This window comes from Ixodes scapularis, unplaced genomic scaffold, assembly GCF_016920785.2.
Source record: "Ixodes scapularis isolate PalLabHiFi unplaced genomic scaffold, ASM1692078v2 PGA_scaffold3__209_contigs__length_174095766, whole genome shotgun sequence".
Taxonomy (NCBI): Eukaryota; Metazoa; Arthropoda; class Arachnida; order Ixodida; family Ixodidae; genus Ixodes; species Ixodes scapularis.
The window spans coordinates 106,095,646-106,239,824 of NW_024609868.1; the positions used below are offsets into that span (position 1 = coordinate 106,095,646).

General features: G+C 45.4%; 1 protein-coding gene across 2 annotated transcripts; it reads left to right on the forward strand.

The window, feature by feature from the left end:
* Positions 1 to 45,986: 45,986 nt before the first annotated feature.
* Positions 45,987 to 103,713, forward strand: LOC8043166 (glutathione hydrolase-like YwrD proenzyme). Of its 2 annotated transcripts, none has more exons than XM_040211629.2 (8): positions 45,987 to 46,085; positions 46,197 to 46,397; positions 63,349 to 63,601; positions 65,178 to 65,352; positions 73,170 to 73,332; positions 85,972 to 86,142; positions 97,549 to 97,643; positions 103,469 to 103,713. In XM_040211629.2, the coding sequence occupies exons 1-8, from the start codon at positions 46,077 to 46,079 to the stop codon at positions 103,710 to 103,712; spliced, it is 1,311 nt and encodes a 436-aa protein (XP_040067563.2). In that variant the 5' UTR covers positions 45,987 to 46,076; the 3' UTR covers position 103,713. The 2 variants fall into 2 exon arrangements, with proteins under 2 accessions (XP_040067563.2, XP_040067565.2); XM_040211631.2 differs by having other exon boundaries at positions 65,178 to 65,313.
* Positions 103,714 to 144,179: the final 40,466 nt, after the last annotated feature.

Here is a 144,179-nt window from a genome sequence, read left to right on the forward strand (position 1 = left end):
ACACCGTGGAGGCCGATTTCTGAGACAAATCTTTGCAAATGTCAACAAGCGACAGTCAAGAGTTTTTGCAGCTTGCCCTAACAATGTTCCTATTGATCACTTGAGACGTCGAACTAGGTTGTCCTTGACAGTAAAGAGTAAAAGCTAAGACTCGGCTTCGATTAAAAATGTAACCCGATGAATCGCCACCCATTAATCGATTCATCAGTTTCATTCATTTTCATTCACAGTAGTTTTATAAAAGTAAAGAAAAAAAAGAAATTTTTGGCCTTTGCTGACTATGTGATAAATATTGAAATGTACAATCTTGGATATTAAATCAACATTGATGTGTAGTTGAGTACACTGAAAAAGTTCCCACGCTAACAAATAATTACTTCAGCCGCAGTCCCGCAGATGCGAAAGCGGCCTCTGCAGCGCTAAAAGGGCACTCGTACGGCGTTGAAATGGCTGGGACTTGTATTATCTTTTACTCTTCTTTGAAATTACAAATCTGGCTCCTACAGTTTGCATTAGGTCAAAATGTCACCTAAATTATTCCTTCTTGCAGGTGTACTCGTCCACGTCTGGGTAACTAAAGCGTATATTTTAGTCCAAATTTAACCGATTAACAGGTAAAAACCCGATTAAAGCACTCGTCGAAGAATCGGAAGGTTAATTTATCTAGCGCCGAGCTCTGCTAACCATACATCTGGTAACTGACATACCTAGTAACTGGCATGTCGCAAGACTTTATGTTTGGTGCTGTTTGTCTGTATATATCTGTGAGCATTGCAAATGTTGGCGTAAGTGAAATGGTGCAATTGTTTGCTGTCTAGTGTACCACTTACTATAACAGAAGAGAAGAAGAAGAAAATTAGGTGTTTAATGGTACAGCGGCAACTAAAGCCATAGTGTGCGAAACACAGGGTAGGTTAAAGACAGTACTGAAAAGACCTATAGTAGGTAGTTTCATTAAAAATATGGGGAATTCATGTGTAAAAAATTTACAATATACAGGTCTATTAAGGCCTTTAGAAATTTTTAACCGATGCTCTGCTAACCAGAGGCACTCTAAAGGAATTTCATTCACACTAGGGAGTTGGAGAGATTGTGCCGACGATACATGATCGCCGGCTCTCTGCCACCGCTAATCTTCAGGCAAACGTAAAATTCATAGCCGATGTAGGATGCCAATGCTATCTAAAAACTTAAAAACTTGGCGGTGCGGCACAAGCGGTTCGTCACCCAATAATAATGCCGGGTGAAACGGGACGTGATTGCGAAAAAAGGTAGAGAAAAAAATGGTGCGTTCGTGATGGTACTTAGAGCATGTGATAAGGATATGCATGACACTCAACGACTCGTTAGAGTGTTCACATTTCGGAGCTGCCTCTGCCCGTAGGAGGTACCCATGCGTGAGATGGGTGTGTCCCAATTTCAGACGACAGAGCACAACCTAGAGCACTGCACGGGCCCGGGCCAGCCCGAAAGCCCGAGCCCGGTCCGGCCCGCGGGCCGGGCTCGGGCCGGGTAGCACGTATTTTCTCGGGCCCGGGCCGGGCTCGGGCTTGAACAAAAAAGTTCTCGGGCCGCGCCGGCCCGGGCCGGCCCGGGCCGTGCCTGGGCATTCTTGTGCCGTAAATCATAAATTCTTGTTGATAGCAAGAAGTTTGCTCATTAATCTTTTAGGTTCATTGAATACAAAAAAAGCGAAGTGCAAATTCACTACAGCGTCGTTAAAAATAATAACTAAAAGACGTCTTGAAGCTAGAAAGCCTTCAAGCTTTTTCCGTGTGAGCGAGGGTTCAGTGTTATAATTTGTAAATAAAATAAAGTCCCAGTCATATGCTTGTCAACCTGTCTGATATGTCGCTCTCAAAAATATCTAGTTCACTATTAGGAAGATTTAGAAAAACGTACGCAAGCGCATTGGGTACCGTAAAAATAGCGTTGCGATGTAAAACCTATGGCGATGCTAATTTTAGCTTGCCCAAAGTACTTCAGTACGTTATTCTAAGACTCCCTTATTGCACAGAGCGCGACACTATATTAGCGCGAACAAGCGATCGTCGTGTTTCTATGTTTATCTCATAGAATCAAAACGCTGTTTTCAACACTATTAGTGTCTTTAGAAGTGCTCATCTGGGCCACAGACCTAAGCGGCATACTTTGGTGCCTACTACCACCATTTCGAAGTAAAATTCGAAAAAAGAGCCAACGTCGTGTTCGCGGTATCAGTGTCGCGCAGTGTACATAGTCCGTTCCGCGCTTGCACGTTTTGGGAGCCATTTTGAAAAAAAAAAAAAACGTTTAAAAGGGTTAAGTAGGAATATATTAAACTTAAGCTTGCCTGAAAGGGTTGTACCTTTTAAGAACGCGTTAACATGTAAAGCTACTTCAGAACATATTCTTAAACAGAAAAGGTGCGCAGACCAGGCTTAGAACGATAGAGACTTTTTGCGAAGAGGTTGCGATGTGCAGGGCCTTATAAAAGTATAGGTTGAAACGGGACGCGTTCAAACGCAAAGGGTGTTTCGGAAACTGGTTCAGATAAGAAGGGCGTTTAGGGAATCGGTCGAAACAGGACAAATTCAAACGAGAAGGGCGTTTAGGGAACTGGTCGAAACGGGACGGGTTCATATGGGAAGGGTGTTTAAAGAATGGGTCGAAACAGGACGGGTTCAAAGGGGGAGCTCGTTTCGGGAACGGGTCGAAACGGGACGGGTTCAAACGGAAATGGGTTGTCTCGGGCTACAGCCATCGGGCCGGGTCGGGCGGGGCCTAGAAATTAAAAATTCTGTCGGGCTCGGGCCGGGCCCGGGCCGTGCCACTTCCAAGCCGGGTCGGGCCGGGTCGGGCCGGGCCTAGAAATTAAAAATTCTGTCGGGCTCGGGCCGGGCCCGGGCCGTGTCTCTACCGGGCCGGGTTAGGCCGGGCCTAGAAATTCCGGCCCGTGCAGTGCTCTAGCACAACCTCAAAGAAGCGCTACCTGTGTCGGCAACTTGCCCATTCCCGTAGGGTAGGTTTCACGCAATGAGGCTTGTTGTCTATTTCCGTGTCCCATTCTAACTGCCAGTTTTTCTGGATTGCTCTTTTAAGACTGTGTTTGTAGTCAGTGTATGGAATGCACTTGATATCGATTTGCCTCTCAATGCACGTACTGGCAGCTCGATCAGCATCCTCATTTCCCTGAATACCGACATGACTAGGCACCCAACAGAAATTGATGTGTAGGTGTGATTTTACTGCAGTGTGCACAATGCTCTGGAGCCTAGTAACAAGTGTATTCTTCGGTACTTCCAAAGAAGCCAGCGCCTTTAATGCACCGAGAGAGTCAGAGTAGATAACAGAATGCGAGATAGCGTTTTCTATAATGAATTCAGCAGCTAAAATTAAAGCATATAATTCTGCAGTAACGATTGAGGCCCTGGCATCAAGACGCCTAACAACCTTCCATGTCTCGCTTATAACAGCACAACCAACAACAGAATCACTCTTAATACCATCTGTGAAGAAACTCCTACAGTCACTGTATGTATAAGCAACCTGGGAAAACTCCTGTTGGAGATCAGCAACAGGAGTTTGCCGCTTATTATATTTAATCAGAGTCAAATTGATTATGGGTGCTACGCACTCCCAAGGAGCCACTGCCAGTGGAAGTTGGGCAATTGGGCTGCAACTGTCAAGGTTGTAAGCCTGTGCATATGCTTTAATTCTCTGCGTAAAAGGGGGTACGACAGATGGCTTGTTCTGGAATGTAGTTTCATAGCGAGAATCCTGATTTACTTCCTGGATCGGATGAGAAGGGATAGAGCGAATTCTTAATGCATACTGGAAGCCTAAATAAAACCGTCTTTTTTCAAGTGAATTTTCATTACTCTCAGCATATACGCTAGAAATAGGGGACGTCCGAAAAGCACCAGTGGAAAGCCTCAGACCTTGATGGTGGATTGGGTCCAACACCTAAAGGGTAGATTGACGTGCAGATCCATACACTACACATCCATAATCCATTTCGAACGAACCAAGCAGCGATAGAGACGAAGGAGGCATTCCCGATCGCTACCCCAAGACTTGTGTGAAAGCACCTTTAAGAGGTTCATTGACCTTGAGCATTTTTGCTTCAGGTAAAGTACATAACTACGGAAATTCAACTTTTTATCAAATATCACTCCTAGTAATTTGTGTTCATTACGAACAGGAATTTCCTGCCCCTTTAAGGTCAGACTAGGCTCTAGGATCATGCCCCTACGTAATGAAAAGTTGACACATACTGATTTCTCTGGTGAAAACCTAAACCCATTAGCATCAGCCCACCTCATTAGACTCACAGACAAAAATGTTACACCAACAGCAAGAGATGTGCAAGTCATCGACGTAAAGAGAAGAGGAAAGTGATTGTGGGACAGCCTTTGCAATAGAGTTCATTTTTATTAAAAATAGTGTTACGCTAAGAACACCACCTTGTGTAACTCCATTCTCTTGGACAAAACTACGAGAGAGGGTTGTACCAAGCTTGACATGAAAGTATCTGTCTTCCAAAAAGCTTTTGATGAGTGAGAGCATTCGGCCACGAATTCCGTACGAGACAAGATCGTTCAAAATTCCATACCTCCATGTTGTGTCGTAAGCCTTCTCTATATCAAAAAAGACAGAAACACAATGCTCTCTACTAACAAAAGCCTCACGGATAGTTTTCTCAAGCCGGACGATGTGGTCCATCGTTGATCTATGGGCACGGAAACCGCGCTGAAACCTGTCGAGGAGGTTATTTTCTTCTAGAAAATGGACCAATCTTGAGTTTACCATTTGTTCAAAGGTTTTCCCTAAGAAACTTGTGAGGGCTATGTGCCGATAACTTGAGGGTAATGATGGATCTTTTCCTTGCTTGAGAAGCGGGATAACCTGAGCTCTTTCCCAAGAATCTGGGAAGACCCCTTCTCTCCAGATCTGGTTAAAAAAGCTTAAAAGCGCCTGCAGGGTATTGGAATGCAAATGCTTGAGGATACAGTAGGGAATTCGATCTGGTACCGGGGACGTACTTTTACTTTTATTTGATGCTGCCTGTAACTCTCGAAAAGTAAAAGGTCTATTATAGGGTTCTCGTAGTCCTCCAGAGCAATTTATTTTCTTCTTCTCTATAACACTTTTATGCTTTAAAAATGCAGCCGAGTAGTGCGATGAACCTGATAGAGATGCAAAGTGCTTCCCTAAAATATTGGCCTGCTGCTCAAGACTAGGCAGTACAGCACCTGGCAGAACAAAACGCGGTATGGAGAAGGCTCGATAATCCCTATTAATCTTGTGCACTTTTTCCCAGACAACTTTTACACCGGTGTGACAATTAACGGAGGAGGTGTATTTCTTCCATGTCGTCTTTTTCGATTGACGACGGACATATCGAGCCTTCGCCTGAGCCTGTTTGAAGGCTAAAACATTTGGAGGGGTCGGGTACCGGCGTAGCACATCCCATGAACAATTTTGTTTTTTTCGAGTCTCACTGCACTCCTTAGTCCACCAAGGTTTTGGCTTAGCAGGAAGGCGTGTAGAAGACTGCGGAATAGCTTTATGAGCTGCCTCAATTATAGAGGCAGTAAGGCATTTTCAGGCATCATTTACATCCAATCCAACTCAAGTTTCAGGGTTAATTTCAGATGAACTTCCAAACATGGCCCAGTTTGCCTGGTCTACTTTCCAGCGTAGTGAACGTGTCATGAGGGAGGATGAAGGAGCAGTTCACTTTAAAATAATGGGGAAATGGTCGCTACAATATGGGTTAGGATGCACATGCCATGAGAAGTTAGGGAAAAGTGTGGCAGTCCCAATAGATAGATCAATGCATGATGAAGAAAGGTGTTGACAGCTAAAAAGGTAGGCTCACCAGTGTTAAAAAGAGAAAGTGTTCGAGAGAATAACACAGACTCAATCATTTTTCCTCGGATGTCACGACGTGTACTCCCCCATAGAGGGTTGTGACAATTAAAATCGCCCATCAAAAGGAATGGCTCAGGAAGCTGGTCTAAAAACGAATTAAAATCTGAGGATTTCAAAGTAAAGGATGGTGGTAGATACGAAGAGCGCACTGTCAGAGCTTTGTGAAGCATGAACCGTACAGCCACTGCTTCCAGTGAGGTATACAGTGGGACCTGTACGCAGGGCACTTCTCTCGGGAGAACCACCGCAACTCCTCCACAAGAACTGACAGAGCACGGACGATCCTTTCGGAATATCTTGTACCGTCTGAGGAAGTTGGTATGGCTGGGATTTAAATGAGTCTCCTGTAAGCAAAGCACACATGGCTTGTGTTCCTCCAGCAAAAACTCCACATCATCCAGGTTACGTAGGAGCCCTCGACAGTTCCACTGCATTAGCACTGAAACCATTATTAAGATATGAAATTATGAGCACACGGATGAACAGTGAAAAAAAGGTCATCCCATCGGAGGGATCACAGGTTTTTTAGTTTTTTGCTTGGTTTTCGGATTCTGCCACTCCATCTCCTCCTCGTCAGAATCAGGGGTAGATGGGGAGGTGGATATGGCAGGAGAACCGCTCTCCTGAGCTCCGCAAGCAGGCTCGCCTGCCGGCTTGGGAGGGTCGAAGCTGCGAAATCCTAACCTGCGGCCACGACCAGAACCTGACGGGAGGGTAGCAGATGTACTGGGGAGGGATTCAACCACGTCCATCTTCTCCACCTCCTTCTGTGTTACAGAAGCTGCATGAGGGCCATGCAGCTCCTTGGTTGCAGGCGGTCTCTCCAGGGAGTGAGGCCGAGGGCCTCGCTTTTTCTCCCTGGTAGGAGACCGTGCAGACTGTACAGGCGCAGCAGGCGCTGGCCTGTCTTGGAATGTGGGAGCAGCCCGCGAACCCTCTCCGCGAAGAGAGGGAGCCTGCTGCCCCTGGGTAGGCTTTGGGGTCCTGAGGGCGGCAGCCAGGTCTTCGAGCAAGACCTGGGTTGCCCTCGACTCCATACGCGGCGCAGGACCCCGGCGCGCCACGTTGGCATACGAGCCTTGTGCAAGGAATGACCAGCGTTTCTTGGCCTCAAGGTATGTAATGTTCTCTTCAGCCTTTAAACTCAGGATCTCCTTTTCCTGCTTCCACAGGGGACAGGCACGGGAGTACGCTGCATGGGTGCCTTTGCAGTTGGAGCAGCACACAGTGTTTTCACAGACGTCTGCGACATGTTCGTTGCTGGCACACTTGGCGCAGATCTCTCTTCCACGGCAGCTCCTGGACCCATGCCCGAACCGTTGGAACCTGAAACACCTTTGGGGGTTCGGCACATAAGGACGGACACGGCAGTTCAGATAGCCTGCCTTTACTGTCGCTGGGAGACAATGCCGTTCAAAAGAAAGAATACGCTGTCTTGAGGGAATCTCCTGACCCTCGCGGCGAAGTATAATCCGCTTTACTGCAATGACACCCGAGTTTTGTAAGCCTTCAAGGATTTCATTCTCACTTACATCTAGCAGGTCCTCTTCAGAGATGACACCACGCACAGTGTTCAACGTCCTGTGCGGTGTTACCGTGAATGAGGTCTCGACGATGCTCTTTATCTTCTGAATGGCCACACTTTGCTCTTGTGGGGTGACCTTAACAAGAAGGTCCCCATAATGCAACTACAAAAGACTTAACAAAGTGTTCTGTTTCTGGTGCTTTGGCGATAACTTGTTCCGGACAGGGCCGTTTGGATGCCTGCCTGGAACCGGGTTTAGGGAGAGAGGGAGCCATAAGAGGCGGAAAGTGTTCAGAACCTGTGGTGTGCCGCCCACCACGGAGCCCAACAAGGGAATAGTTAACGGACCATAACAAAAAGGGCTTTGCTGGAACCGTTAGACTATTAGCACTGCCCAGGTACTATAACCAAGTGTGGTTTTGGACGAGGAGTCTGTCGCCACCCAAGGTTAGCCCTTGCCGCCAAAGAAAATGAAAAAGGAAAGAAGAGAGATGAGAACAGTGAAAAGAAGGAGAAGACAAAGGTAAAAGAAGGGAGGGGATAGTAGAAGTGGCGACTGACTGAATCATGCTGGTCGGGCCAAGCCAGGACACCCGTCTACGGGAAGCGGGGGCCGAACTGGTGTATTGTCTCACCCGGGGGGCCCCGAAGGGTCCAAACCTACCCCGGGTTCGACTCAACCACCAGGATGCCCTTTTCCCCGGACACGGGAAAGCCACGCACAACCAGACGTGGGCGGGCGAACCCGCACGGCTCGGGGTCCGTGGTGACGCCACTCACCAAACACCTGCTTACACAGGTGCCCCCTGCGGGGTAAAAACAGAAGAGAAGATTTCCTCCCAATTGCAGGCTGACTTGAATATAAATATAAAAGTGTGAAATAAATGGAAAATAAAACTCAACGTAAAAACATGTGTTCATGTTAATAGCAGTCAAAGAAATAAAACCTCCAATTAGATGGTGGTGACGAGCCGAAAAAGGAGACATTAAATATCTAGGCGCCATTTTTTACTTTATTTTACATGTAACGCAACCACAGGCAATTTTTTTTATGAGCCCCAGGGGGACGCTTGGATTTTTTGCTGCAATCCTTAAACGAATAATTTAAAAAAGAAAAAACAATAAAATAACTCAACTATAGTGACTGTGTTGAAGTATGCTAGCACTTCTTTAATGAATCAAATCAAAAACTACAGACGACACAAAAGTATAATGCTGTTTTCGTCCTGGCAAATAAAAAAAAATCTAGGTTGTCATTCTTTTGTGCTCTGACAGAAACAAAATTACGTCCAAAATTTCTACATATTATTTATTATAAAGCCACTGGCATTAACTGCTCGCCTTATATTTTGCCCCCAATTATATTGCAAAACGAAACGACTGCATCCATAATATCTGAGAAGTTCGTACCCGAACGGAAATGACTAAGAATTATTTTTTCCTCGGTAAATGCTCGGCGTGATTCTTTGCGTCAAAAATTATGAAACGTTTGGTTTTTAAACATTTGTTCATCTTCTGCGATAATGACTGTCGGTGCTGCACGTTCCAAACGAATAAACATTAAAGATTAGAGGACGGCGTAATTTAAAGGACACTTACAATTTTGGCGTCCTTCATCAGGGCCAGGCGCAAAGCCATAGCTTTTTGTATCCCCATGGAAGCAGACTCTCAATTTACAAGCTGTGGGTTTATTAAAACATACACTTTCGATATTCTCAACGCTACACAAATGCCAAGTGCTGTGTTTCGCAGCTGTAGAAGAGGGCTATATATGTTTTCACATTTAATATTATATTCGTCATCAAAATTAAATCAAATAATATTTTAGTTAAATAACCAAGAATCACTTATTTTTTTATATACATGGAGGACAGAACATCATTTAAAATTGCTTCGTAGAAACGATCCTTCCACCACAGTCACACCGATCAAAGATCCCATAAAGGTCATGGTGTTTGCTGAAGAACCCGTTTACAAAAGGATCTACGGGCAACGCTTACAACATTTTGGAAGCATTTCTGCTGCATCCATAAGTATATATGTAAGCTTTGAAAAAATGTCTCCGCACAGGGTTTGTCTTGCCAATCTGACAACAGCGTCAAACAAGGAACAAACAAGCCTTGCAGGTTCTGGACACCTTTTTTTGTTGGATTTATTTGTTCATATATTTATTTAGTTGTTGCGCCCATCACCCGCCAGGGGTCTATTAACAGTATAATGCACACAAAAAACATTCGGAGTTTAAAGTATAAAAGTATAAAGTATACGATAAACATAAAGTATAGGTACAATAAAGTAAAAGTGGAAAGTATAAGTACATTCAGAGTATAAAGTATAAAGCAAGATTAAGTACCAGTTTCCGTTTTAGCGAGGCAGGTGGCGGTTAACATTACTGTCATAAAATCGTAACTAACGCATACACCGGGAATTGTCTGCGACAGGCAAACCGCCTCCCCTCCCCCTCCTCTCCCCCCTGTTCCTTTCCTTGATGCCGATTATGCATGAACAGCATTTCCTGGCAAAATGTAGAGGCCTCAGTACAACGACGAATATGAGAGGCCGGATAGGAGATTTAGGTAGCTGTAAACCTCTCCTTTCACTAGTCGCTCAACGTTGATACCCCGCGCGCATGAAAATCGCGAGGCTTGTCCGGTGGGCCTTTAAAACCTGTACGTGCTATTCACCTTGCGCACACTTAGGCGGGTCACGCACGTGGGGTGAATTAAAATTAATTGCGAACGTGCGTTCAGTGCCTTAGATAACAGTACATGATCTCCCTCGGCCGTGTCCAGTGGAAAACCCAAATTTCTTGACGTCCTTCACGTTGACCGTCCCTTCGAAGCCGCTGCCGAAAAGCCTTAACCCAAAACCTTGCTCCGGAGTTTGTGGACCAATCTAAAGACGTGCAGCAAGAGTAAGTAAAAGCCCCAAGTAATCAGTTCATAATTCCAGGGTGCCTTAATGTACGCCTGCCTTCGCTTCTTAACATCTCACCACATTGCTCGCGACACTTACACCATTATTAAAGAGTTAATGATCATATTTTAGAGTTGGTTTCTCAAGGCGATCAATTAAGATATATATATATATATATATATATATATATATATATATATATATATATATATATATATATATATATATATATATATATATATATATATATTGTCACGAATGACAAGTGATGAGGCGACGAAAACTGAAGTAATCTAAACGTCTAATGAGGCAAACTTGTGCCCAACACAAGAAGGAAACAGAAGAAACCAATGGACTTCTTCCAAAACCAATGTGCCCCATCGCGGCAAGCAGTGCACTCTGGGAACTAGTTGGCCACTCAGTTTCGGTTTCGAGTGAGCAGGTTCATATGCTATCACGCCGCTACCGAACGCGCTGATTGCGTTTTCGATTATCTGACTTTTTACAAATGTACAATACGCTCATTCTCGAGCGATACAAAACGAAGACCAGGGCACTTTCCTTGGTTCCCGAAACACCGGATATTGTCCGTGCGTATGCAAACGTAGTAAGACGTGGCTTAGTCACCTCACCCCACGAGTGCAGCTTTGAGATCAATGTCAGTAACCCCTCCTAGTACCAGTAAACTACAACTGAAATTTGGTCACTTGAGCCCTACAAGTATTTTGTTTGCCAAACGTCCACTTGTTACTTTATTGGGCGAAAGCAAGCCGCATCTTCACAGGATTATCAAAGTTGAGCCCAGCGTTGACGCATGAACGTTTAAGGAAACGCAATAAATTCGACCTCACTAGTGCACAATAGTTACTATGGTGTCTTCCTCGTGTCATCACATATCTCCCACTCAAATTTTATGTTGATAGAAGGTTAAGTTTTCGCAAACACTGAGATCGACTTTCTAGGACGGAGGCCCCAACAAGCGTCCCCTGCTCCTCAGTAAGCCTTTTTGGACGAGCTTTCCCTGACGCTCAAGATCTGTGCCTGAACGGTGTGTCTGAAATTATCTCGGCATACTCAGTCAGGAGGAAAGCAAACACATAACAAATATTATAGCCATTAGCAACCGTCAAATGCGCTTTGAATAATTTCGTTCATTTGGCGCACCGCATAGGGGTTCATGCCCGTCCGGCGCACTTCCGGCGAACGGTGCGACATTCTTCACACAAGTGCTCGACGTTTGCTTTCTTAAAACGGTTTGTGTGTGCGAATGTGCCTATATGATTGGGCAGGATAACTTTATGCGCATACGCGATGTTGACTATTAGTGGAATGCACGGGGATGGAGAATTCACTTCGTGCGGTGCTGCGGAGCAGTACAGATAAGAGATGAGAAGTATGTTCAAAAGGAGCTTTTCAGTGGTGCCTCCGAGATTGACCTCGCGTACTCAGGCATATCAAGAAAAACAGTAAGCGCAAAACGTTATATTTTTTCTGTGGACGCACGAAACAAACTTCATGATCAACAATACTAATGTAAAGGCTCAAGCTCGATGTATGCATACTTATTGATTACTACAGCTTGCTGATTCGCACTCAAGCAAAATCTCCGAGCTTCGCAGCGTCGAAGCACTGGCTCGTCCACATACCTCGCAATGCTAACAGAAAGGCTCAAGTACAAAAATACAACAAGTATGCGTTAAGACAAGTTATACGTCTCGGGCTTGTGCTAAAGCTTCGAGGTCTGGCCATTTAGGTTAGTTTAGAGACCCCAAATGACGCTCTCGGGACCAGAAAGCATGAGATAACGGCCGTTAATAGTCCACGCTATGTGTGTGAACTCTTGTCGACGTGTCGATCGAAACCGAAACCATGCCACTCTCTTCCCTGGCCAACTAGTTCCCAGAGTGCAACGCGCGCCGTGTTGCGTGCAGGGCTTTATGGCACTAGTCTATTGAGCGTCGCGGGCGTTGATAGCGGAGAGCGGCGTGAGGGCCATGAGTGCGTGAGGGCGGTGAGGGCGGTGAGCGCGTAAGGGGCGTGAGGGCGGTGAGTGGCGTGAGGGCGGTGAGTGGCGTGAGGGCGGTGAGTGGCGTGAGGGCTATGAGTGCGTGAGGGCCGTAAGGGCGGTGAGGGGCGTGAGGGCCATGAGTGAGTAAGGGGCGTGAGGGCGGTGGGTGGCGTGAGGGCTATGAGTGCGTGAGGGCCGTGAGGGTGGTGAGGGGTGTGAGGGCCATGAGTGAGTGAGGGGCGTGAGGGCGGTGAGTGGCGTGAGGGCCATGAGTGCGTGACGGCCGTGAGGGCCGTGAGGGCGGTGAGTGCGTGAGGGACGTGTGGGTCATGAGTGTGTGAGGGCCGTGAGGTTCAGTGAGGGTGAGTGAAGGGCTGAAGGTGAGTGTGACCGTGAGGATGAGGGTGAGTGAGAGGCTGAAGGTGAGTGTGGCTGTGAGCGTGAGGGTGAGTGAGGGCGAGCTAAAATGCCGACCTCTGGCGGTGAGTGCGTGAGGGTGGTGAGCGGCGTGAGGGCCATGAGTGCGTGACGGCGGTGAGGGCGGTGAGTGCGTGAGGGGCGTGAGGGCGGTGAGTGGCGTGAGGGCGGTGAGTGGCGTGAGGGCTATGAGTGCATGAGGGCCGTGAGGGCGGTTAGGGGCGTGAGGGCCATGACTGAGCGAGGGGCGTGAAGGCGGTGAGTGGCGTGAGGGCGGTGAGTGGGCGTGAGGGCTATGATTGCGTGAGGGCCGTGAGGGCGGTGAGGGGCGTGAAGGCCATGAATGAGTGAGTGGCGTGAGGGCGGTGAGTGGCGTGAGGGCTATGAGTGCGTGAGGGGCGTGAGGGCGGTGGGTGGCGTGAGGGCCATGAGTGCGTGAGGGCCGTGAGGGCCGTGAGGGCAGTGAGTGCGTGAGGGACGTGAGGGCCATGAGTGTGTGAGGGCCGTGAGGTTCAGTGAGGGTGAGTAAAGAGCTTAGGGTGAGTGTGACTGTGAGGGTGAGGGTGAGTGAGGGGCTGAAGGTGAGTGTAGCTGTGAGGGTGAGGGTGAGTGAGGGCTTAGGTGAGTGTGGCTGTGAGGGTGAGGCTGAGGGGGGGCGACCTAAAATGCCGACCTCTGCTCTTATCTAGCCTCAGCCTTGTACCTGCTCCACGAGTGGTAACTTCAGTGCACTGTTGCGCTTTTCACGCGCTCAAAGTCTTTCTAGAAATTACTAATTTAGGGGTTTTGGACAATGCTCAACAAGTTTCTAATTGGAACCATATGAATATTTTTACTAATTAAAAAGTTAATCAACGAGTTTTAATTAATTAGCCGACTGATCGCAAAGATTAACCCCCCACATAATGTCCCCCAGGGCGTATAATTCACTCGCACAAACCGCATAAGTGTAGCTTTTATGTTTTTTTTAAGAAATCTGCAAGAATAAAAAAAGAAAAAAAAACTGTATATATACATACGGAAGAAAAAAATATATTATATTTAAAGCTCAGAAAGAGATTGCATAACCTGTACTCATATGTTTATCGAACGACGTTTCGAGCGGGGTCCGCCCTTCATCAGGTCATGGCAGAGTGCGGATGGTGAATAAACACCACCAGCTCATATAGGCTTCCTTGTTATGGCAAATTCAAAAAAGACACAAAATTTAACACCGAAGCTGGTTTGATCAACAACATAAAATATTAGAAAAAAAATAATAAAATAAAAATGGAAACTTGCTTTAAGATTACAAAAAAGACTCACAGAAATATTAATATTTAGCCCCACCTTTATTTCGTTTTGGCCGTGAACACAGACGCACTGAACTGCCTGCGAGGCTAGTGATTTCGTCGGAACCCCACAGCTTATCTGCTTTTCTTTCATCGGTACAGATACTTTTTTCGACTATACATCAACACGCGACTCTGACTCCACGCCGCTGAGGTGGAACCGTTGACGGCAGAGCGAAGGCGCAGGCGCGATGCCCACACCCGGTGTGGCTAGACGCTGGCTTAAGGTCCATACGCACATTCGCGTTTGAACGCGTTTGAGTGCGTTGCGCAGTCCTTCCGGCCAAGAGCGGACGCTTGCGGTACGACGCCCGCCTTCCCGCAACGCTCGGTAGCGCCACGCAAGCGAGTAGAAACTCGCTCAACTTTCCGAAGCGTTGCGGTGCGTTTGACCAATCAGAAGCCGAGAGAGGAGTGGAGGGTGACGTGTTCGGCTTCCCCCCCTCGGCTAGACGTATCCGGTTCTCCGCTGGCATGACTTGCTTTTTTTGGTTTTGGGGAGCGATGGAAACTTTTTCGAATGCTGCGATGTTCAAGTTCGACAAAATGTCGGCGAAGCCAGCGGGATGGTCCCAAGATCAAACACTTCGGCGTTGTCTGTGGGTGCCGCAATGTTGTCGTGAAGTTGGCTTACTATTGGTGAACCGCTAGCGACGATAGCGCGTTCTTATTGACTCTTGAATGCGGTTGACTCTGTGCCAGCGCAGCCATGTTTACAAGCATGGCGCAAGCGCTCTTCGCAACGCAACGCGTCCGCTTGCCGCTACGGAACGCACCCCTCTCAAACGCAGATGTGCGTACGGACCTTTAATTATAAACAGCATGCTGGAATATTCGTGCCACGCGTATGTTAGTTCGCTGGAGTTTGAGGTATCTCATGTCCGTATCGTATAGTGTGCTTTCAACTTCCACCCCTATGAACCTCGATTAACCGCAGTAAACTCCGATAAACCACAATAAGCCTTTTTTTCCTTTTTTTTTTTTGAGGGGGGTGGAGGGAATAACATTACTCTCCGAAAATGTAGTATCTCAAAAAATAAAATAGACCCGAGGATTCGATGAAAAATGATCCACGAAAACAGGGAACCTTATGTATATACAATTTCCGTAAAAAAGAATAATAAACGTGAACGTTCGTAGCTGCTTGTTGAAAATAAATGTACATTATTGAACATACAGATAAATACTCAGTTTTCAAAAAAACAAACAAAAACACTGATAATAGTGATTAGTCTAAAATATATACTCAATGGTTATAGATAGAATGGAATTCTCTTAACGGAGCAAAGTTAGAAAACATATATATTATATCACAAATAAAGAGTTTTCAAAGCGAAAACTTAAATGTGTTCGGTATAAAACTACGCACTTTAAAAGCGGGAAAAATATATCTTACCACTGGCCACCTGTAACAGCTTGTTGCGCGATATAGCACGATGGGGCTGCACAAGGCCAATGGTACAACGTAGCTTACCTCGATTTTATAAAATAATTTTTCAGTCAAGCTTTGCTTATTTGTTGTCTTACCTAGTTACAAGCTACATACAGGCCGTATAGTATGCAGTTTCCTACCAAACACCTTCTAGTTTTCGCCCTAAAAACTGCATATTTAAAAAAAAAATAATTTGAACACTGCAAATTCACAAAAATTAAAAAACAAAAGCTTTTTTTGCTTCAGAAATTACCATTTTTTTCTGACTTTCGCCGTTTGATGTGCGAATTTTATATTATCTACAACCATTAAATATATATTTTTCAACCAACCACCTTGATAATTTTTAACTGAGTTATTCTAAGTATGTTCAATATTGTACATTCATTTTAGGAAACAGACACTATTGTTTTCTCACAATATTTAAATAAATATATATACTTTCTATTTCTTACTGCGAAAACACACACAAGTGTTGAGTATCCATATGGTAGTGTGATTTTAAAAATAAAACGTGACATGTTTAAAACATCTGAATTCTTAAAACACTCAGAAATACGCGACAAAACATACTGTAAAATTTAGATGATGACCTACAAAAGTGGTGTTTATTAAGCAGTCTTGTTTCAAACGTTAAAAAATATTACCTCTTGGGACCTCTTTCCTCAAAACTCGAATGGTCTCAAAAAAGAAAACATTAGTTACAGCAAAATATCTTGAAAAAAGTACTTTTACATAATTATTAACGCCATATTTTTAGACCAAATTCGTGAGGGTCGAATTTAACCCTTAATTGCTTGGCGTGGAATTAATCCATTGTTAAAATCAATTCGCGGAGATCAGCGATGCGCGGTCGTGAAAATTAGAATTCTTTCAATGTCTCAAGTACGTTGAGAGTTGCGCTTACATATATCCGTGAAATGCTGCGTATGTTCACTGTCGTCAGTTTTGTACATCCAGCACCTGAATGTTGATGTAATTGTAAAATCACCTTTCGAACCTGTTTCTTTTTTCGTTTTTTTTTTTTTGCCTTTTTGTGCGTTATTTGGCTGAAGCTACATCAATCTGACTACGTGACGTTTGGCGCAAAACGGCCACAAACAAACACTGTCGTCTTTCGCGTGCGAAGTGCCGGACCGGTGCTTGAAGACAGGTGACAGAAAGTGCACGTAAACGACGCCGGATAGGAATCTTCGCCATGCGCTGTCACTTCGGTGAAAGGCTGCGCGGCTGGTGTAGCCTTTCGACTCGGTTCTCATTTACGGGCCGCCATGTTATTTACTCCATTGGAAGTAAAGAGGTGAGAAATTTCATTATTTGTGGGGTAAGAAATGTTTTTCCCTTTTAAGAGGAGAAAGGTTTTCTCTTCCTGTGAAGTCATATCGGGGCTGTTCCTTTCAGTAAAACAGTATTACTCAAATTGTTTTTCTTAGTATACTGTGGGAGCGGAATGAGGGTTACCTCTGAGGAAGATCATACGTCTTGACGAATACGACCAGCGTGTTTCTCTTATAACGGAATGTTTTACACATTCGCTTATACACTTCATCTCAAACACCTCTGCACTGCTAACAAAATGACGATCACGTGTGCGTCGTTTCTTTTTTTTTTCTGAATGCACAGTGCTAATCACACTTGTCTATAACGCGCGAGCGTGCGGCTTTTTGCGGGGAGCGCTAGACTGGTGGCATTTGCGGAAACTAAGCTAGTCACGTGGCGCAACGTGGAACGGCAAGCTCGAGGGGTGTCCTGCCCAGTCTATCAGCTGGCGGCGAACGCGGAAGGCTGCTCGCACAGTTTTTACAAACATCATTGCTCGAACAAGAAACAAACTAAAGCATGAAGGCGTATCAACGATGTCGTCATTAAAAAACAAAAAATTATATCATAAAGCACTTTGCTTTTACCGCTTATCAAACAGATAGAGTGCACTCTCAGAAAAAAAGGGTGTATGTGGGTGTATCGCGCACCCTTACACCCCCCTTCGACTGGAGACACCCGGCGAGCGTCATCGCACTCCCATCACGCGAATCCTCCTCCCCCAAAGGAATCGGCGGGCGAGGCGAGTGTGATGCCAGGTGCACCATTACACCCCTCCCCTCCCCTTTCCTTTTTCAAAAAGGGGAGAGGGAGTGCTATCAGGAGAGCGCAAGAAAACAAACAAAATGCGCGCGGTAATAGAGTAGAGCGCGCGTCCTGATTAGCAGTCACTGGTCACACGTCATCCGACTGACAACCTATCACGATAGCGATCGCATTTCGCGCGTTATCTGCCCTTCGTGTTGCTAGGAGACTTGACCTCCTCACCTCCTGCATTCCATCTCGGCGTGCTTCGGCGGCCATACTTTTGCTTCGGCTGGCGGGTGACATCGCCTTTGTTCATTCGCGCTATTTTGAATTGCGTGTTTTTTTAGAAGGTGGTTGGACAAAGCGGATCGTGTTCACGAAGCGATGCTTGGCACGTAGCTGCACTGCAGTCACAAACCAAGAGTGCCCGCCCGATAAAGGTAAGTCTGCCGTTTACATGCACTCGTTGGATGCTGCGTTTTGCGAGGCATGGGGCCTGCTAGCTGGGGACGTGCTTTCCTTTTTCTCCTGTTTATGTCAGAGTTTCTTCGCTTTTGTATTTGTGGCATGTGTGCGCGGTGGCGGTGCCCGGTTTTCTGAGTGTACAAACGAGCACGACATCGCAGCTTCGAGACATTATTCTTGCGTGTAGAGCTGGCGTCATTCAGAGCAACCGGGTCTTTATCGTTTCGCCAAAAAACACTTTTTGTGGAAAGATGTTTCATGGACTCTCGTTCGTCGACACTACCGTTCCATCGACAGTCGTTACGCGGATTTAGCGTTGTAGGGACATTTCGTCGCGGGTATATCCTACACGTACTATCCGCTTCGTGGCAACAGTGTGAGGCAGCTCCTTACAGAAAAAAGGTAGTTTGTGCTGTCGATGCAGCATTCTGGCTATGAATCATCGCGTATCTATAAAACGATCTGTCGGTGAAACGTTCGATTGCAGAGCAACATGCTCGCGCTTGTTACCGGCTTCGCTCACTCGTATGGTTATGCAATCCGATTTTCAGTGGGGATGATGGAACTAAGGTGGCGCTTCAAGACAAGGCAGTTAGAGTTCTTTTATAGGTTCCCTACGGGAGTCAGAGTTGCGCGTTCATCTTCGTAGCGCCGTCTTTCCTGCACGGCATGTTGATCCAGCTCCTCACGCGACTTTTGGACCTCTTGGCGAATATGTGCTGCCACCTCGACACGAGGCTAAGTGTCGAGAAAACAACGCGCGCGCAAGGCCTCTCCCACCCGTTCCACACCCAAAACGTCAGCTACATCCTGTTCAACCACTGAGGCGCTGTGACCTCGATACTGCTTCCCCAAACTCGCCTTTGTCCCCATCGTGCGTAATCTTCCGCCCCCGAGGTCGACACAACGAAACCATATTCCCTCCCTGCTCGGCCACTTCGAAGAGGGAGAGGGTACTGGAACCATTGACTCTCGAACCGACGAGGCGCGCGGCGCGCTCAAAAGCAGGGGTGCGTATACGGCGGGGCGCGTGCAACGTTACTTTCTTGCACGGTACGTGGTCGGATCTCGTCAAATAGCGGCGCGGCGGCACGTAGAAAATAGACGCGCCACTCTGGCTCCCGCAGGGAGCCTATACAGGAACTGGTACTCTGGAGCAGCATTGAGATTATAGGCTTCAGCCAGAGTTGCGCGTCTGGTTTCCACGTGCCGCCGCGCCGCTATTTGCCGATATCCGATCACGTGGGAAGGAGACTCCAAATGCCGTGCAAGAAAGCCACCGGTACGGCGGCTTCGCCGACGGTGCAAGCGCCTCGGTGTGCATACCGCCGCTTTTGCCTCCTCCTGTCCTGTGTTGCCCCCCCCCCCCCCCCCTGCCACCCCCCCTAAAACAGCCGCCACAGGGCAGGTTAAAGACTGGCCGGCGGCGCCCAAGGGATACTAAGAGCACTCTCCCCCCCCCCCCCCCCTCCCCCCTTCCTGACTCGAAAACAAGTTGGAACGCCACTGACCGCACATATTCCCCACGAACTGCACCCTCTACAATACAGATACAACTACACATTGTATCTGTATTCCTGAATACTTTTTCACCAGTTTCGCGGAAGTGTCTCGGGGATATAGCATTGCATAAAAGACAATGTATCTCAGTATCTGTATTTTTGGCCTTAAAGCAGATGTATCTCAGTATTCCCGAATACTTTTTGGAGTGTGTCTGCCCAGCCCTGGTTTATGGCACATTAATTTATTCTATCATTCGTATTATTTTCCAGGTACTTCGGGCAAATCAACCCATCTGAAGTGCGATACAAAAGTGCGACCAGTGGCATTGCACCGAAGTTGCGAACTCTTCAAGTGCTTTGACATCTGTGAGTGTACCGTCCTTCAATTATACTCCGTGTCAGTAGTTGTGTGTAGTGCAGGTGAATGCAACGGCCATGCGAAGAGAGAAAAGGCGAGCACTAGGAAGACATATGGGAGGGGAGGGCAGGGCTGGGGGAGAGGGGGAAAGCACTACGAATGTTAGATAGGAGAGGAGGTTACTCTCCTCACCCGCCTTTCTAGCGCTTTCCCTTTCCCCTCTTCGGGCATTGCCTTAGCCTGTGCGGCGCGCAAGTAGTGACTCGGAATATATTCACCATTGTACAGATTATGATGCACTGGCAGGTAATAGATAACTGGGTAAAATTAATCTGCTCAGTGCTTGAAGACGCAGCTCGCGACTTGCTTGAACACGGCCCACAGGAAACCAGCTGCAACCTCCCGTTCTCATAACGAGCATTACAAATGGCATGCATTATAATGTGTCGCTAATAGACCGATCTCACCAGCTAGTTTGAGTACGCCACCGCTGCCGATATGCATCGTGGGAGCTATAGTCTTTCTACACGCGCGACAACCATGCTGGAGGTTTGCGCGAGCAGACCACGAGGCAGCATGGGCTGTCGCGTGAACTGGAGTCTGCCTCTTACGAACTACAGTTATGGCGGCGTCACGCATGCGTGGAAAACTTGGTGGGATTGGTCTGTTCATTTACGCTGGAAACGTAGCTATGCTCTTATAACATATCCACATAGTTAATGTAGTTTCGTTTTTTTATTTTTCAGGTGTTTAGTCTCTATTTTTCCTTCCCGTCTTTTCTTTAGTATTTAGCACCTGCACGACAATTCCGCTGGTAAGCTGCAACCACGAGCTCTTTGCCCAAGGATGCACTTCAACTGCATGAACTTTCGCTTGTCAGAAGCAACCACCAAAGATAAATTCATGAGCTCTGGATTCTCGCCCTCAGAAAATATCATCATTAAAATACAAGTATTCGCTCAGACTGGTGCTATCAGAAATTCTCAGAAAAGCAAACGGCATTCTTTCGAGACATGTTGAGCTTGAATATATCCTGAGTGAAATAAGCAACGGCAACAACAGTGTACTTGTTCTCTTGTCCTCTTACAAAATGCCAGTATGTTGGCGGCAGTACCACTTTAATTCTTGTGATTGCATCAGGAAAGGGATAAGGGGAGCACTACAAATCAATCACGGCTAAAAATGTCACTCTCAAGATTGCAAGTTACAAAATGTGGAGAGCGCAAGGTCCCTTTAACAAATTTCTTGACCCCCATGCTTTACAAAAGCCCTCGATCTTTTGGGGGTGGGCTATCTGGCCTCTACACTCAAATGTGTTTGAGAGCACTGTTTTAGATGGTTCAAAATTTTGTTAAAGGAAGCTTGCATTAGGACACCTCTGATGTTGACATTCGTTTATCTGGTTAGGCGCCACAGTACAAGGTTGCTTATGGCATTTTTCGGCTAATTGTGCATTTTATTAGTAAAAACTAAACACAGTTGCAATAAGAAACAGGCTGGCATTGTTGGAAACCGCCAAAATCAGTTGTTTAAGTATATTGAAAACACATGCTTTTTATCTGTGTTTTCGGTTTGCCAGCCTTGCACCTGTATCTAAAGTGGTAAACTTTTCACCCCACTATTCTTCAATGGTGTGCAAAATATTTATGAAGTTGGCTGAGTTCCTGGTTTTTGGTAATGCTCATTAAGTAAGGTGTGGGGCCTTGACAGTGTCCTATATGTATCTAATCATGGTATACAACTGGGTTTTGCTTTTCAGGAGTGCTCCATTGCTCTTTTTGGTGGTCAACACCCAAGGCACAAGACTAAAGGATAAGACATGCAAAAAGAAGAAGAAAGGAAACAAGCGACGTTTCTGGTGCATGCATTCAATGTGTATTTTTGTAGTATATGTTTCACCCAGTGTTTATGAGCAATAAATATGTAGGAACAGATACCAATTTTTGTAGCTTATTTTATAAAATATTGCATGATCCTAACAATATTATATTCGCAGGAGTGACACAAAAGCTCTCAATTGTATTTCAGGTTGACAGTTAGGACGTCAAAATGATGCCAGGCCACATAATGGAATGACGATAGAATGTGGGATTGGCAGCTTAATTGTTTTCGGGTTGACGAATGGGACATGAAAATGACACAAAACACCGTCGTTTGACGGTTAAAAGCTTGGAAAAGAGCTGCAAAGACATTTCGTGTCAATTTGATGGAAAATGTTCTAGTGTTAGTTTTGTTGACTTCGCACATGTACACCTAAGAGTGGGGTTTATCGGTTCTCAGTAAGTGAGAACCGTGTGGAAAATGGTATATAAGTACACCTAAGAATGGGGTGTAACTGCACTCCCAGTAAGTGAGGAACGGAATATCTGTGCACCTAAGAATGGGGTGTATCAGTATTCCCAGTAAGTGAGAAATGGAATATATGTACACCTAAGAATGGGGTGTATGAGTATTCCCAGTAAGTGATAAACGGAATATATGTGCACTTAAAAGAGGGGTGTATCAGTATTCCCAGTAAATGAGAAACGGAATATACGTACACCTAAGAATGGGGTGTATCGGTATTCCCAGTAAGTGAGAAACGGAATACACGTACACCTAAGATTGGGGTGTATCAGTATTCCCAGCAAGTGAGAAACGGAATATATGTACACTTAAAAATGGGGTGTATCAGTATTCCCAGTAAGTGAGAAACGGAATATATGTACACCCCGGGGTGGGGTGTGTCTTATGCACCCGCTGAGGTGCACATGTGCACCTCAAAATGAGGTGCATGTATGCACCCCTTTTTGGGGTGTCGCATATATACCCATGGGGGTGTCGTATATGGGACAAGTCACATACACCCCACTGGGTGTAAGTACTACACCCTTTTTTTTTAGAGTGTGGGCAGGACACCCCTCGAGTGGGCCGTTCTATGTTGCGCCACGTGACTAGCTTAGTTTCCGCGAATGCCACCAGTACAGCGCTCCCCGGAGAAAGCCGCACGCTCGCGCGTTATAGACAAGTGTAATTAGCACTGTACGTTATGCGCGTGTCTTTTTTATAAACAAAGCACGTACCCGAGCTATACTTTTTAAACGCCTTTGGCAAAGTGTGCAAACGCCGAGCTAGTTTTCTTTCCCCAGGTCCGCAGATAAATTTTAAAATCCCCAAAAAGTAAAATACACCATATCAGTGCACGTTGGATGTAAATTTCAAAAAACGTCACATGGAGGTGCCAGTTTTTCCGTCCGATTTCATAACGAGTTCCGACAGTTTTAAAAAATCAAATGCTTGTCGACGGAACATCCACTCCTAAAAGTGTGTCCGTCCGTCCGTCAGTCTCGACATCCGGCCGCGCACATGTCAGCTAAACATGAATTTAATTTCCACGTTGCGGAAACATTATCGTCATGTTACTGGATATCCCGGAAACTAGATATTTCATCCATTCAGTTTCCCCGCTACATTTGGAGTAAAACGTATCGTCACGTGACCTGACGTCAACTGACATACAATTGAATTGGTGCATGGGTCATGTGACGTCAGGTAACGAGAGTGTGCAACAATTCACTACCCCATTTTTATCTACTGGGAACGTTTACCTCTCCTTAGCTGTCGATGCCTGACTAACACCAATTTAATTTTTCCGCTAAATGTAGCGGGATATCAATGAAAATGTAGGTTTTTCACTCCCCGCAACCTCTTCTTATTAGACAGTTTTAGTGGACCGTACGCTATAGCTTTGCGTACGCAAGGAGGTTGCGGGTTGTGAGTGCCCATGCGCAGAACGCAATAGAAGGGCTAGTGTATTGCGTACGCACGCAACGCTGGGGATTTTGCGTTGCTGGCTAGCGGGCCTTGCGGGACGCTCTCGAGAGATCTCTGATCCAACGAGAGCGCCACTTTCAAGATGGAAGTTACCACGACTGGCGCAGCAAGGGCGACGTGGTGTTTTCGAAGTTCCGTGTTACGTGAAATTGCGTGGCGTTCAGCTCGGCGAATCTTTCTGGGACCTATCGCGGTCAAATCAGATCGCCGTGCAGCTGAAGGAGTGCACAGTGGAAATGTTCCCCGCTCGGAGTGTGCGTCGACGCTGCGATCTGCTCAACGCTAAGCCTATTCCCACACTTCATCGCCGACGAACGAACAACTCTAAAAGAAATCGCTGAAGTTCTCGCTATGCACTGGACATCAGGGTCATGAATTTCATTCCGCGATAGCATTGATAAAAGGTGCCGTTTCACGGGTCCATTGACGGAGGCTCCGTGATCGAATTTGGCTACGCACTCTTAAGCCTGGCTCAGACAGTTTCGTTTGACTGCGTTTGACTGCGTTGCGGCAGCGAGAAACCAGGACATCCCTGCTACTTATATCGCGTGCTAAGATGATTCTTTGAATTGGATTGCACGCTTCATACGAAGCACAGATGTGCCGGTGACTCGCTTTCGGTTCTCGACGCAACACAGTCAAACGCACTCAAACGCATGTGTCTGATCCGGCCTTTACTCGTAGCCTCTGTACCCCGCAGAAAAGCGCTCTTGACGAGGCAGCTGCGGCTTGGTTTAATTTGAAATAAAATGATTGGACACGTTTTCATTTTTAATATTTCTTTCCAGGAGCTTGGTTCCGCTATAAGCACGCGAAATTCTGCAGCTCTAGCAAATCTAACCAAGATCATGCGCGGTGTTCACTCGAAAACGTAACGCACAACTAAATTCGGTCCGAGCAGGTCATTTTTAGCGTACGCTATACTATTGCGTATTGCGTACGTAAGAGCCAGCAACGCTATACTAAAACTGTATATTGTCCTTTCGACAAGTTTAAACGATCCGCTCTTTATATGCTGGATTTAGTGCATTTTAGGAGTTCGGAGATGAAGGTCTCTGCCAATTTTTTAGAACACCGTATGGGCATCACCTCTAATTTAGAAATACCTTTCAATCTAGCGGTACGTTATTACTTATATTTTTTTAAGACGAAGGATTGTCCTTGAAACGTCCAGGAATTCAAAGGCGAAATTATATCACCTCAAAGGGTTCCAATGGCCTACAATGGGGCAAGGTCAAACACCACACAATACAAAGCCAATAAAGAAAAACACGACATGATGCGTTTAGACTGGGACAGCTGTGCTCGATGACGATGACTACAACGATCGATCGGCATTGCGCCGAAAGCGGGTCATACGGTGATCTGATATTGAAATGACGTTTCATTGATTTAGCGTCGAAACGTTGTCCATGAATACTAAAGGATTTTAAGGTTGTGATGTTTTTCTCCGCCAAATTCAGCGGGAAAATTAAATTGGTGCAAAGGTCACGTGACGTCAATTCTCCCGCTAAATTTAGCGGTAATATGATTTGTCTGGACGTCCTGTGACGTCAGGTCCCGTTATATTAATTTTCCCACTAAATTAAGGGGGGGGGGGTATTTTCGTTGATGCTTACGCCTTAAGAAAACCGGGGAACGGACTACTAGCAGCTGTCTCCGTAAAATATAAAGATTGTAGTGCCGGCTATATATTCGAAGCCTTCTTTGGCTTCTTTTGACTACTCTTTTTGGTTCTGAAAGATGGTGAGTTCAAGAACTTTTGTTTTGCTTTGCATGGGAACCTTATGCACCGAAACCAGTGTTTCCAATGAAGGACTCTGTGGAATACTGCTCCCGAAGGTCACCAGTGATCGGCTCAAAGGCCGGAGCGAGCACTGACCAACCTCTAGCCTCTGCGGCTGCCATTGGTATGACAAGTTTAGGATTGCTTCGGTGTACGTACTTTAACGCGACAGCTTGAAAAATAAAAACATGAAGCCGATTTCGAAGTTTATTTGACGATTGAAATGGGCGTCAGTCACATCTCAGACACTGTTGACCAAGTTCTAGACCGAACAGACGTTCGGGTTCGGGTAAATACACCTTTGACGAAAAGTTTAGATTGCGTCTTGCAGGCATCAATTTTTACGGTCTCTTTTAGATCGAGGCTGGTGACTACAGACACTCTTTTTATATAAATGTTTTAATGCTTACATTGAGAAAGCAAGCTTTAAGCTCAGCAGACTAAAGATTGCATAGCTAAATCGCGCTCGTGCTGGGTATCCCGAGATCACTAATACGGTTACCATCGAAACTTTATAAAAAAAAAAAGTGGAAATTGTCTGAACGCCTATTATTAATATATATTTATTTATCGCTGCAGAGGTGCTGCAGAAAGGCGGCAATGCTTCCGACGCCGCAGTGGCCGCAGCAGCCGTGCTTCAAGTTCTACAGCCTTTCGCCTCAGGGATCGGCGGTGACTGCTTCTGCATATTCTACAATGCAGCCGACAAGTCGGTTCGAAGCATCGACGGCAGGTTGCACACGGTTTATGGTCTTTCCCTTGTGTGTATTTTTTAATTGCGAACCTGACCTGCAATTTGATTTTAGTTTTACCTTCAGATGTAACGCGGGGGGGAGGGGGGCGTTCGAGCCTTTGGAGCCGATCCGTAGCTCGAAGCATGACACGTGACCTTCAGGTTGGCAGGAGCAATCTGCGAAGCGATATGTCCCTTGGCAATAAGGGTTTGCTGGATTTTCTAAGGAGCTCGTAGCGTCTGCCGCAACGCATCGAAAAGTGAAAAGGAGTCTGGAGCCCAATTAATGTGACAGGTTCTGGTTGCGATCTTTCTAACTATCGTTTGAAACCGCCACTCACAGATCCAAAAACTTTCCGCGAACGCCAGTTGAAACAGCGCTGTGTCCACAAGAGATTAGGCGCACATCGCAAGCTGAATTGTACCAGGTCATGCAGTACTCAAACGTGAAACACATATACTATAAATCATCCAAACGTCGAACGAATATAGGAAAGGGCGAAAATTGTTTCACGCAATTTTAAAGAAGTAAGCATATTTATCTCCCGCCAACGTCACGCAAAATATCGTAAAAAATGCAGTTGTTATTTACCTACTTTAACAGATATCCGCGGTTCGTTCTTCAAAAAATAGAGTGAAACTAGTTTTTGAAGTTCCTACTTTTTGGCTTTTTTTCGCTTTATATCATGCAAAAGTGTTACAACCGGGGAGGTCCAACGATTTTTTAACTTCGCGTAAGTATTACATAGAAGAAACCCATGACCCTTATAACCCATGAAAACGCTTTCGCTTTTCAACATGCGTAATGGTAGTCGCAAAAATAAATCAAATAAAGACGAGGAGGTTCTCTCCCTCGACTTGCATCTAAAACAAGAGGCCACAACACTTCGAGCCACTTATATGCCACTACTGTTTATCATAGCCACGTGCTGTGGTTGCTAAAGCACAGGAAACGCGCTGAGTTCCAAACATTCTTAGGGTTCGGCTATCGTCGTTATTGAAGCGATTGGGCACGAGCCAGAACTAGAATGCTTGTTGAGATTTTGATTATCGCGAGCCCAAATTGAGTGCTCACGCCATGTTTGGGTCAAATCGATGAGCGACACTCAACTAACAACACTGGGGGACTATATATCGTCACTGGAGGGCGCTGCGACCTCGAACTACGTCATTAAGTTTGGCGAAAGAGAGATTCAAAGAAAACTATCGCTTTTGTTCTTTAAATTCCATTGCAAAAAAGAGGTTTCTTGGTCAATGGGGTTGCGTGCGAGTACACTTGGGTCCCGCTAGTGCCACTAAACTCGCGTAAACTGAAAAAAAAAAAAAATCCAAGTGAATATAGTTGCACCACCCTTTTAACGGCGGACGCTCCTGTGTTCTAGCAGTGGTTACAAAACGACAACCGAGCCTGCAACCGATCACGCCCATTTTCGTCGCTTCGGAAATCGAGCAAAGTACACCAATGTCTATGAATCCTGAAAACGGTGCGGGGAAGGAGCCCCCTCCTGGGCGTAAACAACTTTAAAAGGACAGTGCGACGATATTTTGTAGGGATGTCTTTCACTTTACACAAGCTTATTGACACTAGTCCGCCCCAAGTAAGCTTGCAGGCAGCACCACTGACCAAAACGTATTTTCGTTGAGGTGAAATTGCAAGGACAAAAGCTATTTCCGTCAGTAGCTTATGTCCTTGAAATTTCAAGGACAAATAGCTTTTGTAGTAATAATAGTGTTTATTTCCACCATCATCTTATGGTGGAAATAAACACTATTATCATTATTTTAATTATTATTTCCGTCAGTAGCTTTTTCGACACCTGCAATGATGGTCAAATTTGGCTCAGGGACTAGACGTGAACACTGTGTGAGGGCTCTACATGAGCTTGCGGCAATCACCGTCCTCGTGAGCATTAAAAAATGGTTTACGACCTACCCCCTTATCGCGGTAATAGACGTGTCACTAAAGGCTCCCCCCTCTTAGTGAGGTAATTTTAACCTCTAAAACAAAGGTGGAAACTTACACCTTAGATTAGGGGGTAACTATGCTCGATCTAGGAGGTACTTTAGCAAAGTGGATAGTTGGAACAGTTGGTTGAAAATTTGAAATGGAAAACCGCCAAAAAGACTACAAGCACTCAGACAAAAAGATCAACACAAGGCGTATACACAACTGTTTTTTAATTGGAAAGTGCATGCCTAATATAGGCCCCCAACAACCTGTCAGTAATCAACATGTCGATGCAACTCTTCTCTTATATATTCAAATTATTTCCTTAATAGGGCGACTGACGCCTCATTCGTGGGTCATTTCATGTGAAACGCCCCAAACGTTGCGCTCGACCACCTCCGATTTCTAAAAAAAATTTCATGGGCTTCGGCCACAATGTCAGTAACCATACCCTAAAACAGTTTTGACGAAAAAAATTTTTTGATGACGTGAGCGCGATTTTAGTTTTCAAAAACAGCGTGAAACTAGGCATCACTCAATAATTTACGAAAAATCAGCTTTCTTATGAAACACCCAACAATATTTTTTTCTTAAATTTGAACGGTTGTCGGCTTATAGTGTGGTTGAGTTTGTGCAGTTTTGTTTAATTTAAATATTTTTTACAAATACATAATTTTATTAAAAAATAAACATTTTTGTCATTTTATTAAAAAAATATATATTTGCTCCCGGGACCCAAAATAACTTTTTACTGGCTGCCCTTTAGGTATATAACCTATAAAAATATTTTAAACCGCTCAATTAAACATCTTGCAGTAAAAAAAAAATCCTGAAGTTGCCAAAAAGTGCGTTTTGACGTATAAAAAGCCGTTCATTCCACACTGAGGTGGTCCATGTAAAAATACAAAATATGGTGGGTTTGGAAGAACGATTGATCGTCTTTTGATTCTGAAAGGTTAATCAGAGTAATTTTTGTTTAAAGCGAGAAAACAATTTTTGAAGTTGAACCACTACCCGGCGTCGCTTCTTAACGCCTCTTCGCCGCACAGCACGCCACCTGCGAGAATAGCCGACGCGATTAGGTCCAAAGAAACAACGGAGTTTGCTGCCCGGTTCCCCTCGTACCTCTTTTCTGGCTGTAAGGGAAGAAACGGCGGGTATCGTGTACTAATCGGGGGTGCCGCCAGTGCGTCGCCATAGCAGGCCGGCTTTGCCCTTTGTACCCGAAGGCGGCTCCTCACACTCCGAAACCCTATGCCTAATCGACGGGCGGCATCAGCTGACTTGGACGTCTGAAACGCAATAATATCGCTGCGAAATCTAGCCGTCACGCACTCTGCGGTGAAAAGCGGAACTATGATCCGGTTCGCGCTTAGTTGGAGCGCAGTGGAGGCTACAGGCGCGTGATCAAAGTCTGAAACGCGCTGATTCAGTATGTCAACTCGGACGCTTGAAGCATCGTCACAAGCCAAGAGTTCGCTTCTAGCATTATTTTCGAATCTTTACATGACCCATTGGAAATATTGAATAAACAAAGGCACGTGTCCGCACTATTGACACTGGGTATCGAGTCTCATTCCTTGCCTTTTGAGGAGCCCGCTTCTGCGCTACTAAGCTAAGAAAGGGCTGACAAGCGAGAAGTTGGCTTTTGAACGACCATTTGAGATCGGAAATCTGTCGAAGAAAGAACTTCATTTTTCGTCAAGTACGTTGTACGGTGGTGTAACGATGGATCAAGCTGGTCCCTCTGGAGAAAGAAGTCAATCTACGGTTCCTGTGGATGCTGATCAGGGTACGTAGGAAAGCCGGCTTTATTTTCTACAATACAATGATAGTAGTTTCGTGTTTACTCGTGCCTACCCTGTCACAGTATCTGTATAGTTGCGGACACTCAATTCATGACTTTTTCAAACCAGATGGACTAGCTATTTTTTTAAAGCTGGCCGTTTGTCGTACATGTAGTATGTGTTACGTTAGACATGTATAAGCCCAAGCTTTAGGGAAGGATGCGTTGGCTTATATTAAATACACATGGTTCGCCTTATACCTGTCACAAACCAATTAGCGGTATAAAAGTTCAAAGCCGAATGGCGTTTTGCGTACAAGGCTAACTTCTGCATGTAAGGCGCATATGTGCCCGACATGTCATTTATGCGCAGCACGCAGATATGGCTCACATGAATGAAGGAGCATTCATGTTGCATTTAATGTTCTTTTTCATTGCAGAAGCCGAACTTCCTCCGTGCTCCCTGGGTGCAAGGGGTTGCCATGTGACCACACAGACCCAGTCGCGGTCCCTCATCAACGCTCAAGACCTGACGCACACGGATCGGCGGCTCCTTTCGCTCCGTTCCGGGCGCCCACAAGGTGACATCCGTACAGTGTGTTCACATCATTATCAAGTATACCTTAAAAAGTCCACATCACTGATTGCATCCAAATGGTGTTCTAACCCTTTCTATGAACACGTCAAAACCCGCCGTGGATCAGCTGTAATTACAATAGCCTTGGCAAATGCGCACCCCAATTTAAACCTTATTCCTGGAAACTACTTCGTCAAGCATGCCGGCGAAATTGTTTCGAATTGAAGAAGAGACCTACTTTTCAAGCACCAGCACCACCTCTGGCTCGTGATGCCCCTTCTGAGCATGATGACCCCGAGGTAGCACTTGAGAGCGTCAACGAGGCCCTCGCAGCCGTTGGAGAGAGCCCTCTCCAACGAAAACGAGGGCGAACAAGCCGCGAGACATACGCCCAAAAGAAGGTTAGACAACTTAAAATCTCTGCCGAAAGAAGAATTTATACATTTTTGGGTGTACAGCAGAAACGAACTTCTCAGCCGAACCAGGATGAAGATTTTGTCTTGAGTGACTACGTGTCACTCATGCAAGATGTAAAAAACAAGTTTGACCTGGAGAAAAATAGAGAGAAAAAATTACAACTTCTAACATTGGCCCCACCCTCCTGGTCTCGCGAAAAGGTCATGAACTTCTTTGGAGCCTCGGAACGACAAACGCGTCAAGCCGTAAAGGTCAGGTCAGAATCAGGAATATTGGGCACCGTGCCAAAAAGAAGAGGCCGCCCGGTCAGCGAAGAAGTTAAGGCCTCCATCATGGAGTTCTATCAGGACGACGCTCTCTCGTACTGCCTACCGGGAAAAAAGGACGTGCTACGTGGTCGCCAAAAGCGTCTGTTGTTGCTCAACTTGAAAGAAATGCACGAGGAATGGAAAAAAAGCTGCGATTTCAGGTGCAGTTTTTCAACATTCGCAAGTCTGCGGCCTTCACATTGTGTCCTAGCAGGGGGGAGCGGCACTCACACAGTTTGCGTGTGCATGCAACACCAAAATTTTAAGCTCATGCTTCACGCTACAGGATTAGACGAAAGCACCGAAGAACTTCTATCCACTACAGTATGTGATGTACACAATGAAGAGTGCATGCTTGACAGGTGTGCCAAATGCCCAAGTACCGATTTTGCTGATACTTTGCTCCGCAGCACTCCACTTCTTGACCCGGAAGAAACGGATTACGTCCATGTGCAACAGTGGGTTAGCGGGGAGCGTTGCCAACTGGAAAACATTGTTCTGACACCAGACGAGTTCCGCGAAAAATTCTTAGATATGCTGAAGGCACTGAAGGCTCACCACTTTGTGAGCAAACAACAGGCACGATACTTGCGGGAGCGCAAAGCAAACATAGGCAAACACGAGGCAATAGTACTCATGGACTTCGCTGAAAATTATCGTTTCATCGTGCAGGACGCCCCGCAATCCTATCACTGGGTGAATACTCAGGCATCAGTCCACCCCGTTGTTATTTACTTTCGCAAACAAGAAGCCACCACCCAAGAGATTTCTATAAAATCATTCAGTTTTATTTCTGACTGCCTAGAACACGACACGGTGGCTGTTTCTGTATTTCAGAGTGAAGTAATTAAGATATTGAAGCAAGACCTTCCGCAAATTAGAAAAATTCACTACTTTTCAGATGGTGCGTCCTCTCAGTACAAGAATAAAAAAAAAACTTTGCAAACCTCTGTCAGCACGAAAATGATTTCGGCATTTCCGCTGAACGGAATTTTTTCGCAAAGTCCCACGGGAAGAGTGCTTGTGACGGAGTGGGGGGCACAGTGAAGCGTCTGGCAGCGAGGGCCAGTCTTCGAAGTCCCTTCGAGAACCAAATCATGACCCCCCAGCAGCTGTTTACCTGGGCCAAAAATAATATCGGGGGCATAACAATACTTTGGGTGCCGAAAGAAATGGTTGAAGAAAAACGAGCTCAACTCACTCCAAGATTTAGCTCAGCGGTCCCCGTCAAAGGGACAAGAAGTTACCATCACTTTAAGCCCGCGTCACCATCTACGCTACGTGCTGGACTTACGTCCTATTCAGCAACGCAAGAATTTGCCATTTCAAAGCCGATTTGAACACAAACGACGCGTGAGCCTTCAACGGCGCGCATTCGTCAACACCACATCACCTCGTCGTTCGAGATTGGCCGTTCACGGGTCTTTTGTGCTGCTGTTTACATCTGTCCTGACGTTAACAAGAGAGAGTGATCGGGTTCTGTATGTAGGAAACAGCTAGCTTACTAATGGATGCTCTGAACCGGCAGCGCTAAGCATTTCCTGACATAAAGACACTGGAAGATTACAGGAGGACATCGCCGCGTAAAACGGTCGAAATGGGAAAAGCCATAAAGCAACAAGAGTGAAAAACAGCCCCTTTTCACTGAGATGTACCCGACAGCTCAAAGTCCTGCTCCCTACCTGCGTGGGCCCACCGTTACACAGTCGCACGCTTCGCCGGGCTCGACGGTGCCGTGCTGTGCAGAGAAGAGGCACAAGAAACGACACCAGGTTGCGACGTAAAAGTTCAACTTCAAAATGTTTTAGAGCGCAGCTCTTAGGGGCCCGTTTCCGGCTTGAGCGGCGTCGCCGTCGGCGTCGCCGTCGCCGTCGCCGTCGGCGTAAACGCGCGGTGCATCATGGGAAATGTCCCATAATGCACCGCGCGAGCCCCCCACCGGGGTCACGTGACCTCGTGGGGGGCACGTGACCCCCCGAGGTCACGTGACTCCGGTGCATCATGGGAAATGTCCCATAATGCACCGCGCGAGCCCCCTACCGGGGTCACGTGACCTCGTGGGGGGGCACGTGACCCCCCAGGTCACGTGACCCCCCGATGTCACGTGACTCCCCTGAGGTCACGTGACCACCTCCTCGAGGTCACGTGACCCCCGCCGATGTCGCGTGACCCCCGATTACGTCATCGTCACTGATGACGTCACCGGCATCCACATCGTCATCGTCATCATCAATGATGACGTCACCGGCATCCACATCGTCATCGTCATCATCACTGATGACGTCACCGGCATCCACATCGTCATCGTCATCATCACTGATGACGTCACCGGCATCCGCATCGTCATCGTCATCATCACTGATGACGTCACCGGCATCCGCATCGTCATCGTCATCATCACTGATGACGTCATCAGCGACGTCACTGATGACGTCACCGACATTCGAATCGTCATCGTCATCATCACTGTGAAGTCATCAGTGACGTCACTAATGACGTCATCGGTACCCGCATCGTCATCGTCACCGATGACGTCATCAGTGACGTCAGTGATGACATCATCGGCACTGAGGTCACGCGACCCCCAAGGTCACGTGACCCCCAAGGTCACGTGACCCCCCCCCTGGTTAGTTTAACCCCCCCAGTGCCCTTCCCTCCTCCTCCTCAAGAGCTGCGCTCTAATTCGGCGTTACAGGGAGTTGTAAGCGGCTTTAACTTTTTTTTTGTGTATTTAGAACAAAATTATTTTAATTAAACTTTCAAGAACAAAAGGCAATAAACCCTTCTGTAAAAGTCACCATGTTTCGCATTTTTCTTCCGACCACCTCAAGGCAGAATTGACGGCTCTTTAAACGGCAGAATTGAACCATGGTTAAAAGCGCTAAAAAAGACGTACACAAGAAAGAAGACAAACACGGGCGTGTTTGTCTTCTTTCTTGTGTACGTCTTTTTTAGCGCTTTTAACCATGGTTCAATTCAGTCAACACCAACTAGCCCAACAACAAGTTCTTTTACTTTAAACGGCAGCACGAAATTTTTCACAAATTAAGTTGTTTTTTCTGCAAGATATTTAGTTGTACGGCCCGAAACTTTTTTTGTGCAGTATATTCACAGGGTTTCCAATAAGAATTTTTAATCGCCTGCAGCAACGAGATAGTTTGTAACCAAATTATCAAAAAGGCTAAAATCCTCATATATTACTTTTTTTTTAAAATTGCTTCAAGCGAATATCCATGATCCTTATTACACAACAATCACAATACCATGTGGTTTTTAGGAAAAAATAGTCCACTGTTCTATAAAAATATCTTCATTTTCATCAATTAATAAATGACTCGTAGTTTCACTCCTTTTTTACGAGTTCAAACCGCCATCACCCTATGAAATTTGTTTCTCGTCAAAAATATTTTAGAGAAGCACCACAAACATTATGATGAAGAACCATTGATTTTATTTTAGGAATCGGAGGTCGCCTAGGGACCTTTGGCATGGCATGAAGAAGTCCACGTCAGCTGATGCCGCCCGTCGATTAGGCATCGCGTTTAGGAGTATGAGGAGCCGCCCTCGGGTACAATGGGCACAACGGGCCTGCTATGGCGACGAGCTGGCGGCACCACCCATTAGTACACGATACCCGCCGTTTCTTCCCTTACAGCCAGAAAAGAGGGACAAGGGGAAGCGGGCAGCAAACTCCGTTGTTTCTTTGGACCTAATCGCGTCGGCTATTCTCGCAGTTGGCGTGCTGTGCGGCGAGGAGGCGTTAAGAAGCGACGCCGGGTAGTGGTGCGAGAGTTCAACTTCAAAAATTGTTTTCTCGCTTTAAACAAAATTACTCTGATTAAACTTTCAGAATCAAAAGACGATAAATTGTTCTTCCAAAGCCACCATATTTTGTATTTTTACTTGGACCAGCTCAGGGTGGAATAAAGGGCTGTTTATGCGTCAAAACGCGCTTTTTGGCAAATTCAGGATTTTTTTTTTTACTGCAAGATGTTTAATTGAGCGGTTTAAATATTTTTATAGGTTATACACCTAGAGGGCAACCAGTAAAAAGTTATATTAGGTCCCGGGAGCAATTATATATTTTTTAATAAAATGACAATATGATTATTTTTGAATAAAATTATGTATTTAAAAAAAAAATATTTAAATTAAACAAAACTGCACAAACTCAACCACATTATAAGCCGACAACCGTGCAAATTTAAGAAAAAAATATTGTTGGGTGTTTCATAAAAAAGCAGATTTTTCGTAAATTATTGAATGATGCCTAGTTTCACGCTGTTTTCAAAAATTAAAATCGCGCTCACGTCATCACAAATTTTTTTTCGTCAAAAATATTTTAATGTATGGCTTCGGACATTGTGGCCGAAGCCCATGAATTTTTTTTTTAAAAATCGGAGGTGGTCGAGCGCAACGTCTGGGACGTTTCACGTGGAATGACCCTCATGCAACCTACGCACTGATCTCGACTATCGAAATGCCTCGCGTAGCTTTCTGCTTGTTCTATTTTGATATCGAGTCAAAATCTGAAAACAGTCTGATCAACAGTTTCATCCTTTCAGCAAAATACACAGAACAATTTTTGCTGAGTGTGCCTCAGGAGTTGTGTACGAAATACCTACGAAATAATAAACGAAATACACAGGCAGATGCGTTAATCCCCGTGCCCGCGAGCATGCGGCGGCTACGCGAGCTAGCCCGTCTGGTAATCTCGTCATCCATTGAATCAGATACGCGTGCACGCCTGTGTTGTATGACATTAAGTTTTTGGCTCGGTACCAAGATAGAACAAGCAGAGGTCCATATCACAAGAGTGAATGACGTTTTAGCGAACAGCGACATTTGAGCGAATCGACGTTTTAGCGAATAACGGGGGCGCGCGTTAACCCAACCGCCGCGCTGCGCTTCACGCCGCTTCGCGGCGACAGTCTGCGGCGGCTCATTACGAAAATGTGAACTCACTTGGCCCACCCGAAAGCGCCGCAAAGTATTCGCCAAAGTGTCGTTCGGTGAAACATGGGCGTTCGCTAAAACGTCATTCGATCAAGTGAGTGCCTCCCAACAAGCAGAGAGGTGCAGAAGACATGAAATTTGCGATAAGAGTGTAGATTGCATTATTGAGGCGCTATACTTCGTTTCACCCTAGGTCCGAGCGCTGCCGATGTTATGAGCCAAAGGGCCAATCCAACCGCGCAAAAAACGCAACGTCATGGCGTGCTCTCTGCACGTGATAGGACATGCCGGCGGAGGAGCACGCACAGAGAGACGGCGATCACCAGTTAGTCCTATCAACTGCAGAGAGCACGCCATGACGTTTGCCTCTTTCGCTGTTTGCTTGGCCCTTCGGCTCATACCATCGGCCGCACTCGGACCAAAGTTGAAACAAAGTATAGTCGCCTTATCCAAAAATAAAAAGGCAACTTGAATATGTTGGACAAGCGTTGCGCCGACACGTTGATGAGTGACATGTGGTTGGGGGCCGGCATGTACTTTCAGAATAAGCAGCAATTGTGAGTGCGCCTTGTGTTGCATCTTTTTGTCTTAGTCCTTGTTTTTTGTGGCGCTTTTACGTATAACATTTTGGAGCAACTGGCCCAACTATCCACTTTTCTGAAGTACCTCCTAGAGGGAGCAGCATATAGTTACTCACTAATCTAGGGTGTAAGGTGCCATCCTTATTGTAGAGGGTAACGTTACCTCCTTAAGAGGGAGCACGCTACAGTGACACGCCTATTACCCAATAAGGTGGTAAGTACTGCACCCTTTTTAATGTTCACGAGGCCGTTGGTTGTCGCAAGCTCAAGTACACGCATATATGGTTTGTTTTTACCTCCTTTTGGTGGTGACGTTAATTCCTTTTCGGGGTAACATTGCACGTTTCGTGGCACTTTACACCCTTGTTTAGGGGTAACTATGTTTCATCAAAGAGGCAACTTTAAGCCCCTTTGGAGGTAAGAGTACATGCCTAAAGGTTATGTTTATAGCTCCATCTGGTGGTAACTTCGACCCTTTTGGGGTAACACTGTATGTTTTGAGGGTCTGTTCCCTCCTTTTGGAGGATCCGCTGTAACCTTTTTTGGGGGGCAACTTACAGCTCTTTTATGCGTAACACTGCATGTTGTTTTTATCTCCTTTGGGGTAGAAACTACGCTGGTGTTCTGCACCACTACCTGGTGAAAAACTTGCACTCCCCCTGAGGTGGACGTTATGTACCAGAGTGAGGAAATGTTGTTTGGAGACAACCTGCCAACACAGATGAAAAACCAGCACATGTAATTTCATTACTGCTTCAGTGAAATAAGATACAAAACTTGTATTGTATGATACGCTTGGGACATAGAATCTCGCAATTGTGCTCTACTCGAGAGGCAGGTATAAAATATCGTCCTCAAAAGTGACAACAGTACTTATTCCAAACGTGAATGTCAATCCCAACAAATGTGAAAGTCACAAATACAGCATATCACCGTTCAAAACGCTCATAAATAGAATAAAAACCCGCTACAATTTAAAATTAAAGGACCACACCATCACACCAGAACTTAGTATCAGACCTATGTCAAGGCTGCGCAACATCTTTTGCAGAAAACACCATATAGAAAAAGCAAAACAATGCAATAGATGAGCAGTGATTTCGCCATCACATGACTGGCAGTAGAAAGCAGTGATTTCGCCATCCCATGACTGGCAATAGAAAGCAGTGATTTCGCCATCACATGACTGGCAGTAACCTCACCTCCACCTTTAAAATACACACAACGTACTATATAACTATAGACCCACAAAGCATAAGGTATCGGGAAATAACACCCAACTTTTGAAGTTTAATAATAGTCACAAAACTTCATCCCTATATAAAAATGAGCTTAAAATATTACCAGCTTCAAGAACCCACTAAGTAAAAATAAAAAAAGTAATACACCCCTTGAAGCCCGTCTTTTACAGGAGAATCATATTTTTACATGTGCTTCCAACGGCTACTACTCTAATTCAGAATTATGTTGGAAGCTGTTACAACAACCTTCTTATGTTTTACCTTAGAAACAAGATTCCTCATTAGTCATTATATGTACTACTCTAATTCAGGATTACTGTGATTTTTTACTAAACATTATGGTGCTTTATCCTTCCAAACATAATTATGGTGTTCGTTTATCGACAATTTTCAAATGATTTCAGGCACCGTGTATGATGTCCCTACCGAAAATTTCGGTATAACTTTTTCCTATCCGGATTGTGAAACCGGGAATTTGTTTCCGAAAACCCGAAATTCAGATTGCAAACAAAGGAATAATTTCTGAAAACCTGAAATCCAGATAGAATCCAGATAGATTTCCGGTTCCATATTCCAGATAGCGAAAATTGGTACTGGATTTTTCGGTAGGAACGTAGACTGAAATAAACGAAATATGCCAATGCTGCACAGAGAGCGATGCAATGATTTTGAAACTTACGAAAAGGGGACATTAGAACAATGTCCTTGGCATTTTGTAACTGTAGAAATCAACCATCATGCTCTTGTCAGAGAAAAAAAAACATAGAACAATCTTCGTAAAAATTATAAACCTGCATGAAAGTTACATTATAAAAGAAGATCATTTTGCATCTTTTTGTGTGTAATGTTGCACTTGACAAAATCAACATTACATGCTTGGAAGAAGGCCAGTTTTCTGGGATTTACATAATGACATAAACACTGTAAAAGCAGCTAGTAAGTAGAAATTAAAAAAAAAGTAAAATTATATCGAGTATTAAAGTGAAAGCCGCTTACAACTCCCTGTAACGCCGAATTAGAGCGCAGCTCTTGAGGAGGAGGAGGGAAGGGCACTGGGGGGGGGGGGGTTAAACTAACCAGGGGGGTCACGTGACCTTGGGGGTCACGTGACCTTGGGAGTCGCGTGACCCCAATGCCGATGATGTCATCACTGACGTCACTGATGACGTCATCAGTGACGATGACGATGCGGGTACCGATGACGTCATTAGTGACGTCACTGATGACTTCACCAGTGATGATGACGATGACGATGCGAATGTCGTGACTTCATCAGTGACGTCGCTGATGACGTCATCAGTGATGATGACGATGACGATGCGGATGCCGGTGACGTCATCAGTGATGATGACGATGACGATGTGGATGCCGGTGACGACATCAGTGACGTCACTGATGACGTCATCAGTGATGAAGACGATGACGATGCGGATGTCGGTAACGTCATCAGTGATGATGACGATGACGATGCGGATGCCGGTGACGTCATCAGTAATGATGACGATGACGATGTGGATGCCGGTGACGTCATCAGTGATGATGACGATGACGATGTGGATGCCGGTGACGTCATCATTGATGATGACGATGACAATTTGGATGCCGGTGACGTCATCAGTGACGATGATGTAATCGGGGGGTCACACGACATCGGCGGGGGTCACGTGACCTCGGGGGTCACGTGACCTCGAGGAAAGGGTCACGTGACCTCGGGGGTCAGGTGACCTCAGGGGAGTCACGTGACATCGGGGGGTCACGTGACCTGAGGGGTCGCGTGTCCCCCACGAGGTCACGTGACCCAGGTGGGGGGCTCGCGCGGTGCATTATGGGACATTTCCCATGATGCACCGGGGTCACGTGACCTCGGGGGGTCACGTGCCCTCACGAGGTCACGTGACCCCGGTGGGGGGCTCGCGCGGTGCATTATGGGACATTTCCCATGATGCACCGCGCGGTTACGCCGACGGTGACGGCGACGGCGACGGCGACGCCGCTCAAGCCGGAAACGGGCCCCTAAGAGCTGCGCTCTAAAAACACGCAATACAGACCACGGCTCTTTAAGGTCTGCCCTTTGCAGGAGAATCTTAATTTTCCTGTACTTTCTATTGACGACTAGTCTAACCTAGCATAATTTTGGGAGTTGTCGCAACAACCATACTACATCCTAACCATAAACAGGAAAACCTCGCTTAATGTGTATATACTTGACCAAATTTACTACACTAACCCAGCACAGATTGGTCTCGTTTTTAAAACCGCCTTATCAACTACCCTTAAAAAAACAAAAACCTACGATGTGTACCTTAAGCTTTAAAGCCAAACTTATGTACTTCATCAGATTTGGTACTGTAATTCAAGATTACTGGGAGTTGTTACTAAACCATATTGAAGGTATTTAGCGCACAAGGTAGAGAGAAGAAGAACAGGACAGAAAAGAGCGCCGTTTTTCTTCTCTCTTGCTTGTGCGCTAATTACCTTCAACATGCTACACTACCAACTAGCCTAAATGTGGATTTTACTGCGGCTACTAAACCAACTATTTTAACCTTAGAAAGAAATCACTGTGTGCATAGAACCAGAACGCTCAAACGCTTTCAGACAACGATAGACTGAAATAAATTAAATATGGCAATGTAACACGCAGCACAGAACAGCGATTTTAAGAGACGAAGGGTGCCGTGACGATGCACTCCTGGCGGTGCCTAATTGGATCCATCAGATCGTATCGTCGTCTGCGGACGGAGTTAGAGTGAAACAGTGTACAGGTCCTCGCTAAAGTCGAGAGCCTTAGAGTGGTTCATACAGTGGTTTTTAGACAACGCAGACCTCTTCCTGAACCGCGCAGGACGTGATAATAATGTTTCGATTTTGCAAATAGCCGCGAGTAATGTCAGCTCCTCGACGTTGCTGTGTAGAGCTCAGCATCAAAAACAGCTGGTTCTGTGGCGGATCAATTCGCTCTTGAATATATTTTGATATTAAAAGACAAGGTGTGAAGACAGCAAAACATTACAGTATTTTGCTATAGTCTCAAGAGTTTAAACCATTAAATTATACTTCTAACACTGGTATTCCTTATCCTTGAACTTCCTTTTGGAGAAGGCTGGCGTATAGGGGGAAAAGAAAAGACCCTGCTGCTGATGTCACGGACATATTTTTGCAGATTTCTCGCTCGTGTAACCCCGACTTAAACGTCACAAACATCGGTTTCATTCTTACTTGTACCAAGAAGGATGGCATGATAAAATATGTAATTAATGGTTAAGGGGAGTTTATTCGATTCGCCATCTTTTTTACCTTCCCGTTCATTCCTTTACGCCCTTCAAGAACAGTGCTTTCGCTGAGCATGCGCTCAAGCAAATGCAGGATCGACGAAGTTTCAGACTCGCGCTGAGCTCGTACATTTATCTCATCATCATAAAGATCTACCTGTGAAACAGAATTTTCTAGTGTACTTGAAGGCAAACTCCTGCTCGCCCATTCAGTTGAAGTTGAATAATTAATGACTTATGACACCAAAGCAATAGCTTCGCCTGCTAGTTTAAATAAAGATGCTACTGGTAACAATTTAAAATATATAAATGCACTTTTCTGAAACAGAAGAAGGATGTTCAATTATATAATGACCCTGATTAGTCCGAATCTAACAGGAACGAATGATGACCTCTCTTGAGAGCATGTCTCTGGTGAGATTGATGTACGGTAGCACAGAATATAACCTTAAATTTGTTGATAGTAGTATCCGAATTTGTTTTGTTATGAACATCTAGTCTATTTAAAATGACATTTGTTCAAACTTGCTTGCCAGCGGAAGGAGTCCAGCGGGGCTGACCTTGGAACTGCTCCGGTCGAGGGGATACGACGAGAAAAACCTCCCCGAAGAGAAAAGTGGTCTCACGGCCACAATTCCCGGTGCGGTCAAAGGGTGGTTCGACACGGTGGAGTTCTTCGGAAGTAAAAAGGTACATCAGCAAAAGGGCACGGGGAGCGGGCCATAGCGTTTCTGTATTTCTGACGTCCTGGAAGGCTCAAGCAAAAACAAACAAAACAAAACAAAGCAAAATGTATATGTGCTCTATCTCACCTAATTTCGACCAAGAGAGGTTTAGTGCAGTGGTTTTCGTTACCGCAATTCTCCTTTCAACAAAGTACACTTTATTAATGAGCTTCTACACATGCGTGGACCCTTTCCTCTAACCTCGCTTTCCGCTATCGCCATGCTCAAAGGGTACAGTCTCGCGTATACGACGCTAAGATAACATATATTTGCGCAGATTTTCTAGATTTCTTAATTTTTTTTTTATTGAATGTCTTTAGAATGGAGCATAAAAAGCAATAGAAACTAATACAATTGCTTCAACCTAATCTGCTCTGATGGCCGGATGCGTGTTGGGCTTCCCTTAACTTGTAGTTCGTAGGCAACCCCCACGTTGCTCGAAAAGATCCATTGATCTGCCTGGGGTTTCATCTGTCCTAAATAGCTATAATAAAAAAAAATAAAAAAACTAATACTTACTTTTGTTAAATAGAAACATATAGCACCCAATCTTGAAGAACTAATCTTTGACCCCAATAAAGTGAAAAGGTGAATACAATTTTCTTTAAAATGCGTAAAAATGCACAGTAAGGAGGGCATAGGAGCAAATCGTTCACTCTCAAGCAGGGGCGTTAAACAACAAAAAAGTTTTTCTTTTGGATGGGACACAAATAAAGAGAATAAAATGTTTCGAAATTGAGCGTATCAACATTGTTCTACAGCCGCGCCTGAGGCCAATGGGAAACTACATTCTACGTGAAGGCTTACCATTTAAAAAAAAAAAAATAACGTACACTATCGGTTGTACATGAGGATGGTATACTTCTCCGCTGTTAATGCACCCTTTATTTATTTATTTTTTTAATTTATAAATAATGTAGACTCATGTTGGAGTCTAAGAGGGAGTGATTATCACAAATATAAACACAATATATAACACCGAGAAGACATTTTTACCAGCTGCAACACGTAACAACAAGGTAAACTCGAAGGAAAGCATCAACAAATTTCTTCTTAACTTCTGAGTAAAGCGTATTAGGGAGCGACATGCACTGATAATTCTTTCGTGCCAACACGATAATTTACGCACTCTCACCATTTCGTTCGAACGAAAAGGTATTGGTTGTGATAAAAACGTTAAACTGGCTACCGACATCTATATGTCTAGATCAGGGGTGGCCAAGCTGCGGCTCGCGAGCCGCATGCGGCTCGCGGCTTGTTAAAGCGCGGCTCGCGGCTCCCTTCCTCCCCCCCCCCCCCCCGCCCCCCCGCCATCGCCTCCCACCCATTCACAAAAGCACTTCCCCAAAAAGAGACATGGAACGCGTTTTAAATCGAAAGAGTGGTAGCGGTTTGGTAGTCTTGTGCGGCTGCTACCTTACGACCAGTTGGACTGCTTTTGAGTCGTATAGACCGTTCCATTAGGGTCATAGCAGAGAGGGTAATGGGGAGAAAAAATGCCCTCTTCCTCTCACCCCGCATGTCGTCTGCTCCGCCGAGTAGGCTGTACCTAGCATCAGGCTGGCGTGCAAACTCGGTTTAAAATCACGTCATTTTGGAAATTTCAAGGGCAGATGAGCAGATTTTGGTATGCCAGTTACCGTGTAATACTATGCTAGATAAAAAGACGAACAGGGTCCAATTGCGCTGTTACCTGCGTGCAAATAAAAAATAGGGAAAACTGTGTCAGATTGGCCGGTATCTCCGGCAAAAAGTAAATCCGGTTACTCTACCTTTTTTACGATACAAAGTTCGTACTGGTGTAGGCCCTTAGCGACCATGAGTGGAAGTTTGAAATAATAAATAAAAACGTGCTGTAGTTGAGGGTAGTACTGCCGGCTGTATAGGTTGATTTTGGAGCAGCCATAACTATTCTAAGAATTCGAACCACTTCACAACGGCAGCCACGAGCGAGAGGTCGATGTTGCGTACAGCCCGCCGGTACAGCCCAAAGATAGAGAATGGCAACCTCCCGGTTTGTCGTCTGCTAGCGGAGTCTGGCGCGTGCCCTCTTTGTTATTTTACTCCGCCAAACCCGCTGAATTTCCCGGATGTACGGAGAGGGTGCTGTTGTCGAATAAAATAGTGCCGCCCACAGGACGCTAAATGGAATATTAGTTCGAGTTTTATATATTGCACTAAAAAACGTTTGACCCCCCCCTCTGCGGCTCTCGGAAGTTTCATGCTTTTGCTTGCGGCTCTTAGGCCGGGTCAGCCTGGCCACCCGTGGTCTAGATACTTGCAATAAAACATTATTTTTTTTTTCGATGTCTTCGTCTTTTTATTTCCTTGCAAGAGAACGATGCGGAACAGACAAATGAAGTAAAAGGTAGAAAGAAACCACAACATTCTGATTTTCTCAGAAAAACACTGCACTCTGCTTGTGTTCAGTCTGATATAAATTTTTCTTGCTCGACAAAAGTCTGATCTTAAAAATAAATACACATATAAATCATCATGTCATAAACAGACGGTAAATAAAAATAATATTCTGGGGGATTATCTATGAGGAAAAGGTTTGAATAATGTTATCATAATAAAATCAGCCTGAATTCAATCATAATATAAATCGCAAATGAAATCACTATTTAAATCAACCTGACTTTTATTCTCCACTGTGGCAAGTCGATAACAGCTGCGTCTTCATTCTAGAGAACGCTAGAGATCGAAAAGAAATTCGCGCGATAACAGCGCAGCGCTTGAGCACACCGTTAGCGTCTATTTCAAATGACGTCACCACTCAGTTTTTTACTCGGATTCCTTGAGCTAATTAAGAGCACTTACATCCCTGAAGCGCACTGCACATACACGTGTTCTAGAATCACACAATTAAGTTATATTTACAAGCAGAATGATATCATTTCCTGCTAAGTCCCAAGCCTCGTCGGCATCCCGGGTAATGAAAAGGCCGATTGTGCTGCAAACTCTGCAAATGAAAGTCAAGTAGATATGCTTAAAATACAATACAAAACCTACCACGCCCTTTTGAGGTGTTTCACGCGAAGAATGTGGCAACTTGAGTGGAAAAAAAAAACACATAATGAACTGCATGCGTTAAATCATTTTATAAGTGAATGGGAGAGTGCCCGGCAACGGGAACGCTTTTATGAGGTGGTCCTGGGCGGGCTACGAATCGGTCATACGCGTCTCACTCACGGGTATCTTCTGCTTGGTAGGATGCACCAGAGTTGGAGCACTGCAACCTTTTTCTAACAATATCGCACATCCAACCTGAGTGCCCCAAGTATAGCCAAGAACGTTCTAATTGTTTTCGCAAATATATAAAGGACATGTTCCACTCACTGCCTATATTCATTTTGCTTGGCGATCAGCCACTGATTCCGTACACTTGTGTGTTTAATTTTCTTAATGGCATTGGCCTTATACACCGACTATGATTTTACTTAATAATCTGAAGTCGTCTCCATTTTGTGTACACTTATACAATCTCATACACATAGTTGTATGACATCTTCAGCTACTATAGCTCTTTCCTATTCCAAGCCCTTGCTTATACAAAAGTTTAACCTCTTGGCGCATCCATCCTTAACTGCCCTTGTATCATAAAGCCCCAATGAATCAGTCAATTAATCAATCACAGGACACCTGAACAGCGCGCCAAAATTGCTGAAGCAATGCCAGATAGGAAATACTAATTGCGTCCGCATTGGATCTATACCTTGACAAAGTTCAGAAAGAGTGAGTGAGTGAGTGAGTAAAAACATGTATTTGCCCTTATCAAGAGATCGCCTGCCTTGGCCGAGTTACGCTGAGACAATAGATGCAGAGTTGAAGGACTATAGGGGTTGGATAGATGATGATAACAAAACTAGACCAAGTGATATGTCCCAGACCTTCCTAAGTAATCCAACATTGAATCGACGATGGCTTTCCTGTTCTGGAAAGCTCTTCAGTCAGACCCAGTCGTCTAGAGTCCTCGATCTGTCCACATCCTAGATGGCTTCGGTCGCTACCTTCATTTCTCTGTCTAGAGTTTAGCCTTTACAGTTCTAGAATATGTGATGCAGAGAGAAGGCGTGGTTTTCTAGAGTATTTCTTATCCAAATCTGCTTGCAGCTGACCATGGCGGACATTTTGGGGCCTGCCATCCGCTACGCTGAAGACGGCTTTCCTGTGAGTCCCATCACTGCCTCCGTGTGGCAGCGTCGCGAGTCCAAGCTCAGAGCGATGCACGGAGGCCATACCTTTCTCCGATTTGGAAAGGCCCCTTGTTGCGGGGACGTGCTAAGAAACCACCGCTTGGCTAACGTGCTCAAGGTACGTACGCACGAACTCTTGTGGCGCTGATAAAGGGAAATTGTGAAAGTCTACATAAACAGGTGATTCTACCAATGCTTAGAAGTTCAAATTAAATATGTGATAACTAGTTTTGTAAAATAATTCAGTCCGGAAAGATTTAGTCAGGCAAGACCAACATGGGTGGCTGACAGAGACATGTTCCCCATTATTAAAATGTTACTAAATACTCTTACTTGTTGATACCGCAAATTTACTCAAGTGCTACGGCGAAATACTGATGGTCATGGATTCCTATAAAATGTCTACAATGCGATAAATATTCCCTCTCGAGTATGTCTACAACATACATCTTCAAGGTAACTTCAAAATTGGTTCTCTCAAAAAGAACCAATTTTGAAGTTCATGAGTACACTTCCGAATCGCTAGCTGCCGCTCTACTGGCAAAATCGAGCAGGGTGCGCTTGGGGCGTTAAATGGTGTATCCGAGAGCAGACGCCACTCCCTCATGCACGGCGTTGTAGTGATAGTGAGTGTCTGTTATTTTTCAGAATCTATCAGGTTTAGACTATTTGCGGCATGCGATGAAGGGTGGGGAGAATTGCTGATGTGCTGTGGGGTGCAATGATACCAGGAAGAAATGCAGCAAAGTGACATCGGTTGCAGACCGAAAACTCACTGAGACAGAAGTGGGTCCAGCAGTACTGCGCGAACGCTGACGCTAGCGTTCTCTCCATTTATTTATCTCTTTATTTATTTTCAATGCCTACCAAGTCAGATTACAAAAGTGAAAGTGACAAAACAATTAAATCCAGAAAACGACCCGACGACAACGCACTATATTAGATTGTCAACGCTTTTCTTGAATGATGTGATGTCATCAATAAAAAAGTCAAGGCGCGAATCAAGCTGATTAAAATAGTTCTGTATGCGAACTAGAGGAGAGAAACACTAGATGGGATTGACAGCACACGTGCGGTTGTTGCGAAAGTGTCTAACATGCACATTTAGATTGATGCAAGACACAATAAAAGGACAGTCATAACACCCATGGAAACACTTGAACAAAATATCAGATCATATCTTCCGCGTCTTGGTTTTAACTCCACCAATCCTAAGCGGTTGATCACATTCACATATGAGTAGGGCTCGGACAGGTCTTGTCATCCGCGAAACGTAGGTGCAAATCGTTTTGGACACGCTCTAACGTCGCCGCAGCAGTGACACTAAGGCTGTTCCAGACAACTGAAGCAGTCTAATTTGTGCAAAATAAGGCTCCTGTACAATAAAAAAAAAACATGAAGGATCGTTAAACACAGAACTAAGGCGAGTAACAATGCCCAACACTTTGAAAGAGGCTGACAGAATCATTCCAACATGACTTTTGAAGTTCACCTTTTCATCTAGCATAACGCCAAAATCCTGCGCAACCGACACACGTTTAATGAGAGCGTTGTCTCGAAAATAATAAAAAAGAACAGGAAAGGTTTTGTGTGTGAACGAATAGACCTGCGTTTTACTAAGATTTAAGTCAATCAGGTTATCTACACTCCATGTACATATAGCATCGATGTCGATTTGCAGCAAGGCGCACTCATGAAGACATTGAATTTTGCAATATATCTTCATATCGACAGCGAACTGGGAGAGGGTGGAGTGCTGTATCACTTCATAAATGTCATTAACGAACTCGTTAAAAGCAAAGGACATAAATTTTAACCCTGCGGCACTCCGGAGAGAACCGAAAAGAAATGCAACTTGGCTCCCCCAGGGGAAACGCAGTTTAGTCGATCTCGAAGATAGCCAGAAAACCACGAACAGTAACAGACACTCAAACCATGAAAAAGTAATATACGAATTAAGATTTGGTGACTTACATGATCAAAGGCCTTGCCGTAATTGAAATAGACTGTATTAGTCTGTTCTCGACTGGAAATGCTTGGTGCCACGTCCCCCAGGCAAGTGACAAGGTTCTTTGCAACGGAAAGACCGCTCATAAAGCCAGGTTGATTCTCAACAATGAATAACTCCTTTGAAAATGCTAGACAGATGCATGTGAAAAACATTTTCAAAACCTTTAGAAAACACCGGTAATAAAGAGATTGGTCTGTAGTTAGCCACAGAGGTAGGGTTTTCTTATTTCAGTAACGGAATCAAAACGCCTCTCTTCCAAGCGCTCGAAAACACAGAATATTTAAAAGATAATGTAAATGTGTGAACGAGCAAACGAGAAAAAATATCTGCACAGCGTTTTAGAATGAACGCGGGGATACCGTCGTCGTGCCCACAAGGCTTTTGGGAGGAAGCCTTATAATGGCGACTAAAGCGTCGTCAAGCGTAATGATAGGTGGTGCGAAATTACTGCAGAATGGTGGAGGGGTGCCACTCAAGTGTTGGTTTTTAGACAATGAATAGACGGACGAAATATTACTATATTAGGCTGGTTTTAGTACACAAGCTAAATCTTGAAGTCGGAGACCTGTGCGTTGTTTTGGTGACCCACTGCTCTCTCTTTAGCCAGGTGGTCCTCCATCTGTACCATTGCGAAGCCGTTCTTGTTCTCCAAGAAATTGATCATGACGACGCTGCCGTACAGACAGAGCAAATCGCAGAGCTTTTAAACGTTCAGCTTCCCAGAGTGAATTGAGGCCGCACACCATAAGCACGGACACCTGGTGCAGACCGACCGCCAACGTAGACGAGGCGGAACCCCGGGGCCGAAGCAGAAATAGACACGCTTCGGCAGACTTCCGTAGCGGTCCTGCATGGGGTCCGTTGAGGGCGCTCCGTAGCCGTCGTTGTAGTCGCAACCGAGGCTGCTAAACTGGCTGCCTCAGTGCCCGTCGTGAGTCGTTGCGTTCAAAGGCGTAGCTCGGGCCGGTAGAGGGTATTCGGTTGTCCACTGCGTTACCGTAGTCCCCGAAATTAGGTGGCTCATCGAGGAGGGCAGGAGAACCTCCGGCGACGGTTGGTGCGGTAGCGGGATTCGCTGAAAAGCCGCGGGAAGAACGAAAAATAAATTAGCAGTTGTCTTCTGGAAAAGCTTCTTCTACGAGAAGGTGTCGGTAACGTTGGGCGCGGCAATAGACAAGTTAAATTTGCGAGAGCACTATCAGGGTGTCCCCCGCACAGAACCACGCACAAATTTAGTAGGGTGCGGGAAAGTATTAGTTCTCGCCAAAACCTACTGCAGTGCGCGTCTTTTTTTACGTTTTCGTCTTCCCTCACCAACATCAGAAAGGGTCCTCACGAAATTAACGTTGTTTTAAGTATCACCCGGACCTACATCAGTCTCCACCTGCGAGAGACGTTCGTGATCCAATTCATAATATTGTTCGAGGTTGGTGACATGAACAAATACAGCGAGTTCTTCAGACTAACAGTGGACGAGCGTGTACGTAAGGCGAGAGGCCTACACTCGTATTCGATACGGACCGTCCCTCCTGTTCGCCACGGAAACTGCGAAAAGTCTGGAGGCGTCATTAAGTGAGTGAGGTTGTCGGAGTACAAGACGTCCAACTTCAAGTTACACGTCCCGGCGGCCGAGATTATACTGCTCAGCCTGATGCAGCCGTGCGACGTATACAAGCTCTCCCAGGCAACAGAAATAATGTCCGTGAGTCTGCGCCCTAGGCTTCCTGCCAACTGACCATATAAGCGAGCAGCGTCAGGTTTGTTGACCGTACAAGTGTTTTCCAGCGGGGAAGTCAGCTATTTTCCGAAATTAAGTCAAGCGGGCGTATATCCAGTAGACCGGTCAACATTTGTGCGCGTTACGAACGCAAGCTCCGGGAGCTTTGTGTTCTAGTCATGGTGACGTTCCGTGTGAGCTATTAACATCAATTTTAAGTTTCGGTTCACCCGCGCTGTGATATTTTCTCTGTGATATATATTCCTCATAGCAGCATTTATTTGCTTCTTCTGATATTTCCATGTGGGTGACAGAGAGACGTCAGACTGTGTTGTATCCCTAATGCTGCGCATGAGTCTCGGAACACTTTGCAGGCAAAATAGGTAGCGTTGTCGCTAGTCAATTTCGCCGGAAATCCGAAGCGAGTGAACGCCTCCTTTAGACAAGACCAGATTTTCTTCGACGTCAGCAATCGCAATGAAAATCGCTCCACTCACTTGCTAAAGTAATCCGTGACAACCAGCAAGCACTGATTGACACGAGGACTGCGTGCGAAAGGGCCCAAGATGTCGACAGCAACGAATTCCCATGAGGATCGAGTCACGACTGGCTGCATGAGACCAGGTGGTTGACCTCCACGTGGTTTGGCTTTCCGGCAAACCGGGCATGAGCGAGTGCACCTCACCACGTCCTGACGAATGCCTGGCCAAGTAGCAGTACGGCTTAACTTTTCAGAAATCTTACAGCCACTACTCTGACCCTCAACATCAAAGTCATTGCAGTATCCAATGAAACACGAGCGCAGTCGGCCAGCTATGACGGCTGGAAATAGAGTATCCGTGGAGCCACCCTCTTCATCGTCTATCTGAAGTATATACCGTAGAAGCAAGCCATATTCGGCCGAAACCCATGACAGCGTTTCTGTTGCCACGTCGGTCACGTGAAGACAACTACTCAAAGACCCTGTGTCAAAGTCTACCGTTCTGCTGCGCTGCTCGAAGGTCGTCTCGCATGATCAGAGTTCCTTAGCGCGAGTTGGCATCTATCGCAGCAACTAGTGCCCCTAGCACACTCTAAAAAAAGGGTGTAGTGGTAGCGCCACAAGGGGTGTACGTGCTGCCACATATACTACACCCATAAAGGTGTACAAGTACATCCTCCAAGACGAGGTGCATACATACGCCCTTGCTAAGGGGGCATATGTGCCACCTTTTATACACCTTCAGCATTCGTGGTTGCACAGATACACCCAATATAGGGGTGTGTCACTACTCCTTTCTTACACCCTCACTGTCGTTTCGTTGTGCAGGTACACCCCAATTTAAGGTGTACAAGTATTCCCTTCTCTACACCCACGCAATTTTTTTAGGAGTAAAGATACACCCACCAACAGGACTTACTATTACACCGTTGTTTACACTTACCACGCTCATAGGGAACACCCTCCATCGGGGTTTACTATTACACCGTTTTTTTACACCCACCCCGCTCATGAGGAACATATATACACCTCATTCGATGATGTACCATTGCAACTCTTTGTGCACCCACCTCAAGGAAACCCGTAAAAAATGTATGCGCCCTGGTGGTTGCAAAAGGCAGGTAAACAGACACAAGGGATTGTTTTCAAATCTCCTAGAAGTTTATTAGACAGCCTATGCCCTAAACAAGAACAAACTTGCAAGCAATTCGTGATATGTGAAGATGTACAACAAAGCTGATACACAACTTAGAAGATTACTGAGCAAACAAGAACTGGGGTGATACTTAGTGTTTATATTTGCAGCAGCCGGCAGAATTATTTCCCCGAAATTCTGCCGGCAGTCGACACTTATTGGCGATAAAATCACTTCATCGAACGAAGTTTCATCGACACGCGATGTTTCATAGACACCTCAGATCAGCTTTACTATATTAACTTCTCTTCTTTTTTTGTAATGAGCCCTTCCAGATTTTATGCGCGAAGTAACATGTAGGGGAGGCACAGGTGGAGTAACTGTTTGCAATGAGCCGCCGCAGACTGTCCCCACGAAGCGACGTGAACGGGTGGGCTGGGTCGGTGAGCACGCGCCTCAGAGATATACGCGCGACGAAATGTCCCTACAGCGTGCATTTCGCGTTACGAGTGAGCATGAAACGTAAGTGGCGACGAAACGTGTGCACAAAACCTGTATCAACGAAAATGTGCCCATCAAACGCGTTTTCACAAAACGCCGGGAGAATAAGAAAGTCAGTATTCTACCTGCAGTTGTCACATGATTGTAGACAGCTAATGGCAGGCGACTGCCGACAGAATTTCGGGGAAATTATTCTCCCGGCTGCGAGGAAATAGACACTGCCTCTAATTTTAGAGGTAATCCGGAAACGGAGCGGTCAATTGTTGCAAAAGAGTAGGAAGCGGCGCACTTACGATACAAATACTGGGCTTGAAATATGTAATCCGAGATATATGTCGATACGGGCACTGCAGAACAACCACACAAACACAGAATGTCTGGCTATGTTGATGACACGCAGCACTTTCACCAGACATAAAACTTTTGCGGGCACGTTTTTTTAACAGGAATGAAAGGTGAGAAGCAGCAGGAACCTCGGAAACCATAAAAGAAATTGAAGTAACTCAATGTAACAAAAAATCTTGACAAGTAGGAATACAAAAAAACATTTCAGCGGAACTCCGCCTGGTTAGGTAAATAATAAGAAAGGGTACTTTGTAGACTATTACCAATTTTTTCAATGTGCCAGACGTTTTGAAGCCGGCTGGACTAGTTGATCACGGGCACGGTGTAAGATACGCTCTTTAGGTGAGGACACGGCGGGGCTGAACGCACGGCGCGAGGAATCAGATAGTGTTCGTTCGGCGGCATCCGAAAGGCTGCATTATTCCGCGGCCACCGTGTCCGCGGCTCACCGTGTCACCGGCGGCCAAACGGCGAAACTGTGTGAGAGCGAAAAAAAAAATATCTCGTTGCCGTGACACCATGGTACACCGTGGTCTTTCTGCACGAGCGACAACCTCGCTGGAGCTCTGCGGGTGTGGAGCATGATGCGGTACGAGCCGTCTTTGCCGTGCCCACGGGTTGACGAGTCATCTACCGGCGCCGCTTGAAACCATAGTGAGAGAGAGAAAGACAGACAGTGAAAAGCAAACTTTATCTGCACTGCGCGAGGAGCGCGCTGTCCTCACCTGAAGAGTATTATCTTACACCGTGGTCACGGGTGACTGTATGTGGGCCCAAATGTAGCAATCTGTCGTTGTTTTCTTCTTCTCTATCTTAGCATGGTTTCTTCTTCTGTTTTTGTGTGTGGCGCATCGAAGCCCTTGGATATAGCTGTGTGCTAATGATTCAATATAGAGCACAGCATTCCGCCAGAACACGTACTGAGACACGCACGGAATACGCGCCCAGGCAGATCTTGGAAAACCTATCAAATACATAATAAACACTCAGCCCATGCAGTTAAAAAAAAAGAAAAGACACCACAGTGGCACACTGGATAAACACTGACACGCAGGTTTGCGCACGAACGGAACTACACGAAGAACTCGCGCTGAAAGAGCATGTAGGGAACGTAGTTATACGCGCTGCGCGAGCTCGACTTACCTGTACTCATGATTCGAAATACATCACAATATAAAGGCGTTCGCGGACGCAGGTGAGAGGTGCCACTTTAAATTTCTGCGTTAAAAAAGTTGCTGCGGTCAACGTGCGGAACGCGCAGCGCGTGTAACTACGTTCCTGTATGCTCCTTGGTGCTTGGGTAATTTTGCGAGAGGTCTATCAAAGCACGCTGATGCACGCGTTGGGGTACGCACAAGAGAAGGCGAAGCACCCACATTGAGGAAAGCACATCGAACGACATCCGACGAACCGATTCTCGTCGAACTATTACGAGTCGCCAGTCAGATGAGTCTAAAGCCTACGAGCGTTTCTGGTCGCAAATTGCGCACGTAATCGATACACGCGGAAGCACACGGTGTGGCATGCACGAGAAAAGACGAAGCACCCACACTGAGGAACACACGTCGAACGACACCGGGCGAGCGAAGCGAGCTCGCAGCTGACTATTGTGCAAGAGGCAGAACTTCAGACCAGTTACTAGTACGTGCCTGTGTTCCGTTGGAAGTAACGGAAGCAAGCCACCCTTGCCTTGCCAGCCTTGCCGTATTGAAGGGCGAAATGATCGAGTAAACGATGTAAACAACGCGACACACATCAGCCACGGTCGCCACGACAGCCCTTTTCACATCCGCTGGTCCAGGATGGGTAAACAAATAGTAGTGGGTCTATTCTCCGTATTGGGTAGTAGGTTGCGCCATCTATCAAGAAAGCTTACAGCCCGTGGCGAAAGCGGCTACCCAGTGTTGTCTGTGCCTCAAACCGTACAATGTCAATGTTGCTCGCACGTTTCAGTGGAAATGTAGCGGCTACAAAACGGCATCGGGAGAGGATATGGGAGAGGGGAACGGGCGGTTGGTACCACCCTTAGCGAAGCGGGACATGAAGGCACCCTACCAGGGAGCCTTCATGTGCGCAGCGCACAATATGAAGGCAACCTATACCCTACCCGCGCCCAGACAACGAAGTTAAGGGATAAAAAAGGCTCCGGTTCATTGGTCCGGCGACTGCGCACCTTCTTCCATGCTTTCAGTTTAGGGAGAGAAATAAAAAGAGAGGAGAAGGAAAATAGCAGCTCCTTCAAGGCCAAAACAGGGTGCCCTCGCAAAGGCTTATCTTCAGGGTTATCCCAACAATGAACACAACAAGAGGATGTGTCCCTTATATCCTCTTGAAAGTTGGACCCAAAGTTAATAGTGTAGTGAATGATAATTGTGGCCTTGGCCTTCAGGCAGGTCCCGTGCTCTGCCTTATCTCTAGCTTGGAGGCTAGTCACGTGATCCTACCCGGAGACCTGGTTGACCTAAAGCAAGCACAGCATCTACTCTACTGTCAATACCGAGTGAACAGAGCAGCTCCATACTTCCTAAGAAACTGCCCAACCCAAAAGTGACACCACGGGTGAATCTGAACCACCGTGATCCAAGCACAAGCTGATCGGGGCGCGGGACTAGTGTGGCAATGCACTGATACACCTAGAGGTTTTTAAGGGAGAGGAGAATACTCATTATCGGTGTACATTTACACTGCCTGGGCGACGGAGGGTGCATCTTTCAAAAATCTGGTGCATGTGCGCCTGATGCACCCCACTACACCTTTTTTTTTTCTTTCGAGTGTAGCAACGATACTGGCATCCTTGTGCTCTTGCTCTTCGCCGAGCGGAGCGCGCGACAAGGCATGTGCGACCTTATTTCCTGTGCCTAGCTTGTGCACAATGACACAATCATATTTTTGTAGCGCGAGTGCCCAGAGTGCCAATCATCCTGCCGGACTCTCCAGCCGCTGAAGCCAGGGGTGCTATGTTGCGCTTTTTGGACTCCCAGAAGACTAGGGAGAAGCAAGTGATGTCAACGACACAGCAAACGCAGATTGAATGTTGACAGAAGAAAACGAAATCAACACCCAATCTGCGTTTGCTGTGTCGTTAACGTCACTTCCTTCTCCCTAGTCTCCTGGGAGTCCAAAAAGCGCAACATAGCACCCCAGGACAAGGCGGCATTATCCGACTAAATAAGAAAGCGCGCGCCGTCAAGATACATATTGAACTTCTGCTGGGCGAATATTATAGAAGTAGACACCAAAACCATAGCCTCCTCTATACGGAGAAAGCCTGGCACATCGACGACGGAGCAATAGGGCGCGCGGCCGCAGGAAAAAGGAGAGGAGGAGCGCGCCGAACGGTGACCAATATGGTAGCGCAGAGCAGAAAAGGCAGACCTAGACAGCGAGCGCTTGGGTCATGAGCGGCCGCTCCCCGAACCACGCTTGTTTTTTGTGTTTTCGTCACCGTCGTTTTCGTACTCCGGGAGAAACGGGCGCGGCGATTCGAAAGGGCGCAGGGAGAAACGGGAAAGGGGGGACGTTGAGTTTCTCCTCTCCACGATAGCGACAAGAAAAGAGAGAGAAGAAGAAAAGATTGTTTCTGCGTTTGGCCGCTCGCTCTTTTGTGGCGCTAGCAGCAAAGGTTCTCTCCGCTCCCGTTTCTCCACCCCTCCTTTCCCATTTACGGCGGCCGTCTTTTCACGCGACGCGCCAGGCTTTCTCCGTATAGAGGAGGCTATGCCAAAACACACCTTTTTACTTCGGCAGCCAGCCAACGACGGCCGGCCGCCCGAGCCCAATAAAGCCCCTCTATCCTTCTATCCTGGGAAAAGTGGCGCCATTCATTGTTGTACAAATGCTCGAGGCACGTGCCGCGTGCCAGTTCTGGGAAATTCATGGTGTCTGAAATCTAGCTCAGTGCTCTCAGTGCTCCGCTGTGCCGCCATGATCTTCCCAAGGGCTCCACGTTGCACGTGCCTCGTGCATCGACGCACCTGGCGCTGCTTTTGAAACATGAAGGGGCTTTAGAGCCCAGACCGAGCGTGACTAGCGCCCTCTTTGCGCGCCGGGCACCGAGCGCGGGTTCATTCGCGCTGAGATGGGCCGTACGGCCCACAATTTGTAGGTGAGTTTGTGTTTAATTTTATCGTATTTCTATGATAAAAATATTTTTATAACTTTTGGGTAAATTTACTTGAAGCAGCAGTTTCTTGCGATCTTTCAGAAAAGATGTTTAGTTGAAAACGTTCATATTGACGCTTAAAGTCCCCTTTAAGGGAACGTGACCCAAATGAGGGTTTGTAAGTAAATGACTGGCGGCCACGGGGCCTCGTAACGAAGACATGCTGTTGCTGCTTCGACACTGATGGAAATATTGGGCTGCCGTCTTCGCAGACTTGCCAATTAAAAAATTCGCTGCGAGCAGAGCTTCTCATAAATACGTAATTACAATTTAGAGCGCGAAAATATAGCAGATTTAGAGGCTATGCTGGCGTGCAAATGGTGTTGATCCCGCAAGTGTGACGTCGCCACTCAAAACAAACCATTGCTAGGGGCGTTGTAATGCACGAAAACGTGGGAGTGAATTTCATTTCGAAAGAGTAATCGGTCAAAACTCGGACGTAGAATTTAGACGTCTACAAATAATAGATATATGAAGCCCAGATTTTACACTTACTACGACAGAAGTTTGCCAAGAAGCGGCTCTTTCTAAAATATTTGCGACGGCAACTTTCGGTCCTCGAAATGTCTATGAGGAACTGGAGGGTTCTTGGAAAGTTCTCAGCAACTCGCCATGAACTAGGGAGTTCCTGCTGCAGACAAGCAAATGACGAACGCACACGGAATAACTGAAGAATGCCTTCTGAGACAGTTTGAATTGTTTGCAAAAAGGTACGATTCCCATTTGGAAATTATTTGGTACATGGAAGACCTAAGGAAACTCACCAGGTTTATCAGAACGAATTGTATTTGCGTGCGATACGATACAATCTGCCGAAAATCATCAAACACGTGGAGACCTGCCAAAAATATATAGGGAAAAGAAGCATCTGTTTAGAACATGACATCAAAACTTTGTCGGGCCTTCTTTTTTATTTTGCAGTTGACGTGCGTCGTAATGGGGGAAGGATCAATTATGTTAACTCTAACGTATGCGTTTTTGAACCGCAAACTTCGCTTTTCCGGCTCGCAATATGGGTGTGTGTTTTGTACCGGCTTCTAATATTCACACCGATAACAAATCCTACTGATTCTTTAGCTTTAAGTAAGACCCTCAATAGGGAAGGAGCTGGATATGAATAATGACATCAGGTAAGTTATACTGGCGCGTTCATGACCGAGAAGGAGCTGTTCTCCTTACATCTAGAAGATTCGTGTTGACTCTTACTCCGAGTGTAAAAAATAAGGGGGCCAGAATGACCTACATGAATAAGTCTCAAACATTCTGGGCCGAATGTCTCAGATGCCGGGTGTTGTAAATAGCCGCGTTTACATGAATGCGACTTAGTCGCATCGAATTCTGTTGTAGGATTCAATGCGGTCATGTAAACGGCATAATGCGCAAAGAAAGCGCATCGCATTCAAGTCACTAGACAGAGGTGGATCGAGATGGCGAGTGCGCATTCATTCAGCTCATGTAAACGGAGGTCGCATCGCATTTTGGAATGGAGAGGATTAGGGGAAGGCGCTCGCTGCGGGAGCGGGTGAACAGCCGAGAACATGGCGGCGGACAACCTCGTCGGCGGCGCGGAGAGCGGTCCCGTATGGTCGCCCGCAATTCTCTCCCGAGAACAAACGCGAGCTTTTATTGCCATCATAAGTAAGCGGAATATAGCGGAGCTGCTCGGCGAAGGTGGTCCCCGTCCAAGCCTTCCGAAGTACGACTTGCGAGTCCGAAGGGTTCCCAAAGGCTTCGGCACAAGCACGAACGACACCGAGGGCTCCGAGCATTGTAGAGCACTGCATGGTAGCGCACAATGAGCAGCTTCTACCTCGGTGCCATCCTTGGCTGCGCAGGAGCCTTTTGGACTCGGGCTCCGGTTGGTCCGGTTGCGATCGGCGAGGTCTGGAGCGGTGAAGCGCGGAGGCGTCCTCCAAGCGTGCGCACACACGTCGCCTCTGGTCCAGAGCGACCCGGCGGCCCGGCCTGGAGCCCTAAACGCTTGGGTTTTGTTGTTTCTTCCGTCTCGTACCTTCTTCCACAGCAGTGAAGCCAGTGGGCACGATCTTTATGTTCAATGAACGCGTCGAAAGGTCTCCACGTGCGATGCACCGGAAAACGTGGTGCGGGTGGTGCCGGAACTGCATAACTTCGAGCTTTGATACGGCGTGGCGTCACCTTTGTGTAGGGCTTGGTGCACATTCATATAAACGTTGCCGCGTCGGCTTCCTTCGACGAACGAGTGGAGTCGATGCGCTGAAGTCGCTTTCATCTAAACGAGACTAATGAGAAGACAAGCGTGAGCTTTGCCGACTCACTCAGATTCTCCCGACAACGAGGCACTCTCGCACCAGACAGCTGTCACGCCTACGATTTGGATTTGGAGCGCGAGGATCTGGTAGCACAGAGCATTTCTCGGGGGAACTGGTCGTCAGCGCACAGGTTTAGCAGCGGCGAGGACCCGAAAAATGGTTTTCAAACCCGACGAGAAAAGAAGAGGTGGCGCGAGGAACGCGAGGAGCACCAGCGGACATTCCATCGCTCGGGAGAAGAGTGTTTCGGCGTCTCGCCGCAGCGGGGCGCACGTCACGTGGTTCTCCTCTCATTTGCTGTCTGCCGCTCTACCTCTTCAATTTTGGCGGCCGCGTCTCGTGGTGATATGCCAGGCTTTGTCAGTAGAGAGGAGGCTATGCTCCTGCTCGCCACTATGCTCGCTCGGGGATGCCAACGATGATGTCACGGGGCTTTGAACAGATCACAGGCGGCAGAGAGGCTCGCAGCACGCCCTGCGGCAATCGCCGCACGCATTTTTCCACAATAAATGTTTTAGGTTTACTTCTGCCCAAGTTAAGTGTGACAACTGAATTCACGGTACAAAAAGCTATTGAAGTCCTCTCCTAACTTAGATTTTTCTAAAAGTGCTTCAGCTTGCCTTTAAGAAATGCAATCTACTTTGCCGTGGAACCTATGCGTGGAACCACGAACTATACAGATTCGGTACTAATAAAGCAACACTTTGCTCTGAGATTAACTGAGCAAACCAGGTTTATTTGTCTTTTCCCCGGCTTGCGCTAGCCGTTTGAACGGCGAGCTAGTCGACCGCACTGCGTTCCTTTAAGCGTGAGAGCTGGGAGGTGCGACAAAGTGTGTAATCTCTACTCGCATGAAACGAGGTGGGAAAAGGTGAGAATGAAATTGATGACGTAGACGACAAATCTCCTCCTTTGCACACGCCACTTTTTTCGGTGGGTAAGAAACAAGCGTCTCGGCTGCAAGTTTTTCGTTTTTCTCTTCTTTCTAGTATGTCTAATAGTAACTGTTCGGTTCTAAATATTGTATCTTCCTATTTTTGAAGCAGCTTTGTACTAATAAAAGGGCGACTTGTGGAAAGTTGTAGAAAATGCAAGAAAGCCACTTTTACAAATTGTAGATTAAACCGAAGCTCAGTGCCCTGACCAATTTACTCACATTGAGAAGTACAGTGTACGGACCGACACAAAGGCTTCCCAATTAGTGTATCTATACTATTTTGTAGGCTGAAAAAAAAGAAAAAAAAAAGACAGACTCCACCCACGAGGCCCAAAACCCTTTTCACTCTTGTAGAGCGAATGCCGGAGATGTGGCAAATCCCTCCTCGGCTCTTCCCGTCTTTTCCTTGCTGTTCACTGTGGTAAAGTCGAGAAAGTGCATGGCTTCCCGTGATACCTCACACGAAGCCTCCCCCCCCCCCCCCCCAACCCGCCCTTTTCGACTTGTACTGTTTTTTCTTTTTTTGACGTGCGCGACAGGGTAGTGTAGACTTTTTGAATAAAGACACTTTTCTAGCCAAAATATACTTCTATAGCAGTTTGGAAAAAACATTGATTTCTTTCTCAAAAGAAAAACGGTTTTGTTGTCGAATTTTTGAACTTTTACCTCTAAAAAATCTATGGTTTGAGAACATTCTTGAAATGAAGGACAGCGCAAACGGCAATTGGCTTGCTGGATTTTTTTTCCCTGGATTTGGCACATTTTGTCACATTTTAAACCACTGCACGAGGACTCTTTTGTGACACTCCAGAAATAGTTTTTATTATGCCGATTGAATTCTACGATTATATTATTTTGGAAAACGTTTAGAAAAATGTCGAGCTGTGATTCTTCGGCGATTTTCGGCATTGTTTTGCAAGTTCTTACAAATGACCTATTTTAGACATTTTATTGACATTGAGGTCACCAGAAATCTCAAAATGAGCTGTTTTTAAGAGATAAAATATCAATATTATATGCTTAAATAATATCTTTAAGATATATATGAATGAAAGATGTTTTCAAAAATGTAGCAAGTCAGGATTTTTTTTTACAAGACCACATTTTTATTTAGACTTCTTTATTGCTTGCAAAATATAATAGTGGTTTATTGAAAAGAAATATTATATATAGAATAAAAGGTGAAAAGGCGCGAACAGACGGGGACAATAAAGAAACACGGACTACAGAACAGGCACTTTTCCTGTCATCCTGTTTCTTTATTGTCCCCGTTTGTTCGCGCTTTTTAGCCTTTCATTCAGTAATGAACCAACTGGCCCAAACCCAAGTTTTAATGTGATATGTATAGAATTTGTTTTTTTCTGACCGGGATTAAATCTTTAATTTTGTCAGATTTGAGGAAGCGTTGTTGAGGAGTAAAATAACGTTTTCTCCGCATTACTCACAGCTTCCCTTATTTTTAAGCTGACAAGTTGAAGAAAGTCATAGTATTAGGGTATAACCTTCACACCACGTCACAATGTTGGCCAACATAGAAGTTATCCTAGGACGCAGTCACAACAAAAAACTCACAGTGTGCAAGCTTTAATTGCGGTCATACGAATAAAATATTTTATTTTTGTTCATATTTTTTTATGAAAGACATGTGTACATTACTAGTGCTAAAAAAAAAAAATTAAAAGCGTCGTTTTTCTGATACTTGGTCCAACATTTGCTGGATTTTCGAAACATTTGTTCATTTAAATACAAGTAACCTAATTTATCTTAGATATAGTATATTGAATTTGTTTTCAAGAAAAAGAGTTAAGTTAGAGCTTTCTAGTGATGCCCTTGTCATTGAAATTTCTTAAATAAGTCATACATAAAGTAGAAACTTAAAAAAAAAACTGTATGGAAACATGTTTTTTGGCACCTGCCGGAAATTCTATGTTTGAACACACACTGAGTTTATTGTTATCTCTACAAAAGCTAATCTAGGTCTACTCTATGGTGCGCTCAAAATAAAATTATTATGGTTAATGAATTGTATAAAATTAAAAAGAAAAACTTTCAGCCTTTCCACTCTGGTGAAGAAGGAAGAGCAGCGGAGCTGTGCTATGTGCCGTCATCTATGTGCCACCACCAGACAACCGGCAAGCCGGTTGTCTGGTTGCCGCCGTCGTTTTTAGATGGCGGTAGCTGTCCAGAGGTTTTTGTCGAGATTTATTTGTCCACGGACTCGAAACTGGGAAACTAGCCATTGACAGATCCTATATAAAAAAAGTCTATATTATTAAAACAAATATATATATATATATATATATATATCTTTCACGGTTTTTTGTAAAGCTTGTCAAGGCTTTCAGTGTGACCTGCTTAAGAAATTATAATGACATTGACATCGTCGGAGAATTCAAACTTAGTTATATTTATTGAATATAAATTCAATTTTTTTAAAATAAATTGAATGAAGGCATTTTGAAACAATCCAGAAAATTTGATACAGATTTTCTTCAGAAATATTATATTTTATTTGCTTTGTGTTGTGTTGGTGCCAAGGTATGACTGTTACTTATCAGAATACACTAACAGAAATATAATAATTTGTTTTTATGGCTGCAATGAAATCCAGATGATTGTCTGTTGCAAGTTGGGACTGCATGTCTCCTCCCATAGGTGCTACTCTCAACAGCATTATTGCGTGGTATAGTTAATTACCTAATATTAATCCATTCATTAGTATGTAAGCTTAAATCAAAAGTAAAATGGTGCGTAATACAGAGTAAAAGGCATGTTATTCCACAACAAAGTTGCCGTTTTACAGCGGACATCTGACAAGATTTCTCCTTTAAAGGCGGTCATATTAAAATACTATATATTATATTTATATTTTAATGAGGGACTATTACGCCTGGCCAGTAACAAAAAAGGAAGAAAAAAAACGATGCTTTTGAGAAAATTGATTTCGAATTTCCTAGATTTTCTAAACATTCGTTTTTTTGAAATGAGGGTAACGAATTTTATTTGAAATATATAATATCTGATTTTTATTCATTAGATAGAACTAGATTCAAGCTTTTTGTGACGTAAATATTATTGAAATATGATAAAGATGTCAAACGTAAGATTTTGCTAAACTTTGCCAAAAATCACCAAAGGAAGTCATTTCGCTCTTTTTTTAATTATTGCGAAATATACCTTTTTCTATATATCTTAAAGGAGAATAAATTTATTCCTGGATTGTCAACGAAAAGGCTTAGAGCTCTATTCTGAGAACAGAGAAAATAGCTAGTGGTTAAACATTGCTATCCCTGACAGGTGGGAGAGACATCAGTTTCGTCTTGGATACTTTAATGGTCTATAACTTGGAAAAGAAAAATCTGTCAAACTTGTCATTCGCGCTCCTTTCCGTTTCAGGAATGCTTGCAGAATATATATTTGTTGCGTCAAAATTAAAAATTGAACCCAAAAGTCGTGCGTGAATTGATATAAGTCTTGTGTACCCTCCAGGTGTTGGCACAGGAAGGTCCAGCCGCCTTTTACGAGGGTCCCGTTGCTCAGGCCGTGGTCGATGCCGTCTCTGCCGTGGGGGGAGTACTTAGTCTTGAAGACCTGAAGAACCATTTTCAATCTTCGGAGAACCCTGTCGTTCCTACGATTTCCACAACCTACCACGGAGTCAGAGTCCACACAATGGGACCTCCCAGCCAGGGGGCTATACTTCTGGAAGCACTCAACATCCTCGAAGGCTACAATTTAAAAAGCAAGTTATTACTTTTCGTGTTCATCTTCGACTGAATGCAAAAGTTTACATACTCCATTAAAAAGATAAAGTAAAAAAAAAGTCTCATCAGCTTCGGCTACTCCAGAGTAATCAGAATTGCATGGCCCTAAACTGAGAAATCCTAAGTGAATAATCTACCGCACGTATAATCATGTATAATCGAGTGTATAACAAAAAATGTCTACAGAAACGCGGTATGCCGAGAACATTTACTCACGCATGCGTAATGAAATACAAACATTGATAACGTGGAAATTGACCTGGTTTAGCTTTACAAACTGCATCTAAAAACTGAAAACTTTTCAAATGTAAAAAAAAAAAGATATGTGTAGCCTAAAGATGTATGCGCAGCACTAAATAATCGATAACCACCAGTCCGCTGACAACCAAGCTAACAAGCAAACTTAGAAAACTCCAAGTGCATCTACAATGTCCCGTAACGTGTGTCCCAGCGACAGCAGCTCGGCGCTTGCGCAACTCGCTATTACTATTAATGTGGCGGCGCAGTCCTTTCTGCAACACCTCAGCTGAGCTCGATCCCGAGGCGTTTTACGTCATTTTTCGCTTCTTCTGTATTCCACACCGGTGCCTCGTCCGTACTACGTGTACGGCAAGAATTCTCAGCCAATATCAGTTAGCAGACAAGACTTGCGCATGACGCCATCTTTAGTAGATTTGCGACCCGACCCAAGCGGCAAACACGCAGATGATAGACAAGAGCTGCCGCGAACCGGCAGACGCGTTCGTCTTAGTCTTGCCGAGTGCTCGCATCGCGCTTCTTGTAAAACGCGGCAGCACACCGCTTCAAGCTTTTCTTATAAACTCAGCGGTAGCGGCAGCGGCTGCTCGGAGCAATGATGTCATATAGATTGTTGAACTACCCAAGCATCATGAAAAATGCTGGGAATGCAGGTCTACGTGCTGCACGTGATGGCGTCTGCAGCACTCATTCATCTAAAGCAAAGCCTAAATCAAATGGCACCTTGCGCGCACGTTTGTTGACCTTTTATTTTGGTTACTTATACTTTGGAATTTTTATCCAGGGAAGGCCAGCGCTTGAGGCTGGTAGAACTCCATTCTCAGCATTTTTGTTTTTCAGTTCTTGAGTTACTTAGCAATAGGTCTATCGAAAACGTCACAGGTGTTTTAGCGAAGTACGACCAAGCAATTTCCCTCGGAGGTTCCTACTAACAGTTGTCGCTCTAAAAGATAAATAACATGGGAGTAATGGTTTAGAACATCTTAACTGTTTGTGCATCTGTCTAAAATTTGATTATTTCGAGATTTTTATGATGCCCATCAAGTTTCTGACTGAAACTATATTTTTATTTTATTAAATAGAGTTTTAAGTTGAATATCTTATAAATATGTGTATGTCTCAACTGAACCACCAGGGGTGCGACGGTTGCATTTCTTCCCCGAAAGACCCTTAAAACGCGTTTGGTCATATATATATAGGTGATTTATAGGTATTTATCCGTCTAGGCGTTAAAAAAGTTTCATGAACGCCGATGAACACATGCCTATTTAGACTCGACCTTTTCATACTTTTCAGGCTACGATCAAACCTCTGGCGAATATTTCCACCTGTTGATCGAAGCACTGAGGCTCGCCATCGCCGACGGGCTAAGCTGTGTGTCCAGCCCAGATCAGAACAGCCGCAAGTCGTTGGATCGGATGACCTGCAAAAGGCACGCCGAGGAACGGCGTACTCTCATTGACAAAACGCGGTAACAGAAAGTCCTTATCGCCAAGGGTCGCGTTTCCACAGGGAATATGTTTCTGGGTATTATCCTCCAGAAGGATCGATAGAGAAAATCAAACCCGTTTTGTGGCCCGCTTAAATAAGTTACGTACCACACAAAGCTGAATCTGCGTAAGAAGGTGACGTTAGTGGCTGTGATAAAACGTGTAAATCCGAGTACGTGAAATTACCTAAATCAACAGATACAAAAAAAAAAATAAACTCGTCTATCAGCCGACGTCCACCTAAGCCTAATATTCGTCGAACCTAAACATGAAATTTTGGTGTCCTGAAGACATTATTTGAGCAAAAAAATTTGTCAGCAAAAAAATAAAAAAGTATAGATTTTCCAGTGAAATAAATACGACAGACTCCCAGTCTTATATTTAGGCTCCATGAATATTACGCTCAAGAGGACGTCGGCTTATATAGGTATATTTACTTATCTTTTGATTCAGCAAACGTCATGTACTAAAACTTTTTCTATTTTATCACCACCGCTCGTGTTAGATTCTCACGGAGTTTAAGCTTCTTACGATACCAGTTCATTAATGCTGGCCGCAGTAGCAGTTTTTATTATCTCGATCGATCCCTGACCTTTTAGATCACAAGGCCACAGAAGGTGTACTCCCTAATAATCCTTCCTTTTATACAACACTTCAGTGCCAAAAAATGCAAAAAAAAAGGTGTAGATGGTTGCCAACCGCAATAGCAGGGGTGGCCAAGCTGCGGCTCTTCGCGTGTTAAAGTGCGGCTCGCGGCTCCCTCCCCCCGCTCCTCCCCCCGCTCCTCCCCCCCCTTCTTCCTTACGAACTTCCCCGCCTCCCTCCCGGTCACCACGAGCATTTCCCCAAAAAGAGAAATGGAACGCGTTTTAAATCGAAAGGAATGTTGCGGTTTGGTAGTCTTGTGCTACTGCTACCTTACGTGCAGTTGGAATTTTTTTGACTCGGATAGATTAAAAGTAGTTCTAGTTTTGTTTATTCCTCTGGACACAATAGTGCGCCCCCCCTCCCCCTCCTCCCCCCCTGCCCCCCGCGACTCTTGGAAGTTTCGTGGGTTTGTTTGCGGCTCTTAGGTCGGGTCAGCCTGGCCACCCCTGCGCTGTAGAGACAAAAGTGGGGTAATAGAAAAGACAGATGCAAAAATAAACACCATGTAATAAAATTTTTTTAAAAAATTCCGTTTTATTTTTTATTGGCAAAGTAAGGTATTTATTGCAGAACCCTCATTCTCGAACAAATGTAGCGCTACCAGTCCGAACTAGATACCAAAGCTTTAAATGAACCCTCCTTTAACCAAAAGTTATGTTCATTTTGAGAAAATTTTGAAGAGAAAATGGTGCCGATTTTCGCCCGTTTTCGGTAACTGGCGCAATAGAGCAGGATGTATTTGAGGACACCGTCGGCCGTCATTTTCTCATTGACAATTTCAATAAGTCGCTTATGAGATTTGAGTAACCAAACGGTCGGTTCTGAAACTTTGGTACCCGGCTCGGACCGCTAGCGCTACATTCGGACAGTGGAAGAGCTTTAAGCTATACGTAGTTTATTTATGCGGTGAAATAAATTCCTTAAACTTTTAAGGACACCCTGTATTGTCTTTTTGTTTTTGATTTAATTTGGGACGGAGGTATAAACACACTTTTCGAGACTAACTTGTCTCTCAACTAGAGTTTTATCTTGTTGTCTTACGGTAATGTACAGTGAGCGACAAGGTTTGGGAAAACGCGGCATCAGCAATGTTTTATATTCTATTAGCCTGTCTAACTCGTTGTTGTTGTTGTTGAAAACTTTATTGAACCAAACAATAGACCGAAGTCTAGTTTACGGGTTCGAAGGGTTGGGGGTATGGGACTGTCTCATGCATAGGCGTTTCTTCCATTTGTCTTCGATCTTCTGCGCCCTGGAAATGACTTCCAGTTGCGTGCCGATGTCTTCGGCAACCAGTAAGGTTTCCCATACCGGTAGGCCATCTTCTACCCGGAGGGTGGCAGGTAGCGGGTTTGCAGGGCATTCCCAGTACACGTGCCGCCAGGTTCCTTCTTCCTGGTTGCCGCAGTCTTCACACTTGCCACTAAAGAGGTCTGGCCAGGACCTCATTAGTATGTGGGGAGTGGTGTTGTTTCGAAGTTGGAGTCTTCTCCAGGCACTTTCTTGGAGTCGGCTGAGCTTCTTGTGTGGAGCTGCCAACGTCTGTCTTCGTAGCCGGAGTCTCTCGAGGATTTCACCATAACCTGCAGGCCCTATTGTGTTTGTCGAGGCGCTGTAGTTATGGTCCCCATGTGTCGTGGGGAGGCCCATTCTGCCAGTGGTACGGAGATGAAGACCGCGTACCACCAGCATGTGGGCCGTTTCGTTTCCTGTGTGCCCGGAGTGTCCGGGCACCCAGGTTAACGTATGGTTTGCTTCTTTGCTGATCTGGGTTCTGGCGTAGAGCTTGTATGCTGCTAGTCCAACTCTTCCCAAACTTGTATTGGTGATGGCTTTCTTGGAGTCGCTTGTGACGATGGCGTACATTTCTCCTCTTCTTGCTGCTTGTACTCTCGCAAGGGCGATGGCTGCTTCCTCGGCTTCCTCTATCGACTTGGCGCTGATTGTGGCCATTGAATCTTGTCTCGCATTGTGTACTGCTATTACAAATTTTCCTGGCCTGCCTGGATAGGGTCCAGCATCGGCGTGGAAGATGTGCACATTTCCTTCGTGCAGCTTGTTCAGAGCTTTGTCTCTAGCTAGCCTTCGTCCTGAGTTGTGCGCCGAACTCATATTCTTCGGAAGGGGAATACTCCGTACTGTGTCAGTCCATTCTTGTCGTATAGAGTGTTTCTCCTGCATTTCCTGGTCCATGAGCAAAACACCTATGTCCTGTAGGACCCGCCTTCCAGTTCGGGTTTGTGATAATCGCTGGATTTGCACCTGTCTTTGTGCCTTTCTCATTTCATCGAAAGTGTTGTGTATCCCCATTTGATCGAGGCCGTCGTTGGATGTTTTCTGACTAATCCCCAACGCAGCCTTGAAAGATCTTCTTATAATGACATCTAGGGAGTCTTCCTCTGCCTTCTTTAAGTTCATGTAGGGTGCAGCGTACATTATTCTACTTAATGTGAAGGCGTGCACCAGCCTATACGTTCCACTTTCTTTGAGTCCGTAACTTCTTTTGGATGTGCGCCTTATGAGTCGCGCGACATTATCCGCCTGCTTCCTTAATTTAGTGAGCGCTTCTCTGTTTCGATCCTCGATAGATACTATCATCCCCAAAATCTTTACTTGATCCGCTCGTGGGATGTCCATCCTCTGTAGTTCGATGTAGAATTCTTCGTTCTCCCTTAACTTGCGATTCTTTGATGTGCGGACTAGTAGCGCTGATTTATCGGTGGCACATTCGAGTCCAGCCTCTTTCGCTTCTTGTCGTACAATTTTTATGCCAGCGTTTATAACGTTGTTTCTAGACGGTGACGGCAGAGCAGTCCAGAGTGTTATATCATTGGCGTACACTGCATGTTTGAGTCCTTCAACTTCTTGAAGCTTTTTTGACAAGGGGATCATTATCAAATTTAAGAGTAGCGGCGATATTACCGATCCCTGGGGTGTTCCTCTTCCTTTGTTGACTTCTAGTTCGTCGGTTAGCTCTCCTTCTAGTTGTATTTTGGCCGTCCTGTTCTGTAAAAAATCCTTGATGTAGTTGAATGTTCTCTCACCCAGGTTAAGTGCAGACACTTGTCGTAGGATTGCGACGTGAGAGACTCGATCAAAGGCCTTTCTAAGGTCGAGTGCAGCTAGTGCTGTCCATTTCTGCTTGTGTACACCTTCCTTGAGTTGGAGGAGCACATCTTGCGTGGATAGCTGTTTTCTAAATCCAAACATGTGCTCCGTGAATAGGTTGTGTTCTTCCATGTACTCTTGAATCCTTGTTTGTATGATGCGTTCTAGTACCTTATCCACGCACGAGGTGAGTGAGATTGGTCTTAGATTGTCGATGGTCAGAGGCTTGCCGGGCTTGGGGATGAAACACCACACCGTCGCGTGTTTGAAGGCCTTTGGAATGACCCCTGATGTCCAGATTTCGTTAAAGTAATTAGTGAGGCACCGCACTGAATTGTCGTCCAGGTTCTTTAGCATTCTGTTGTTGACTTTGTCTTCTCCAGGGGCAGAGGAAACCTTGAGTTTAGCTAGTGCCCGTCTTATTTCATGTTCCTTGATTGGAGCATCTAATAACGGGTTGCTGTTTCCTGAGTAGCTTACGTCATTTGCCCCTGCTTCCGGTGGAGCGTCTAGGTATCTGGCGTAAAGGTCGGCAATGAGGTCTTCCGTGTTTCCCGCATAGTCTCTCATTAACTTGATGAGAAGTTTTTGCGTTTCCGGCTTGGTGTTTTCCGGGGCCAGTATCTTGCCCTGTCTAACTCCAAACATTATTACCGATGATAGCGCCCTTAGTGACCACTCTCAGATGCATCAGCAGCGTTGTGACAGAGTGGCGTCTGTGAGAGATAAAGCGGGACAATTAAAGTCGACGGCAAACTGCTTCTGACTGCATAGTGCAATGCACAGCGTCCCCCCCCCCCCCCCCCCCCCCGAGAAAAAAATGAAATATTCCGAGTATTTTTATTTTACTTTTAAAGTGAAGCACGCGCCGCTGAATGATTAGTCACCGCCAAAATGCGGCTCTAGCGGGTCGGACTATATTTTGAAGTGTCATGACCAGACTTGTGCTCGTTAATTGAAAAATGTAATGGCTTGCAATTATAAATTACCGACCTAAAATCTAATGGATTACCTTTGCAAGTTGCTTTCGCTGAAAAGTATCAGGTTACTTTATTCGTTACGTTACAAATCACTTTCACGATACTTTTTTTCGTACACTTATCCAGAAAACAGTAGAAACAATTTTGATATTTTTCAAAAATGTTCTGCAACACTAATTTTCGTTTTTCACACGCCCGTATTAGGGTAGACCTTATAAAAATAAAACAATATATTTAAGAGAAACAGTGTAGGTGCACTGCGTGTACCTGTAAGCTGACAAAGCACCGAAAGCTGCAACCAGACCCGCCACCCCGCTAGCTTACGGCCTCCGGAAATCATCCCAGGGATCGTGGAGGCAAGGCTAGCGGTACCAATGTTCAGTAGCAGCGTCTACCTCCACTACGAGATTCGGAGCTCAAGAAACGATCTACAAAAGCTTCCTTGTGACTCAGGAGTTTCGCCTGTTAATCACCAAAAAAGAAAAACTCGGTTCTAACGTTACGATGTGTAGCCAATGCAGAATGCAGGTCTGCCTGCTTACCTGGATGTGTTTCCGTAGATTACAGTCTGCTGTTCTTGCTGATAATAATGTATGTCTTTTGGCAAGCAAAGTATGCCCTGAAACTCTAGGTTTCCGTTCTCCTTAATGCCATGAATTTTGAACATCTCATTAAGAGACGGCCATGGAGACGACGGACACTCCATGACCGAAAACTTGACCAGTCAGAGAAAAAGAGATGGTTACGGGTTATTACTCGTTCATGAGTTCTCACTTTCATACCAATATTTGTGGAGGCCAGGGGAGAAGAGCGCATAGAGAGCGAGAGAAGCGATTGCCATTGTCTCACAAAACCATAGAGGATCACACCACTTTTACGAGCTCGCTCTCTCTCAGCCCTCTTTATATGGCCTAACACCTCCCCCCCCCCCCCCCTTTGTGTTGACAGTTGACTGTAAAGTGAGGAGTGGACTCGACCATCATGCTCAGACAATTAGACCAAAAGAAGTACCGTCCGTACCCTCAAAGATGATGCTCTTAGCCTCTCGCCGCACGCTTTTGAGCCGTGCCTCAAGAGCGTGCTAGAATAAAGGAGTGCACATCAAAGACAAAGAGAGTTTGACTCCCTCGCGCGAGGCTACATCGTCTGTTGCGCGAGTTGTGAAACCGCGAATTGAAGGGGTACGGACCCGCGTTTGATGTCTGTCCACGTGGCGGGAGACGTCGAAGAAGTTGGAAAGGGTGAAACAGTTTAAACGACAAAAAGCAAATAATCACGAAGAGCTATCTCCTGCCCGGGAGAACAAGAAAAACACGACGGAAGGCGACAGAGAGACTGCTTGGCGCTGTCTTACTTCATCCTTGTCTTTCGTATATTTGTGCATGCTTTGCTCGTTTTTCTAGTAGTTCTAGTGACCGGTCATACAAAAAAGTGGGTTTTCCTTTTCAAGTCTTCTACCCCCTCCTGATGTTTTCTATTTTGTTGAACTTGCTCTCTTTATGCTGCTGAATGTTCTGCTAGTATTGCGCAGTTCCTGTATTATGCTCATATTTTTTGTTTAAGTAACGAGTAATTAAAGTAATTTGTTACCAATATTTTTTAACGAAATTACACTAAGAATTACTTCCGAAATAAAGTAAAGTGGTAATTAAAAAATTACTCTAAAACGTAACAAATTACAAGCAATCCGTTACTTTTAACGGATTACTTCTTAAGTCTAGTCAGGTTTAAGCGTTACCTTAAACTAAGGTTATGTGCTTTTCTTAGAAACTTTGAATGGTCAAATGGGTACCGCCGCCCGTTGTAAATAGCTTTCAACATTTAGCCCCACGTATTTGTGGGCTTTGTCGCCCACCATTTTGTCATATAAAATTTAGGAATATCGGTCTTAACTTTTGAATCTGATTACGATAGGTTCGACAACTTTGTCATTGGCTTCGAACTGAGAGAGCAACATTTTGACCGAAACTTAGCATACTTTATTTTTAAAAGTAAAAGCCCTAAATTAGTTTTTTTTTAATTTATTCATTTGTGTGTGTGTGTGTGGAAGGGGGGAGGGGTTGTGCACTACAATTAAACGGAATGCATTCATTTACTGATTATTTGGGTTCTAGGCCGCGTCGGTTCATGTAAATTGTGTGATCAACAAAGCTTTGGGTAGACTTAGCGCTGAGAAAGGGGACTAATTTGACGCCATTCAGCAGTCACCGACTGCTCAAACAACAGAGGGCGGGACGATACCCGAGCACATTATTACCGCTGCGCAGAGAATCAGATTGCGTCATCAGACCATAACAACGCCAAAGGGCCAATCACGAGGCGAGAACATTATAAGCAACGCCTTGGGTCTCTCCGGCGGGCACTGACTATGCGGAGCGCAAGTTCGTCAACTCCTTGCACGCGGGGTGCGATGATGTCATCAGAATGTCGAGCTCTTATTGGCTGATTGAAAAAAAAATAACGGGTAGACCTCAAGGCACCTGGCATTGAGGTCTACCCACTATCTTTTCAATCAAAGCCAGTCAGCGCTGGGACTCGTTCTGACGTCACCGCAACTCCTTACGCAAGAAGCAGACGACTTGCTCTCCGTATAGTGCGCTTCATACTTGGTATCACAAGCAGTTTGTTATTTGTAATCTTTGTGTGCCAGCATTTACAGTCTTTCACTAGTCCGATCGCAGCCGTTGCTTCGATCCGCCGGTACAAATCAAGCTGCCGCAAAAGGTGCATCGTCACGACTCTGGCTGCATCACGCGCAGAAAACAAAATAGCCGTAGGATGGCGCCACACGTAGCGTGCATGATTTGCTTAGAGTCGGTGATAGCGAACGCACAAAGGCTATGAGCATCGTGACGAGGCAATTTTGGAATAGCTTGATCGACTCCATCAAATTCTCGTCGGCTGCGGTAAATTTGAACGAAATATACGAGCAGTTGTTTGTCATTTGTAGTTTGTACAGAGCGAGCATTGGAATCGCACCTACGAAATCTAGATAGAGATATAATATGAGGAGCTTAATAGGTAGTACCAACGCTCGCTCTGCGTCGCCTTTCATTTTGCAGGGCTATACACAAAGTGGTGGCTGCAGATATCCAGGTCCCTCCTCAGTCCCACACCACCTTCCTCACCACGGTGGACGAGCACGGTAACGCGTGCTCTTTTATCAACAGCAACTTCCATAGGTTTGGCTGCACCATTGTCCAAGAATACGGCTTCGCTGTGCACGTGAGTCAACATATTCTTATTTTTTTGGGGGGTATTTAAAGCAAAGAGCGGCCACCTTAATGACTGTGTGGTCTTCGGTGTTCTCTCCTCCGAGTGGGTTATGGCAGATATTAGTTCACACATGCATCAGAAGGCTGCGATGACGCTTTTGGAGTTTTCAATCAGGACGCAACAAATGACGTGTATAACTAATAAAACCTCTACGCTTCTCAAAAAATAAAGCACAAAAATTTAGCGCCGCACGCGTCTCTTTTCACTGATGACATGAACCACGCAAACATCACGGCTTTCCTTATCGCCTACTTGCTATCGTCTCCGCCCCCCTTTCTTGTCTTCAGGGGGTTGGGAACTGACAAGAACAGCGGAGGTCTTGACAATAGCTATGCAGAGCGTGGAAGTGGTTGTCCAGACCTCACATGATGAGCACACACCACGCCTCTGTCCAAGGACGGAGGTAAAATATTAACTTTCCTTCCGGTAAAAAAACAACAATGTTTTGTGTCGGATTGGGAACGGAGGAAAACTTCCACTTTCGATGCAGGAAATGATGTGCACGCCATCTGATGTGTCCTGTTTGGACCGCTGCATTTAGGCAGCGCTAGACTATAGCGCTACTGTCCTCCCAGGCTCAGGGCTAAGTTAGCTCTGGGTTGTGCCTGTGAACGGCAAAGTGCCGGCACTAATACAGTGGAGCGCTGATGAAGTGGCAAATGTTGTACAAAGTATGCGGTGCGTCTATAGCGCTAACATATCAAGCTCTGCCATATGTTTGAACAGGCCTTAATGGCGACCGGGACGCGTTCCCAACTGATGTGCATGCTGTCCTGGTTTTTGTTCCGTAGAGTTACGCCTGATGACATCACTGAAGTATCATGCTCTTGCCTCACGCGATCATGGCTGTGGCACGGTGGCGACGGTCAATACTGCTGACGCTTGTTTTGTCGCAGGTCGCTCTTTGTTACAGAGGACAAAGGCTTCTGCAACCACGAGTTCAGACGGCGCAGCGACAGCGACAGTTACGTTCGGTCGTACTTTTTGCTAAAATTTCTACGACCAACTTCCATGGCAGTGACTCCGAAATGCATGGCAGACCAGATTTGATTACTTACGACATTGCCGATTTAAGATATGTTTCATACATAAGCAGTTTATCACGTTAAACACTTCCGTCGAGATGCACTCCAGGAATTGTAGTTTTCCCTGAACATGGACGAACGGCCAGCGATCCAGAGTAGTGCTAATTCAAAGTTAACGTCTTTTTGCATGTGATTTGAGACGTAATGTTGTTCTAATGTAATGCTATAAAAAGCTATTTCTGTTCAAGATTTGTAACTTTTCTATTTGGTATTTCTCTACATCTGCTTCACCTTCCCACACCCGTCTGTATTCGGAGTTCTAGTGGGCGATATCTTGAGAGTATTGAAATTCTCAATCGAAGGGCTGTTCCCTCAATCGCGCAGTCATGAGTTTCAAAGACAACAAGTTTGAGATCAGCTAGGGATCTACCAGGAGTATTTCTTAATGATAAAATTTTATAAGCAGCCGGATACTCTTGAATATTTTGTGGCATAAAGAAGCACATTTTGGTTGCCGATCGTTTTTGTTTTGATGCATTATTCTTTGTTTGAGGGATTCGTATTAAGTTTGTTGTTCTGTTTTTCACCGGCCTCCTAACGGCACTGATCGCGATTTATCAACTGCCACTCTGAACTGTACAGCTTGTTGCTCTTCGGAGGCGACATAATACGACATTTTAACTACACATTCTAAATAACCAGTTTACTTAGTTTACTAATGCATAGAACCTCTTCATGATGTCAATGTAGACGCAGTCAGAAAACGACACTTCGGAACTGTAACGAATATTGGGAAAAAGACAGATGATTCATATACTAATCAACTTCTAACATCTTCATATCTGATGCACCTCAGACAGCATTTTGTTTCCCCGTGCGTGCGGGCGCACTAAGGTTTGCGACAAAGAAGAGTCTTCTGAGCGGATGCGCGAGCCAGATCGAACTCTCGATGGTCTTAGCCATCTGCCGATGTCCCGTCATTGTAAACGAAGTTTACCTTGTCAAATATAGTTGTAGATAGACTAAATAGCTTCAGTAACTTCTCGAGTAATGTCAAGTAATTGCGACGAGTTCTGAACCAGCCTCTGAAGTTAATGGGTACAACTCCGAGTCTGCCGCGATGACGTACCAACTTCCACAGTTCGACGACACGAAAGATATGTGGACTTCGTATACAGTCATATCTCGTTAATATGGACCCCGTTAATATAGATACCCCGCTGTATAAACACCACCTTCGGAGACAAACTGGAAAAATACATGCATTTTTGTTTCCTTATTGTGGTTCTCCTTAGGGCCACTGCCTTTGGGAGTTCCACGTTCGCAGCGAGACGCTCTACCGCGAAGCGGGTTCGTACTCGCGTGGCATGCTGCTCTTTGAGCGCAAACAGACACCATGCAGTCACGTTGGTAACGGTGATAAACTGTTTATTTACAATGAAACAAATAACAACAAAACAGCGGCTATAAGTTGGTGAACGACGTCGGTGTGGAGATCGCCCACGGCCGAACGGTCGTTCACAAAGATACAAAGTACGGGGTAAACGCTCACCGGTGCGCCGGAAGGGTCCCCGTGTCGCCGCCGCCGAATCCCAGGAAGAAGAGAGCAGCGATACTGCTGTCCGCTCGTTTTAAGATAACGGCGGGGGCGAAGTGGCCAATCAAGGAGCGACACATCGATCTCCTTTGTGCAGGGGTTCGTTACGGAAATCGTCCCAAGGGGGAGAGGAGGAAGCCACGCACAGTGGTAAGCAGCGCCACCTCTCGCTACGTCGGCGCGGCCGCCACGGCGCGCCAAAACGCTGACGCGACAGAATGTTGAGGGATCACAATCCCCACATTATTATGGACAACTCACGCTGTGGACGATTTTTTACGGGGAAAGAGGTGTCAATATTAACGAGACATCACTGTGTTATTCGCATTGAGTCCTACTTCCAGGGAAACGGCACCATGAATGATGTAAAGAAGGTAGGGCTTATCGTTTCGGCACTGGGCTTCAGAGCAATCGACACCTTGAGTGGGCGTTGCGCACCAAGGAATCTAAAATAGTTAACCTACGTTCAAGCGAATAAAATTTTCGACGAATTTTACGCACCGAGATCGAATGAGATAGCTTAAAGCTTCAAATTTTCACGAGGGTTCAGAATAAGGATGGGTCAACTAATCAGTTCATCGTGGAATTTCGGCAGCTGACCGATAAATGTAAGTGCGGCAACATCTTAGACGGCATGCTACAAGATTAGCTAGTGTGGAGAATTCGAAATGTCGACGTTCATAAGGCTCTGCTTGTTAGGACCAAGTTGATATTGCAGGACACGGAGAACATCGTGCGGGTGGTGGAAGCCGCGACACAAGGTGTCAAGCTCATGAAGCGTTCAGATGTGAAGTCACAGCCGGAATTGCACAAGCTGGCGGGTAAGCAATGACCGGGACCGCTAAAGCAGTACAGCAAGAAAGAACGTACATAATTGCTGGCGTGCGAATGGTGCGGCAGCAAGGTACACTCCAAGATGACCTGCACAGTAAAAATTTCAAGTGACTGCTGTGTGGAAAGAAGGGACACAGCGCAGAAATGCGTCGCTCCAAGGGCAAGCGACAACAGGGGACGTTTGCACTCACCGAGGACTCCACTGACGACGGTGACTGATCGTTTCTGTCGTATCTGCTTTCCCTAAAACCGAATCCGATTGAGAACAATATAGCCAGTCCAGTTCGGCACAAGTTCTGTTGGGGCAGGGTTGGCATCAGCATCGAGATTGACGCTGGATTATTAGTGTGTGTGATATCCTGGGATGTCTACAACGAGCACACAGACAAATGGCCAAGACTCGAAAGCCCAACCCTGCAGTTCTCTTGCTATTTGGGGCCTCTGCTGATTGCTGATAAGCTTACGGTTCCTGTTTCTCTTGACGACAAGTCTGTCACAGGGTAGGTGGGAGCACTTTGCCGGCCAGGACCGTTTTTGTGTTGCGGAGACCTGATCCCAGCGCCAAAGAAATTGGGGACTCCTGTTCTCATTGTGTCCAACTCGAAAAGTCAAGGCAAAGCAGATCTCGTCTGCCGTTTGGGGTGTCTTCTGCGCCAGATCTATTTCATCGCACCATGGAGATATTTCTGAAGGGTATCCCAGGCGTGCAAGCAATTTGGGATGACGTCGCGGTGGCAAAAGAGAAGGAAGATGGCGGAAGGGGACTAAAGCCGGTTCTGCAGCGCTTCCGAGAAAAGGGCGTCAAGTTAAGAAAAGACAAGGGCACGTTCCGGATGCCGGAAGTTTGCTACCTGGGACACAAGGTCAGCAGCGACGGTCTGCAGCCTCTTGAGAAGAACCTAGATGCTATGTTGAATGCTCCAAGCCCCAAGAACGTAAGCGAACTGCGTTCGTGCATCGGTCTTCTCACATACTAAAGTAAGCTTCTTCCGAACATGGCTACCTTGCTCGCTTCTCTCTACGACCTTCTAGCCAATGATCGCTATTGAACCTGATGTCCGGAGCAGCAAAAGGCGTTCGGAAAGTCCAGGCAAGCACTGTAACAAGCAAGGATGCTCACTCACTTCAACCCGACTAATCCATTGCGCCTGGAGTGCGACGCATCGCCGTAAGGAGCAGGAGTGGTGCTCTAGCATTGCGTTAGGAACTTCGACAATACAATTGGATTCCGATGCCGAAGTATGTCGAAGGCCAAGAGAAACTACTCTCAACTCGAACGTCAAACACTGACGTTGGTGTTCGGAGTGTCTAGGTTTCGTAACTGTCTGCTTGGTTGATTCTTTATTTTAGTAGTAGAACACAAACCTCTGGTTGGACTGTTTTGTGAGGACCGCCCGAAACCAGTCATGGCCGCGGATTGGATCCTGCGCTGGTCTTTGCTGCTGTGAGCTTTTAACTACAATATCGAGTACAAGCCTAAGCCAGATAACCAGAACACCGATGCACTCAGCCGACCTCCACTAAAGATGAGCTACCTGAATATGTTTATTCGCTCCATCAGCTCGACAACACTAATCTTTCGTCCAAGTGCTCCGCCAACTGATTTCGAAGGATGAAGTCCTCAGTACTGTTAAGTGCTACATACACCAAAGTTGGCCACGAAAGTGGAAAGTGTCTGATTCAAGCGTGCAAGCGTATTTTACTAGGAGGCTAGAGATGAACATTGTCCAAAGCCTTCTTTACTCGGGCCACCGAGTTGTCGTTTTTGAGTCTGCACGAGAAGTACCAGGGTGCCTCATCAATGAAGACTGTCGCACGTAAAATCGTGCGGTGGCATGAACTTGACGGTGAGATCGAACGTTTGGCGAACAGTTTCCACTCCTGTGTACAAGCAAGGTCTCTGCCGCCGCCGAAGACTCCTGTTAATTGGCGTTCCACTCAGGAGAACTGGTTGCGTGTTCACCTCAATTTTGCTGGACCAGTAAACGGTGCACTGATCTTGGTCGCAGTGGATTCGCATTCGAAGTGGATAGAGGCAATCGCTATGCAACACGCCACTACCAAGTCCACAATCCCGGCACTATACGAGATTTTCAGCCGATTTGGCATATTAAGAACCATCATGAGTGACAGTGGCACTTAGGTTACATCCGAATCATTTGCCACGTTCTTTCCAAACGACACCGTGAAGTACCTGTGTACTCGCGGGGAGAGCCGTACGCACCATCAAGGAGGGTCTTAAGAAACGTGAGACTGGTAGTTTATCGGCGCACCTAGCAAAGGTGCTAATCAACTACCATAGGACGCCCCTGGACGACGCGATATCTCCGTTCCAGCGGCTTCTAGGCTACCAAATCCGTTCTCGCCGTGATGCCTGCCTCCCGCCTCCGGTCTCTTTTCTTCCTTGTTCGGAGGAAGATACTGCAAGCAAGATTTGGTCTGGCAACTCTGTCTGGGTAGTACCTTCGGTGAAGGGGAAAAGTGGCTTCCGGGAACAGTTAAATAACCAACGGGACGAACCAAGTTCGTCTAGGAGAGAGCACGGCACCTGGACCTCAGGTCCGCAAATCTCCTGAGCCACCCGGTCAAAATACAGTTCCACTAGCGCAGCCTGACGTAGCGGGGGACAACACCGTCCAAACTCTTCGGCCGGTCGACAAGAGTCAAAATACCTCTTGACCGATACTCGCCTTAAAGGTAAGGAATGCTGCATCTTAGACAGCATCCTGCCTCCGTGTGCGTGGGGGCGCACTGTTGACGACAAAGAAGAATCTCGTGAGCGGACGCGCGAGCCAGGCCGAACTCAATGGTCTCAGCGATCTGCTGATATCTTGCCGGTACAATAAGCTTACCACGTTGTAAATAGTTGTACATAGAATAAAAAGCTTCAGCTACTTCCGGAGTAATGTTTAGCAAAATCCATATTAACAAAAAAGCAAGGTGGAAAATATGTTTATTTTGTTATCGTACGATAAAAATGTAATTATGCTTTGGGAAAGAAGATCGATTTCTTCAAAAGCGAATACAGGCCGTGTCTAATCAAGTTCAGCGTTATGCGAGATCGGTGCTTTCACGATAATTGCGAGAGGTACGATCTGTCCCAGTAGTCACGGGGGCAAATTCTCTACGCTTCCGGAAGTCGACCGGGAAACTTAATGGATTGTATCGTTTCTAAAACTACACTTACGGGAGAACGAGCGCCCAATTTGTTTTTTCTTTCGACGTTTACGTGAGAATATGCCGCGTCAAACTGTGACGTAAGAACAAAGTTAAGCTACTAGAGCAGGAGCTTGCACGCGTAATGCCGCCGACTTGAAAGTCGTGGTGGCCGTGAGTTTGATAGATTCCCAACATAAACTACTTCCACGCTTCTGCATGAGTTTAGCTCGATAACCTTTATACTCGCCAGACCTTTGCTAGCAAGAGCGTTTATGCTGCTGCGCCGAAAACCACAGTTCAGTATATGAAAGTTGGGGCAGTCAGTTCGACGTCAGGTTGCTGTACCTCGAACTGAAGTTTTGGGGTGTCGCATATGTGACAAGGGGTGTAAGAATATACCCTTTTTTTCTGATAGTGCATTTTGAATCAACACTCCTGTTACAATATCATAAAGCTCCACACCGGAGGGGGGGGGGGGGGGTAAAGAAAGTGCCACATCCATAGAGATTTGCATCAAAAATGTAATTACAGATAACGCTGTATCTGGCGCTATGACGGAACACCTGAGTGACCATATTCCCATTGTTTGTCTTTGCCCATTCTTTTCTCAGAAAAGCGCCAAAGCAACTGAAACACTTTTCTACAAAAATGTAAACGAGAAAAAGCTGAATATTTTAATCGCCTTCTTATAGGAACTAAGTGGGAAGAGATGTATGCACAATAATCTGCGGATTCTGCTTTTCGTTCAATTATCTGTAAATTTAAAGTATGACATAATATAGCTTTCACTTTGAAAACGAAGCTATATTATGTCATACTTTAAATTTACAATGATTTAGAAAATCATATAAAAAGCAGGAAGATAAAAAAAAAACCGTGGGTCACCGCGGCGTTAGTAAATCAAATAAACAAAAATAATAACTCGTATTATGCTTTCCTGCGTTCGCGCGCCACCCAGTCTTTTCAACAAGTTCAAAAAGTAAGGAATCCAATAAACTTCGATTTAAAGAAAGCTATAGCCGCCATTAGTACCAAAACAATTTTATATAGATCCAATAATGAAGTGACATAATTGTTTATCAAAGCGACTGATGTACCGGGTGCTGAAATGACAAACGCAATGTGCCTACATTTTATAAACATAGGCAAATCTATGGTATCAGAAGACAATACACACTACGATGCAATGACAACACCGAAAAGTATTGATTCTATAACGTTGTTTCCCGTAAGAGCCCATGAAGTACGAGCACTCATTGATGAAATAAAAAAAAGACGTTTCGGCGGGGGATGACGAGCTCAAAGCCCTCCCGATTAAGGTGGCAGACGTAATTATTAGCCCCATACCATCACATATAGAAAATAACATTATAGAAAGCGGTATCTTCTCAAACAAATTGACGTTGGCTAAAGTTACTTCAATTCGTATCGGTGATTGTCAAGGAAATCTTGAAAATTATAGGGCGATTTAAGTCCTAACAGAATTTTCTAACATATTTGAGGATTTAAAAAAAAAATACGCTTAGAAGTCTTTTTTTCAAGGCACACGTAATATCATCTGCGCAATATAGGTTTAAAAAAGAAAAAAAAAACGAATGCCCAGAGCAAGCCCCACTGAACATTAAGGAGAAAGTAATCACAAATATTAAAAATGAGTTTACGTCACTTGGCCTATTTTATAGACCTGTGAAAAGCTTTCGAGAGTGTTCAGCAAAATAATTTATTAAAAAAATTAGAACAATAAGATATTTTCTGTGTATCGCTTGCGTTATTAAAAAGCTATTTAACCCATCGCCTGCAATACGTAAATAAATAAATAAAAGAAATTCATAAAATAAGCTAGAAACACGTTATGGACTCGCACATGGTTCTGAACTCGGCCCATTACATCTACTCGTTTATAAATAATGATATGGTGAGGATACCCGGTTCTCTAGAGCTAATAATGTATGCAGATTACACTAATGTTTTTATCTTGTAAAGCTTTAAAGATGGCTGTGTTTTAAGAAACTTCAATTAAACACTAGGAGAACAAAGTTTGCAATTTTGAAGCCGGCAACAAAGCTTTGAACAAAGACTCAGATTACATTTGAAGGTGAATAAAAAGTATAGGTGTCCGAGAAAACATTTTTAGGCGGGTGGTTTAAACAAGAGCTGAAGTGGAGCACACATGTAGATAAATTAACATCCAAGTTTTCCCGAGTTGTAGGTTGTATTTATAAAGTATGAAGCCTTGTGATCAAGTAGCTCGTTGAAACGTCGTACTATTCTCTATTTATCTTTAAAATGCTCAATATAATTCTTCTCTGGGGTATGACAATAATGTCAGACTACAATAAAAATATTATTCCTGCAACAAAGGTTTTACGCATACTCGAAAATCATAAAGGTAACGTGAGTGAACTGCGCACTGAACCATTTTTCATTAAATGATATATCTTAAAAGCAAATCAAAGTTATTACTTTAAATTATTCCATTTTATGTATAAAACCAAGCGATACGTTCCGCACGGCGAAACAGAAACATCTCGTACCAAGTTAAGTACAAAACAAGCGTGTTGGTAACGGTAATTAGACATTAGGAAGATACATAGGAAGGGGGGACGGACAACGAAGACTTCCAACTAGCAACAACATTTATTGACCCGAAGTTTGCATATATAGGTGAAGGAGGGGAGGGTGAAAGACGCTACGCTGGAAAGTGGGAAAGCGATGGGAGGGGGTGTAGAGCCAGGAAAAAGAGGGACGATCCCGTGGGGTAGACATCGAATCGCTTGGAGCCGCGGAAACGAGGGACGTCAGCTCTGGCCCCAGGAAGTTTATCTCCCTCCTGGATAAGCCTATGGACGGGGATCCGAAGTTGTTGTGACTGTGGTGCATGGCGAAGGCCTCCATGATCTCTCGTCCGTATCTTGAGGCGTGACCTCCAATCCTGGTGGTCGAGGGAAGGCCGGCCGAACAGGGCTCGCTGCACTCAGAGTGTGTTTGGCAATCGGGTGGTACCAAATCTCTGAAGTGTCGGAAGCGGCTTTCTTGATCTCGTTTGCATGTTCCCTCACCCGATCGTTTAGGCATCGGCCCGTCTGTCCGATGTATTTAGCACCGCAGGACATGGGAATCGAATACACGCACTCTTTGCAGCAGTTTACATAATTGGTCTGGTGCTTTTTCTGGCACGGGGGCGCTGGACCGGGGTTGTTGACTCTTCTACAAATAGAAGCTAATTTGAACTTGCAGGAAAATACAACGTTGGTGTTGAAGCCGAGCGCAATAGATTTCAGGCGATGTGAGGTGTTGTGTATGTAGGGGATGCATGCGAAGCGTGACTTAGGAGGGAGGGGTTTGGACTTCTGCCCCGCGATAAGTCTTTTGATTGTTGTTTCAATCAGGTCTCTCGGATATCCTGCCTTTATGAGGCGACTAATCTGCTTCGATAGGCGGGGGGGCGGAAAGGTGCTGACAGGATTTAACCTTTGCCGAAGCAATTAGATTTCGAACGATCCCATTCTTTACATTCCTTGAGTGTGAGCTGTTGAAAGGAAGAACGGGCTTAGAGGACCTCTGCTGGTGAGCCCAGCAGATACCTGTGCTAGTTGAGGTATCTGCTGGGCTCACCAGCAGAGGTCCTCCAAGCCCGTTCTTCCTTTCAACAGCTCACACTCAAGGAATGTAAAGAATGGGATCGTTCGAAATCTAATTGCTTCGGCAAAGGTTAAATCCTGTCAGCACCTTTCCGCCCCCAGCCTATCCAAGCAGATTAGTCGCCTCATGAAGGCAGGATATCTGAGAGACCTGATTGAAACAACAATCAAAAGACTTGTCGCGGGGCAGAAGTCCAAACCCCTCCCTCCTAAGTCACGCTTCGCATGCATCCCCTACATACACAACACCTCACATCGCCTGAAATCTATTGCGCTCGGCTTCAACACCAACGTTGTACTTTCCTGCAAGTTCAAATTAGCTTCTATTTGTAGAAGAGTCAACAACCCCGGTCCAGCGCCTCCGTGCCAGAAAAAGCACCAGACCAATTATGTAAACTGCTGCAAAGAGTGCGTGTATTCGATTCCCATGTCCTGCGGTGCTAAATACATCGGACAGACGGGCCGATGCCTAAACGATCGGGTGAGGGAACATGCAAACGAGATCAAGAAAGCCGCTTCCGACACTTCGGAGATTTGTTACCACCCGATTGCCAAACACACCTCTGAGTGCAGAGAACCTTGTTCGGCCGACCTTCCCTCGACCACCAGGATTGGAGGTCACGCCTCAAGATACGGACGAGAGATCATGGAGGCCTTCGCCATGCACCACAGTCACAACAACTTTGGATCCCCGTCCGTAGGCTTATCCAGGAGGGAGATAAACTTCCTGGGGCCAGAGCTGACGTCCCTCGTTCCCGCGGCTACAAGCGATTAGATGTCTACCCCACGGGATCGTCCCTCTTTTCCCTGGCTCTACACCCTCTCCTATCGCTTTCCCACTTTCCAGTGTAGCGTCTTTCCCCCTCCCCTCCTTCACCTATATATGCAAACTTCGGCTCAATAAATGTTGTTGCTAGTTGGAAGTCTTCGTTGTCCGTCCCCCCTTTCTATGTATCTTCCTCATGTCTAATCTCGTACCAGTGGCGTCGCGTTAAGATAAGGACACCCTATTTTAGAAATAATTACGAAAGGTAGAGTTTAAAATATCAATAATTTATTTTATTAAACAATGAATCCGATATGAACTATGAACAACCTCTGCCAATATAAAAAAAAAGCGTGCAGGGTGTTGCTGGCGGGCAGCGATATACACTTTCAGCAAACCAAACTTACTTTACATTGTAACAGATATCTGTTATGATTATTTGTTTCACAATCTAGGTTATATTTCATTTTTAGCGTTGATTGCTGTACATACTGTGGTTCTCCTTAGGGCCACTGCCTTTGGGAGTACCACGTTCGCGGCGAGACGCTCTACCGCGAAGCGGGTTCGTACTCGCGTGGCATGCTGCTCGTTGAGCGCAAACAGACACCAGTCACGTTGGTAACGGTGATAAACTGTTTATTTACAATGAAACAAAATAACAACAACACAGCGGCTATAAGCTGGTGAACGCCGTCGGTGTGGAGATCGCCCACGGCCGAACGGTCGTTCACAAATGTACAAAGGACGGGGTAAACGCTCACCGGTGCGCCGGAAGGTTCCCCGTTGTCGCCGCCGCCGAATCTCAGGAAGAAGAGCGAAGCGAGATTGCTGTCCGCTGGTTTTAAGATAACGGCGGGGGCGAAGTGGCCAATCAAGGAGCGACACGTCGATCTCCTTTGTGCGGGGGTTCGTTACGGAAATTGCCCCAAGGGGGGAGAGGAGGAAGCCACTCACAGTGGTAAGCAGCGCCGCCTCTCGCTACGCCAGCGCGGCCGCCACGGCGCGCCAAAACGCTGACGCGACAGAATGTTGAGGGATCACAATCCCCACAATACCTTGTTATGTACTTCGTGATATCGTCTAGTTTCTGTGCACTTTCTTGTGCACCATTTTGTTTTGTTTTCGTGTTTGACGGCGGAACACTGTTTTGTATCATGAACTGTAAGGGACCAGTGCCTCGTCCGGCTTTACAGCCTTTTGCACTGGCCCCTCTTTCAGACACAATCAAAAGAAAAAAAAGCGAACAACTTTTGTTTTTGTTTCAATAACAAAAAAAAAAGCGAATTGATTTACGTCTTTTATTTTTCCTTCTTATGGGAAAATTGGAAAGAGTTACCAGCACATTAAAACCAAATGAGCTATTGCACCTTGCTCCTTGTATAAAAAACCCATCTGTGGGCGCAAAAAAAAAAAACAGTTCATGAAATCCATTTTGTCTTGAAACACAAACTATAAAAAAAGGAATGCTTCATTATCTTATAAAAATAATTAAAACAACAACAACAAATGTTTCCTCCTAGTATCTTCCCTGAACGTATCTCAAAGTCCATCTCAATTCTATAACAGAGCCGAGCGTCGAGCTTCGTGGGGGTGGAGGGGCACCCGAACTGCGTTGGCCCACTTAAGAAGCCCTATCACACACTGATGCCGGTGATGATCACGGAGACCCATTCCTGCGACTGGGTGGCAAACATCGGATCCTTGGGAGGCTATGCACAGCCCCATGCCATCCTTCAGGTAGGTGGTGCCGCCGTCTCTAAGGCGTAGTATTCATTCACCCCTTATGTAATACCCCGCAAGGGGTCCTTAAGGTATGGAAATAAATAAATAAATAAATAAATATATTAACAATTTAGATGATGATCGTTTGTTACTGTTCAACACTCTTGAACTCACATCCAGCTAAGGATTCAAGTATTACCATTCTATATTGTAGTAACTCACGACTGAAAGCAAAACTCGAAACTTACTCACCCTCACATGTCAACGACCGCACTCACCATCAATGTATTACGCACATTTAAGCCGGGGTTACAATCCTCCTACCATCATACAGAAAACAGTCGGCAAACACGAGTCACCGCAATATCCGTAGTTCGAATGCCGCGTGCCAAGTTTTTCCTCGAACTCATTGCCGCGCGGCATTCGAAGCACAGATTCGAAGCCCGCGAAGAATGCTATTAGGCCTAACGCACATACCTAATCATAAGCGCTCTCATCTTGTATATTACATCATCATATAGTCCCCTTCACTAGACGCGGCACCGCGGGCCTCCCTGGTACGGGCTGTTGCCTTTCTGCGGTGCCGCGGCTCTCCTGAGCAAATAAAGATTATTATTATTATTATTATTATTATTATTATTATTATTATTATTATTATTATCTCGCGCTGACTCGCGTTCGAATCTGTATGTAGACTGTGCTTTGCGATGTATAAGTAGTGTGATCCCTTTTTTTAGTTAAACCGACGAACTCATCAGGTCACCAAACTTGTGACTGTTTTCGGGGCTTATCCCTCTCACCTGATATTTGAAGGTGAGGGTAAGTGAGAGTAAGCGATTTAGAAAATGGGCTTGTTCTGCAGCGGTATAAAAAGCTACATAAAAATAGTAATGAACTTCAAGGCACGGAAATATTTAGGGTGTATCAGCGCGAGAAGAAGGTTCGCACTGCGGGAGGTTAACTAGGGCTAGCCTTGTATTATGGCGCCTGTCCAATTTGCCCGGGCACGATTTTGGTTCACTGGTGGAGCACGCTCCCGTTACACCTTTTCGTTTTTTTTTTGTTTTTTTTTAAACTCACACGAATGAGTTCGAAGTAACATACACCATGTATCAACACATTGAAAGGTTTAAGAAATTAACAAACAGGACACATTTTGAGAGTTTATCGAAATCGGCATCGTGGCGAAGCCTCTGAGGGATACGTCACATCCGTGTCAAGGCTCGCGTTGGTGCCGGGACGCCAGTGGCCTGTGGGGCGACTGGGAATACATTTTAGCGCTCAAAAACAAGGACAAAAAGACGAGAAAGAGACACCACAGCGGACTGTGGTGTCTAATTCTCGTCTTTTTGTCCTTGTTTTTCAGCGCTAAAATGTATTCCAAGTTCCAAAACCAACTAGCCCAACAATGTACTCTACTGAGCAACTGGGGCTGTACTAGCTGTTGTGGGTGGGCTCTCTGGGCAAGATGTGAGCGGGAGATTCCTAGATAGCTGGGGCGAGGTCACCATGGGTGCGTCGTTATCGTCGGGCCGAGGGTCAGGGACGAAGACTTCGGGCGTTGCGATGAGATGTTGCCTGTTGCGATGCATCTCTCTTCCGCCCTCTGTTATGACCCTGTAGGACCATGGTGCCATCTTAATTTTAACTTTAGCCTTGGTTGGCCACCCCTTTTTCTCCCTTGTGCGGACAACGTCACCTGACTGGAGTGGTGGTAAGTGCCTCGTTGATTGGAGCTGCGGACACATCTTCACGTCGTCTGCGGGCTCCACTGGGAAGTCAGGGACCAGCCACCTGATGCGTCGTCCCATTAGCAGCTCATTGGGTTATCTTCCATCCTTCAAGGGGGGTGATCTATAGTTGTGGAGACCTAGGTAAAAATCTTCGTTTGAGTGAGACGATTTTCTTATAATTCTCTTGATTAGCTGAACGCCCTCCTCCGCGACACCATTTGATTGTGGAAAATACGGACTGGATGTGGCATGCCGAAAATTGTGCCTCGTAGCTAAATTCCAGAACTTTTTTAGGAGAACTGGGGGTCATTGTCGCTGCATAACTCTAGTGGAATCCCATGTCTCGTAACAATTTCCGCGAGCTGGTGGACTACCCCAGCTGGGGTGGTGTTGTCTAAAGGCACCACTTCGGAATAATTGGAGTACGCGCTAAACGCTATGAGGTACGTTTTCCCAGCATACTCGCACCAATCTGCGCCAACTCGGGACCATGGTTGAGACCCTGTCTGCCTTAGTAAGGGCTCAGCTGGCTGCTGATACGCGAACTGCTTGCATGTGGCACACTTTTTAATCATGCCCTTAATCTCGGATGTCATGCCCGGCCAAAAATATCAAAAATCGCGCTTTGGCTTTACGCTTGTTGCTGCCTAAGTGACCTTCATGAAGCCTCTTTAGCATCTCTAGGCGGAAACTCTTAGCTATCACTACCTGAGCACCTTTGAAGAGCATGCCGTCAGTTACCGACAACTCAGGAAAATATGCCATGAAGTCTCCATCCACTGGCCAGTTGTTTTGAGAAGGCTTGACCACAGTGCCCAACAGAGTATCGTTCGCGGTTTCCTGTCTGAGCCTCGTGGACGTTGCCTCACTCACTAAGCTGGAGAGGACGGAGATTGCGTAAACCTCCACGTCATTGTGAGGTGCCCCCTTTGGGCTGCCTGGTAGCGGTGTCCGTGAGAGCGCATCCGCCAGGATGTGCTGCTTTTTAGGGACGAACTGGGAAGCAATAGTCATAATTCATTAGTCGGATAAAAAAACGCTAAAGACGGGCGGCATGTCGCCAAGAGATGTCTGAGAGATGGCGATTAGTGTATGGTGGTCCGTTTCTAGCGTTATTGTCCTGCCCTAGATGAAATCGTTGAACTTCTCACAGCCGTAAGCAGTTCCAAGTGTTTTCTTTTCTATTTAGAAGTATCTTGTCTTACAATCGGTGAGCACTCTAGAGCCGTAAGCTTCTGCACGCCAGTTTGCACCATGTAATTGAAACAGCGCTGCGCCAAGGCCATACCTTCATGCGTCTGTAGACGCCTTGGTATCTCGTGCAGGGTCGAAGACCGCCAGCAGTGCGCCTTTGTTAGCACCACCTTGAGGTCGTGCCATTCTTGTGCGTGGTGTGGCTCCCAGACGAACGGCGTGTCGTCCCTCGTAATACTTCGAAGCAGCTTCATCTACTCCGTGCAGCAAGGAATGTACTTGCTTAAATATGTGACAATTCCGAGTATTCGCTGGACCTCTTTTTGAGTGGTCGAAGCTGACATCTGCACAACACTCTGTACTAAACAGGGGTCGGGCCTAAACCCTGTCTTGCTTATTCAATCTCCCAAATAAGTGATTTCGCTCACTCCAAACTGCCACTTCTCGGCATTCAGGGTATTGCCACTCTTGCGCGCAGCTTCGGGAGCATTATGCAGCCGCTCGTTATGTTCCGCTTTGCTGGTTAACCAAATGAACACGTCATCTATGTACACACGTACGCCTAGAAGACCGTCAAATATCTGAACCATAGCTTTCTGAAGAACTTCCGGCGCTGATGCTATGCCGAACGGTAATCGCCAAAAGCGATAGCGACCGAAAGGCGTACTGAATGTGCAGATTCGCGATGTTGCGTCTTCCAGCGGTATTTAATTGAAGCCCGAAATGGCATCAAGTCTCGAAAAGACGATCACGTTTGCCAACTCTGCCTCGATGTTTTCTCTTCTAGGCATTTGGAAATGTTCCCTTTTCAGGCCCTCACTGACGTTCCTAGGGTCCATGCATACTCGCAATATTCCATCTTTTTTTGCATACAATAAGAAGTGGGCTTATCCAGTCTGATGGCTCGTCCACCTTCGTGGTGATTTCAGCACTTTCAATGCGCTCGAGCTCGTTCTTCAGCGGCTCTCTCAGAAGGTGGGGCACCCTGCGTGCTGCTTGAATAACTGGCTCGGATCTGGGCTTGTGTACCATCTTGTACTTTTTGCTGATACACCCAAGTCCGTGGAAGAGTTCTAGAAGGTCTCAATTATATAACCTTTGGCACACTGGCCGACACATCGTCAACGCGGTTCACGAGACCGAAGTATTCACATGCAGGCAGGCCCCGGAGCGGTCAATGGCGGTCTTGCACGACGAAGAACTGCACTCGTGTCTCCTTGCCTCGTAACTTTACAGTGACGACGGCAGTTCTGTAGTGGCTGATCATATTGCCGTTGTAGTCCCGTAATCCAGAGGTTATTCTGGTCACTGGAACTGCCTCGTTGATCTGGCGGAGCAGCTTCCTCGCTAGCAGATTAACTTGTATTCTGGTATCTACCTTTAGGCCAATAGGCTTCTCAGCCACTTGCGCTTGTACCCGGCATTCGCTCTTGTTGCCGCAGTTCTGCACTTCCAAGACCTCTAAGCCATGGTCTTCGGGTACGTCGTACACACAATCAACAGAAAATTGTGTATTGCAGCATGGCGCGAAGTGATTTTTTCTTAGCATTTGTAGCACGCTTCGCCGTATGCAGGACACTTCTTCGGGTCGTGCTTCGTGTTACACCGTCCACATTTTCCTGCTTGGCGATACAGCCGTTGCTTTGACACAACTTCCATGGTCTGTCCCTGACTGTCGCAGGTTTTCCTCTGCTTCACTGCTATTTCTGACGCCTTTCAAAGTTGTATTGCTTTCTCGAGCGACAATGGGTCTTCGTGTAGCAGTTTTTCTCTCAACTTCACGTGAGCTGTCCCGTAAACAATTTAGTCTCGACTCATTGATTCGGTCAAAATCCCAGAGTTGCGCTCCTGTACTTTGAGCTGTAGGTCTCTGAAGAAGCATTCGAACGCTTCGTCTTCGTTCTGCTTGCACGAGCGAAATATATATTTATCGTACGTCTCGTTGCAGCGCGGCGTGCAGTAGCTTTCGAATTTCTGCACTAACGTAGCATATAGCTTTTGCGCTCTTCGGTGGAACATTAGGAAAGTATTAAAAACTTCCAATACCTCTGGACTAGCGACGTGTAAAAGAATTGCGGTATTCTGCTTCTCGGAGTGCGGTTTTACCGACTCTGTGGTTTCGAGGTACAATTCCAATCGCTGCTGGAACTTACGCCAATTTTGGGGGAGGTTAACTGTCAGCAAGAGTCCCTCCGGAGGGCGAAGTCCTTCCATGGCTTGGTCGGGAAGTCAGCGAAGGATGCGTGGTCGTTGTATCCTACCGCTGCCACCATGTATCAGGGCGAGAAGAAGGTTCGCACAGCGCAACATTGGCACAGCGGGAGGTCAACTAGTGCTATCCTTTTATTATGGCGCCTGTCCAATCTGCCCGGAAACGAGCTTGCAGGCACGAGCTTGGTTCAATGGTGGAGCACGCTCCCGTTACAAGGGCAATGTGGTTATCACGACCGGCTTTATAGGGGCGACCTGCTCACTCCGTGTGTGCACTTGGCCCGCGCACTCCCTATGGGAGTGCGCGGGCCAAGAAATATCACGCGAACGGCTTGGAGGGACCGAGTGCTCTGCTGGGCGCCGCCCTAGCTCACCACCAAAAGCGCAGCGGCCGCTATGGAAAGCAATGGGAGCGTGTTGAAATAACGTTGGTTTCGGATGATTTTTGTCGCATTTAATAGGCAGGCGCTAATGCTAGCCCATAGTGTATATAGAATAGGTTAAACTGCGTCACTATAACATATTTCTCTCGAGCAGAATAGTTAGTATTGTGGGTTAAGCATCTATAGATTGTAGGAGTGTACAGGATAGTGCATCCAGTCCGCCTGCTGGAGCCCGATCCCGTGATCGGAATAAAATATCGAGTTAGACGCCCCGCAGGTGGGCCGTGACGCTCTTGGTAAATGTTCGAAGTGAGACACTCGATTGGTGGTGAACTGGTTCCTGGCGGGAGGGGGGCCTCCGACGTTGCACTGCACGGGTTGCGAAGGAGTTCTAGTGAAAGAGCGTACGGGCTAAAAGTTGCTGCAGTCCACCAGTGCGAGTACGCTGCAGGGAGGAGGCAACAGGAAGCGAGGAGTCCGGTAGTAGCCGCGTGGTCGCTACTTAAGGACGATGTTGAAGCGGGTCCCTGCCGACGGAACGGAGGAGGTGCAGTGTTTAATAAAATGGTGTTCGGGGGCCAAGTTGGCGCCATAATAAAGTAGGAAGCGCGACGTTGCACCGACACAAGGGAGGCAGCAAGTTGCCTGGTTGCCGAATCCCACACCAAGCAGCAAAACTACAGGATGGGCAACACCTGTGCTGTGAGCAGCAATCTGGGCACACCGCGACTGGCTCTTCTTGTGGACCGAACGACGAAGCCAAGGAGTCACCTTTCGCCGGACACGACGTTTTGGACGTAGCGATGAACATCAAAATGCTGGTCGATGATGACACCTAGGAGGCGGCTATGCGTTGTCCTTGGGATCTCCAGTCGGTTCAGGAAAAGTGCTTGAGGGGTCGAAGGTGGCGCGAGGCAGTGATGTGCATGGTAGTGCATTTGGTTTAAGTTTAGGGGAAGTTTGTTATCTTTTGACCAAAGAAGAATCCGATATGGATCAGCTTGTGGCTCTTTACTGAACGTACGATCGCAATAACGACGAGAAAAGTCCTTAAAATACAGCAGATTATCGTCAAAACGTCGCCGGTCGGGGAGCGGACACACATAGATACACACGCGAAAGCACCTGCTAGTGTGGTGAGCTACGGCGCCAGTGAACGCGGCGGCGGTTCAGCGAACTAGAAAAAGTACTAAATAAGAAAAGCAAATGCGGCGCGCTCGCGATGCCTCGGGTGACCTGGTCGCCCCTATGAAACCGGTCGTGGTGGTTATAATGCGTATATTGGCTCTAACTGTAATATGTTCACTTTCATTTCTCAATATAGCCGCTGCTTTTAATGAGATAGCATTTTTTAGCTACCCACTCCCCGGATTTCTTGGACATTCTGGCTTCCTAATGCGCAGGAGGTATGCGCAGTAAACCATTCCAGCTCAGATTCTCACACTCCTTATTCCACCCTCTCAGAAGTAACTTCCGACCTCGACGTCGTCCTCGACGTCGTCCTCGACGTCGTCCTAGACGTCGCCCAAGACGTCGTTCTCGATGTCATCTGAAACGTTGCCCTTGAGCTCGTCCTAGAGGTCGTCCTAGAGGTTTTCATAGACATCGGCTTTGACGTCGTCCTCTAGAGCGACTTTGACCTCAAGGAGGTCCTAGATGAATGCTATCGACATTCATAGACAACCGAAAATTGTGGTATCTGCAGGCAATATATTATACTCCGTCTCACCGCAGGTTGGCAAACGGCAAGGGCTACGGTTCCAGTGAGCCAATATGCGCTTCGCAGAGGGACTTCAGCTGCGTGTACGGCTGTAGCCGCTTTTGTATGAATTGCAGTGACACACTAGTCTCCGAGGGAGAAAAAAGTGACATCTTGGACGCCCAAAAGAGGGTAGATAGATCTAAGGACGTTGGGCATAGGCGTCTTGGCGCCGCTATCTGCCATAGTGAGTATTCACTGGTGGCCATAGTTTGTGTGCGGCTGCTGAGCGCGTGCTAACGGCGAGCTTCCGCAGTCCTCTTGCAGCAAGCATTCCATACCATCAACATTCTCAGATATAGATGGTGCAGGGGTGTACACCCCTTGTCCTATATGTAGCATCCCAAAAAAACAATTCGACGTTCAGTCCACTGACATCAAACCAACGATACCAACCTTCACGAGCGGCTTGATAGTCGAGCGATACAACTTATTAAAATAGTTAATGTACGGATTAAAGGCTACGGTAAGACAATCAAGGTTTTTTGGCCACGCTGAAAAACCTGTGTCGGTGGTTTTATTGTTGTAGTCTTTATTACGCAAATTCGCTATTTAGTACGTTATATCCAACAGCTATCAAGCCGCTCGTAAAAGTGGGTATTGCCAGCTCGACGTCAGGGCACTGAATGTCGAAATATAGTTTTGGAGTGTTTCATATCGGACAAGAGGTGTACCCCTACACCCCCTATTTCTGAGAGCGAGAACTGCCGGTCTCAGCAGCCTATTAATGTGAGCTCGTTCTGAGCATGCGCTTTAAGCGGTACCCCTCAAATATGGCGTCTATCGAATACCCCCTATAGTCACTAAGAAGATGAGAATGGTGGGTGTCTCCGATTCCCGCGCCTCCAACACGCGCTCCTTGCCTTTCCACCAAGGTGTAAGATAGACAGGTGGGGAAACGGCCCATAGAAGCCTACCGCAGCGCCGTGACCGGATTGTGTACTCGTCTGCTTGCGGGTACCCCCGATTTGCAACAGATGGCGCTGCGGCGAGAGGAAAAAAAGTCGGAATCGGATTTGCGTGGAACTCTATGGGAGAGTGCGCAAAATAGCCGAGAGCACGACAGTCCTCCATTGAAAATCAACGAAAAACCATCTCTGTCAGTTTAGCCGGTCGCCAAAGGTCGCCCACCCGGAGTGAGAGTTCCCGATGCTCCACATAGATGGCGCCACAGAAAAAAAATGAAAGCCGTTTACAACTCCCTGTAACGCCGAATTAGAGCGCAGCTCTTGAGGAGGAGGAGGGAAGGGTACTGGGGGGTGGGTCAAGTGACCTCGGGGGGCGGGGGGTCACGTGACCTTGGGGGTCACGTGACCTTGTGGGTCACGTGACCTTGTAGGAGTCACGTGACCTTGGGGCGTCACGTGACGTCGGGGGGTCACGTGACCTGGGGCCACGTGACGATACCGATGACGTCATCAGTAGCGTCACTGATGACGCCATCAGTGATGATGATGACGATGCGGATGCCGGTGACGTCATCAGTGACGTCACTAATGACGTCATCAGTGATGATGACGATGACGATGCGGATGCCGGTGACGTCATCAGTGACGTCACTGACGACGTCATCAGTGCCTATGACGTCAACGGGGGGTCACGTGACCTCGGGGGGTATCCCCAGGTCACGTGACCCCAGGGGGGGTCACGACCTGGGTAACCATCGTGACCCTCGTGAGGGTAACCCTAGTAACCCTTGTGAGGGCAACTCTCGTGACCCTCGTGAGGGTAACTCTCGTGACCCTCGTAAGGGTAACTCTCATAACCCTCGTGACCCTCGTGAGGGTAACTAACCCTCGTAACCCTCGTGAGGGTTACGAGGGTGAGTAACCCTCGTGAGGGTAACTCTCATAACCCTCGTGACCCTCGTGAGGGTAACCCTCGTGAAGGTTACCCTCACGAGGGTTACTAACCCTCGTAACCCTCAAAAGGGTTACCTTCACGAGGGTTACCCTCACGAGGGTTACTAACCCTCGTAACCCTCGTGAGGGTTACAAGGGTAAGTAACCCTCGTGAGGGTAACCCTCGTGAAGGTAACCCTTTTGAGGGTAACTAACCCTCGTAACCCTCGCGAGGGTTACGAGGGTAAGTAACCCTCGTGGCCCTCGTGATCCTCGTGAGGGTAACCCTCATGAGATTAACCCTCGTAACCCTCGTAACCCTCACGAGGGTTACGAGGGTTGCGGTTACGCCGACGCCGACGCCGACGCCGACGGCGACGCCGCTCAAGCCGGGAACGGGCCCCTAAGAGCTGCGCTCTAAAAGAAAACCGAGGGGTACACAATCCGGTCGCTCATTTGGCTCTCGTTTCCCCACCTGTCTATCTTACGTCCTGCTTTCGACTCGCTTCGGCTTCACGCGCTCGCTCGAGGTGTACGAGACCCCCAAGTGTCGTCCAAGGTAGGAAATTTGCGATGGAGGTGGGATTAAAGCCCTTCGATATGTTTCCGTTTGTCTTGCAAGTAGCGTCAAATGCGCGAGCACACGTGGCTTGTGTCTGGAGCGGCCCTAGGAATAATAATAATTGGGGGGGGGGGGGGGGGGGTTGTGGGGATATTTATACAGCGTGTAGTTGGTCAGCCATTAAAGTTGCGACGAGTCACACGCTGTAGATGAGCAATTTAGCCAGTGCAGTACAACCGCTAGCCTGGGGTCTTTAACGTGCACCACGCAGTAGTGATACACGACCGCACGCCGGTACGATGCTCAACCAGATCGAAACGGGCAGGGGTGGGGCTCGAACCCAGGATCCCTGGGTTCTGCAGCGCGAGCTTTCGCTCCACGCGCGTCGAGCTGGGTGTGCGCTTTAGCCCACTCGGCCACCGATCCCCCTGGCCCTAGGAAGCAAATGGCTGCGCAGCACTGAAATGAGCGGCCCTTGGAGGCGAATGGCGGCGGAGCACCCGTTCGTGGCACGTGCCTCGCGCGTTTTCCCAACAATAATTCGCGGTACCTGTAAAAGACGCCTTTATCAAGGTGCATTAGGTGGGACAACTGAAACCCAGTCTCCGCCGTTCTCACTTTGTAAGTGGCTATAACATCGTGCGCGTTGTGAGCGAACGCGAGAAGCAATCTCGCTGACGCGGACGAGCGGCAGGCCGCGCTGCACCAATCCCCTAGTTAGAAGAAAAAAGCCGGACACCTTGTTTTTTATAGACCACTTTCTAAAGTCACGTGCCCATGTAAAACGGTACGAAACACTGCAAAATTGAAGAGCAAGCAAAACCACGAAGGAGGATGTTCTAAAAAAACACAAGCTAGAAATGATCCGGCAGTTATTGAGTTTCTAGTTCTTCAAAATAGGCCTTGTCTCTTGTGTCCGACATTGTGCAGGGACAGCTTCTAACAGGAGGCACTTTCCAAAGCAAGGAGGAGCTTCAGTTGTCAAGCTTCCAGCGCGAACTCCTCCCTTCGATAACGCTTCGGCGCCTCGTGAACCGCGAGCGCCCTCGTCAAACCAAAACACTGGAGTGTTTTGACTGCGCGCGAACGCTCACGCTGGAGTTTTATTCCAATCGCACAGTCACGAACAATATAAAAAAAACCTCTTGAGTGCGTTGTTTAAAATGTCTGCAGAACATTCTATCAGAATTTAGGTCAACCGTTATCGATTCTTTGGTGGCTGTAAAATTTATGTCGTCACTCCCTGCGTGCCAAACTGTCACTGACTTAATGCTGATTCAGCGTTGAATGTAGAGGCTTTCGGTGACAAAATATCAAATTTATGCGTGGCTGAAACCGCCGGGTCGGCAGATTGAGCGGCCAGTTTTTAAAAGTTTGATAACAAGTTCGCGGGATAAATGAAGCGAAGCGGTTTTTATTTTATTTCACCGAGAACTACTACTATCGGTGTTTACTCAGCAGTCGTTTGCCTACCAAGTGGATAGTAACGACAAAAATCGAAGAAACGCTGAAATAAAACCCGTTGGCAGAATAGCCTTGGCGACTCAGCTGTCTTCACTCAGATTGCACGGGAGGTCTTTGGAGCCACGCGCTCGCTTGTGTTTGCTTTCTTAATTAATATATTCCGCGACCGGATATGTTGAATGGCAGAGGCTCAATGATGTTGGAAAATTATGCATTTGCAATGTGCTTGCGCATTTTACCGATTTTTTTAAGGGCTCATAATTATTGATCTCAGGTTCTTCTTGGCATGATGGAGCTCGGATTGAATCCGCAGGAGGCGGTCGAAAGACCAAGATTCATGATTGGAGATGGACCCTCTGTGCACCCAGAGTGAGCACAATTGGTTATTTTTAATGCTTTAGCATTAGAACGCTCGTTTCGACAAAAACCCGGCCGTGTCTTTCGTTTCTCAAAGCCAAGGAGAGAGGGAGAAGGGAAGTGGGAGAGGATGACACGTGCGACGCTCCCATAGGTCTGAAGCGCTGACGTCAGCACGCGTCAACCTCTCCCTCTCTCCCCGGCGCTGACAAACTGACAGACACCATCAAGTTTGTGTCAAAACGAGCTTGTTTTGTCGTCAAAGTAGCGTCGCACAGTTGGCGCGGAACCGGAGAGGAAAAGGCGCTGCGCATGCCGCGGCGCAGTGGAATGCGGGCGTGCTTAATTGCCCCCTCTGCCGTCTCCGGTTGTTCTTCGCTCTGGGTTTCTGTAGTAGTGGTACGTTGGCTGTCATGTGTGTGTGTACTTAAAACGATAAATGCGGTTCCTTCCACGAGTGATATAGACGCGGTTTCTTCCACAAGTGGTACTGATGTGGTTATTTTCACGAGTCATATAGATGATCGTATCCAAGTGCATCGGCGTACTCGGACAGGCAGAGTAGATAAAAGGGGTGAAAAAATTACAGGAAGATTCACTGCTGAATGTTTATAAAATCCGTTAGCGAAATACTATGGAAACGCCACAGACGCCCCCCTTTGAAAAACTCTAACACTGAGCTTGTAACGAGACCAAAACGAGGCAGCAAAAAATAGAGGAAGCAAGAAAAATCAAAAGTAAAATCCAAAAGAAAATTGATGGGGTCACTTTTAGCGTTTCCCAAAGAGGGACGGGTTTGGCATTTACAAAGGTCAAGCTAACACATTCCCTAAATTTCCACCAATGGATCTTCCTGCAATTTTGGGAATCCCTATATGTTGCTGCATAAAATGCAGTTGATTGTGCCCACCTCAAATAATAGCCAAAATTATAAAAGAACATAGAAGACACAAGGAAGCTTAGTTTTTATTTGAAAATTTACATTATTTAATTGTTTTAAAAGAATTTTTATTTTTGTGCCTGCATTTTTTATTAATTTTATTTATGTAGGCATTTTCAAACACAAATATCACGACAGATTTAGAATGGGGCCCATATTTGAAGGCACAATTTGCTTAAAGGTTTTCTGCAGGGGTTGCTTACAATATGTGCACGAGAGCCACTAAATATGCTTCAGGTGAACGATATTTCATCCATTCTATTGTATTGGATATCTTAGTCTTTTTTTTTTGTTTTTGTTTTTGTAACGTCTAGACAAAGAACTTTAGATTCTGGATTCAGCCATTTGGCTAGATGAAAAACCATCGCTCCCAGTTATCCGAAGCTTCATTTTAAAATGCAAGAAGTGCTTTTTTTTCTCTAAGAATGTTTAAAAATTCCGTGACAAAGCAAGACAATATCACCTGTGCTTTCTGACAGTGTACCCAAAGCTCAGGAGCCCGAATTTCTTAACCAAAACCATCGCCATTTGCGCCCATTTGGCACTACACTTTTTTCAATGCAAGTCCAGACGCAGTCGATGCTACGTGCTAAAGGTTACAATCAAGCAGCGTTAGAAACGCAAATAATTAGACCTTCTGGGCTTATTATTGGTATAGCAATTAATTGAACACGTCGAAAGAGAACGAACACCATGATGGTGCCTATTTGACTCTGCCTGATTCATCCCATCAGCTCGTAGCGTCGGCGGCCTCTGGACTTAAGGTGAACCGAACTATAGGCAGCGACATAATGTTGATAAAACATTTAACGTGCACGTGAGTTGGTGCGTATTAAAAGCGACCCCAAGACAATTTAGGATTGAAGTGTCGACACTCTAACCGTATTTTATACCAATTTTTGACTGATGCCATTTATAGTCTCCGTGCATATATATGGCACGTGTTTTGCTCGCTTTGCGAAGTGACGAACATGCATATGCTCGGTTAAAAAAATTTCACGCAGGGCTTTTCTTTTTTTTTTAATTTGGAATGGTGCATAGACCTTTTTTGGGAGTGCTCGCTCTGTCGTAAACTGTTGGTCTCTGCAAAACGGCGGACAGAGAAGACAACGTGAAAATTACAATCCTTATTCTCCTGAGGCAGTGTCTACCTCTTAGACAGTTGTAGTGCATTTATAAAGAAAACTCCAGCAATATTGACGCTAATAACTGCTGTCCTCATCGGAGTTCAACGCGTGTAGCACTAGCCGTGGAGTTCTGAACGAAGTGACCTCCTCCAGCGGCGTATAGAGAGATTTTTTTTTTATTTATTTACCCTTAGGGCACAAGGCATTACAGGGGGAATTGGGAACAATAGTAATAATAATACAAATTAAGCAACATATGCATTACTTAAAGAACGGGGAATATGAAATTGGCAATGGAAGTACAAAAAGTGCGTGGTCATTATTTAATGTGAGCGATGCGGGTAAGCGGTTCCAGCTATTGGAAGTTCTGGGAATTAAAGTTAAATTGACGTTTGAGTGGAAAAACTGGGACACCGACATTGTGAGGATGATCAAGGCGTGCTGAAACAAAGTAGAAGGGGATAATTAGTTGTGATTTAAGCTGAGCAATATGGAGATATATTTTATGAAAGAGATAAAGATGATATACTGGGATACTGTGTGGCGATGTGCGAGGCTTGGGAGTGACAAACTATCTTTCATTGATGTTGCGTTTGCAGCGCAGTTATAATTGGCTATTACGAAGCGTGCAGATCTGTGTTGAATACCTTCAAGTGAATCAATGAGGTAAATGGTAGAAAAATCCCAGATTGAAGCTGATGCAGCTTCAATCTGAGATTTGGAATGAACTAGCGTTTTATAAAAGAATAAGTTTAATGATTATGGGGCGAAATAAAAGTTACGTTTAGAAAACCAAGCAATCGATTGGCGTTCTTAGTCACATAGTTGATATGAGGTTTCCAAGAAAGGTCAGTACTTATAATCACGCCCAGATACTCCTATGAGTTTACAAGTTCTAGGGGTGTCTTATTAATACTATAAGCACAATTCAAGTTTGCTTTACATGCTATGCCTATCATTCTACATTTGTTAAAATTGAGCTTTATTGATCAAAGTTCCCACCGGTGTAATATAAAATCTAGGTAATGTTGCAGTTTCTGAGAGTCAGAGTCATTAGATAATATTTGATAAATAGCACAGTCGTCAGCAAAGACTTTGATTAAAGAAAAAAACACCACATGCAAGTCATTAATACATATTATAAAGAGTAGAGGTCCCAGAACAGACCCCTGAGGTACTCCGGAAGAGACAGGTGCAGAGAAAGAGTTACAAATTTTGACCGATTCTTTAAAGTTGATACTAGCCAGTTAAACATGTTAAAGTTGATATTAAGTTTATTTAACTTAAGCAATGAAAGTTGGTGCGATACCTTGGCAAATGCTTTGGCAAAGTCTAGAAATATGCAATCCACCTGATATGTCTGATCAAATTCTGAGTGAAAGTCGCTGGTGATAGAAAAAGGTTGCGTTTCACAAGATAAATGTTTTCTAAAGCCATGTTGAGCTGCAGAAATATGCATTGTATTCTAGGAAGTTAATGAGTTGCGTATGGATTATGTTCTCTAACATTTAACAGGGAACGCTAGTTAGTGAGATGTGTCTAAATTTGAGAGGAACGTGCTTCTTCCCAGATTTGTGCAAGGAAATAACTTTAACAATTTTCCAGTCAGAGGGTGCCAATGATCTCTCAAGTGATTGCTTAAAAATATGTCAAAGGATTATAGAAGAGTATTGATTTGTAGCTTAACCAAATTTGAGTTAATTTCATCTAGTACAGTCGCCGAAGACAGCTTAATACTATTGATGATGTTCAGTATGATAGGATCCAATAACAGGAAGGCATCATCATGATAGCTTGGGTTTGCACTGATGGGCGTGCTAGAAACAGACCAAATAAACACTTCCTGTAACATTATAGCACGTAAGGATACCTTGATGAGAGTTTCATCTTGTGTTTTAAATTAAATACATGAGGGGCTTTCACAGTGGGACAATTCATTCCAGAATTGACACGGATTATTTTTTAGCAAAGATGGTAGTAAATTGGGGAGAAAATTGAGCTTAAGACTTTGAACTGCGATCTTGTAACTGAGCACCACTAAAACCTTTCTGCAGGCGAACTGGGCAGGACGTGAGCCTGGCAGCTGTAAATAAACCTGTTTTTTTTATAACCTCAAAAGTGCCCCGTTGAACCATGGAGAAGTAAAGTTTACAAGTATGGTTTGTAGAGGTATATATTTTTTTATTGAGCGATATCACGGCTTCCTTGAAAAAATGTCCAGTTACTTAAAACAGAGCTCTCTGAGACGACCAAAAAGCTGAATTATTCAACATTAATTAATAGCATCGAAATTGGCTTTGCATTTGTCCCGGATACCTTTAGTTTGATATATGACACAACTTGAAGGAATGGCGGTCATGTTCACGCGCACGTTTTACGAGTACAAGCACGAAGACGTGATTTTACCAGCGATTATGTTATTATTATATCTATTTTTTAACTGTATGATGTAAGTCTCCCCTGCATTGAGGTAATTCTTCAGCATTCTTTATGGTCTCCCCTACGGGTACCTTTAGCTTTTTCAGGACATATAAGTGGTTATCTACAGCTGTCTATAGGTATGTCGATTGTTCGCTAAAAACATTTGCTTGGCGCAGTGTATGGGTTCCTTTAGCGAGCGTGCTAAAGGGGCCTTCAGCGAGCGTGCCCATAAAATATTCCTTTCGTTTCTTTAGCCGCCTATATCTCTTTATAAAATATACCATAAGTATTTCTATGGTTTGCTCTAAAGATGTCGTTAGCCAGCGTGCTATAGCTGACTAAGACTTTTTTTAGGGATTCTTTACCCGTGCATAGCTTCCAGTGTGGTCTGCTATAGAGCTTTTATGGCTTACCCTATGGATCTCCTTAGAAAACAAAAAATAGCCACCGATGATTTGTCCTGCGGTTCCTTTAGTCATCTATAGCTGTTGGTATGGTCTGTGTGGGTATGTTATCAACGAGTAAACTAATCACGACAGAAGGAAAAGCGGTCTATTCTTTGTGCGTGATTGATTATTCGGTGATAGCAACACGCAAAGGTGATGAGCACTATGAATTTTCAGGCTTCCTTTCATTTCAAAACTTCTCTCTCTCTCTCTTTCTCTCTGGGGGCTGTACCGATACATATTTGGCGCGGCTTGATTGGCGCATCGAATTCTAGCGTCGGCGGCTGTCAGGCGTAACAGAGTACGCCTGAGGATTGGAGTGAAGTTCGAACAGTGCCGGAAGTTCCAGCGTACTAGCGGCGCAGTGTCAAAGTTTGGATTGTGCTGGACGAGAGTCAAACACGTCGGAGTAGAACGCACACTCTCCCAGCTTTCTACTGTTAACACCGCAGTTTTATCAGAATTGAGAGGACTAAAAGCCAACACCTCACACATAACCAAGCCGTCGTTCTGATAAAGATGACGTCATCAGCGAAGGCCAACACTCGGCACAGATTAGACACGAAGATTGCATCGACGTTCGGCTCAAACTTGACTCGAAGCCGAGCGCTGACGCAGCACTCGTTTCCCAATGATGTCCAGCACTGGCGTTCGCTGGTGACGCAGAAATGTCAGCACTACGGCATTGTCTTCGGAGGTGTTGCCTCAGGAGGCGCAGCGTGTGTCAACGGCCAAGCACTCCAGCTCTCGTATTTCCACCGATCTTGATAGTAGATATCATAATTCGTGCCGTCATGACAAAGTTGATATTTGTAGTGATGTCAGATGGTGAAACCATAGGAGGGTGCCACCGAAATATCGCTGCGCTAATAAATTTTTTACTGATCTTTGCTATTCTTGCAGCAGTGCCATTGATCTTGAAGATGGCCTGTCTCCAGAAGTCATTCAGGGGCTGGAAGAGAGAGGTCACCGCTTGGGGTGCACTCTGAGAGGTGCGCGCAGGCGAAACATGGGGTCTGCTCACGTCATAACCAGGGGGAGCTGGTGGAGAAGAGTTCGAGGACCTGCAAGTTATGCCGAGGGTCGCGACGTTTTTCTCTGGTTTGGAAGCGATCCCCGCGGGGATGCGGCAGCTATGGCGTACTAAAAGTTGGACGAATAAGCCCTTTTATAAAGACCATGTGCAAACATTAGTTTACTCGTGTTTGTTTTCGTTTGGTTTGCCCAATTTCCTATAGGACTTCTTGGCGAGCACTCCAATCGCCCGATGGTAGTTACAGAAATGCATTGTCCTAGGAGGAAATGAATCGTGTATTTTAGGCCACGGGCCGCAAGCTATCCCCGGTTATAAAAGATACAGCCGTGCATACATCCATTTCATAAGAACGAAGCGTGCGAATCACGGAGTAGGAATAAGAGGAGGCGACATTCCGGTTCAAACGAACCAAACGAGACAATCCCACGTGAAGCCGGAAGTAGACTGGCGGGTGGTAGGAACGCCCCCAAGGGTGCCCATGTCCCTCCAATGGAGTCCAAGGGAGCCAAAGTCCGCCCATTCGCGTCCTTTGATTTTTCTTATCATCAGGGATGTGTCCCTGCAAACCGCAAGTCTTCCCCGGCTTCACTTCTGGTGGCATCATGTAGCCCCCAAAAGCTTCCTACCTCCATTTTGGGAAAGGTTTCTCTACTCCTTTTTAGCATTGCGTCTGACAACAACCAACGCCTTGAGCCGATGGCGCCAACCAAGCAGCGCCAAAAGTGTTTCCTCATGCGCTCGTGGTCCATCTTCATTTATTCATTCATCTACACAGCCTAAACGAATGACACACAGAAAATGTGATGTGATTCTGCGCAATTTGGAGCGTAATGGGTTTGCCCTGTGATTGCAAACAAAAAACGAGCGACGAGTGCTTTGATGATGCACATTTCGCACTACACTGGTTGCAGTAGGACTTAGGGTGAAACACCCCCCTTCGGCAGGTAAGTTGAAACTTACCCACAACCACACCAAAATAAAAATAATAAAAAACACGACCCATTATTCATGTCCCGCTATATGGAAGTATGGCCCTATACGTAACAAAATAATTGGTACGTAAGGAAGACGTGGTCTGTTTATCTACAACACTGGACGGGTTACTAATAGAATTCCCACCACTAATACTAATACCAATACAATTCCCCAAAGGCGAGTTTTGACGAAACATGTTTCGTCGTGGTACTGAAATTTGTGGAAAACAGATGTTACTTTGACAAAAGAAACTTCTAGGCCATGGCGATGATTAAAAAAGTCTCACTAAAACCGTGAAGTACAGCAGTACACCCGCTACAGGGGAGAGAATGTATGCCAACCTGTTCAAGAGGAGAGAAAGGATGAACGGGAGAGAAGGGCTAGGATTCCCCCAATGAAGGTAGAGGGGCTTAGAGTGACAAAACGGAAGTTTAAAAGTGCCCCCGCCCCCCGGTTGCCGCCATGTTTACGCAAAAGTAACTACTCGTCACGTGACCTCACAAGAGCCTTGACGTCACCGGTAAAATGGCAGCGCACAGTGCAGGAGGATGAGAGTATGTTCGGTGCGCGGTAGTCATGATGTGCCACTCGTTGCCGACGGTTTCGGGCTTCTTCGTGTTTTCTAACGCAGGTATAACGTGAAGATGTGAAGGAATGAGACCTTATACCTTTTTTGCGCAAGATCGATTTGGATATTAGCACTCTTGAGATAACATCAATCGTATAGCCGTAGTGGTGCTCAGAATCCCGGATATGTCCGAGGACCGATAAAACGTTTAGTGCTTTTAAATTTTCGCATTCTCTTAGCTTTGTTTGAACTCTGGAATGTGTGCGAATCGATGCGCAATGCGTGCGTTGTACGCAGGGCCTAGAAAAAGTTGTTAAATCCCTAGGTAAGCGCATAATCACAGTAACTTTTAGCAAGAAAGCTCCTGCGATCTTTACGTTTTGAACTAATTAACGATTTTACGATACAAAGTTTAGCAGTACTGTTGCAAGGCCTCTTTGGCTTACTTATGACCTGAAATATTGTGTTATGTTTTCTTACCAGGGGCATCTGCTTCTGTTGTGCCCGTACATGAATGCGACATTAGCCATACTTTATTTCCTGAACAAATCTATTTCGGGGAATGTTTACAGATGTTGAATCAGATTCCGAAATTAAGTTCTCATTGTTTGGTAATAACTTGCCCGCAGTGAGTTGGAGGATATGCCAATTTGTGTTTTTTAAAGTAAAAATAAATTGAGAATTAATTTTATGCGGTGTTTGCTTTGCACTCCTATTATATTCTTATGACTGGTAATGAAAGCGATGTCTTATTTATTTCTTCCCTTACATCCAGTTGCAAAGTTCGCATCAAAACGAATGAATCATTCAGCATGTTCCATGTGGAAAGTTTTTGTTACCTTGGTTTCGCTCAAAATCTATTACGAATTGTGCGATATGACGAACTTCTTCATATTCGTTTATTTTTGGGAGTTCTACTGTTTTTTATAGAACCTACAGAGCTTCTGAAGAAAATCATGTATATATCAATATTGTCTAAAAAAATCTTTTTGAACAACTTAGTTTTTTTTACCTCAAAATCCTCCAGTGTCCAGGAGTCCATGTGGCGATTGTGCAACTTCAACGTTTTGCAATAAAAAACAACAACAAGAAATTCACTTTTTCTGTTTTGTGACTTGAGTTGAAATATTGTTTGAGAATTTTCGCATAATGTCAAGATAAAAAAAAAAAAAAAAATTTGTTCAAACTGAAAAAAAAAAAAAGAACCAGCGGGAGTCTAGGAGCCTCTAAGAGCCTAGCGAGGCGAGGAGGAAGGAGAATGAAAAAGCGAATAGGAGAAAAGTACCGGAGCAGAAACGCCAAAACCAAAACCGAAATTACCTTGACTGGAACCGGAACCAGCTACGATTGCACCGTAATCTCTCAAATGGTTTCAAACTAATTAATGTGAAGAAGAGTGACAACCTACAACACACCGCTCCCTCGAATCACGGCCAGCGGCATCAATGCCCGACAGTCAACGCTACTAAAACACTCAGTTGGGAAACTTCCCCTTGAAACCTGGGCCGCTGGCATCCACCAAGACCGAACTAAATGCGATGACCACACCACCATTTAGCGAAAAGTTGAGACATAAAAGTTGCTTTATATGGCTACTGCTAGAGTCACTGAATGTTCGCAGTGTACATAAACACCCAGGCTCGTGGTCCCAAAATGGTGGCTCACTTTTTTTTCTTTACTGTGGTCACCATGAGCTTTTAGAAAGCATGTTCTTGCGTAAAAACAAACGAGAAAAGCTCTTTTTGATAAAACGTTTATTGAAGGGTAGTACAAAAAAAGAAAACAGATGCGTGATGGCTTAAAAAACCTTTAGATTTGAAAGGTTTTGTAGCACAATTAATATTTCTTTTTTACAACCATGTCTCATCAGTGACTTTAGGTAGCGCGTCCAGACCTGGGAGCGTCCTAACTTCGGTAGTAATTTGCGGCGCGTCCGCTTGGGAAACAGAGGTTGGCATCCCTGAAACCCGTTATACCGTATATGTTTCGGCATCAAAATGGCCGATTAAGCCAAAAAAAGAACAGTCACAGCGGACGCTAACGAATACGATACGCCCGAACCAATAAAAGCAGCCGTGCAGTACCCGCAGTGGCCGCTGCGGGAGAAATGGCGGTGTTAGGACCCAACGTTAGCTCGGTTTTCGAGTACCGATTGGTGCCACTTTATTAGAGCAGGCTGTATGGAAGTTCCCCAACTGAGTTTTTTTTTTTTGTAACGTTGCCGACAGTTTACGTCATCTCACCGTCAGTGAATGAATGAATTTACAGTTGAAAACGAGCGTGTTGGTTAATAGATACAAAACTTGAAAGTATAAAACAGAGAGGACGAGGACGGGAACAGGACATCTTTCATTTAGCAACAACATAGAATGGCACAACGATAAAACCGCCCCCCAAGGGTCTCAACGTTCTCAAAGAGGGAAAGGAGATACTAGTTATAAAGGAAAGGGAATACACTAAAAGAAAAGTTTGAAAAGCGCATCAGTAATCTAGTTATTTTCGATTACTTAGAATTAACCTTGGTCATTGTCAGTGATAATGCGGAATTATTCTTGTTTGCAGTCCAAAAAGGAAATTGTACTATAAATATAAAAGTTAAAAAGCTGTAGCGTCACGACGAGGTGTCAATATTCTAGTCAACTCTGGTGTTAAGAATTCGACCTCTGTCTTTGTCAATGATAATGACGGTGCAGAAATGTTGTTGTTAACAGTCCCCATGGCAAATGACTCGATGATTTCTGTTCCAAATCTGTTATTGTGCCCGCCCAGTATATTAGTATTAGAAAAATGAGGCGTACAGTCATCGCATGTGCGGCTGTGAACGACAATGGGGTGATACGACTCAGTTGAAGCCTTTGATGCTTCCAAGTTATGTTCTCTGAGTCGGTGGTTGACGCATCTCCCAGTCTGTCCAATGTACTGACTGCCACAGCTTAGTGGAATCGAATAAACCTTCCTTTCTTCGCATTCTACGAACTTTTTTGCATGTTTTACATTGCACCCTCGGGGACTGTCGCTCCCATTAACCTTTTTGCACATCTGTTTGAGGCGCATACGACAAGAAAAAGCCACACTCGTGTCAAACTTGGACGCGATAGACCTTAAACGGTGCGCGGAATTGTGCATGTAGGGAATCACAGCGAAACGACCTTTCTTTTTTGAAACAACTTGCGGAAGTTGTGGTTTGATAATGAACCTCTCAAGGGTGGAGCGAAGTAGGTCAGCAGGAAAGCCTGCTTTTTCTAACCTCTGCTGCTGCAACTTAAGGCTACTTTCCGAGAAATGCTTGCACGACTTGGAGAATGAGGACTTGAAAAGTGACCTTACTATTCCATGCTTAACCTCCCTTTCACCAGTCCTCCCTTTCACCAGTGCTCACTCCAAGTCCGTTAAGCATGGAATAGTAAGGTCACTTTTCAAGTCCTCATTCTCCAAGTCGTGCAAGCATTTCTCGGAAAGTAGCCTTAAGTTGCAGCGGCAGAGGTTAGAAAAAGCAGGCTTTCCTGCTGACCTACTTCGCTCCACCCTTGAGAGGTTCATTATCAAACCACAACTTCCGCAAGTTGTTTCAAAAAAGAAAGGTCGTTTCGCTGTGATTCCCTACATGCACAATTCCGCGCACCGTTTAAGGTCTATCGCGTCCAAGTTTGACACGAGTGTGGTTTTTTCTTGTCGTATGCGCCTCAAATAGATGTGCAAAAAGGTCAATGGGAGCGACAGTCCCCGAGGGTGCAATGTAAAACATGCAAAAAAGTTCGTAGAATGCGAAGAAAGGAAGGTTTATTCGATTCCGCTAAGCTGTGGCAGTCAGTACATTGGACAGACTGGGAGATGCGTCAACCACCGACTCAGAGAACATAACTTGGAAGCATCAAAGGCTTCAACTGAGTAGTATCACCCCATTGTCGTTCACAGCCGCACATGCGATGACTGTACTCCTCATTTTTCTAATACTAAGATACTGGGCGGGCACAACAACAGATTTGGGAGAGAAATCATCGAGTCATTTGCCATGGGGACTGTTAACAACAACATTTCTGCACCGTCATTATCATTGACAAAGACAGAGGTCGAATTCTTAACACCAGAGTTGACTAGAATATTGACACCTCGTCGTGACGCTACAGCTTTTTAACTTTTATATTTATAGTACAATTCCCTTTTTGGACTGCAAACAAGAATAATTCCGCATTATCACTGACAATGACCAAGGTTAATTCTAAGTAATCGAAAATAACTAGATTACTGATGCGCTTTTCAAACTTTTCTTTTAGTGTATTCCCTTTCCTTTATAACTAGTATCTCCTTTCCCTCTTTGAGAACGTTGAGACCCTTGGGGGGTGTTTTTATCGTTGTGCCATTCTATGTTGTTGCTAAATGAAAGATGTCCTGTTCCCGTCCTCGTCCTCTCTGTTTTATACTTTCAAGTTTTGTATGTAATGAACGAAATTGGGTTTTTTGGCGCAACGACAACAAAACCCACAGTGCGCCAGAACTATGGTGGAAAAATTGGAGAAAGACAAAATTATAGGATACAATCAACAACTATAATGCGAAAAAAATCATAAACTAGCATGTGTGGTATGAGAGGTACATCCTGAGGGAAAAGGGTCATATAAAATTGGATACGTTCACGGTAAAACAATGGAAAATATTTCCGATGTTCAGACTCATACATTGAACTAAGAATAAAAATATGTAAAAGAGTTAAAGGTTCACCGCAGAGATCATACTTTGGTGTCTCTTTTTCCCTTAGAAGGTGTCCATAAGTGAGATGCGTATGTCCAATCCGTAGTCGGCACAGTACAACCTCGTAAAAACGCTCCCGATTCTGGCTACTCTGCCACTTAGTTAAGGACCTTTTGATTGCGTGTAGTTTAGTGTGTGTGTCTGCATATCATTCTTCCTACCACTTATTTGTTATTTGTTTTCCTAATTTCGTCTTGTAGACTGCACGTAGTATCTCAAGAATGTGGTTATTGCGATCTGCTGTAGTTGCGGCAGCTCGATCAGCCTCCTCATTGCCCGTAATTCCCACGTGACTGCGTATCCAGCAGAACTCAACGGCAAGTTTCCACTTCAGTACTCTAAGTACTCTACGCTGCAATTCCATTACAAGAGGACTCTTTTTATGGCCTACACATCTAAGGGCCCTTAGTGCACTGAGCGAATCGGAGAAAACAAGAGTTTTTGAGAATCTATGCTTTTAAATATGCTCAACTTCCATTATTAAATCGGAAAGCTCGGCTGTAAACACAGTGACATTAGTATTTATTTTTTCGAGCGCTCTGAACAGACTCTGAGACAAAACGCAACCGACATACTCTACAGTCTTTTTCGTAATTGGCATGAATCTCAAGAAATTCTTGTATGATGACATCTGCAGGCACTACTTTTCTGTTATATTTAGTCAGGTGGACATTGCAGAATATATGTCGATTATATGAGATGTCGTGTTTCATTATATAAGATTATATTATATTATATGAGATTGAAATATTATAAACTCATATGATATTATATGTCTTAATGTATGCAGAATATATGCAGAGTATTTGAGAATATGTCGTGGGAAAATCATATAAACTACCTTATTCTAATGCTATCCCGGGCTGCGGGCAAGTTAAATCGTCACCGTTATATTTTGCCCAAAAAATATTATCATTATATAATTATCTACTTCACTCCCACTTAAACAGTGCCACTTAGGTTGGGACACAACGTCTCTTACGAAGCTAGAAAAGTTACACGTGTTGCAAAACGAAGCACTTAATTTTTTCGCTATATGCTATACATGCTATATACATGCAGCTAGCTTATCCAAAAAATGTTGTCATAAATTTACACGGATTATAATATTACAGGCTTACCATTAGCCTAAATGTAGAGCAAATTAAAAATAAGAGCCTTTCTTTTTTTGTAACTTGCGCACAAATCTTTGAAAACAACCACAGTTACCCTACCCGCGGAGCTCAATGCTGGGAGGTGATCACACCGAGAAAAAACTACGGAACACAAACTCTGAAATATGCTGTTCCTAAATTATTCAATATATATTTATATAAAGGTGCTGATTGGGATAAATCATTGCGGAGTGGAGTCAGGCCACCCTTTTTTTCCTGATGATTAGTGTAGTTACTCTGATTTTTAATGCATTTAAATGCAAAGGTGCAAGCGAGCCGTACAAGAATGAAGAAAGTAATCCCTGGAGAAGGGGAACAAGAGGGACAAACGAAAAACAGAAATCTCCAAACACAGCTAGGTGACTGAAGCGCGACCGAAAAAATCCTCCTGGTCCGGGTATTAAACCCTTTGCTAGTGTCCGTGCTTAGCTTTTATTAGTAGGAACTTATTTTTTTTTGTGCCCGTCATACCTTTTGTGTCAAGAATGTAATGATGTAAATCTTGTGCTTATTATGTTGTGACAGCGATCATTTTCTGTACATTTGTGTTTCTCTTTTGAATGCTGTACTATTTGCTCTTCTGTTGCTGCTGAATGCTATCAGGAACCCGTCAAGTTGTACCTCACAGCTTTTTTCCCTTACCACGACCATCATATTATGATAAAAATAAACATTATTATTATTTTTATTAATTTTATAAATTATTATTATTATTGTTGTTGTTGTTGTTATTCTTATTATTATTATTATTGTTGTTGTTCTTGCCCTTCCAAGAAGCCACTAGTTACTGAAGTTTATCAATAGGCCCGAGTAAGTTTGTTACATTGTGTGGTCATTGTTTCTATGCGCAAGGCAAAAGGTTGTGTGATGGATGGTATATTTTGAAAAGTACGTTCATCCTGCACACTTTGTAAAATTGAGCGTACAGGATTGTTGGGAAAAGAGCGGTTTCGGAAGAAACATTAAACACTGACAAAAAAAAAGCGCTTCTCAAGAGATCATTCGTTTGCCTCAACATACAGACTTAATACTGGTGATGTTCAGAAAGCCGCCGTCTAAAGCCGAATACCTTGGTGGTGTATGTGGTTCAACATCTTAAAGGGGCACTGACACGTCAAAATCATATGTTTCTTTATTATCTGAAACGATTGAAAATGATGCCGGGACATTACGCTCAAAATTATAAACTTGGGAATTCATTATTTGTGAAGTAAAAAAAAACAATTTCCAAATGCCGAATTCGAAGTTCCCGCGCGATCCGCGCCGGTGCGTTGACGTTAAATATTGCGGAGTCCTGAGTGTCCACTTGCTTTCACGACTCCGCGCTGTTGCCCAAAGCGACGAGGAAAGGAGCGAGCGCAGGCAGACCGGTTTTGAGCGGTATCGCCAGTTTTCGGTGGGAGGATACAAATCCAGGAGGCGGCACCACAACGAACTCCGAATTTTGGTATTTCAAAAAGAAGGGCCGTAGTGCGTTCGCCGTTCCGTTAAAAAAAAAAAAAAAGAACATGTTTTTGCAATTGCCGTTATTAAATGCTTTTAGAAATGTCGCCTCCGAAGGCTCTATATTTCACGATTCTTGACGTCACGAATCAAAAGAAGCGAGGAGGCGAAAAGCGGGAGAGGAGAACGCCAAAAATAAAAAGGCGCGCACGCGCGTAAAATTTGTTCTTTTCGCGATGCGTTGTTTTTTCTTCTTTTTTTTTTGCGTGTCTATGACTACAGCGTGGATCGTTTTAGACAATAAAAAAAAATACGACACTTGGGGTGTCACCGTCCCCTTTAAGAGTTGTTGGATTTGCCGACCCATACACAATACAACTATAATCCAAAGTAGAGCGTACAATTGTTGTATAGATACGCAAAAGACAGACCCGATCTGCGCCCCATGATTTATATGAGAGAACTCTCATAATGTTCAACTTTTTGTTTACATCTCAATCTAACCGACTTATTATGTGATGAAAAAGTTAGTTTTTGTCAAAGGTGATGCGAAGGAATTTATGTTCAGAAATGACTGGCAGCTGAACACCGGGCACATAAAGTGAGAGGTCAGCAAAAGGGCCCTTTCTAGATAGAAACAGACAGCAACAGCCTTTTCAGTTCAAAACTTGAGCCCGCTTTCATCGGCCCAATTTTTCCTTTGACTATTAGTGAGCTGCAATTGGCGCTCGGAAGTGAGTAAATGACAAGATTCAAAAGGAATCTGAACATAATCTACATATAATGAGTGTGAAACATTTGGTGGATATCACCTGCGACAAGGAGTTGGCTTTCAAGAGGAACAAAGTCACACTAAAAACGCAGCCTTTCTGCGTTTTTAGTGTTACCATTCTTTTGAATAAATGAAGCGGAAAGGCGTAGTGCTGAAATCACACCTTAAATTTAGTATATTTCAGGGAATCGGCAAAGGGAGTTGACCATTCCCTTTATGCCAATACGTGAAAGGTCCTGCAAGGTACCATACCTCCAGGTGGAATCGTATGCCTTCTCTCGATCAAAACACACATACAAATAGAGTTCTCAGTTTACAAATGCTTCCCTAATACCGGTTTCAAGGCGAACCAGGCGGTCAGCTGTGGACCTGAAAACACGAAAACAACATTGGAAGTGCTTAAAAACCTTGCTTGTTTCTAATATAAAAAGAAGTCAGTTATAAACTAGTCGCACAAAGGTTTTGCCTGTAAAACTAGTCATTGCAACAGGGGGGCAACTAGAGGCATTTGGTCTTTCTTTCCCTGATTTCAAAAAAGGTACGGTGGTAGCTTTCTTCCACTCGCCAGGGAGATGGCCTTCTTTCCAAATACGATTAAAAAATTGAAGTAAATACTCTAAAGATAACTCAGTGAGCTAAGATAGAATCATGTAATGTATTCTGTCGGGGCCTGAGGATGAAGGTTGTGAAGATGAAAAGAACAGCATGGAGCTCAGCTAGTGTGAAAAATGAGTTGTAGTGTAACCTTTCCTGCTCCTGCCTTATGAGTTAAAAACATCAAACTATAATTTCCAGAACTTGATACTTTTTTTTCTTAAAGTGTCTGCCTAGGAGGTCAGCTTGCTCCTCTAACAAGGAAGGTGTACTGACATCCGGTGAAGAGATTCAAAGGATGCTGAACCGAAATTCGAATTTCACAAAATAAGCTTGCGGAGTGTTCAACAGGGCACCATAACCACGAAACATCACTCATATAGCCATATCTGGAGTGGATGGCCGTATTTCTGGAAAATAAAGGAGCGAATGAGGGAGCATGTTAACGTCATCTTACCACAGAAGAGTTGAGAAGGAGGAGAAATGGCCTCGGATCCCCCTCTTTCCTCTCCGCGCCCTCGCGGAGTCAAAGCGAAGAGAGGAGGAAATGAGAATCGCGAGGTCACGCGTTTTTTCCCCTGCCTTGTGCGAGCCCACTCTTCTTTTACAAATATACGACGATCCGTTGGAGATACCGCTTTATGAGTGGCGTTTTGGGATTTGTAGCGTCCCGCCTATCGATTCTGCGTTGTTTTTTTTTTTTTTTAATTCAATTTTCGGTTTAGCATCCCTTTAAGGAAATTGAGTATTGGCTATTTTCCTGACGCTGTCCAAAACGACCTTGACAGGTGTAGAACTTCTGATGGAGGAAATGTAGCCGATCCAGGAATTCGTTTTGGCCTGCTTCCGTATGTACCCCGTTTTGCACCTTTTGCTTGAAGACATAGCGCGTTTAGAGCAGTCGGGTATCGGCGTAATATGCCCCACAGTTTCTTTTTAGTCTTCTTGGCTTCGCGGCATTCATCGTTCCACCAAGGTTGAAATGTTTAGGATGATGGCCTGTTGTTTGGGGAATAAAGCATTCGGCTGCTTTTAATATGGTCAGATTGTTTAATGAATCAATAGATAGCGATTAAGTCAGGTCATGAGCAAGCAGAGGGGCATTTTCGTGAAGTTCCTAGTTGGCAGCCTCAAGCTTCCTCCGCGAAGGACGTGAGGACAATTTTGGCAACGGTTCTATTGGGGTCAGACACACTAGGAAGTGGTCACTGCCGTATGGGTTGTCAATTACACTCCACTAGAAAAGAGTGAATAAAGTTGAAGAGCAGATGGACAAATCAAGGCAAGAAACGAAGTAGTTGGAGGAAGTGAAATAGGTTGGTCAACCTGTGTTGAGAAGACAGGCTGATCTGAAGGCCACAAAACGTTCAATTATCCTTCCACATCTTTATAGCCGCTGGCTGCCCCAAGGAGGGTTATGTGCATTCTAATCCACGAGAATATTGAAGGGTTCTGGCAATTAACCTGTTAACTGCTCCAGTTCTTTAATTGATGAAGAGGAAGAAGGTGTTATGTTCAATGCGTCGCTTCGCTTCAGGGCAGGAAATGCTCTCTGTCACCAAATACCGTGGAAGCCAATACTGGCAACTCCCGCGGAAAACGGGCGAAAAGTGATTGCAGCGCCCCTGGCGAGCTCGGAGTCTCCGCTGGCAGACAAATTCTCCGAAATGCATTGGTTTTGCCTATCTCCGTGCGAGGTGACCAACGAAAAAAAATTGTCACGGACATTCGCTGGTTTGAAAGTTAAAAAATGGGTGCCAGCTCATGAGTGAAAGACATTCTCTTCCCGTGGAAAAGATGTTACAGCTTTCTGGGTGCAATTTCGGAGTTCTCCCGAAGAAAACATTCTGTCACAACTTATGTAAGCCAAGCAAAACACTAATGTATGCCTTCGCGCTGTTTCGTGAAAAAGGGAAATGTACAAACATTTCAGAACATAGCTTCGTTTCAACTTTATTGTTCTTATCAGTCAATTCGTTTTGTCGTTGCTATTCCCATTTCTCATGAGTGTCTTGCTTATAACCGTTTCGTCGAACAGGCGAGCTGGCTAATCCCGTTAAGATCGTCTCCGGATGAAGAAGCAGAAGTCAATTTCGAACCTCAGTATGCTCCGAAAGAAGGCGTTGTGCATATGCAAAGCTGACGCGATTATAGATTAACAAAAGCGGAGTTACGAAAAAATGCAGACTTCTCGCGCTTGCAAAGAAAGAAGGGGAGAGCGTCGTAGCCCCGCGAAAAAATATGATTTCAGTCACGTTATTTACAGTGCACAAATTCCGATTGTTAGCGCGGGGACGACCAACATCTGCTTCGCTGCTTCTTAACTTCTACGATAAAGGCCGACACCCGTTGAACCGTCTCCACTCTTTTCATTTTTGAGTCTTCTTTCTTTTATATTTTTGAGGCGACGGCACTCTGCCGCGTTATTTCTTCCTTCTGCTTATATGTTGCTGTGTATATTTTTTGTTTGCTTTTTGCTTTTTTTTTTTTTTTTTGCACGACGTGTAAACAATCGCGTATCCTTCCTTTGTTTGGCTTAGTTTTTACTCCCTTTCCTTCGCTTCGGCGCTTACTACCAGCGCGGTTCGTCTGCGCTAGGCCCGGGCATTCTGAGGGCCGTCTGCAACTTTGCTGTTGTGTTTGTTGTTTTCTTCCACTGTCGTCTGCGATAACCTCCTATTTTCGCCTTCGATTGAGTTTCTAATTCAAAATCGTCATACGTGCTTTTTGATATTTATTAAATATATTAAGAAGTGTAAGCTCGTTACCCATCTTTATTCGAATTTTATTTGTGTACTCCGGCCGGCACGTCTGCTACGGGTCATCGTTTGTTGATCAACCGGCCGCATTCAAGAACAAGTTTGTGCGATGTGGTGGAAAATCTTTCTTCTGCTTCCTACATCGACCTACGGACATCTACGCCAACAAGTCCTTGAATGCACTTTTAAACTGCTTCGTCAAGCGAAGCGAATGAACAACCCGCCAAAGTCACTGGAAAAAGAAATTCGAAAGCAAAAAAAAGGTTACTCACTGCTAGCACATATAGAAGATTGCTGCCTGCGACCAAAAGATTTCTGCGACTCTTTTTTACCGGGCAGTGTGAGCTGCAGTACGTTATTTATTTCCCCTGTTTTGTTTTTAGTTCGTACCTACGCCGCGAAAGCAAATAAAGAAATGTACAACAAGCAGCTGAAAAAAAAGGGTCGCTTTCTTCTTTCTTCATTGGTTTCGTGTATTGCTTCCGCTTTGTTTGTCGTGAACTCAACACCGGTGGCGACCAGCAGCTATTCATTTGCTGCTTTCCATTTTTCTTTCTTTTTTTCTATAAGCGCCGCAACGATCGTCGTCGTTAAAATAGTTTTTTGCTAGCTTCTTTGTTTTATTCGCCGTTGTTCGCTTCTCTTTCCCGTTTCTTCTTATTTTCGTCGGGAATGGCGACACCATTATTTCTGCAAAGTTCGGTAAGTGTTTGCACGTTCATTTTTATCCTTATTTTTTGTTTTGTTTTTATGCTCCAGCAGCTGGTGCGCTTGCTCTGCTAATATTAACATGCCGTTTTTGCATGTTTTAACGATTACGACGTAGTTCGAGTAGCTAAACGCCTTTTTTCGCTTCCCAGACGCGTTTCAAACGCGTGTGATCCCCTGAGAGGCGTTTGAGACTGCTAAATAAACTGCTCTATCTTTGTTTATGCGCGCGTTGTTATTCGATTTTCGTTGCAGTTGCGATCAGTGGATTCCGTTTTGCAAGCGAACTGACCGTAATAAATTGTTTCTGCTGTTAGGGTGACGATACGGGGCTTGTAAAGCTCGAGGACGTCGCGGAGCCTATACTTTTCCATTGCGACGACTGCTTCCGTAGACTCCGAGTCCGCTAGAGGCGCCACTGTCACGTTCGCCGCCGCTCCTATGTGTTTTCGGAGGAGTTTCCAGTATTGGCGAAGCTATATTGTATTTGCTGTCACTTTCAGAGTTGGAATTTGTTTTTCTGTCTTAAAGTGGTCACACAATCTGAAATAAACCGAGGGATGGCCTTTGCAGTTAACACACCAGGGACTTTCCTGGCAATCATCAACAGTGTGCTCGCTGCTTCCACATTTAACACATGTCTCCCGAACATGGCAGAAACGTGGGCCATGCCCAAACCGCTGGCAACAGATGCAGCGAACAGCGTTTGGCACGTAAAGGCGGACCCTACAATGCAAATATCCTGCTTTAACAGAGGACGGTAGTTAATTCAGTTCAAAGGTGAGGGCGATGTGTTTTGTGAGGATGTCCTTTCAATCCCCTCGGATGGTGAGGCGTTTGGCAGCAACAACGCATCGCCATGCGCCGTGCATACCTCCAAGAATCTCTTCCTCGGAACAGTCCACGAAGTCATCCCACGAAATAACACGCCAGACGGTGTTCAGTGTCTGGTGGGCAGATATGGTTACCTTTGGTTCTTGGATATGGTTCAAACTGCGCAAAGTCACTGTCTGTTTTTTTTTTAATACTTCCACTATGAGGTCACCAGTAAACATCTTTTTTTACAGTTAAACATTTTCCCTAACCGACCTTTCAGCACCTTTGCAATAAAGAAAGGTGACATCCTAGCCTGTGGCTTGGATACGTCTTCGGCATGAAGTACACAAGACTTGGTTATATAGTCCGTGTGTATAATACTTCGTGACTCAAAATGAGGAAACTTTTCTGCGTTGCGGACACTTTTCACGGACCGATCAGAGGTTTTGTTCTGCTGAGAACCCATGTAGACAAGAAGGAAAGTTCAGTGCCTGGGTGCACCGCCCACCACGGAGCCTAACAAGAGGTTAGGTAATGTGCCACAGCAAGAAGGGCTTGGCTGGCAGAACTCTTCTACAAGTTTTGCTCGGCCGCTATGCCAAGTGTGGTTCCAGGGACAGGTCGTGTAGGTCGTGTTTTCACTCAAGTTTGGCCCTTGCCACCTAAGAAAGTAAAAAAAAAACGAATGAAGAGAGTGTAGAACAAAAGAGAAAGATGTGGAAGAAAAAGTGAAAGAAGGAAGAAGACGGTAGAAGAGGTGACTGGCAGAATCATCCTGGTCGGGCCAAGCCAGTACACCCGTCTACGAGGAGGAGGGGCTGTAGCTGCACATTACCTCGCCCGGAGTGCCCCTAAAGGCTCTGTTATACTCCGACGTCGCGCGCGCGCAAGCGAAAGCTGGCCGAAGTCGGCTACGTCACGTCAGTCACGCTGCGTGCGTCAAAAATTCGGCCTCTTTATACTCCGGCGGTCGTGGCGGCTCCCGCGGCGCGTGTCGGTGGGCCGCCGGCGCGGCGCATGCGCAGAGTCTGACTACGGGGGCACGTTTCCTGTGGGGAGTGCGCCACTTCCGGTTCCTTTTCGTTTTCAATAGCAGACGAAAATTCTCGCGCTTCTTGAGCGCCAAGTTCGAGCGATGGCGTCGACGTACCTTGCCCGACGAAAACTCCCGCTTGCACTGTTGGTGCACCGCCTGCGCCGCAATCGTAGGCCGTCATTGTACAAACGGTACATCTTTGACAAGCGCACGGTCTACGGTACTCAAGCTTCCTCGTGTCGTAGACACACGGGTGAGGACGAATTCCCTCGATAAGCTTCTTGACCGACCGAGTCCGATTCTTCAAACATGACGCCATACGGAGTGGTGCTCCTGTCGTCTGCTATTGCTCGTATTCGCCGCGCTTCCCGCGCGAGGGCTGCCGGGAGCCAGCGCGTGATGCATCCTGGTCCGGCGTCGGTGGCGCGGCCGGCGCGGAATACGGCATGCTCCATTTTGGCGTCGAGGCGGTCAGACGGCGTCGAACGCCGCCGGTCGCGCCGGAGTATCGAGCGTCGGGTTTTCGCCGACGTGACGTCGCTGTGACGCGCTCGCACGCGCGCACGCGTTACGTCGGAGTATAACAGAGCCTTAAGGGTCTAAACGTACCCCGGGCTCAGCTTAACCACCAGGATCCCCTTTTCCTCGGGCACGGGTTAAGCCACGCGCAGCCAGCCGTGGGTGGGTTAACCCACATGGCTCGGGGTTTGTTGTGACCCAACTCACAAAACACCCTTGCAAGCGGGTATGGCGGCACACTTGGCTGGGGTCCGTGGAGACGCAACTCATCAAGCACATATAACACCGAGAGTGCAGACGCCCTCTGCGGGGCTCAGGGTTCGTGGAGACATCACTCTTCAAACACCTGGTTTCACAAGTCATTTCATTTTATCTCGATGTTACAGCACTAATACGCGAACACACGGTCAGACTGGCGACAACCCCAGCCTTTGTTCATAACGTACAACACTGCTATCGCGATGCGTCTGCTACGTTGCTGAAATGCTGACATACAAAACCAGGTTGATTGCCGGTTGGCACTGGGCATCAGAAAGCAGAACCGAGCTTAGCACAGAAGGCACGTAGGCACCCGGCGGCAAAAACTCCATGACTGGGACGCAGTTTCCGCGGTTTCAAAAACGTCGACAGCGTCGACAAGTCCTTCCGCAATCCGGAGGCGGCCATCTTAGCCCAATGCACGTATAGCGCTGCTGGCACTGCTCCGGGACTTCGCTGTTTCTAACGGCTTCGTTTCCTGGTTTTATACAAAATGAGTGGTAAAAACGTCAATGCAACCGAGATGTTCTTCACGTTTGTACTGGCAGACAGAATTAAGGAGGCCTTCGCGCCCGCTGAAGCTCAATCAACTCAACCACGGCGTGCTCGAGAAACAAACAGAAAGAAGATGAGGCGGGGGGGGGGGGGGGGGGGGGTACCTTTTTTCGTCTTCCTGGAGGAGGAAAAAACGTCTCGTTCTTCCCTTCATCTCGTGTCCGTTGGGGGTGTATCATTAGAAGGGAGCAAACCGTGCCGTTGCTACCTTTTTTCTACTGTTCTGCTTAGAGTGCGTGGGATAACGACTGAGTCATTCGCCTCAAACGTGAACGGATTTACTAAATCCGAAAAATCGAGAACCGAACAAGTGTGAATGCGACAAATGTACCCACTACGTGCATTGTCCAAATGGGTTAAAGAAATCTAGGCAGAATGTTTTTCTTAGCAACTCAATCTTTAACACAGATGTCCTTGATGGGCTGCATCACTTATTTTGTAAAAGGTAGATAAAGCATTTTTGTTGGCATTCAACATTTTTTGGGGCGCTCGAAGAAGGTCAAGCTGAAATGAATGGCTGGAATCACAAAACAACAACTAGATAGATATCGAAGGTTTGTTATATGAAGGATGTTACAGGTATCAACAGTTGTGGGTTGCAACGGCGGTTTATGTGGTTTTAATTTACGTTTTTACTCCTATAGTCCCAAACAACATATCTTTCACAGCTCTCACGCCTGCGAGTTTGATAGTGCAGCGCACTTGTGAGATAGCGTATTTCAGCGTTCTATGTACGCGTTTAAATGAAAGATGAAAGCGGCAATGTTTTATACTAAAAAGTAGAGTTCCTTCACGACCTAAGCACCAGGGTAACTTCCATGAGATTATTCATCGTCAAAGGAATGTGAAAAATTGCGTCATACATAATGTCTTATTTTCTTCGTAAGTTCTGAGCAATGATAGATGTTTTTGTTCTTCCCGATCCCCAAAAAGTTCGTCACTGGAGTCCAGCTAGGTCGTTGCCGTAGATTCCAGGTCAACCGTATATAAACACACTCATGTTTACAAACAAACCGGAGCGCCCCTAATGGACACCACCGGCGCCGCGCATGCGCGATGGGGGGTTGGCAAGAAGCTCGCCGTCGCCCGTAAACAAACCATTGAAATGTGATGTTGTCGGCGTCGGTGTGAGTCCCCCTGCCCTTTTTCACGTTCAAATTGTTGATCCTACGTCTTCCTAACGATGTCTGACTACTTGAGCAGCGTCAGCGAAATTACCGAGACTCGTTACACCGCAAAACGTCGCGTGAATAATGTGACATGCGGCGATTCCTTCCGCGTAGACCCCGCAGTATGTACGGTAAAACGAAACCTGATTCGCACGATGAGATTTCGCTCGCAATTTTCAGTAGCGACGCCGCTCGGTCTGCAAAAGCGTGGACCGTAGCTGAGATGGTAGACGCCGATACTGAAAATCGCAACCAGAATTGGACCAAGTCAATTAGGCATAACAAGTCAGTGATGGCCACTAGTAACAATGATTAACATCTCCTTGTGTCTACTGTTTACATCGAGCCTGCTTACCAACCTTCAAACAAGTCTTTTGAGGCTTCCACTTACTTCTTATCGCAAGTACCGGGCCAACATTTGGTCTGCGGGCCGGCGTCGTCTAAGAGAGCAGACGACAAGCAGAAACGTTTGAAAGAGCAGACGACAGTTTGAACGATCAGCCGGCCTTTTGAACTTGAAGACGCACTGAACGTATAGTCCACAGGTGGTCCGCACAACTTGACGGTTTTCTGGCGTTCATGTTGGAACAAAACGAATAAATCTGGTGACCACAACTATCCGTGAATTCAACCCAAAGTGCTTCCCGCCCAAGCAATCGTTGTCGGACGGCGTCTGCTTTTCCATTTCCGCGGCACATGTCCAGATTCTCGGACGAACCGAGAACGTGAAAACTGACCTTCAAACCTTTCTCGACACTTTTGGTACGGCCCCAGTCGTGGCGTTTTGACGAGAAGGCAGGTTTTTGTCTGGTTCCTTTCAAAACAACGCAGGAATACACGTCTGGCATGGGAACTTCTGCCCACAGCCCCAGACCGGAAGTGCGACCGACGCGCCACCACCGCGCCGTGACGTCACAGAGTTAAGTTGGTGCATAAACGAAAGAATGTGCAACTCGTCTCATTCCAAAAAAGCGCCACTGCACACATACACGCGTGTCTTCACAGATCTGAGTTTTTCCTCAACGCGGGTGATTCGGTGGTGCGCGATTTAATCTCAAACGTGTCGCGCAACTTCAGCGCGCAGGGCCGTGCCCACTCTCTGTGTTCTGGATAATCCCACACTGCTGGAGTAGAGATGAAAAAGCGCGCAAGATGGCCAAACTGTGTGCCTTTATTTGGCCCCTTGAGCTAGGATGTTTAGTGCGTTCGTGGCAGAGCGTATTGCACACTCAGGATACTGTTTCCCGTTGATTCCCGAAGGACCGCGTAGTCGTAATGCACGTTCCGCCGTCCCACAAACGCCCGCCGTGCCACGCGATGGCCTGCCTAGAGGCAGGCCATCGCGCCTGCCATTACGCAGGCGCGATGTCGTTTCGAGTGATTCCGTCGTTATAAAATTATCTGTCGTGTTACCCACTTAGTCGCGTTGCGGTTATCTGTCCTATTACCCGCTTAGTCGTGATTCGGTTACCCGTGGTAGTGACAGTGAACCGGAGCCGCTTCCATCTAAGGCGAGGAGAGGACTTTTTCTGACACCTGCGAAACGCGTGATGCCCACATCTGTGTAGATCTTACGCCGTGGCATCGTCAAAGTTGAAGAAACGCAGGGTGTAGGGAGTCCCGAGCCACCTATTATCGCTCTGCAGCTAATAAACTGTTTCATCAGTGGTTAACCACGCCGCAGAAAGAATTCCGAAACACGAAGAGTGAACATAATGAGCCACTGCCACGGTTTCTTCACGGTGAGTGCCGCGATGGCTGGTTGCTTTAAAAAGAGAGTAAAATAATTTTCAGCTTGGATTTTATGGTGATAGTTCGATACCTGCGCTGTAAGTTTGTTAAAAAAATTCTAGATGACAGTCATGCGCATCCCGTTTTTCTAGTCAAAAGATGACAAAACGTCGCCATACTACGTTTGTTTTTTTAAGATAAAAAATAATATAACGTTTCTCGCACAGAAACAGCCATGCATGATTGTATCTTTTATCTGGCTTAAACCGAGCTTCGGTTATCGCCATAAAAATAAGAACTCAGAAGTCGGCTGAGAATACGCTGCAAAGGTAGCGCAGCAAAACTTCGAGATAAATTGCGGTTGTTGGGCCCCTTACGAACAGGCAGAGCTGGCAGTAATGTAATTACTGTAATGAAATTACAGTAATTTAATTACTTGTCCCAGTAATTGTAATGTAATTCATTACTTTTTGTAGCAGGTAATTTAGTAATGTAATGAATTACTCCAGCGACGGTAATTGTAATTAAATTACCTAATTACTTTTTCGCACCAGGCATATTTTTGTGTCCACAATACATAAGAGCGCTTTTCTCTTTATTTTACTTTTTCTTTTTCCTCTACACCTTTCGAAAAAACGCTCTTCGGTCGCCGCTACGTTGCTGAGGCTCATGCGGCTGGTGCGACTCTCGCGCCCGCCATCAGCTAGACATTTTCTGCCACTCTCTTGAACTGTGAAAACCCGCTCAGCGCGATTCTCTAGCTATGTTTCGCGGTTTTGCATTCGACGTTTTCTGGCCCCTCTTGAAAGTTTCCGCTTACTTTTTCTGATGCATGCTGCGTACCCTCTCTGTGTTATCTTCCACTGTGAGAAATAGGGCTGGTAAGTGCCTGCCATTCGAGCTTTTCTGCTCGACATTCTCGGGAAACGAAGGAGGGGAAGTAGGTCGAACTAAGGCCCCTGGTAGTTGTCCGGGTTGGGGTGGGAAACGGATCAGTCGCGTGCGTTCCTCTGACCATCGGTAAACATGCAACAGAGAGTTCTAGCTGTGTGCCGTGAACTGTGTAAATAATGTAAATAAAGTTATCTGTAAAAGGAAGTTATCAATAGCTCCCTTATATTTCAAAGTATACAAAAGTAATGCGAAAGTAATGTCATTACTTTTAAAAGTAATTTGTAATGGTAATTAATTACTTTCTGGCTGTGGTAATTTGTAATGTAATTTAATTACATTTCAGCATTTTTCAGCAAAGTAATTAGTAATGTAATTTAATTACAAAATATGAGTAATTTGGCCAGCTCTGCGAACAGGATATCGAAGCTCCACTTTCTCCTTACTATAAGCGGACTGTTTACAGGTCACCTACCATCAGTTGATTGTTTAACCTCTCATCGTGCACAGTACACGCTATGCGACCAAAAACCTCGTTCCCGTTCAATCCCCCCCCCCTTTACTACGCAGATGTTCAGCGGCATTTTTTAAAGCGGAACTCGGCACCTTTCAATCTCAAAATAAAGACAAAAAATAAAGCAGCGCGGCGCGCCTCTCGGATTGGTTTGCACTCGCTTGCTCCCCCCAAGCCACGGTTACACTGTTAATACATCATACAGAAGACAGTCGGCAGACGGTGCCCGAGGCTCGTTTTTTTCTTGTCAACTGTTCTGTTACCTTGGTCATAAAAACTTTAAGAGGTTCTGCAAACATATTTCAAGCATAGATATGTACGAAGCACACATGCATTCAACATGCTCAAGCCAATATGTTAAGATAATTATGTTAATAATTTCTGCAGCAAACACCGCCTTTTTTGTATAGTGTATGAACAGCGTCACTGCCGCTTAACAGGCCAGTAAACACGTTTGCATCTGTACGCGTCTGAGTGCGAAACGACGTCCTCGAAGTTGAAAGCGGCTGCTCTCGGTATGAAGCGTGCGCCGTCTCGCAGCGCTCCACAGCGCAACGCAAGAGGTGAAAACCGGGCTCAACTTTACAACGCAGTGCGTTTAGTTAGACCAATCAGAAGCCAACAAAATGAGGGAAGGGTCGCCTGCTCGCCCATCCCCGTCACCGACGAGCACCCGGCCGGTTCTCCGTTCGGAGACAGGATTTTGGCTTTGCATGTTGGGGAGCTGTGATGCACACGGAAGCAGCAGGACTTTTCAGGGCTGCAATGGTTCAAGCCGATAATCGGGAAAGCCAGAGCGATCTTTAAAATATCGGCCACCTCGACGCTGCCGCCGGAGGTCGCCATGTTGCCGTGCAGCTTGAGCTAGGGCTTGAATGTTGTTCCTACGCCCAGAGGTAGTAGGGCACGGCAAATAGAGTCCGAGACAACCTTTGCATATGGAATAGCCAGAACACCAGCTTCGTAGTTATTTGCCTTTTCAATCCTGAATTGGCGCATCTGTTTCCGCGTGTTTTTAAGAAATCTTCGTGGGCAGCCGCGTTTCAAGATAAATTCATTAACAATCGCATTTTCAAATGTGCGTAATTCCGCGTTTGAACCGATGTCCTCAGATCGGTTCATTCAGGTTCTTAGAGACAGATGACAGTGAGGAAAGGGGAAAAACGTCGGTCATTATGCACCAGTGTGGCGTCGTGTCACCGTCGTTGGCGGAGGGAGAGGAGTGGGCAAACAGGGGATAGGGTAGGGGAAGGCGTATATATTTAGCCGAAGAGGTCCCGTCGTCACCTCCGCCGTGTGCCCGTCTGGCACAACAAGGTCCGTTAAGTTGTTTGGCTCGCTGCACGGCCTCTAGAGCAGCTGAAGCAGCTCCCTGTTCGTCAGGTAGCCGATGAGGGCCTTGGCCGCCTTTTGCTTCACATATGTGGGTCCGTTCGGCCGCAAGTTGTGCTGCTGCATGGTGCACGGCAGCGCCTAGCGCGCGAACGCCGCTTGCAGCCCAGCCCGCTCGTTTCTATTATCCTCGCAGTCGAGGAGCAGGTGGGCCGCGTCGGCAGGCACCCCGGAGGTATCGCAGTCCGGGTCGACGTGCCGGTCGAACCTATGAAGCCAAACCGGTGTCGTTGCACACAGCGCGTCCGCAGTCGTAAGATCACGGTGGACATTGGCCGTTCAATTCGGTGCCGAAGCTGGTACGGGCGGTCGCCCGCCGCTATTCGCCCGTCCTGGTGACGTCGCAGGATCTCCCAGCAGCCCGGTTATAGTCCAAATGACGGTGAGAGTTAAAGCTCCAAACTTACCGCTGTCGCAGGGCTTGTGGTACATGGTTGTTTCTACAGGACCGCCATCACCTAATGAAATAGTCACACCAAGAAAGGTAGCGCGTATTTATGTTCTCCTTCACATGAAAGCTGAATAAACGGTTCAATGCTGTTCAAAGTGAAGTGCAAGTCATTTACATGGTCGCGGTTCAAAATAACAAAAGTTTTACCTGTGAAACGTCGGTAAGACTTAACTGGACATACATTTACTTGAAACGCCGTTTCTTCCAGTTGTTCCATTAAGAAGTTGGCCATGGTTACTGAAACCGCATTTTCTATTTGGCGGCTTTCAATTTGAAGATAAATATACCCGCGGAAAATAAATTTAATTGATTTATACAAAACCGCAAAACGATAACTATGTCTTGAACTGTTAGTGACGTACGTGACAAAAGCGTGACGTCACTTTGCAGGCGAGTTTCTGCAACACCTATTGCTAGAGTGGTCGAGACGTTTGTAAACAAGGATACAACATCAAAAGAAACTCTTGCGTCTTTCTCGTCAAGGGCCTGAACTAAATTGAGGCCCACAAATTCTCAAGAATTCTGAACGGTCATGTTGTTATTCCTGGTAAAGGGCGAAAGAAGCTCCACAAGGTATTTTGAAAGGTTGTATGTAGGAGAACTGATAAACGAAACAATAGGTCGCATAGGGCACTCGTGTTTGTGTACCTTAGAGAGCCCAAACAGTTCAGGCAGACAACCGTTGGAGGAAAAGAGGCCGCGGTACGGTTGTTTCGTCTGAGCGCTTTTTTCTTCTTTTAATCTTGCAAAAGGTCAACAAAGCACCTTTAATTTTTTGACGTTGGATCCCGAGGCAACTTCGCAAAATGAACCGCGTTCTCGAGGACCAAATTTATCGCATTGTAATAAACGTCCCTGTCGTGAGGAAGGAAGCGGGGGGGGGGGGGGGGGAGGGGGGGGGGGGGGGAGAACGATCACTTACCTTTTATGTCCGGACACCGGTGCTCAAAGGGGAAACCGATGCCCGTTCCACCGCGCGGCCAACGGCTACCGGCGAGGGCGGTTGCCGCGCCGGGTTCGGCCAACGCCATGCCAACAACGATGATTCAGGTATCCAACAGCGTTTATTGAGTACCAGGGGTCCCCAAGAAGACACTAACGTCAAGCGAGCCGTGGACACAGTGTGCCCACAGCGCCCGCCGACCTGAGAGCCAAAGGGGTAATGGCGAGCGGAGTCATCGCCGGTGGGCCGAGCTCACGCCGCTACCCGTCGTCGCAGGAGTTCGGGGCGAGGGCTCTCGGCAGACGGGCGTCCCCTAGGGGTAGGAGACGCCAACTGTCAGAGCCAGGGGGAGCGCTAGCGTCGAATTATCGCCGGTCGGACGTTCTCATAAGCCGCGACTCGACCCGTCGCCCGGAGTCCAATCCAGCGCGATCTCGCTGTTCCCCCGAAATCGGGGAGACGCGCGGACGAGTGCGAGAGAGTAAGCCAGCATGGTGGCGTGCTCTCTCCGACACAATACGGAACGAGCCGGCTCGAAGCCAGACAACTTCGGCCGGAACGTCCGCAGCTTATGCCTTCTCGGGGGAGAGGAACCAGTGGCTCCCACACTGTTCAGTACAACACCGTCCTCTCCATTATCCCCCAAAACAATATTAATTGACTAATCTGATTTGAGGTCCCGCAGAGCCGACTGCTTTCTGTTGTCGAGATTCGATACCTGAAAAGTAATTTCCAACTGATATACACAACCCCTCACACATTACATTGGCATCGTCTTTCAAAGATACTAGAATAGAATTAGAACACGGAACAACTGAAATACTAGAGTAAATAGGAACTTAAACTGTATTTATAATATTAAAAATCTGAATATCTAATAATAAACAATACGAAAAGACCCCCAATATTAAATTTTCACAATTATCAACTAAAAATAGCAAAACAACTCTACGACGAAGCAACTGAAATGCGTCCAAAGAAGCGGCGACAAACGAACGCAAGGAAGTCACTGAACCATCTCACTTAAAAAAATGTCCTCTATTCTGCTGAAAAAAAGTATCACGTACAATTATTGTTTCATTAAACCCTCCCCTCCCCCCCCCCCCAAAAAAAAAAAAGAAAAAAGAAAAAAAAAAAGAACTTTCGACGCAGAATATGAGCGCCTCCGCGCCCCAGATCGTAGGGCAGAGCGCAAAATTTAGTTTGGTGGTATGTTAAGCAGCCAGCTCAATATTGCTGGCTGGCGATGTGAAAAAGTTAGATCCTAGAAAACCATTATGCAAAATTTGGAAGATCTCGCGAGGTATCAAGTTTTTCGAACGCAACTCCTGCCATTTCACTCGCTGACGTAGTCAAGACTCAAGAAATTGCTTAGAGGAAGATGTGGCCATCCAGTTGTGCATTTTGTTGACAACATACGGGGCCCAATCCGACGAGTCCTCATCGCGCTCCGCAGTCATGCCGTAATTGTGCCATAGACGAACTTTTTACGATGGATGAACTGAATGCTGAATTGACTACTGTGAAACCTCACAATTCACCACAAACTGCATTTGTGTGTGTTCTTTTTTCTTTTTTTTGTTGCTATTTTTTATTGCGAAATAACCGCTAAATGAGCCCCAAGAAAGGTTTGGAACTTACAGAGCATAGTTAGTAATGCGCGGTTTCGTTAGAGGAATGCCGCGCGTCTCTGTTAGTGAAGGCAAGTAAAAATAAACTTCTACTTGAGAGTACCGATTAAAAACGAGCGGGTTGAGTGTGTTTTTAACTATAAGTACACTTAATACAAAGCGTTTAGCTGATTTCATGAACTCATAAGGAGAGGAGAATGTGCTTAATATTGCTCATGTCTGTCTCGCCAATATATTGCATTAAACTATCGAGAATAGTTTCACGCTGATCACATTGGTATATAGTCCTCTGGATCTAAACGAGTCAAAAAAGCAACAGTTCAATCTTCCCTGAACAAAAGTGCAAAATGCTTTGGTACCCGTGGCGTAAAACTTTCCTCTCACAAAACACCTTCATTTGCGTTCACTCGCTACAAAATGGACAAAGACCCACAAAAGATACGCAAACAAATAATACCATACGTCAAAGCCATAGATCTCTTGGAACTATATTTAACAGAGATCTGACCTGGTCACCTAATTTAACTTACTTCTGTTGAACTCTCAATAGCTTTGGTATTCTTGCGCGCTTCTTTGTTGGAACCACGTGGAATGCAACAGTGTTCGAGGTTCCTAGTACAAATTCACATCTCCATGTTTGTTGGGTTGATTCAGTATAGATTTCCCAGTCTACATAGCACGTGCCAAATGTAGACCAAAGCTTAAAGAATAGTTCATGCACGTAGCCTCCGTGGCTATTTAGAACTTTCAGTTTTAGCCTCGAGTCTTGACACATCTGCAGAGACATGCACTACGACCATAAAATTTCTGCTTATGTAGGAAACATTGCTGGCACATCTAAGATATGTAACAAAACATAGTTATCACTTACATGCTAATCTAACTCCCATTCGCGCTTACTCAAAATATTATAAGCCATTGTTAAAAGTGAAGCAATACTTCCCCGATGATATAGGTTGGTCTGCTCTCGTAACGATACCTCCTTGGACATCCCTGTCCCCCTTGTAACACTTAAAATTCTGGACATCAAGAAAATTGAAATACATGATTACTGTGCATAACTCGATTTTTCACTCGTTGCCTATATTTATGCATCAAAAACTCACATCTATACAGATGGATCTTGTGAAAAATATAGTTCCACAGCAAGCAACGTGATTCCATCTTTCAACAAAACAAGAAACTTCAAGGTAATTCACAACACGTCCTCAACAGCAGGTGAATTAGTAGGACCTTAAGAAGCTCTTAAATTTATAATGGAAAACGAAACTCATGCATGAAAATTTTTCACATTCTAAACCAGTCTTTCAAAGCGTCCTATATAGCTACGATTAAAGGAAAATCAGTAAATTGATTTCAAACTGTCGTGCCATCTTGAAAGAATTGTAAATGCACATTCTTTTGGAGTTTCAAAAGGTTCATGGACACTGCAAGGTGTCTCGAAATAAGACAGATTTTGCTGCAACTACAGCCTATTCCTTGTTCCTTAATATGGAAGTAACCTACACTACAGGCGACGTTACTCCACCCATGAATCTTCATGCCGGAAATGTAACAAAAGTTTTTTTTTTTGAAGAGTTATGCGAATGCTTACCCACTTCTGAGTTATGCGAATGATTACCCACTTTTGTATCTGCTGGATCCGAATTCCTACCCTGTGTCACGTAACTTACCCAAGCGAACAGAAGCTGATTTACATTGATTTCTATGCGTATGAGTGTTCCCTACGCACAAAACCTCCTTTACAAAATTGGAAAAACGCAGAATCCAAACTGTCCACGGTGTGACTCTGCGTAAATTTTACCCCCCGTGTTGAGCAAACGTAGTTTTTGTGGTACAAAAAAAAAAAAAACACTTAAAGAACCCCCTTGCGCATCGAGAACACCACCCACTTACGACTTCCAAAGTTCTGGGGGCCTGGGACTCCCTACTTTAAGTGGACAGAGCCGCAAACGCTCTTCTAACTTTTTTCTCCAAAAACTTGCGTAGAGTTATTTTAGGTAAATATTTTATAGTAATTATTTATGCTCATGTGCAAGACCTAGTTCTTTAACTCTGCTAAACGTTTATATACTAAACGGAACTTCGTATTAATACGCACAACTCGCGTTATGTGGGTGAAGATTTGTGCCATGCACAAGACATGCTCTCACTGATAGCTTCCACACTTGCGGTATTGACGCGGGTGGTGGCTAGTTAGAAATGTCTCTTCAACTCTCTCTCCTTCCCTTTTCCGCTCCCTTTTCCTTTCCCCAGCTCAAAGCAGCTAACCGATGCAGGCCGCCTTGATTAAAATCTTTGTTTTTTGTTCCTGCCCTTAGCTCATTCGCATGAAAGTTCAGTGGCACAAGGCGGTCCGTATGTTCCCATATGTCTTGGTTCTGCGCCTTGTTTCCAACAAAATATGAGAGCTTCAGATATAGGAACAAAGGTTACGAGCCAATAAAGTCTTTCTGATTGTGCTAGAGCACACCCACGAATCTGCTTAGTGGGCATGACTTCAAGATAAGCTCGCGTTCGAGCACGTGAGCCATCGTAAAATTCTCAGTAATCGTCCCATCCAGTAGAGAGTTGAACGCCCTACTTAGGGGCCTCCGTTGTTTTATGGCCATTGTCTTTTTCGTGGAATTTGTCGCCGGAGACGCTTCTGCGAAGACTCCAAGGCAATGGCTACCTCAGCATCTCGATACTATTGAGTATGCTTAACGCCTATTGTATTCCTATGAGAACCGCACTTTATATCGATAACGTGCCATGTAACAAAAGAGAGGCCGATAACCTGAAGGTTGAACTCCGCCACTATCGGTAAAGAAGCAAGCATTGCGCGTGACAGCTCCTCACAAAACAACTTAAATTAGATAAGTTATGTCAGGCAGATATTTATAAGTACGTTTTAGGGTCTTTATTGCTCGTATAGGCCCAACATATGACGGACGTATACCTGAAATTATAGCTAAATTTGTATATTCGATCAGTGTACTTTTTGTATTTTTGGAGTAATCTGTTGAATTCTTGGCATTTTGATAGTTTGTATACGAACTAAAAAAAAAAAAAGTTTTGGGCGAATAATAATGAAATATCGCTTCATCAAATGGATAGTTATGAGAGCGAATAAAAAAAAAGTCAGTATGGTTTGACCAACTTCGAGACGATCAAATACAGAGCGCGGCGTTGTTAACACAAACAAACGGTTGCCGGTTTTGACTAATTTGATTTCACTGTTAAAATAATAAAAAAAACAATTGGATAGTCAGATTTTGTGTAGGTCAGTGTACATTATACGAAATGAATTAAAATGAAACGCCAAGAAGCACGCTCCACTTGCGGTTTTGCACAGCGCATATGCTCTGTCTGCACAAGGAAAGAAAGAATACAAAAGACAGCATGACTGCAGTCTTTTCCTTTCTTCATCCTTATTTTTTGCTTTAACGTTAGGCTCGTTGACGCAACCGGGTTTCTCACGTTGTCTTAGGTTACGAAATCTTACGCCTACTTCCGACAAGATCGACGATGAGTGACTATTTTAACTTGGCAACGCAAGACTCGTTGTAACGTAACGAAAGAAGTTAGGTTTGTTTCAACTTTACCTTATGAAGTCTTACAAAAGCGTATGTTGGACCAATGGGACACGCAGAAGAGCAGCAACCACTAATGTGTTCAGTGCTCAGCGACCAGCAGTGCTCTGCGGAATACATCGTCGACGCCGTCGATGAATACCCTCGTTTTTGATGATCGAACTAGGTGGGGAAACCCGCCGCAACTTTCTTTTGAATGTAGGAGAAATCAAACCCTCTCGACATGTCGCCGAGGATGCCGCAACGGTGCGGCAGAAGCCTGTGCTGTGGGCGCCCAATCAACGTTACTTCCCGATTACGCAATGTAGCCCTCAACTGGCTGCACGAAAGAGCTCTTGTAGCACATTGGGCCAATCGTACGAGGCACTGAAGATATTGGTACAGACATGTCGCCACGGTGACTACCGTGAAGTCCTCCTATGACGGCGCGTGCGGTACTTCGGCACAACATGCTTCGAAGACGCCCACTTGGATTTACTCGGAAAGCGGCACGCAAACATTGAGCTTCAATGCAGGTTTTTTTGTACATGCAAATAGAAGTTATACATTCCTTCCATCGGCCATTATTCCACTATAAAAATCGCCGTCGACGAAAAGTTTCTAGTGGCAACAGTTCCAGCGGGAAATCCACTCTACAATAGCTCATCATCCTCTTCGACTCCTACATAATAAACTAGAGGCGAAGATACATGACTCTTTTTTCACGTATGATTCATATAAAGTTTGAGAAAGAATCTCAGACGAGGTAATGTGAACGAAAAGATTTTTCGTAGGTCACGGTCAAAACCATTTGAATCACAAACGTATACGCAGCGTCGCCGAGCGCATAGCATTGTCGTCATAAAGAAGCATCTCGATCAATGTTTTACTTGCCGAAAGTGACAAAAGGCCCAATAGTAGCTAATTCCTGCATTCATATAAATCCCACTGCATAAAGAGAACACAGAAACCCACTCAGGCAACACCACAGCAACAAGCAAACTTTGAGAACACCTGGTCCCGCTCAAGTCGCTGGACAGACCGAACTCTTAGTATGTTTCTTTTTGTCGTCTTGACATTGTATGGTTCATTATTGAAGATATTCTCAAGCGCATTAATGCAAAAAATGTGTGTATATAGATATATATATTTATATATATATATATATATATTCGAACTCTAAGTCGGAAAGCATGGAATTAAGCTTCCACAAACGAGTTGAAAAACGGCCACCTTACCGGTTTACTGGTCCGCAGACTACCCAGTGGACAATGGATTCTCACGATGCTTTTCACGGAATTACGCCGCTAAGATATCTTAGATAAGAGGCAATGAGGTAATAGTGGGCAGAAAGTGGAGTTCCCATTCTCAACATGAAAAGCGAAGTTTAACGGAAAAAGGGTAGCCCCGAGGCATCCCCTCAGTCCCTAATAAGAAGTTCAGCTAACGGGCGCCGCAGTATAAATAATGCAAACAGCCGCTTTGCCATGGCATTACTGGGGCAACAAGGTTGTTTGTCGCATATTTATATGGCGACGTCCACTGAACCCGTGTTTAACAGGTGTGATTGGGAGCGCAACACTCGCGTTGCCAGCAGGAAGTCGGCGTGTTACGGGCTCGCTATAGGCAACCTGCAATGCTGTTTGGTTTGGCGCTATCTTGCGTCTGAAGCACGAAACACTTGGTATGCCTAGAAGTGGCGGCTGCATTGTTCTAACGCTGAGCTATTACTCTGGTTCCGTCGCTTAACGCAGTGTCTGAAGCAACAAATGCCGGGTAGGCCAGGAAGCTGTGGGCGCCTAGCATGCCAGTAGGGCGGAAGGTATACCACCACTGTGGGTCAATCGGAACAACGTTGTGAGGCATGCGACTACGTGTCGCCTGAGCGCACTTTTACTGCAAAGAATTGTCAGTATTTTTGTTGCGTCATGCTCCATCGTGTGTGCGTCGCACACGTATACGTAGCGCATATTGCAGCCATCGGAACGCAATGTAAGGCATAGCCTTCACCCTTTGCCAAGTTACACCGAGATTGAGTATAACCGTGGGCCCTCACTCTGCTGGCGCCGTCTGCCTGTTGCGGGCTGCCTAGACATCGTTCAATTTCCCAGTCCGCAGCCGACGCTACGTGCTGATGGGACCAAATCAAGCAACGTCAAAAGCGGGAGTCAGAATACCTTTTTCCTGTTTATGATTTGTTCAGTGATGATAGACCACGTACAGAAACATTACGAACACCATGATGCTGCGTTTTTATCGCTGTCTGATTGGTACCAGCAGTTCGTAGCATTGGCTGCGTCTAGACCTTAGTTGAAACGAAGTATAGACATCCCTCAGGGAGCGTAGTTTAAAGCGAGTTGTTTATAGCGCGGTATTGCTAAGCGGGCATATCAGGCGCCCTTTGCACGAACGCTGAGACGGGCAGAGGGTTCGGTGATATTTGATTAATCTACGATATACCTTAGATGGCAGAGATTAAAATAAAATCGTGGACAATGACTCGTTTACTCAGAACACTTGTCGACCGGCTAAATATGGTAGTCAGCCGTTCCACACACAGAACTGGCTCAAAGCGAATTTCCTTTCGGGAGGGAGCTCAATTTCTCGCAATATTTGGAAAAGTGGGAATCTCGGAAATAATTCGCGGGCATAAAATTTCGCCATTTGGAGTTATACGCTGTATAGTCCTTGCCACAAAAGGGGGCGGATATATTAACGCTACTAAATTGAATACTGGAACCTGCGAAAATTAGCTTCACGCTAAACTTGTGTTTCATTAGTCGCAACGAATATCGCTCACAAGAGTATCAGAGCCCCACCAAAGAAAACAAAGTGAGCACTGGTTCAGAATACAATGAACTAGTTCAAATGGAACACCGACGTCAGTGTGAACCTTTGCAAAAATCAATTCTGCGCGCTGCCATCTTTGTCGGCTGGGCTCTGGAACGCCTTCTGAACATACGCTCTTGCTCTGTATACAGCGCATATACATGTAAGAGCGTACAGAGCTCTTGCTCTGTACGCTCTTGCTCTGTATATCCAACGCTGCGCATGCATCCGCAGCTCAGTGACTCAGCTTTTTTCCTTCGGGTGGTAAGCGATGCAAAGGTCTGCATGTGTGCTCCGATACAGCCAAAGCACAAAAATAATGGTGGTCGTATTTCACTTCGTTTCACCTTAATCCAGACAAAGCCGTCGCTACGAGATAATGCGACCAATTAGAAAGCCTCAAACGCGCACCACCGTGGTGTTCCTCATGTTTCGGAAGGTTTTTTTCTTATCGCTGAACCAATCATAAACAGGAAAGGCCCACTGGCATGAGCTTTTGAAGCTGCTTGTTTGAGCCCATTAGCTCGCAGTGAGGTTACATGTGTCAGCCGCTCTATTCGATCTTGAATCACTGTTCTAATATTCCTCACGCTTGCATGTTGCTTGTCGTCTCTATAAAAAAAAAAAAAGAAGTACTCATTCTGTGCTGTAAACGAGACGGTGTGCGTCATAACCTTAATTGTGATAAACAAAAAGTAATACATGTATGATTTTGCAACCGAGAGCGTAGTCGAACCTGCGCTCCAGCTGCCTCCTGATAATCGAGAGACGAGTGCCTCAGCACACGATAAGAGATGAGGAAACGCGAGGTGCAGTGGTCTTAATGAATTTGATGGATCGGTGCTCCTTCTGTAACATTCGTAGCATAACTAATAAGCGCGATTCACTAACCTCAGCTATGGATACCTGCAATGCTCATATCATAGCATTAAGTGAAACCTGGATGGCATCCACAATTTCGCGATCACGAAATCTTCAAAGCAGCACATCGTGTTTTTTTGTTTTTCGTTTTTCTTTTAACTTTATTGTTGCGACCACACAACGCGTCAAGGAGTTGTCGTTCTTTTGGCCATTTCTGAAGAATTCACTTCCCTGTGTATTTACATCCCCAGCAACATGAAAATAGAATCGGCTATTATTGAAATAAATCAGCAAAAAGTTATCGTAGGTGTTTGCTATCGTACCCCTAATTATTCTTTCACCCTCGTAAACGAGCTACACGATGTAGTTAAAATAGTTGCGTCTCCTCATTCCACATTACCTTTATTTTTATTGGGCGATAAAATTCCGTAAAATTCACTCGAGAGCGAATCTCCTTGCATGCAACCTTTTTCCACTCCGGCAAATTAATTTCTAAATCTTTTTTTTTTTTTTTCATTCACGTAATTTGTTAAGCAACCGACAAGAATAACGGAATCAGTCGTGAATACGATAGATTCAATACTAACATCTCGAACTAATCTCATCTCGGAAATTACTTACTTACCTGGCTGGAGTGATCATTCTCTTCTGTCGTTTCACGTCAACCTGCAGCGCTTGAAAACTGAGAGAAAAATGAAAAATAATCGTAACTACCAAAAGGCCAATTTTAAAGCTATTAATAGTGATGTATCCGTCACTATTCGCAACGTGCAATATAACTGGATTATGTTCGTGGCCATGATCAAAGAGTTAACTAAAAAGTACATTCCTACGAGAACTCTTATATCTAACATAAAGCTGCCTGATATAGCCCCCACATCAGACGTCTATCAAACAGAAAAAAGCGACTGTACATATCGGCCAAATCATCCTTAGACGATTCTCGCTGGGCCGCTTACAAACTGGCCTCCGAACAAAACCTGGCGGCAAATAAAACAGCCAGGAAAAATACCATAAAAGTGCCTTGTCATTCATGCTAGCAACCGACATTAACAAATTTTGGCGCTTGATAAACCCTATTGATGATGTTAATATCGCACTCGTTGACAGTTCAGGGAATCTCATTCCCCGTCAACAATGTCCGTTTATATTTAATAAAATATTCACGCATTATTTCTCTGTAACTTCGTACGTCCCACTTCCGACTACCATTTCATACGACTATCCTACTATGTTTCCAATAATCATTGAGCCTTTAGGTATCGAAAGCATAATTAGATCACTTAAACTTTCCGCCGCTCTTTGTTGTGACCTAATCATCCCGAAATCTTTAAAGTGAGCGAGCTTTTATTGTTCAGTTATGCTATCAAACATTTTTGAGCAGTCAATCGATAATGGTTGTCTCTCAGCTGAGCCGACGGTCAGAAATGTGATTCCACTTCACAAGGCAGGTAACAAGCATTCTCCATTTAATTACCGGCCAATATCACTCACCAGCATCCCATGTAAAATTTTAGAACATATGTTGTCATCGAACCTCGCCACGTTTCTTGAGTCTAGTTCGTTTTTTCACGTTGTCACAACATGGCTTTCGAAAAACCTACTCGCGTGAAACACAGGTATCAGTTCTTCATAAGTTAAATGTCATTCTTGACCATTCCTCATTAGCAGATTGCATCTTTTTAGACGTTTCAAAAGCGTTTGATAAGGTATGCAATAAGCTATTACTCTACAAACTGAAGCGACTTAACTTAAACTAAAACTTCTTATATGGCTTGTATGTTCTCCGGTTAACCGCTCGCAGTTTATTGTAGCTAACAGCCATCCCTCTCAACCGAGTGGCGTTCTCTCCGGTGTTCCACAATGCTCTTTGCTCGGACCTCTACTTTTTCTTATATACATTAATGATCGACCCTCTTCTGTTTCTTCCCATATTCATTTGTTTGCCGATAACTGTGTTGTATTGAAGGAAATAACTTGCGAAAATTATATGAACACGCTCCAGTTCGACCTTAAAAATATTTCTGTTTGAGGCAAAACATTGTGCGTAATCTTGAACATAAATAACTATAAATTTATGCTCGCAATCGGGCAAATTTATAATCTACCTGTTTACCATCCTGATAACTCGCCCCTGGACGCTGTGACTAGTTATAAATATCTTGATATTCACATCACATCAAATCTCCCTTTGACAGTTCATATAACATATATAACGCTAACCACACGTTGGAATGTCTTCGACGTAATTTTGGAAAAGATTCCTCACCTCTAAGGCATATAATTTACAAAAAACTGATTTGTCGAAAACTCGAATATGCCGTTTCAGTGTGAGATCATTGTCATGAAAATCTAATTCATTCACTCCAAAGTTTCCAGAATAACACTGTTCGTTTTATTTTGTCCAACTATAACAGAACTGCGAGCATAACTACAATGAAATTCAGCCTTGACTTACCGTCTTTAGCATCTCGTCGTACAACTTTCGTTTTTGCATCTCACAAGTTATTTTATCACCACCATCTCTGCGCCGAACTCATTTTACCTTTCCAGTACGTTTCATCTCGATTAGATTACGCTCATAAGGTCGTTTATCCCATCATTTAGGACGAATGTTTTTTTCGAGTCATTTCTTCCACGCACATCAGAAGTGTGGAATCGCCTTCCCGTACCAACAGCTTCGATTGACGATCTCCAACTGTTCAAGGAAGCCTTAGCTAATAATGTATAAATAGACGCCATTTTTTTATACTTCTAGTAAATGCTTTCTATTCCACTCCCCTCTTCAATGCCGGAGGCCCTTTGCAAACAAGTAATAAACAAAAAATAACTACATTTGCTGTGAATGGTATTTCCATGTGATTCGTTTTATATAAATAATGTCGGTGTTGGGTTTTCGACTCTCCCTTTTAGTTTTAGATAAAAAAAAAATCAAATCCGAAAAAAAATATTATATATTTTTTAGAAGCCACTTCATAATATTTAAACGAATGACTTACGACATAAAAACCTGCAGAATAATTGAATTTATTTCAAGTTCGTCCTTATTGCGAGGCACTTTTCTCCTACCTTTCACCTGTGAAATGTTTTCCGTGGCTACTTTTTCCGGGACCTCTCCTTAATTAACCATTTATTTCGGGTGATTTTTACGGGGCCTGTTTTTCCAGTACTCTTTTGTTTTGGGCCATATTTTCTGAGACAATTTTTTTTTCAGGGGGCCATTCTTTCCCGCTTTGCTTTGGGACTACTTTTCCGGGAGTTTTCACTTTCACAGAGACCATTTTTAACATGATCACTTATTCCGAAGCGATTTTTTCGATGAACATTCTTTGCGATGCTATTTTCCCCGGCACCACTAATTTTAGAAACATATCATCCACGAATATTATTCACGGGATGTTTTTCAATGGTCATTTTATTGAGCGCAATTTTCCGGGGCTGCTCTCACGGGGCATAATTTGACCGGGACCATTTCTTGTGGAACCATTTTTCCAAAGCTATTCTTTCCACGGTCATTTCTAACGTGGTGCAGCATTTTCCCATGTCCATATCTTCTGGGAGCATTTTTTAGGGATCATAGTTTTTTTCTCATATTTTTGGATACCGTTTTTCTTTGGGTTATTTTTCTCGCGACAATATTTTCTAAACTTGTTTTGGTTGGGACATTTTTTCTTCTGGTACCCTTTCCTCCAAAACCACATTTTCGGAAATATTTCCCTTGGTTTTCCTTTCTTGGGACATTTTTATTGTAACCATTTCTTTGATATCATTTTTACTGGAGTCATTTTTTCCGGAGTCATTCTTTCCACGATAATTTTCAACGTTACAACTTTATCCAGAATAATTTTCTTCGGAACCAATTCATTCTGGGAATATTTTTTTCAGAGTCATATTTTCAGGTTCCAATTTCAGAAATAATTTCATTCCACGGCCATTTTTTTTTTGTTGCCATTAATTATTTTAGGTACAATGTTTCCTTTATCTTTTTTGCGTGAACCATATTTTCTAAGGCCGTTTCTTTCGGGATCATTTCTTCTGGAACTATGTCTCATGGACCCATATTTTTCGCGCCCATTTTTTCAGGGATCATTTCATCCGCTATCATTTCCTCTGCAATCCTATTTTTAGGTCCATTTTCTACGTGAAATTTTTTTCGGGACCATTTAATCCTGGTAACATTTTAGGGTGGACAATTTCTTCCGGGACAACTTTTACCGGTAATATTCATTTCTGTGCCACGTTTTTCTGCATTACGTTTTCCGGGGCCGATTTTTGCAGAATCACTTTTCCGGAGCATCTTTTTCCGGTGCCATTTTCTTCTGAACCATTTTTTCTTACCACCTCATAAGACACCTCTTTCCTCGCGTGATGACTAGCGCGTATTAAGAAAAACAGAACGCGTCTATACTCGTATTCACCTCACGAACCGTGGTCAGAAAATGTCCGGCTCATTGCGGAACGTTATTAATTTCCACTTTCATGCGTGAAATTAAGATATATGAATCTACATAATATTTGAGCTTATTTTTTATTTTATCAAGGCGTACACGTTTAAAACGCCAAGATTATTGTGTCTTCCTTGTACAAGAAACTATTTCAAGAACTCCTTCGCACAATGCATGAATATTGCGCAAACCGTTCCTTTACCTTGGTCAGACAATGAGTGTAGGGGCCCTAGATTCATGAACCCGTTTGACTCAGTAAATGAAGGAATATTAATAAAAGATCGCCGTTTGCGCATCAACGTTCGTATGTGACCTGGCTCGAGGCAACGTAGCGTTTGACCGCATTCTGAGGAATTATGCAGAGATCCGGCCCCCGATTATAAATCGTTTTAAATAGCTCCTGTCGACTTGAGAAGAATCAAGTCACAACCATGAGTGGACGGGTCATGCCTTCTTTTTAAGTTGCGATCAAGGCCGTCATGAACCAGGGACGTCCCGGACAATCACTGTCGTAAATGGAACGAAGTTCTGACGACTTTGGTGTTGTAAAGTGGCACGAACAACTGTACGCTCAATACATCCTTTTTTTTTAATGAAACAGAGAAAAATATGCGCTCTTTCTTCGCCTTGACGATACGTAAACACGTTCCTAATTCTTCATACGCGTTTTACTATCGGCGATTCCAGCGAAATCAACGGCACCTGGCGGCAAGAAGGGAAGCTGTGGCGGCAGGCTCACTCGGCAGCCTCCTTGAGCGAATCGGTTGTTCACAACACTGGGTGGTCTAAACACCAGGTCATGTATGTACGGAAAACGGTGCGGCCACATGGACCAACCAAGTTGCCATGCCTTGCAAAATTGAATTTCAAAACGAATATATATGCAATTATCCACGCGAATGTAGTTTCGCTGAAAGGTTTATGTCTATTTTTTAAAGCTCATGTCAGAGGTCGTAAAAAATTAAAAATGAAGCAAAACGGCGGCCGCGCATTCCCTATGACACATGCCGGATGTTCGTTGTTTGCGTTCACTGGTTTGCGAAATTGCTTCCAGGTGGTCATTGTTCATATATTTCGTTAAAATTATTGTCAGAATTATTCTAATCATTGCCAGCCTCTACTATGAATTGTTAGCGTTTTTGCGTTCAGCAAGCCACCCAAAACCAAACTTGTAAACCAGCGTGCAGACGACAAAAAAGCTGGTATAGGAAGTAGGAAATCGACGGCCTCCGATTTATCTTCCTTTTAGTATTTCACTATCTCCGAGTTTACCGAAAAAATAAACAGCTCATAGCATCCGGTGCGGTCCATCCTTAGGTGAAATGGACTATAGAAGCTGGCATCAATTATAACCTGCTAACAAACGAGACAGAAAAGAACAGCGCAAGTTTGCAAAGTCTCCAAGACAGTGCCGAACATTGACCAGTGTAGGTAAAATCAAAGTCTCGAAAACACCGAAGACGGCCGTCGAGAGGCAGAGTGAAAGACGCTACATGCTAGATGCGGTAATAGTTTTATTATTTTTTTTTATGCGAAAGCATTAATTTTTACATGGAGCGAACCGGCGTTATCAGCTCTTGAAGCTGCGCTAAACGGCACCTAAACTCCCCTGTCCCAATAGAGCGAAGCCTGTCGTCTGTAGCAGCGATCTGAAGGATAGACTCCCATTGGCTGGCGCGCGTCAGAGTTTTATGGAACGAGGTTTCCATTGGCTGCCGCGCGGCTTAGTTACCAGGACCGTCACCTAAGAAGCACTTACCATAGCGCCGCAGCGGAAGAGGAAGCGCCTGGTCGCAGAGCCAGCAGGGTGCGCGGGGGCAGACTCCAGAGTGGCTGCACGGCCAAGCTCAGCGCGGCATGACCACTTCACAAGAGCGTGCGCTCGACCGTTTTAGCCGATGACATAGCCAGTCGGCAGTTAAACTGGTGATCGTCGCATCTAGTGATTACGGCTGCTGGTTTCTAGCTGTCAACCCCAGGTTATGTATTTCTGCACAACCTCATGCCGAACAAGGTGAATACTATCAAAAAACATCCTTTGCAAACTGTGTCTCTTCAACTATAAAACATTATTAGTGGCAAGATTTATAGTGAGCCTTGCTATAACTTCTGATGAGACGTCACGAGCTATAGCTATGTGTCACATACTGCGAACGGCAAATTCAATGGTGCCTGGAAAGAAGACGGCGAAAGGTTTGAGGCAGTGCGTGCTCAACCATGACCGAGCTAAAATGCAAAAACAGGTTTTCTTACGGACTTCACATGGGGCGGAGGGGGTGCGTCGTTTCTCCCTCTCCACTCACTGGGCGTGGTCGATGCAACCTCACCCCTCCGAGAAAACCATAACTTGTTCTAAGAATGCACACCAATCCCACCGTTTGGCTCTTCACCCTGGGCCCAAAATTGGAGGAAATTCCGGACTATACTCGTTTCCACCTCAAGAAAGAAGCAAGATTTGCGCATTGTTCATACACGCACGAAGTAGTTCTTACAAGATTTGGATGTCGGCGGAAAAGAGCGATGCTTTAGGCGTTTGGAACGAATACGTCATAATAAGATAACATATATATAATCTACAATTCACCTACGTCTGTCTTAATTCTCTGCATAAAGGCGCGGAATTCAGTAATCCTCCGCGAGAATCCGAACCTCTTTGCTTCGGCTCTTGAGATGAAAACGGGTATAGTTAGATATACAGGCATTGAGGCCGCCCGCCTGCAGTAACTTACGCGGAACACTTCATGTTCGTCGTCTTCTAAGAAAACGATTTCCCATAAATAAGCGTTCATTTACCGTACGCCAAAAGTATTTCAATAGGCGCGCTACGGTTGTTTCATATGAATACATTGGCATACAGTTTCAATCCCGGTTGCCGGAAGAGTTGTTCACGGTGGTTCATACAGTGCTTAGAGGAGTGGCGTTGTCGCGCCCCGCACGTCAGATAAACTCTGCCTTAAAGCCAGAGCAAAGGCTGTAATAAATTCCGCTGTCTAGCCCGGCTTTGGTCAACAATAACACATTCAAACGTGATGTCTTGACCTACCCTTACTTCCAACGATTAAATCCGAACAAGGCTTACCAGATACGTCACAATGGGTGCATCGACGGTCGTGGAGGACCGACCACGGCGACGCTTTTATAGCAGATGTCGGCCACAATCACACATATAGCTGCTATATTTCTATCACTATTCTCTGTGCACTTTGAACTATCATTAGTATTCCTCTTGTATTCAGTGGGACCCTTTCTGGACCAGTTGTT

Excerpts from the sequence above, each read along its gene's own strand:
- LOC8043166 (XM_040211629.2), top strand. Across the intron at positions 46,398-63,348 it reads GCTTGGCTAACGTGCTCAAG|GTGTTGGCACAGGAAGGTCC; the intron begins GTACGTACGCAC and ends TGTACCCTCCAG. Across the intron at positions 65,353-73,169 it reads ACTCTCATTGACAAAACGCG|GGCTATACACAAAGTGGTGG; the intron begins GTAACAGAAAGT and ends TTCATTTTGCAG.